This window comes from Thamnophis elegans, chromosome Z (genome assembly GCF_009769535.1).
Source record: "Thamnophis elegans isolate rThaEle1 chromosome Z, rThaEle1.pri, whole genome shotgun sequence".
Lineage (NCBI taxonomy): Eukaryota > Metazoa > Chordata > Lepidosauria > Squamata > Colubridae > Thamnophis > Thamnophis elegans.
In genome coordinates, this window is record NC_045558.1 from 39,875,323 (window position 1) to 40,019,501 (window position 144,179).

The 144,179-nt window shown below is 38.5% G+C and overlaps 1 protein-coding gene across 1 annotated transcript; it reads right to left on the reverse strand.

Annotated features, from left to right (window-relative positions):
• Positions 1–5,212: 5,212 nt before the first annotated feature.
• RAPGEF5 (Rap guanine nucleotide exchange factor 5) lies at positions 5,213–85,144 on the reverse strand. Its single transcript, XM_032238249.1, has 18 exons — positions 84,790–85,144; positions 55,009–55,127; positions 54,577–54,665; positions 30,345–30,423; positions 28,929–29,073; positions 27,494–27,591; positions 24,087–24,117; positions 21,842–21,920; positions 19,646–19,795; positions 17,978–18,075; positions 14,354–14,476; positions 13,471–13,649; positions 11,475–11,565; positions 9,992–10,042; positions 9,607–9,694; positions 8,017–8,081; positions 6,682–6,736; positions 5,213–5,753 (listed from the first exon to the last, which is right to left on the reverse strand). The coding sequence occupies exons 1-18, from the start codon at positions 84,967–84,969 to the stop codon at positions 5,635–5,637; spliced, it is 1,839 nt and encodes a 612-aa protein (XP_032094140.1). The 5' UTR covers positions 84,970–85,144; the 3' UTR covers positions 5,213–5,634.
• Positions 85,145–144,179: the final 59,035 nt, after the last annotated feature.

The following is a 144,179-nucleotide window of genomic DNA, read 5'->3' on the forward strand; positions in this document are numbered from 1 at the left end:
ATGTTACACCTATCCTCCGTGAGCTGCACTGGCTACCTATTAGTCTCCGAATCCGCTTCAAGGTGCTGGTCGCTACCTATAAAGCCCTACATGGCATCGGACCTGGGTACCTGAGAGACCGCCTCCTGCCAATTACCTCTCTCAGACCAATTAGATCGCACAGGTTGGGTCTCCTCCGGATTCCATCTGCCAGCCAATGTCAGCTGGCGACTCCCCGGGGGAGAGCCTTCTCTGTTGCAGCTCCGGCCCTCTGGAATGAGCTCCCTGTTGAGATCCGGATCCTTACTACCCTCCCGGCCTTCCGCAAAGCCACCAAGTCCTGGCTGTTCCAGCAGGCTGGGGGGAGCTGAGAAGCATCTACCTCCACAGAAATTGTGAATGTTGGTTTTTTTTTTTTTACTATATTGTCTTTGTCTCGTTCCCCCCTTTCCCTTGTCTTTTGTGAGTCGCCCGGAGTCCTCCGGGAGTGGGCAGCATACAAGACAAATAAAGAAATAAATAAGTAAATAAGAAGAGCCTTATGCTGGGAAAGATTGAGGGCAAAAGAAGAACGGGGCAACAGAGGATGAGGCAAGTGGATGGAGTCACCGAAGCAGTAGGTGTGAGCGTAAATGGACTCCAGAGGATGGTAGAGAACAGGAAGGCCTGGAAGAACGTTGTCCATGCGGTCGCAATGGGTTGGACACAACTTTGCAACTAACTACATTGGGTAATATGCAATGGTTATGTATTCTTAATAGCAGAAGGCTTTCCCTGTAGGATCTTTGCAGCCTTGTCATAATTTTTATACTGCAGACCTTAATCTTTTAGATGGGGATGTGAAACTGGTGGTCCACAGGCCAGATATGTCAAGTCCAGGCCACAGGCTACCCCAGCTCTGCGAATGGGAAAAACGTAGCAAAACATCATGTGAAGCAATGTGACGGTGAGTTTGACATCCATGTTTTAGATTATTTCCTCCATGCTGTCTGATCCTGAGTAGGGTAAAAGAGAAGAGCAATGGGTTGTCCAAGATCACCCAGGGATATCATGATGTAAGACAGTTCAAGCACACACAATGAAACATCCGTTTATGGTAGACGTTAAGTAAATACCCAGAGACATAATTTGTTAATATGATTTGTATTTTGAAAAGCATATCAAAAAAAGTTTTAAGTGTAACATTTTGCTTTTACAACTATTTTTTTGTATTGCTTATTATTCTGACATACAAATTGCTTGCTAGCTCTCATAAATATGCTAAACAATGATATATACAGAAATCAAAACAATTTAACTTGTAAAGGACTCCATTGTCAACTGTATTCTTGTTAAACCAGAGTATTTTATATATGCCAATAATGTTAGATAAGTACAAGTATGTCCCTGAGAAGTTAGGCAAATAACCTTAGCTTGGACAATCTTTCTGTTACCTTTAATGCAGATTGAAAAACAATGGTCTGAAGAGACTAACATTTGAAGAATTAAACCAACCACATCAGGGCTGCAAAAGTACAAGCAACAGCTAGTAACAGTCAGCAGTTTTATCTTATAGTGCCATCACAATTATCCAAACCTGTGCAGGAGAGATGTAAGTAACCTTTTCTTTTTATCTCGAGAGTGCCTTTGTTCCTAACAATGTAAAAAGAACTTAATAAATAGACTATGCAAATAAATAGTAATTGCTACAAAGGTTAGTATTTACAAGTTGTTTGCTTTTATAGTCATCCAAATGTTCGTTTATAGTGCTCAATACACTCCAAGAAGTCTTACACTATTTTGCAACAGTGCCTTTTTGTATATCTCTGAGTTTATTCCCTCCCCCTTTTTTTAAATTGCTATTTGTGCTCCTCTTATGAGGCTTATAGCTCTTACAGCAGTTTGGGGACCAATTTATACTGCAATCCTATGCAAGTTTATTGAGGAATAAGTGCTATTGTATTCAGTGGGGTTTACTCTAAAGCATAAGAAACAACTGTAAAATTTTGATTCTAATCTTCTTCTGAAGCAAGCAAGACTTGGAGTGTACACAAAAGACTCAATGCAGGGACTGTTTCTTTGTTATGACAACACTATAACTTAAGGATCTCAAGGCTGACAGTCATTGTCTTAGAGTTGGTCTCCTTTCAGGAGAAAGTTACATGAATGTATCAGGAGTAGGATAAGATGGAAAATATACACTACATATCTGTCTTCTGCTTCAGAGTCCTCAAATTGTGGCAAATTGTGTTCTTTTTTTTCCTGAACATAACCTTGGAGAGAAAAATGTTCATTTTTACAATCTACAATCAGAATGCACTTCCACAGAAATGCAATTATCTAGTTATTTAGTTCTAAAATAACAAATGAAGTTACTGAACTTAAAAAAAACTGCTTAGTAGGTAATACGATGCCATAAATCAATGTATTTGTTTTCCCTTGTTTTAATATAGCTTAAATTATCTAAAGTCCAGTTGACTGCTATATAGTCTTGCATAGGTAAAATGAGACCCAAATTATAACCCATAGCTTACTTTTAGGAAATATTTGGCTCATAATTCTGAATGGTCCCTTTGGCTGAATAATGACCAAGATTCCACTGAAATGAAGAAGTCAAGTAATGCTGCTTAATACATTTGGCACCAGACAGTCCAACTCATGAGGTTTGAAAATAGTCCAGTTTTTGCTTTACTTCACTAAACATTCAGCTTGCTCATTAAAAGCAGTGAACAGTTTTCAGAATGTTAGCAAATCAGAAAAGCCAGATTTGAATTCCTATTAATCTTCTGTAGTCTTAAGACTGCAATTGCATGAAGCTGTTAATGGATCTGTAAAGGCAAGACAATGTCTAGAAATAAGAATCAGCCACCCCATGTACACATCATTAGTTTTTTAATCTACTAGTCCTTCCCTGCAAATCTCACTTTTTTCAGTTAATTTATTCTAGAACTACAAATGTAGAAGCTTTATTTTATAAATTTAAACTCAACCACTTAACAAACAGAGGCTCATCCTAACACATGGATTAAACAAAAGCTCTCATTCTTCTCTCCAAATATATCCTCTTAAGTGGTGTTATGAAACAATACAAATTACAATGCCTTTTCCCAAAATGTTCAATTCCATTCCTAAAGGTGTGGTTTGTTTGTGCGCATAGAAAGCTTATTTACAATAGTTGAGACTTCTCCAACTGCAAATGCTATTTTTGTGTGTGGATAAAAATAAAGCTTATAACATATTTTTACAACAACTCCTACTGCCAAACCAAACAGTTACTCTTCAGTTAACAAACATACTGCTTCTTCAGCTAAGTTGCTATAAGAAAAACATCCTGAAAATTCCTAAATAATTTGTCTATGCTGTTTTTAATTTTTCAACTACTTAAGAAAATAATGTGATGATTTCTATCAAATAATTCTAAAGCACATTGAATAACCAGTATAGTAAGTTCAGAATGTAAATTGTTCTCTTTATATTATACCTGTACAGGGTTTTCAATTTTATGAGAAAGGCCAAATCTATTGGAAACACTCTCTACTTCATTGCAAGCAAACAAAAAGCATTCATTATTACTTAAAACTGATTTTGTCTGCAACAATAGTCAATCTTCTATGAAGGATCTTGTGTAGAAAAGATTCTTGAATAAATGTGATCTAAGGCAGTACAACAAAGAAAATAATTCAGATGTTTTCAAAAGGGAGACCTAATTTTTAACACAGTCTCTCTTGTCTATCAGAATGGTCCTGGGACACTATAAAAGTCTATTTTGTATAAAGCTGCATATAAATAATTTTCACAGTGAAATGCATTCCTTTACGCACAGTAGAATACATTCTATTTACTGCATTATTTAGGCAATTTCTTGAGAATACTTAATAGAAGAATAAAGAAGACATTCTGAAGACAGGAACAAATTGCAAACATGATTTCAAGAATGTAAGCCTAGTTTTGATATCTCAACGTGAAAACTGAGGCACAAGAATTATTACACCAAAACTTTCACTTTTAAGTCACATGTTCAAATTACATTCAAATACATTGCAACAAATATGTGATTGTCTCACATATTTGTCGCAGAGGTTTTAAATCTTTCTCTTCAGAAGACCTTTTTTTAAAAAAATCATAATTACCATGATGCATCCAGAATGAAAATGCAGATTAAAACAGTTATGCAAGTGTCATACAAGTTGCTAGAAAGTGTTACTCGTTAAATCAGAATTTAGTTTTCTGTGCTGCATTAGGCTGTGACTTTGACAGAATAACTCGTCCTTATAGCAACTTGAATGAAAGTCTGCTGTCAATGTGAAACCCCCAAATCTTCACCCTTTCTCTTTTGTAATTGCCCCTAGACGAAAGAATGCTAACAAAAAAATTTCTCAGACAGACTTTGAGAATCATCCATTTCATTTCTAATGAAAGTTCTCTTATGGTAGAAGCCTCCTCATCTTGTAAACTGGAGTTCAACCTCAGCTTTTAAACTTGCAAGGAAAAAACAACAATATGTCTGTTTCTCAAAGTATAATTCCTCTATAGTCAGATTCATGAATTTAGCTTAATATGTTGCATGAACTTTTTTTTTCATTTTGTTTGTAAATTATATTTATGACTGATAAACAAGTTCAGATTTAATAGCTATAAATTATACCACTTTGAATGTTAAGCACTTTTACTTTCATTTTTAAAAAAGTAATTGCGAGGATTCCACTGTAATTTTCCAAGTTGCAAGCAACAGCCCCACGTTATGATAGTTTGCCTTGTTACCAATTAGTGCTGTTTAGTGCTGCAATAAACTTGCACCAGTCTGAAGATAAGAATAATTAGTAATAGCACAGTGAAGAGAACACAGAAGTAAAACTATATTCATTGAAATAAAGCTATAGGCAGGACACTGTTGTGACATTGCTTGCCTCTAATACTATTACCATACTAAGGAAAAGACCCAAAAAATTGAAGTGGCTCTAAAGTTTAAAAAGAATTACCCATAAGAAGTATTAAAGGCAGATCTAATCCAGCATGAAAGCACATCATACATTACCATAATTAATGCTGTGATATTTTACTTTATTAGGCAGCACATTGTGGAATACTGTACAAGATGTTAAATCAAGTATTAACTGTGCTTGTTTTAAATTTTACATTTTGTTAAATTGTTTTAGGTATCTATATTTTAACAATTTGTCTTTCTTTAGATTTAGTCTTAAAGTGGATGCCAGCACATATCTTGGGGATGATTCATCAATACCTGCCCTATTACTTTTTTTTTTTTTTTGGCACCACAGTCAACATTTTAGGACAGCTTATGATTAGTGAGGTATATCCCCATGTGCCAAATTATGAACACCTTTCTCAAAACAGTGCTGCTAGACCTTATAAGGTCTTATTTCAATTTAACACTGAGTTGGGACTGAAAGCTATTTTGAACAAAATAATTCAAGAAAAATGAGCTTTTTAATATGGCGAATCATTTCTTCATTTTGTAGCTAAGTAGATTTGGCATTTTCCTTCTTGTAAGGTTGTTGTGAAGATCGTTTCCTCTTGCTTTGCATGAGAGGCCAACGCGTACTGTGGCACCAATTACTGATAAAACTCAGTAATCACCAATTTCTTAGGAAAACATAATGCTTGGCACATAAATATTCACTGAACTGAAAGTGCTGGAATTATGTAAGTATGAATTCATATACGAGGTTCTATCCTGTGAGAAAGCTCAAATAACATCTGTTGGTTGTCAATGATATGCAAATGATGGACATAGGACTTCAGCTCCTCATGCTCTTTCGAGGGTATATCATTTCCTACAGTTTTGACAAGAGAAAAACAATAGATCAGTGAACCCTGCAGCATTTTTCTGAGAGTATATTTTGAAGTTTAATCAACAATTTATCTTAAGGGACTCCTGAACTTCACATTTTTTATTTGTAGAAAATAATGGAAATTTTCTAATGACTTCTAATTTCATAGTGGCCTACAAATACTCTTTTCATATGATTTCTACATTAACGAAGAATATAAAGTAGGCATGTTTATATGTGAAGGCTTGTCAAGCATGAACAAACTTTTCACCATGAACTAAGATAAAACTGCATCACAAAAAAATCTATAAAGATTATATTGAAAAAGCAATTCTCCAGATGTTTTCATTATATGCTGATTCATGTACTAGATAAAACACTCATGATAATGGAAATGATTTGGTGCAAATTAAAAATATTAACAAAACTATTTATGTGAATATATAGGATTTTCATTTCTTGAGATTTGTTTTATTCCATGATTTGCATGTATTCTGTGTATGTGTGTTTATGTGTAAAAAATATGGAAAGCCAGATGTCATGAATTTAATGCCCATCAGCCATATTGGTATTGGGAATATGGTGGTATTGGCTGCTAATGGATATTGGAAATTGAAGTTTAAATTCCAAAAGGAATTATTAGCTTATAATATTAATGTGATAGAAATAATTATTAATATGAAACGAGATAATCATCTTATTTCTTTTTAAGTGTAATTTAAATAAAACCAAAAGTTTTTATAACTCATATATTAATCTTAAGAGTATAGCCACCAATAAAAAAAGTTTGTCTTTAGGGCTAAATAAATTTTGTATTCCTGCTCTGGTAAGTAATAACAAAAACACAGAGAAGGTAGGCTCTGATTCCCAAATGTTTAAGACAGATGTATGAAGGAGATGTGGGGAACCTCCCAAAATATCATTCACTTACCAAATTGGTTACGCCTACAATGCCTCAATGATCGGACTGTGTCAGCAATCATGTGCTGTGAAGATAAAATACATAGATTAATAAGCCAATAAACATTTAAACTGGGAATAACCAGTATGTATAAGCTCCATTATGAAGTCAGGAGGCATCTGTTATAAAATGGAAATCTGGATTGTATTTGCTCCGGGAATCCCTATACTGATTATTTCAAATATTAACTCATGGTTGCAGATTTTATTACAGGAGCTATAAGATATCATTTCTATTCTGCCTTTTGTGGGCATTTGTGGGGCAGAGGTGGCTGAACAGGCATCCAAACTTTGGTTTTTCCAAAAAATCCTCTAACTCCCATTCCTTTCAAAATAAGAGTAGTAATTCATATTAGAATTAGAAAATATTTTAGCCAGCAAAATGTAGGCAATATCGTATCAGAAATTGAAGAAACTATGAAATCTACCCAATATATCTAGGAAATGGAGTTAATAGTTTTTTTTAACAAAAAAAGGATAAATTTTTAATTTAAAATTTAAATCAGTTTAAAAGAATGAGTCCTGTGCCATTTTTTTTCCTAGGTAGATCACAAAGATCTATACGTTATCAAACAGAAAAAAAGTATACATGTATGATCAGATGTCAGGCTGATCTCAACTGATATATCTCTATTAATATTCACTAATTTATTCCTGGAGAAAAAAATGTATTTTTCTACAATTATTATTCAATCACAGTTAATCAATGTGGCCAAATAATTTAATTTATAGAGCAATGAACAGATAGGACTACAAATTAGCCATATAGAAGCATATAGAATAAAAAGACAAAATGCCTAACTTCCTAAAAATAATATTTTCCTACATTAATGTAAACTAACAAAACCATAATTATTGGTTCTCTGTTAATTATGCAGATGTTTTCACTTCTTCAAATGTATGCCTTCTATTTATATATAATTATCTAATAATCCTTGTTATAAACATTTACTCCAACCAATAAAAATATGAATATTTCTGCAAGAGAACAAACCCATGCAAAACAGAGAACTAAAAATAATAGCAATGTCCAGGTATTTTATTTTGTGTATTAAAGGAAGTATATAATTAGGAATAACACATAGTGATCAATTAACAATGTGTGAAATTTATTAACTAAGCTTGAATATCAAGTTAATTATTTTATAGGGGAACTACTCAGTGAATTCCCCCTGAGCTGAAGCAAAGGGAATTAAATTCAATTTTAATTTGAAGAAATAAGAGTAAGAAGAAAGGAGGATGAGCAATAATATAGAAAAGGTAGTTTGTATTTTTATTGTTGAACTTAGTGGGGAATGATACATACCAGCTTTTCAAAATTTACAAGGTTATCCAGAAATGTTTTATTTCCTTCATGTATAAATGTTACATCTAAAAAAAGACAGATATATTTTTCAACTTAACTTTCCATGTCTACACAGTAACAATAATAAAACCCAATGGTAATTAATGCATAAGTAAGCATTCAGAAAATTTACTTGTGATAAAAAAAATTAAAATATCCCAAACTGTTCAATTTTTGGACTTCTAAGTGAAATATTTGAAATCATCAAATATGCATAAGGTAGTTTTCTGAGAACATAACCTAATGTGCATCAGACTCTAGTTCTTGATGGTTACACTTCTACTGTAATCTAGTGATTAGCATCATCAAATTTTGCATTCCCCATTGTCAGTAGAATCAACACAACCACACCATAATATCTAATAAATACTGATATTTATTCCTCTTTTATACTACCGCCCAGTCCTATTCAAACAGGTATACTTTGGACATAATTTTCATTCGTAAAAGCTCAGCACAATTAAGTTAGGGAGGTGACTGTTTGCTTGCTATCTCAAAGAAACATCTTCTTCACTAATCCTTTAATCTAAAGATCCCATTGCCCATCTCTCAAATGGAACGATCCATTTAACCATCCATTTAATTATTTATTATGATGACTTCCTCTTAATAGCTTTCCTCCTCTCAAATGCTATCCCTCTGTCCCCTTTTCCACAATGACTGGCATTTTTCTCTCCTGGAATTTATATTGTATTATGATATCCTAATACATATGATATATATCTTTTCATCAGCTGTTGTGTTATTGTCAATGTTAATAATGAAAGCTTTAACAGCTGTTAAAAATTGTTCAAATCAAGATACAACTAAAAGCTTTGAAAAGACTTAGAAGTTGAAATAAGGAATCTGCATTGCTTACTACATTACAAGTAGAAACAAATTCTGTGGACCAGAAAACTGCCTCTGAGCTATAGTATAAGAGCAGGATAAATAAACTAGAGTTAAAAAGCAATTAATTGTGATTTTATTATAGAAATTTGATTAATTTAAATGCTGTACTACAGAACTAATAATCTAAAAAGGTAGCTCAATTTTCCTTTTAATATTATTTGTAAAAATATTAGGAAAACGGGAATACATTTTACTATAAATCAATGAAGCTGATTGAGTAGCTGTGTAAGATTCAAAAGGGGATCCTCCCAGTTATTCAAGAAGACCAAATCTGAAATTGAATCTGACTCAAAATGAACACATATATATCATAGATACAGCCTAAAGATGTACACATTTACTTAGAAATACAGCTCAATATATTTTGCCAGCTTCACTGGCTAGTAAAGAGGTTTGCAGCCATGAGCTGTTTGGAACCAAGCCGCTTGCTGGCTGATTGCATGGAATCATACTGCCCCCCCTCCCCTGTCTGAAATAATGGGAATAGTAGATCTTACCCTGTGTAGGGCTGTAGATTGCAGCCTACGCAGGTATGTCTTAAAAGTTTACTTTTCAATGCCTGAATTATAATCCTAAATATCACTGAAATTTATTAAAACCAATTACACTTGACTGAAACAAGGCCTCTAAGTTTAGGATTGCAAATATGCTTAAATTTACCTTTAAGGAGTAAAGGCATGAAAGGGATCTTTGGGGACTTCATTTTCTTGAATGCATCTCTATAGGCTTTATGGTTCAGAGAGGGATCCTGTTAAAATGATTTAACTCTATTAGGAACAGCAGTTTAAATTGGTATAAGCTTCAATATATGCAGATACAAATGTATTTACTTCTTGAAAAATAAAGCAGAAACAGTTTCTTAAAGAGAACTGAATGAAGTAATATATATTCTTATCTAAAACATATCACATTTGTGTAAAGCTAGATGTTAAGTGCAACACATCCAAAGTTAGATAATAATAGCACTTACATAATATTTTTCCATTTAGCAACAATAATACATAGATAGGGAAATTAATGACAATTTTACATAAAGTCAACTTACTGTCAAACTTTCAAGTTCAGCAAAGAGCTTCTTAAACTTTCCAGGCATTCTCTGCAATAAAATATGACATATTAAAAGACTAGAACCAGAATTAAACACTAGATTCTATCAGTAACTCATTTGTAGTATGTTAAACACAGAAACTTTCTCTGGTAATATCTTTCTTAGATTTTTTAAAACAAATGTTTATGTTTGAGAGTGACATAAAAATGTGTTCCAACCCACATGTATTATTTAATACTGTTTATAAACACCTGGATATGCATTTATTTAGTAATATCTTTAAGATTTATGTAGAAGAGAGGGGGAGGGGAAGTCATCATCAACTACATTATCACTTTTCTTGAAGAAAGAATGCTATGATCATTGATTTTATCACAGTAGCCTTCCTGGAATATTGAAAGGAAAAATCACTGATGTTATATTTATATGATGAGATCAAATGCAATTTTTCTCAACCAAAATATAAAATAAAAATGAAGATATAAATACAAGAAAACTGAAATATGCAGCAGAAATATTATGTTAGAAAACACTTGGAACTCCAGTAATCATTATGTAAGAAAATTGTCCTCTGCATCAAACTGAGTTCAATTAAGCTTTTTGAACTTATACTGGTTATATCAAATTTCGTCGTAGTAACAGTGTACAAAATCAAATAGCAATATCTCTATCTATATTAATATCTATATCTCATACACACACACACTATCATACACACACACACACTATCATACACACACACACACTATCATACACACACACACATACATGAAAACAAATATATTTATATCTATCTACCTACCTACCTACCTACCTACCTACCTACCTACCTACCTACCTACTTATCTACATATCTATCAATAAAGGTAAAGGTTCCCCTCACACATATGTGCTAATCATTCCCAACTCTAAGGGGCAGTGCTCATCTCCGTTTCAAAGTCAAAGAGCCAGCATTGTCCGAAGACATCTCCATGGTCATGTGGCCAGCATGACTAAATGCTGAAGGTGCATGGAATGCTGTTACCTTCCCACCATGGTGGTCTCTATTTTTCTACTTGCATTTTTACATGCTTTTGAACTGCTAGGTTGGCAGAAGCTGGGACAAGTACATAATGGGAGTTCCCTCCATTACACGCCGAACTGCTGAAAGGTTTTGTCGTATAACTTCCCAGGAATTAACATTTGTTAAATGGATAGAATTTTCCATGGTAGTTCCATGTCATGCAACTCATACTGAAAGAAAAACAACTTAAAGCCATTATCAGCTTCTTAAACAGTTTATAAATTTTGTTTTGGATTTATTTCCCTAAAATGGTATTTCTTAAATCTGTTCTTTCTATATCAATATCAATGATGAGAAAGTCAAGAATACATGGTTGCACTAAAGTGCAACTTTTTCTTATATACCAAACTGCTGAAAAATATGATTAAAAATAATTATCTAGGGAAAAAAAATAAAGCAATAAAATTCTCATATTACCTCCCATGTCTGAGAAAGCCGGCTGATAGATGCAGTGTTGAGCCCCATGACAATGGCAAAAAATGAATTCAGATTTCGCTGGGCTTTGCAGCTATGAAATAATATCAGAAAAGTAATTTACTTGTGGTATTCAAAGTCACTTAACACTGTTGTTTAAAATAAAGTGCTGAATTTATATATATATATTCAGATAAAATGTACGCAAAGTTATTATTTTCTAAACTTTGTAAACCTGAGGGATTTTTTAAAAAGAAAATAGTGCTCTATTCTTTAAAAATCACCCCCTAATTTTGATAATTCCAAACAATACAAATTCAAAATTCAAATTTATGGGGATTTGCAAAAGAAAGAACAGTTTTTTTTCCTGACTGCCAGTTGTAAATCTGCAATTTCTTCTTAGAGGTATACATAATTACACAGAAACACACACATCCCACACATACAGATCCTGGCAAATTATTATTCCTTACTGCACAAATGTCCCAGCAAGCCTGGGGTTGAGTTCCCCCCCGCTACTCGAATTTGCTGTGCATGCTGTGCTTTTTTAAACTGTTGTATCACTGTCCTGTTTGTCTTACTTTCTGTATTTGTTTTTCCCCTTCCCCTGGTTTTTGTTCAGCCGCCCTGAGTCCCTTTGGGGAATAGGGCGGCTTACAAATCGAATAAATACCAATACCAATACCAAATTGGATTTATCTAAATTAAATCTTTATCCAATCTTGCCTGCACAAAGCTTTCCAATGTTAAGGATATTCCTGTGTTTTACAGTCTTTAATATACAGTATTTTATAGCTTCTTGTTGAAAAATTAATTAATGTGCAACCAATATATTCTAGTGAATTATTAGATATTATTGATTAAAATCACATGATCAGACAAGTACTTTTCTGATAGAGGTAGTCCTCGACCTACAACCACAATTGAGCCCAATCACACTTGGCCAACAAAGAATTTTATGCTTTGCTGTGCTGTGCTGTGCTGTGCTGTGCTCTGCTCTGCTCTGCTCTGCTATGCTATGCTATTTCCACAATGAAGGATGGTGGTAGCAGCATTATGCTTTGATGCTGCTTTTCTTCAGCTGGAACTAGGGCTTTAGTCAAGATGGAGGGAATTAAGCCCTGAAGATGAAGAGGACATTTTCCTTTCAATATTATAATAACCCAGTAACCCATATAAAAGAATGGCTTCACCAGAAGAAGATCGAAGTTTGAAAAGGGGCTAGCCAGAGCCCAGACCTGAATCCAATTGAAAATCTGTGAGGTGACCTATAAGAGCTGTGCGCAGGAGATTCTCTCACAATCTGACAGATCTGGAAAACTTTTGTAAGGAAGAGTAGGTAAAAATTCCTAAGGAAAGGCATGCCATGCTGATAGGCTCCTACCCCAAAAGACTGGATTTGTCATAAAAACAAAAGGTGCTTCAATAAAGTATTAATTTAAGGATATGCACACTTACGCAACCACAATATTGTAAGTTTTTTTGTTACTTTTCCTCCCAAGAGATTTTGATTTGTTTTTAAATTGAATTGCGTAATTTATATTAGACGTGGAAAGAATTCTGAAGTGGTTTATTTTGATCTGATTTTTTTATATTATAAAATCCTGGCATTTTAACAGGGGTATAGAGATTTTTTTTATATCCACTGTATATAACTGAAATATGTCATGGAGAAATTAAATTAAATTAATATACTTTTAATAATAGCTGGTAGTTCAGTAGGACTTTCCTTAGCATCACTATGTATACAAAAATAGAGTTCCAAACAGAGAAGCAATTGGAGAAATAAATCATGTATATGTAGACAAATGAAACTACAGTGAAGTTTGAAGGAATTATCACTATGCAGCAAATTTTGGATATAGCACATAATTATTTAATCAAGCATTGCATGTTTTAATGGACAAAGTCAAATATGTAGAATATTTTCTTTCATTATCCCTTGTTAAGTGAATTCAACAGGAACCAGCTATCAATATTCATTTAATTTTTAACTTACTGAGCAGCAATTTTAATGAACTTTTTCACTAGTTGTACACGTTTACAAAGCTGGTTGCAGAGTAGTATTTCTGTGGCAACCCAAAGTTGAACTTCATTGCATCTTTGAAGCAGAAGACTAAGATTCACGGTGTTTTTCCCATTGCCTTGTCGGCTGAAGGTGAAATATATCAGTTCTTGCTGGAAGACAGTTTAAAAGAATGTAAAATGCAAATTAGAATTTAATAATCTGAAAAATGTAATTATTGTTGCTTGGTCAGATAACCCATATTACTTACTAACTTGAACAAATCTATAGTGATTCAGTAAAGTATTTTTTGCGATTACTCTTTTAATTAAAACTATAAAAAATGTAATAAATGTAATAACCAGATTGTTTGTTACTTAATACTATTAATCATTGCCAGTTTCAGTTTGAAAAGCTTTTGAGAACAGGATTAAATTTATTTTTCTTTTTTGTAAAAGAAGTAACAGAAGGGTTCCCAATTCTTGGGCCGTGACCCCCAGAAGCCATTCAGGACCGGGCTGTGGAAATGGTGAGAAAGCCTGTGCACATCCCCACTCACACAAGCAGCGGGTGAGTGTGTGCTCTCCATTTGCACAAGCAGCAGGTGCATGTGCCGTACAAATGGAATTTTGTGCACGTGCACACTTCTACATTACACAGACAGAACCATGCCATTGTCCTCCACCACCACCCCCGCAGCCAGTCCACAAAGCTGAAAAGGTTAGTGAACTCTGAAGTAAAAGCTGCATTTGGCAGTAAGCCTGTGGAATGACCCAAAATAATGACAAAGAAATAATTACATTAGAAAACATGTGATTCATCAAAGCTAAACAAAACAAGCGTTTACAATAGTTAGCATGCAGATTCATTATCTTACTTCATGAACCAAATTGAAAAGATTCCAGTCAAAAACTGTCAATTCTAAAGCAAGGTCCCAGGTGTTAATCCCCAGAATTTTCACCGATCGTTGTTGGATTTCCTCATTTTCAGTAAAAGGGATCTAAATCAAGAGATATATTAAAAAAGAAGCATATACAATTCAAAATTAGTTGCAAAGAAATGTTTTAAATATTTTTGCATTGAAATCATTATGGTCTCTAATTAATTTTAATATTAAGAGCAGTAGCATATGTATTATTAGGAAAACCATGTAGATAAATATCTATATTTGCCACTATATAAATATAAACAAAAAATAGGATAAATGAGGATCATTTTGAAGCAAACATCTCAAATTTTACTACAAGTAAATTATAAATTGTTTTTCTAAGACCTAAGCTGTATTAATAGTATTCTGTTTTCTATTACTATATAATTAATCATGTGCCCTGGTTCTGCATCAGAAATATATCTCACTAAATTTAATTGAATGTAATTCACAGTAAATCTGTAACAACATCAAAATGCCAAGGATGACTCAGAATCTCCATTAATATTTCCTTCAATATAGTTACAATAACATTTTTTGCAATGTGGAATTCCAGAATGATATAGGGCAACTAGTTAATCTGAATTATCATATACCACTATATAAGGGGAGTCAAACTTGATTTTATTGAGAGCCACATCAGGGTTGTGTTTGACCTTGGGGGCAGGATGGGAGTGACTATGGTGGGTGTGGTCACCTTGATGTCACTCATGTCGGGGGCTCCTGTGATGGCCTGAGCACTTTGCCAGAGAAAATAGGCTCCTGAGCTATGTTTTCAGCTGCAGTAGCCTCCTGCAACCCTCTGCCAGTGAAAATGGAGCTCGAGAGGGCTGTCCATTTTCACTGGCAGAGGCACTGTGGGCCAGTCTTTCACTGTTTCCAGGGCAGTCCTACAGGCCAGATCTAAGCACCTCATGGGTCGGATCCAACCCTTAGGCCCTGAGTTTGACACATCTGCATTATATCATAGGGTTTAAAGCAAACTTTTCAGTAATATTAAAAAAAAAATACATTTCTTCATGTAAACTATCATTTTATATTAATAAAGAATTGATAAATTCATCTTAAACCTTCATATATTTTCTTAATTGGTAACAGATTTTCTTGATTATAAATACTTCAGGAAAATAGAGAGTCTGAATTTGTGCAAATATTTTTCTAGAAATGATATAATAAGGGAGAAAGGCACTCTTGGTTCTTCCTCTGGGATCTTTAGGTTCTGTGGTAATCCATCTCTATAGCTGAATAGTGAGAGGCAAAGGAGGTATTCTTGCTTCCACTTTAGTCCCTGTCCTTTACATACATCAATTTCTACATAGACCTTTCGGAAATCCTCAACTTATCTGGCTAAATATAGTGGCAAAACAACAAGTAAAAGACCTTTGGGATTCAATAGCTCAGCCAAGTAGAATTGAATGATAGAGGCCAACTAGTTCATTCCAGGATTGAAATAAAATCAACTTTATTAAGGTTACCAAAACACACACAATACACATTTTAAAAAGATAATATACAGAAGAATCCTAATGCAATTCGAAGTATAGCTAAATAACTTTCAACCATGCCTGAGATCAGCAGCTTCCCACTTCCCACCTAAAATCTGGCAGAACTCCGCTTCTTCCTTAACTGGAGATTCCTGGCAGCGATTCACTATGAGCCCCTAAGACTAGTTGGAAGTTCAGTTCAGTTCAGTTCAGTTGAGTTTATTTCAGTTGAGTTTATTTATAGGCCGCCCTTTTCCCTGAGGGGACTCAGGGCGGCTAACAACTTGTATGGGAGGGGAAGACATACAATAACATAAAAACACAATATATAATTAAAACCAAGCAACATTCATACAACATTCGGGTGGGGGCGGACTATGGTCTTTACCCCCAGGCCTGGCGGGATAGCCAGATCTTGAGGGCTGTGCGGAAGGTCTGAAGGGTGGTGAGGGTACGAATCTCCACGGGGAGATCGTTCCAAAGGGTCGGAGCTGCTACTGAAAAGGCTCTCCTCCGCATAGTTGCCAGCCGGCACTGGCTGGCAGATGGCACTTGGAGGAGGCCTAATCTATGCGATCTTATAGGTCGAGAGGAGGTGATTGGCAGGAGGCGGTCTCCCAAGTACGCAGATCCACTACCATGGAGGGCTTTGTAGGTAGTAAGAAGCACCTTGAAGCGCACACGGAGATCAACAGGTAGCCAGTGCAGCTCGCGGAGGATAGGTGTTATGTGGGCGAACCGAGGTGCACCCACAATCACTCGCGCGGCCGCATTCTGGACTAGCTGAAGCCACCGGATGTTCTTCAAGGGCAGCCCCATGTAGAGCACGTTGCAGTATTCCAGCCTAGAGGTCACGAGGGCGCGAGTGACTGTTGTGAGAGCCTCCCGGTTCAGGTAGGGTCGCAACTGGCGCACCAGGCGAACCTGGGCAAATGCCCCCCTGGTCACAGCCGACAGGTGGTGCTCAAAGGTCAGCTGTGGATCCAGGAGGACTCCCAAGTTGCGAACCCTGTCTGAGGGTTGTAAAATTTGACCCCCCAGCCTGAGTGGTGGAACACTAGCCAAATTTTTGGGAGGGAAACACAACAGCCACTCGGTCTTTTCTGGGTTGAGTACAAGCTTGTTAGCCCTCATCCAGTCCCTAACAGCTTCAAGTCCCTGGTTCATCACGTCCACCGCTTCATTGAGTTGGCACGGGGCGGACAGATACAGCTGCGTATCGTCCGCATATTGGTGGTATCTTATCCCGTGCCTCCGAATGATCTCGCCCAGCGGTTTCATGTAGATGTTAAATAGTACGGGGGACAGGACCGACCCCTGCGGCACCCCATATGTTAGGGGCCTCATGGTCGATCTCTGTCCCCCGACCAACACCGACTGCGACCTGTCCGAGAGGTAGGAGGAGAACCACTGTAAAACAGTGCCTCCCACCCCCACCTCCCGCAGTCGTCGCAGAAGGATACCATGGTCGATGGTATCGAAAGCCGCCGAGAGGTCAAGGAGAACCAAGATGGAGGGGTGACCTCCATCCCTGGCTCTCCAGAGATCATTGGTCAATGCGACCAAAGCGGTTTCTGTGCTGTAACCAGGTCTGAAGCCGGACTGGAAGGGGTCCAGGTAGTCGGCTTCCTCCAAGGACCGCTGGAGCTGGTAGGCCACCACCTTCTCAACAACCTTCCCAATAAAGGGGAGGTTGGAGACTGGACGATAGTTGTTAAGTACAGCTGGATCCAAAGATGGTTTATCTGGCTAAATGTTTAAAGTTTAAAGCACCAGCTGTTCCCCACCACATATGCATGTCACATATGAATAGAATAAGATATCTCGTTATCTAAAACATTGTCTATCCAAATCCAAACATTTTCACTGTTTAACTGTTGAAACCTCCAGCTCTCCAAAATGAATTCCCCACGTGACTTAGTTTATGATAAAATTTAAGTCCATATACCCTGAGGGGTCATATGGTGGGGAGAAACAGTCTAGTTAATGATTTACCTAGCCTCTGTTCATACTGAGTTTATAGGAGAGTAATGCAGTTAATACAGTTTCAAATTTCAAGCTACCTAAAAAAAGAACCACAAAGACTTACCAAAGTATCTGTAAGATCCCTTCGAAATACAAACATACGAGCAGATAACTCAAGAGATTTGGAGATTGCTAGATCATATGGTCGTAGTTCATGTTTTTCTTTAAGAGTAGTGAAAAGAATCATATAAGAAATCTTGATTAACTGTATCACATTTATAGCTACAGCCTTTTTCTGAATACATAATAGCAGTACCACGTAGATCTATTTACTGCTTTAGAGTGCCTTATAGCCCTCTCTAAGTGGTTTATAGAGTCAGCATATTCAACTATCTGTCAGAGTCAGTATATTCAACCATTTGGGCCTCATTTTACCCACCTTGGAAGGATGGAAGGCTAAATCAACCTTGAGGCTGTTGAGATTTGAACTGCCAAATTGCAGGTAGCCAGCAGTCAGCAGAATTAGCTCACTGTGCCACCAGAATTCATAATACTGGTCCCATAATATTGGGACCAGGATGATTCATAAATCAAGACTGAGTATTTCTGCACTATATAATTTATTTCAAAAAGCAAATAATTCAACCTTTTTTTTAAAAAAATGGAGCACATAATTTATTTGTACACATTGATATCTGAAGTCTAAATTAAGAATTTAATTTTTTAAAAAAATATTGCTTACAATACAGGTAGTCCTCAATTTACAAAAGTTCATTTAGTGGACCATTCAAAGTTGCATCAGCACTGAAAGTGACTTATGGCAGTTTTTCACACATACAACCAGTGTTGGGTTCCAACCGGTTCAGACCAGTTCAGCTGAACTGGTAGTGATTTGACAGCCTGGGTCACTGGAACAGCAGTGACCCAGGCCTGCCATGCCCCTGAATCAGTTCTCCCAGTGGTGCCATAAGTACCACCATCTTGCATTTTTATAGTACTGTGCATGCACGCACAGCACGCATCAAGCATGTGCGACCACGAGCAATCCGGCAGTAATGGCTGCTGGAACTCACCCTTGCATACAATTGTTGCAGCATCCCCCTGGTCACATGATCAAAATTGAGATGCTTGGCAACTGAATCATGTTTATGATAGTTGCAGTGTCCTGGGATCATGTGATCACCTTTTGCGACCTTTTGACAAACCAAGTCAATGGGCAAGCCAGATTCACTTGACAACTGTGTTACTAACAAGAACTGCAGTGATTCAACTGTGACAAGAAAGGTTCATAAAATGAAGCAAAACAAAAGTCTCACCTAGCAACAGAAACATTGGGCTCAATCATGGTCATAAATCAAGGACTATCTTTATTTAGAAAACATTCATTTTCTAAAAACAATATTTCCCACAAATATCTAAATATGACTTGATTTCTTAAAAATAGGAACCATTTTCCAGAATGCATTTTTGTTATACTGGTAGCTTTAAATTGCAAACCTTACAGTTTGCAAATCTTACAGTCTACAATTATCTGTAAATGCAAACCTTACAACATGTTTCTGAAGAAGTGAAATCCTTTTCGATATAGAAATGAAGCGAAATGTATTATACAGCAGAACTGAATTATTAGCAGTTGTCATGGAAACTACTTTCTGCTGAACAGCTCTTTATTGTAACTTTGGCCATCCAGCTGTGGGACCAACTGGAGGAGACCTACATCTGCACTAGAAAATAATTTACAGATAAGATACCAAATATAGTATTAAAATATTAACAGCTGAAAAGCATTTACCATCAGAGAATGAAAGAGCCACTAGAGCCAGATCTTCCTGAGAATGTTGGAGCTTCTCTGCTACAATTTTCAAAATCTCTTGAACTGAACTGGATAATTTAGTTTTTACACTGATGTAAGAATGTTGTGTTATATACACGTGGCAAAAAACTGCAAAGAGAAAGGAAAATCATTCCATTAACAAAAGAAAATTCTTATTGAAAGCTGTAAAAACTTAAATTATTGCACTGTTTTAGATGGCTTGCCAGTCACTCTTTGATGAAAGAAATTACAGTTATTCTAAAATTTGGATTTGGAAAAGTGAATCTGCTTAAAGATCAGAGTACAGTAGTTGTGATTTCTGTAAAATAAATGATGACCTGGTGTAATATGTCATAATGTGATATGACATCATGTGTGGTTGTTCATTTGTGATGGTATTTACCTACTTTTAACAACTGGTATGAACCAGATGATTTTTATTATCTCCTGATATGTAAAACTATAGAACTCAAAAACAGTGTACTTTCCCCCCTCCCCAAATGAGTGTATTATAAAAGGAATTATTACTTCACCCATGTTTTGTAAATGTTGTCAAAGATAGGTCTTACCTTGTTACATTTAATTTAGATTTGGAACCAGAGATGGGTTCCTACAAGTTCAGCCAAGTAAGTAGTAACAACCTGCCATGCCCCCGAACCGGTTCTATCTGCAGTGCATGTGCAGAAGCATTTTTTAACTATTGCACATGCATGTGTAGCACGCCCCTGAAGCACATCTCTGAGCGAACCGGCAGTAGAAGAAGCTGAAACCCACCCCTATTTAGAACCATTGGCCTACTGGTTTAAAAAGTTATAATATGCAAGAGAATGTTGAGTCTTATTAATAATGGTCAAGGCATGAATAATTATGTAGGAATATTCCTAATAAAACATATTGTTGCCAATTTAAATATTTCAGTCTTGTACAAAAATTAATAATGATATTAACAGTGAAAATTCCTATGGTTTTAAAATGAAACATTCTTAAAATGAATACAACTTTAGCACATACACAATCACAAACATAAAGAGAGATCTTATCCCTCATAAGTACTTAGTTTTATTGGATGGAACTATTTCCATTTATTATTCTACCTTGTATACAAGCATACTATCTGTACATGTAAAGGAGGAAGGTTAATTTATGTATTTTGAAGTTTTGCATTGGGCTTATATTTTAAGAATGTTTGTGTATACATGTGAGTATATGTGAACTATCAGTGGGTTTTTTTGCCAGAAATCATTTGAGCACAACTAAAAATTATTACTTGATTCGTCTTCCTTTAAGCAAAATTAACTTATTAAGGACTGAATACCCCTTCATGGATTACAACCTTGTTGGGGTGAAGGGGCTTGCATAGCTCAATGAAGCTAAGAGCTATACCCTGCCGGGGATACCCAAGACGGATAGGTCATAGCAGAGAGCTCTGACAAAATGTGATCCACTGGAGAAGGAAATGGCAACCCACTCCAGTATCTTTGCCATGAACAACAATGACCCAATGGAATACGAAACCCCATGGACAACAACAGTGTTGTCCATGGGGTCACGAGGGGTTGGACAAGACTTTGCAACTAATAACAACAAAAGACTGAATGATACATTGGGAAGGTTTTAGGATGAAGTTTAAGTTGAACACCAGATCATGAATAACATTTATATTACATATGGGATAATTGTAATTTGATAATTTTAAATAAATACATCTTTAAAAGTACTTGGGCAAAAACAGTATTAAATACTGTGAAGCTGTTATATTCATAATTCTTTCTTTGAAACAAGAGAAGTAATACAAGAATTTCGATTGTCTGAAACTGCAAAGTGGCAACACTTTGCATTAAAATACAAACAAACTAGCAGAGGCCAAATGGAGGCAACTGTAGGTCATTGGAAAACTCTCCAAGGACCTGTTGTAAGTCAAGTCCATTCATAAAGAGCTGGGGTAGACCAATCTAACAGGACTATCTTCCCGGGAAAACTACGAAACAGCACAGTTGTTAATGTCCTCCATTTACAGACTATATAATTGTTCCAAAATGAAAATTATATCAACTGTGTAGAGTTAAATTGGAAGGATGAGGGAAAAGTTGGAATAGGAATCAGTTTATTTTCTATCCAAATAGCAGACGCTGTTAATATGATATTTATTTCTTTTTGTGTTTCATTCATTCTTACCTTCTTCTGTTTCATTCACAGATTCTCTGGTCTGAAGCCAGTTCTGCTTTAGGCTATATTGATGTAAAATGGCTTTATGCTATAAAAAGTTTAAAAAATGCAAAAAATTACTGGATGTTTTAAAAAAGGAAACAAAGAAAAAAGTCTATGCATCGTTTGTCTAAATAAACTAATCACATTCTGTTCATGAAAAACAGGAGATGTAAAGAAGAATACACAGAGAGAGAGGAGGGGGAGAGAGAGAAAGACGAATAAATTTTATGAGAACATTCACAGAAACCTTATTTTCTGTTTCTGATACTTTTATTTTATTATTTATTCATTCATTCAATTTCCATAGCTGCCCATCTCAATCCAATTTACTGCAGGCAGGCAGTGTCACAATAATTAAAAACATAAAAGAAAAAGGGTTACAAATTATATGTATAGGCAACAGAAAATTATCATAGCAATTATATAAAAATTAGCAATGCAATCAGATAATAAAGCCCCTAATACATTTGGAAACCTAGATTCAGGTGCATAGATAGATCCAAAGGAAGGATGTGTAAGGGAATGGGCTACTGCCAAGAAGGTATAACTCCTGTTTCCTACCAACCGACATTCCATGGCTAATGAGATCTGCAGCCAATCTATTAGACTGAATTGGATGAGTAGAAACTATTGAGAGAAGACATTTCCGTATGTACCCCACTCCGAAGCTATGTACCATTTTAAAAGTGACAAGCAGCACTTTAAATTGCACCTGGAAACACACCAGAAGCCAAAGCAGCTCCCATAGTAGTGATTTTACTTATACTGCATACCTGGTACCATTAACTACTTGTGTAGCCTCAATTTGCACCAATTGAATATTCCAAATATTCATTAAGGGCAAGCCCACATAGGGAATGTTGCAGTAATCCAAATAAGAGGTAACTAGGAACAAGGCCCTCCCCTCCCAGTTCTGGAATGATTGAACTCATATTTTAAAACTATTCACAGTTACCCACTGTGTGTAGTGCATATACTGTATATAGTGTATACACACTGGAGAAGAGCTTAACGCTGGCATAGATTGAGGACAAAAGAAAAAGGGCACGACAAGAGGATGACGTGGCTGGATAGAGTCTCTGAAACAGTAGGCGTGAGCTTAAATGGACTCCAGAGGATGGTAGAAGACAAGAAGGCCTGGAGAAACGTTGTCCTTAAGGTCATGATGGATTGGAAACAACTTTGCAACTAACAACACAGCCAGTCACACCCCTAGTCATCCCCCCCCCATCTTGACTACTGCAAATGCGCTCTACATGGGGCTGACCTTAAAAATATTTCGAAGTTTCAAATGTTTAAAAATGAGGCGGTTTTGTGCTAGCCGAGATTTGCACATATGTCATCATTCTTGCAGGAACTGAGCTGACTACTGATTTGCTTTCAGGCCCAATTCAAGGTGCTGGCTGTCATCTTTAAACCCTCACGTGGCTTGGGATCAGGTTGTTTGAAGGACTGTTTTTTTTCTCAGTCATATTCACCCAATCTTTCAGAGTTCTCTCTTCTAAGGAGATCCATCTAGTGAAATCAAGAAGCCTTCTCCCTGATGGCTTCCGGCCCCCTGGAGAATATCGTCCCTGCAGAGATAAGACTGGCCTCCACTCTGACAATCTTTTACAAAGCCCTGAACATATGGTTCTTCTAATAGGCTTGGGGCCCCAAAGTGATAGGGAACTTTATTTACTTTTGTATGGAGGGTTTTACTTGGGGTTTTATCTTTGTAAGCTACCCAGAATCACTGGGAATGAGTTAGGCAGCCATATATATTTTCTACATAAATAAATATATATTTTCTAAAAAGAACACACTTAAACATTAATTCTCTAAATTTGGGAATACATTACTTACACAGGTAAAGACATATATAGTATTTCCTTCTGTCATTACTCCAAACATTTGCATTCAATAACTTTGTCCAGATTTTCTGTCAAATCCATTTAGATTAAACATTATCTACAGGAAATATGATGTGACTTCCCCACAATGAATACCAACAAACTACACTTTAATTTTGCTAGAGACATCTTTTTTTTTACTTCTATAGTTGGAAACAGAGCCACATCATTAGCAGACAGATTTAACAACTTCAACAGAAAAGTGCAGCTTGCCTGTTTATTTTGGCTGTTTGTTTTCATTAATTAAAAAAATCTTAAGCTAAAGAAAAATGAAGTTATTAAATTAGAATTAAAATTATTTTAGTATCTTTTCATATTACCTTTCTGTGAGGTGAATATTCATCTACTGTGCTGAAAGAAGAATATGTACATTATTCATTTTTGTAATAAAAATGCTTTCAGTATTGGTTTAGATTTCTATTAAAAAGTGGCACAGAATCTAATGGTCTGGAACTTCTCTATCTTTACACATTTAATTCAACACTTTTAACAATACACTACATTGACTCTAGCTATATTACTATAATATATGACTAATAATATCACTTATTACTATATGTTGTTATTAGCAGTAATCTGTAACAGCAATTGTTGTGACAGTAATTGTTGGAAGAAGTAATATTTAAAGCCACCTAAAATAGCCCCATGGCAAGATAGATGGCAAATACATTTAACAAATAATAAATTCTATTTTTGAGTATCAGAAGAATATTCAAAATAATTTGGGGGGGCGGGAGTGGAGAGGAAAAGATCACTTGTTATACCCCAAAGGAAGCGCCTTTCAACCATGCATACACCATAATTAATTCAACTTGTTTTTGAGAATCTCAGTTATGTTTATACAAAATTAATTGCCTACATAAAAACCAATCATTCCAGCCTTACTTTAGGGTGAATAGGATGCCTTTTTGTCCAGTATTGTCAATATTCAATACTCTCTGAATTTCAGACAAAAGCTTTTCCAATCCTACACTGAAATGCCCTCCAATACTGTGCTATTTACCCAGTATATCAAAAATTATACGTAATACAGAATTATTTTCAGCCAGTCATTTTTAATAAATTATTTAATAATTTATATAATAAATTACATAATAATTATATTATATAAATGAAAATATGTAATTACATTTAAGCAAATACAGTTGTGTTCATATAATAATTATGGGACAGAGGTTTTTGTGGGTGGGGGTGTGTTTTGTGGATTGTTATGGGTGTTGCGACTGGTCTCTGGGTGTATGTATAAATGTACAATGCAAATATCAGCTATATGTTTTAGCCTCCAGTCCCCTAATCATCTTTGTGGCCCTTCTCTGCTCTCTTTCTAGAGTCTCCAAATCTTTTCTACATTGTGGCAACCAAAACTGAATGCAGTATTCCAAGTGTGGCCTTACCAAGGCATTATAAAGTGGTATTAACACTTCACATGATCTTGATTCTATCCCTCTGTTTATGCAGCCTAGAACTGTGTTGGCTTTTTTGACAGCTGCTGCACACTGCTGGCTCATATTTAAATGGTTGTCCACTAGGATTCCCTTTCACAGTTACTACTATTGAGTAAGGTACCACCGATACGGTACCTGTGCATTTTATTTTTCTTGCCTAAATGTAGAACCTTACTTTTTTCACCATTGAATTTCATTTTAGATAGTGCCCAATGTTCAGGTTTGTTGAGATTCTTCTGTACCTTAAGCCTATCTTCTGGAGTGTTGGCTATTCCTGCCATCTTGGTATCATCTGCCAATTTGATAAGTTCCCCATTTATCCCCTCATCCAGATCATTGATGAAGATGTTGAAGAGTACTGGGCCTAAAACAGAGCCTGGGGTACTCCACTGCATACTTCTCTCCATGTAGATGCAATTCCATTGAGGATTACACGAGTGCGGTTGGTTAGCCAGTTACGAATCCATCTGGTGATGATGCTGTCTAACCCAAATTTTTCTACTTTATCTAGTAGTAGGTTATGGTCTACTTTATCAAATGCCTTACTGAAGTCCAAATAAATTATATCGATGGCATTTCTCTGGTCCACTAATTTGTCACTTTGTCAAAGAATGCAATAAGATTAGTCTGGCATGATCTGCTTTTGACAAACCCATGTTGGCTTTTGGATTTTACTTTGTTTACTTCTAGGTGTTCGCTAATTTGTTGCTTGATTATCTTTTCCAAAATCTTTCCTGGTATTGAGGTCAGGCTGATAGGTCTGTAATTTCCTGGATCTATTTTTTTTTCCTTTTTTGAAGATGGGAACCACATCAGCTCTTTTCAGTCCTCTGACAGTTCCCCGGTGCTCTGGGATCTCTAAAATATATAGTTCAGTGGTTCTGAGATCTCATCTGCCAGTTCCTTCATAACCCTGGGCTGTAATCCATTCGGTCCTGGTGATTTGAATTCATCTAGGGTAGACAGGTGCTTGTTTACCATTTTCTTCCCTATTTCAACTTGTGTTCCTAATCTGATTTTTTTTGGTGCTGTTTTTGGCAGGGTGGACTGTTTTTTCCCTTTGTGTGAAGTCAGATGCAAAAAAATGTGTTAAATAGTTCTGCTTTCTCCCTGTTACTTGTCACTTTCTTGCCATTTTCTCCCAGCAATGAACCAATTGTTTCCTTAACTTTTTTCTTGTTTTTAACATGTTGGAAGAAGCTTTTTTTGTTATTTTCTACTTTTGTAGCAAGCATTTCTTCATTGTGAGCCTTAGCTTTCCTCACTTCATCTCGGGCTATTTGCTGATATTCTGCCTTAGTTATGTCCCCCTCTTTCCACTTTTTATATTTATCCTTTTTGTCCTTCAATTTGTCAGAGAGTTCTTTATGCAGCCATACTGGTTTCTTTTGGGAGCTGTTATTTTTCTTCTTCATTGGTATTGTGCTAGACTGGGCTTTTGTAATCTCATTTTTCAAAATTTCCCAAGCTTCTTGAGTTGTTTTTCCCTTGAGGATTCTCATTCATGGAATCCTTCCCAAGCTCTTTCTAAGTTTATTGAAATTAGCTCTCTTAAAATCCAAGACTCTAGTTTGACTTTTTTCTACTACTTGTGTTTGCATAATGTTGAATTCCAGTATTGCATGATCGCTAGCCCCCAAGGTTGCTGTAGCTTCAACACCTTCTATCATTTTCTCTCTGTTAGTGAGAATTAAGTCCAGTATGGCCGATCCCCTTGTTCCCTTCTCTACCTTTTGGGAAACAAAGTTGTCTGCTAGGTTTGTTAGAAACCTGTTGGATCTTCTACTTGGTGCAGAGTTTGTTTCCCAATTGATGTCAGGGTAGTTGAAATCCCCCATTACTATTATGGTGTGTTTCCTACATACCTTAGTTAGTTGACTAGCAAAAAGTTCATCTACTTCTTCTGCTTGATTGGATGGCCTATAGTATAGACCTATGGCAATGTCATCCCCCCCCTTTAATATTGACCTAAATGCATTCAAGATAGTTCTCATCATTGTTGTGCTCTATTTCTGTAGAGATGTAGTTATTTCTTATATATTACATTTTTACAATACTAGTAAAAATGGACTATTAGACTGCAATAATAATTTATGTATCAAACCTATTATTTCATGTTATTCCCTTATAAACTATGCAAAATCAGTGCTTGACTATACAAACATTAAATACTTGAAACCAGATCACTTGAAATAAAAAAAACCTGTTAAAATTAGGGGAAAAAACATAATTATAACTCTTTAAAGGAAGAAATACAAAATAGGACCAAAAAAGAAACTTACTGACGACGATGCATTCCGAGTAATTTCTGAAACTCTTTCAGGTCTTTCTCCAATATAGGGTATTCATACACATCGTCTAACACATTTCTATATATTGTCTATGGAAAGTGGGAGTTGAGAGAAAAAGGGAGGAGAAAGAATCAAATAAATAAATGCTACAGCTTTTTGGCAATTCAGTTAAAGCAATTACTCCAGAAATGTTTCACACAACCACCAGTCAATATTAGTTATCTTGAAAGGCAATCTCTTACTTACCTTATTGCTGATGAAGAGGATACCTTTTCAAAGAATGCCTAAAACAGTCATTGTGTGCTTCATTCATGATAGAAAGATCTTCAGTGTTGAGTATATTAAGATATGAAATGTTCTTAAGAAAGTGAGAATCCCAGAACACCTCACTGTCCTTATATAAAGCACAATCAGAAAGCATCATGGTGTAAAAGACTGACTGCATATTGGCAAAGAAGTGAAACACTGCTGCATGGTTTTATTTATTCATTTATTCAACCTATATACTAAACATATATTGAGGGAAGCTGAATTAGAGAAAGGTTAATGTTGCTTTAAAATTAGAGAAAGGAAATCAATAATTGTGCTATAATGATGAGAGCTATATTCTGAGAGCTGAAAACACAAGTGATTTGAATGCTTCAGTAATAAAAGTCAAGGAGTATGGTGGAAAAAAGGTCTATGATTAAGTATTTAAGAAACCAGCCTGATAACTGACAATGGAAACAACAAAGTGATAGACAGCTTCTGCCTTTTAGAACCACCTACTAATACAAAAGGAAATACACAGGAGACTCTCTGAGGGAGGCTAGAATGGTGGGAAAGATAAGAGGGAAACAGAAAAAGAGGATGACCAGCAGCAAGATAGATGGACTCAGTTACAGCAGTTCTGAAGGGATAAGTTGATGACAGATTGTCTTAGGAGAAAATCTATATACGTGGTTGCTAAGAATTGTTATTAATTTAATGGCACATAATCAATCAAATTTTATGACAACTAGTTTATCATCTATGTGCTTTCTACAACCGGTCAAGATTTATTACTCCATCTTAATCCTGTTTTTTGTATGTACGGTTACAATACCTTTTTCCATCTCATATAATTGTGAAAAACCATGACACTCCATGGACATTACATAATATGTAATGCATAAACCCATTATTAGAACACTAAATCCTCTGAACTCCGGAATCTTGGTTAATTGTTCACTTTTAGATCATAACAGAAAAGCAATTATTTGGAGATAATTTGAAGAAGGCTAGAAGCACCCAGTAGAGATATTACATTATAAATGTTGATTCTATATTCAATAAGTGAGCTTACCTCAAATATACTATTACAGGTTGTACATATCAAAGTAGCTTTGGATTTTTTTAAAAATGTATAATTATTGTTCTGTATCAGAAAATATTTACGTAATCATACCTTAAGAAACTGCTTCAAATGCTCATCTTCATGCAACCAGTCTTTGTAGAGTGAAGTCCACTGTGACACCAAATGCAAGACTTTTCTCTTTCTACAGGGAATATCAACAATTCTTTCCTTGTCCTGATGGTTCTTAGCACAATAAGTGGAGGCAAGTTAAGGTGAAATCTCAAAAACAACATAATTTTTCATCCTATTGTCTGAATATACTTTTTTTTCAATTTATTTAAGCAGCTTTGAGTACTTATTGATTTTAATGAAGCTTTAAAATATAATGAAATAAATAAAATGATTTGAATGTAAGGTTTATTCAGTAATAATTTAAAATATTTAAGTAATATGTGAAAGCATCTGTCTCTTGTCAGAAGCTAGATTTTAGTATACAACACAAATCTTTCTTATATACTAAGTAATGTAAGAATTTCCCATCTTATCTCTGAATAAAGAGAACATGGCAAAGATTGAAATTTCCCAAACATTACAACTAATACAAGTATTAGTCTAGGTCAGTGATGTCAAACTCAATTTCATTGAGGGCTATATCAGGGTTGTGTTCTCAGTGGACTGGGGTGTGTGGCCAGGGTGTGGCCAATTCATCACTCAAGGCTCTGTTTTCAGCCATGACAGCCCACCCATGCTCTGTTTTCAGCCACGATGGTCTCCTGCATCTTTCTGCCTGCAAAAACAGAGCCCAGGCGGGCTGTGTGTGGCCTGCCCAAGCTCCATTTTCTCTAACAGAGGCACTGTGGGCCACTCCTTCACTTTTTCCAGGGTGGGCTTACGGGGCAGATCTAAGAGGGCCATCATCCGTATCCGGCCCACGGGCCTTGAGTTGACACCCCTGGTCTAGGTTGTCTTTTTTTTTCCTTAATACAAAAATGATAAAAAATAAATAAAACACAAACATAATTAAATATAATTATAAACCATTGAGAATCAGCACAAGCCTTTCAGAATGATTTATACAGTGAGATGGGTGGCATATAAATTTGATTAATAAATAATTTATGAATATATTTGATCCCAAATTATTAAACTAAAACTATGCTTCATGCAACACTGCCGAGTGAAATTCTCAAATGCTATTAGGCTGTGCTGCAAATTAAAGTAATGGCTGTATTATATTCCTATAAGCTGAATAAAGGAAGTGGTATTATTGATTAAAGAGCCTATTGTCATTTTTATTGGGAATGGAATTAAATTATTTTTTAACGCTAAATCTGACCTTCCATCAACTTTGGATGAAAGTTGAGATATAAGCAGTGGTACATAGATGTATCTACTCCAACTATTAATAAACTATCCTTAATAGGGCCAAAGAAGTTATGTAGATTTGCCCTATAGCTAACCTATAAAGATCACTAGCACAATGAGGCCTGAATGAATGGTTTCCCCTTGTTCTATAGAGAAGGATATTGTCTCAGCAGAGCTTGACACAAGTCATCTGTTGTCATGAAGACTGTGTATGTAAGGAGGAAGTCATCCAGAAGAGTTTCTACAAACAAAGAAGGAAAACAAAAAACAAATTTTAAAAATGTACAAGATAACTGGAGTATTATGTAAGCATATTATTAATAAAGCTCAAACTATGACAGTGAAAAGTCACAATAAATATAAACATAGCAGTAAAGTTTCAGAAAAATACGGTATGTAAATCTGAAAAATGGATATGAACTTCAAAAGGATATGGGTCTCCAAAAACAAAATACAAGAGATAATTTTTCTTAAAAAGGAATAGCTACAGCACATATAAAATTGACTTCAGCTTTTTAAATACTTTACAAAACGTAATGTACTTTTTTGAAAGATAACTTATAATGTGGCATCGTGTATACTTATTCAAAAGCAAGCTCCATTAAATTTAACTGGGGTTACATTAGTATAGCAATGATGATTAACCTATATTTAAAGCCAGTCATCAACATACCCCAATCTACATCTAAAAAGTCACATATATATATATATATATATATATATATATATATATATATATATATATATATATATATATATATATATATATATATATCACATATATATATATATATATATATATATATATATATATATATATCACATATATATATATATATATATATATATATATATATCACATATATATATATATATATATATATATCACATATATATATCACACACACATATATATATATATATATATATATATATATATATATATATATATATATATATCTCACATATATATATATATCACATATATATAAATACCACACACTCGGTGCTAGAAGTCCCCTGAAGATGGGCTCTAGCATGAGTCCAAAAGATCAAAAGACAAAACCTCTGGTCTTCCAGAGGTTGATAGCTGCCTTCACCCCCAACCACTGCTAGCTGGCTGGCCAGCCTGCTTCTTTACCATCTCCCTCAGGCTGGGGGCAGTGGAGACAGTGTGAAAGGCCACTGGGAAAGTGTGAAAAGGAGGAAGAGTGGCTGGCTGAGGCATCTGAGCCCAGCTCCTGCAATGCCTTTGCCACCGACACTGATGTTGCTGCTGGGCCCCCAAAAAGGGAGTGAGAGAAATGGAGGTTGCTCCTTCTTTATCTTACTCGCACGCCACACCTCCATCTTGGGGATGGCAGTTAGGAGAGCTAGTGGGAGCATGGAGCAAGGGCCGGAGGGGATGCCAAAAGAGCTGCCACCTCTTAACCTCTTCCACTACCCCTCCATGGAGCACTCACCTCCCTAGGTGGCCCTGTTGTGGTGTTTAACTGCCACAGTAAACCTACAGCATAGGTATCGACATGGACAATAAGGGCCTTTCCAAGCCACGTTCCAGCTTTTATTCACCACCCGCCTCCATCTGCCAGCCTGTCCCAGGCCGGCCTCCTCCAGAGGTGGTCTCTTGGGCTATGGATTTCTCTCTGCTCCTTCCCCCAAGAGCACTTCACATGTTTATATTGTAAAATAAAATGGCCTATTCTTTCCTTCCTTCTTTCTTTTTTTCTTCCTTTACTTTCTTTCCTTCTTCCTTTTCCTCCTTTCCTTCCTTCCTTCCTTCCTTCTTTCTTCCATTCTTGCCTTCCCTCTCCCAGTGGCTCCTATGTTTGGCTGCTGAGGAGGAAGGCCCCACTACTCTCCTCCACAGAAGAGGCCTTTCCCTTCCTCTGTGATTAAAAGTTCCCAAACCTGGAATGCGATGTGCGCGCACACACACACACACACACACACACACACACACACACACACACACACACGCTTGACTACTAGCAGTTTGGGAATGAGAGGAGCTTGTGGGGCAAGCCATGTAGAGTTAGCCAGTGAGCATTGGTCCATCCCAACACTGCAGTCCCAAGTCAGCTGCACCCAGTAAGTGGCTACACCCATTCAGCTATGCTCACCTGGTTACAGCCACATCTACCCAGCCATGCCCACCTGGCCGCTGTGAGTCATCATAGTCTTACATCAACTGGCCCTTTGAGGACAACCATAATGCTGATGTGGCTGTCAGTGAAATTGAGTTTGACACCCTTGATATACAGTATTCCTCACAATAACACTGTGGGGTAGCTTGGCTGAGAGAGAAAGTGACTGTCAAAAAGTGCACCCAACTGCTTTCATGCCTAAGGAAGGATTAGAATTAACAGTCTCCTGGGTTTAAGACTAGTATCTTAACCACAAGATCAAACTGGCTGTCTTGTGAAAATGAAGTATATTGACTGATGAAAATCAATAGAATTTCTAGCCACTTTGAATGAAAAATACACAGAAATCATAGCTTAACACTATTTTTAAAAATAATTCGAATTGTACCCATACTTCTGAAAACATAAAAATATCCTATTCCATTTCAACTGTTATTCAAAGCACAGAAACTAAGGCAAAATAGAAACCCAAAGAAGTTAAAGATGAGATTAAAAATACAGCTAAATCTATCTTACATCACCACAATTCTGTTACCTTTTACCTTTCCAGAAAACTCTCTTTGCACCCACCATAACCACATTCCAAATTTGCTCTTAAATATCTTACCGTTTCAAAATATTTTTACTTTCTAAGTTATTAACTGTAAAGCACCTTGTTATCTTGATTACATTTATATTTTGAATTCTACTTTGTTTTGACCAAAATACAGGTAGTCCTAGAGTTACAGTTACATAATTGAGACCATAATTTTGATTGCTAAGTAAAGCAGTTGTCTAATGAGTTGCATCCAATTTATAACCGTTTTGCTCATGGTTATTAAGTGAATCACTACAGTAAAGTGAATCATGTAGTTGTTAAGTGGATCTGACTTCTGCCATTTACTTTGCTTGTCAAAGTTGTAAAGATTGCAAATGGTGATCACATGACTCCAGAATACTGCAATAAGCTGCAATGTCATAAGTACATGCTGGTTACGAAGCATCCAAATTTTGGGGATGCTGCAACAAACATTAAGTGTGAGGAATAGTTGTAAGTCATTTTTTTGAATGCCATTGTAATTTTGAATGGTCACTAAATGAATGATTATAAGTCAAGGACTACCTGTAGAACTAGAGTAGTCATTAAATATAAAACAGTATGTGCATACCAGCAATTGTCTTTACAATAAACAATTAAACAGGAACAGATCAAATGGATCAATTTATCAGACCAAGACCTTTGCAGGCTATAATAGCTATTAAGAAGGGAAGGGAAAGGGATCTGACCTGGATTAGGATCTTGGTATTGGAAATTGGAGTTAGTGCTAAGTCCCACACTGTATGTTTTTAAAAATATACCTCTATGAATCAACATACTGCAAGAATAAGAACCATTTTTCAAATAAAATGTCAAAGTTTGTTACTCCTAAGGTAAAAAAATCAATATTTTTACTAATAGTTTTTTGTTAGCTGATGTCTGGCCAGAATATATGATATTATTTATCTATGTAATCAAATTGAAACCAGATGTGGGTTCCTACCAGTTCGCACCTATTCGGTAGAACCAGTTCGTCAAATCTACCGAACCGGTTAGAAGAGGTTCCACCAGTGGACCCGGAAAGCAGGCCACACCTACAGAAGAGGTTCCAAAAAATTTTGTAACCCACCACTGGTCCTTGGATATGATTATTGTAACTATCATGCTCATATTTATAAAACTCAGTGCCTCTGTGAAAGGTAAGGATGACTACTGCGTTTGTGGTGCAATCAGAACATTGCATGTGTTGAAGTTGTTTTAATGCAAACCAAAGATGCCTTTAAAAAAACAAGTTTACATCGGAAGAAGGCAGGCCTTAGCAGTGTGAAGACGGACTTTCAGGCTACTCCTGAATGTCCATCTAAACTGGAGCATCTGGACGGTTCTTTTTGGACCCAAGCTGTCCCGAAGAGACAGTGAAAAGTAGGGGGAGACCCAGTGGTCCCAGAGACGTTCGCAAAGTCTCTGGGGACCCAGGAAAAAACCCCTTTGCCAGTGACTTCCGGATTAGCCACAAGGCTATTGAAACTGCTGGCAGCCCTAAAGAAAGAGAAAATATTTGCAGCTGGTAAGAACATTTTATTGTTTAAAGAAAAATGGACTGCCTAAAAATTCAAACTAATTTAAATTAAAGAATAGAAGAATCTAGCGGTAATTTTGATCTTTTTAATGGTTTTGGACAGTGGTTATCTTACTCTTTTAATGTTATTCACATGGATTGACTCTAAGTAAAACCTTTTCAAATGGATAGATTACTCCAACATCTCTTTTGATTTTATGCAAGCGGGCTGTAAACTAATTCACTACAATTTGACTATTTACATCTTGACACTTTTATTGCTTGGTTGTTTTGGCTTAAGATCTGATAAGATTGTACAGCTTTCAGTCTGCTTTTACTTGCAAATACTTCAGAGCTCTTAAGAAAAAATACAACTGCGTATAAACATGGCGTCTATTCAAGCATCTCTTCAAGTGATACTCTCAGTTCTGAAGATGCTGTCTGATACAGAGGACAGAATTCAGAGAAAATTGGATTATTTGGTGTTTTTGGCAACAAAGTATGAGAAAAAAACTGAGGATGTTTTCCAAATACAAAATAAGAATGAAAACAGAGATAAAGAATTTGAGCTTGTTGATATTCGTGACAATTGGTTTACTTCTGAGGGAAGAAAGAATGGAATATTTGAAGAGGAGTTAAATGGAGAGTAAATTTACTTCAAAAGACAGGGCGCAGGAGGAGAAGAAAATATCAAAGAATTTATGGTTTATGAAATACTATTTGCAAAACATTTGATACCACTGCTGAGAATTAAAGACAAGCTGATAAAGGAAACAAAAAGAGGGCGTCAACATCATATGAGAGACACCACAGACAAGAAGGTGCAAAGATTTCTTCATATGGACTTGTTCATAAAGATGTTTGGAGAATTGGACCCACAAATGGCAGCAGATATAAGATTGTTCTGTTATTGGAGAGATACAGGTTGATAGATGGAAGAGTATAATCCAAAATTAGCTAAACTTAGTTAAATCCATTGGTAATAGGTATAGTTAAATAAAAATTGATAATGATAGTAATGTATACAATGTTGCGTTGATATGATAGTAATAATTGGATATGAGAAGGGAAGGTTAGAAATATCTTTGGACTATATATAAAGATTATTAATAACAATAATAATTATCATAAAAAATAAAACTATATACAGTTAAATTTTAACTAATAAGGGGAAAATGCTATGATATAGGATATAATTAAATAAAGAAAGGATAATGATAATAAATTATATACATGGAGGATTAGAAATCTTTGTTATTAAATATTATGGATGTTTAGCTAAAACAGGATACGAGGACTTAATGCTAATGGAGGATTTTATAAATAAGTAAATGAAATGCCAGCATATGGCTATGGATTGAATCTTGGTATATTTAAGGATGAAGGATGTTTAAATAATTATAGTCAAATAAAAGTGGAGGTATGATGATGTTAATATAGTAAATATTTAAGTTAAGACATTTGAATTAATATGAATTATATTTGATGACGGTGGAAGAGATGCACACAAGTTTTTTGTAACCAGCTGATATACTTTTTTACAACATATGTTTGTTGTGTTTTTTTGTGTATTTTTATTGTTGTGTGTATCAAATATATAAATATATATACAACAGAGAGATACAAAGTGTGTCTGTGGGGGGAAATATAGTTAGGACAGATTAGCTAAGGTAAGGGAATAAGAAATGATACTAAATTATGTCTGGGTTGGCGGAAGTACCATCCCAAGGAAACATAAACTGAGATTTAAAATAGACACACCAACAACAATAGAAAAAGAAAGGGAGAGAGGAGGAGAGAATGAAAGGAAGACGGGGGAAAGAAGAAAGAGGTAAGGAGAGGAAGATGTAAAGGAGAGAAAGAGGAGGAGAGAGGGTAGAAAGGGGAAGAGGAAGAGCAGGAGTAGGAGAAAGGTACGGGAAGAAGGAAGGGGAAGGAGAGGAGGAAGGAGGAATGTAGAGAAGGGAGGGAGGGGGAAAGGAAAGGGAAAGGAAAGGAAGATGGAAGGGAGAGAAAAGGAAGGAGAGAGGGTAGGAAGGGAAAGAGGAAGAGCAGGAACAAAGGAGAGGTAAGGGAAGAAGGAAGGGGAAGGAGAGGAGGAAGGAAGAAAGTAGAGAAGGGAGAGAGGGTGAAAGAAAGAGATAAGGAGAGGAGGATGGAAAGGAGAGAAAGAGGAGGAGAGTGGGTAGGAAGGGGAAGAGGAAGAGCAGGAGTAGGAGAAAGGTACAGGAAGAAAGAAGGGAAAGGAGAGGAAGAAGAAGAAAGTAGAGAAGGGAGGGAGGGAGAAAAGAAAGGGAAAATAAGGTGGTGCTACAGCAGGAGGAAGGGATGGTAAACAAAGCAACCCAAATTGTATATTATAACCTATTAAATGAAATAATAAATGTATAAGAATGATAAATGTTAAAACACTTGTAACCAAACGACATGCTGTATGAGATGATGGGTTTTTTTGTGTGTTTTTTTGTTCTGTTTTTTTTTTTGTATGTGTATGTGTTGTCTATGTAATAAAAATAAAAATTAAAAAAACAAGTTTACATCATATTCTTATGCATGCCAGTCAGCATCTTCATATCCGGTCACATGGGTGGCAAGCCACTCCCATCCGGTCACATGGGTGGCAAGCCATTCCCACAAAGAAGGCCACACCCACAGAGTAGGTTCGAACAATTTTTGAATCCCACCACTGATTGAAACCAACTACTTTTCAATTGTTGATGGTTGCAATGTATTTGTACATGCCATCAAACTATTTCAAACAGCAAAATTTAAAATGTGATAATAGGTAAGCAGAAAAAAAATGTATTAAGTGTGGGCTATTTTCACAGTCTCACCAATCACACTGATTTCAAAGAGAGCTTTCTAGTTTAAAGAATCAAAAGGCAGTCACTCTTTGGATGAAAAGTACCCTACACTGTAGCCATGAAACTCCATGGTTCCAATTTCCACATCATTGTGCACATTCCAGTTTCAACTGAACTCAACATGCAAGTGTGAAATTGGCTGGATAATAAGACCTCAGGAGGTTTAACTTTCAGGATTTCCTAATCAGCATTTTGAAAAAGAAAGCCATGTTTCTCTTCAATAAGTGAGAGTGATTCTCAGAATGAAGAAAGAAAGAAAGAAAGAAAGAAAGAAAGAAAGAAAGAAAGAAGAAAGAAAGAAAGAAAGAAAGAAAGAAAGAAAGAAAGAAAGAAAGAAAGAAAGAAAGAAAGAATTTTAAAAGATGCTCTTACATACATTTCAATCTATATTTTCATCCACTGGCACATAGTACTGAAACAAGAATCTTGCTTATTCCTTAAGAAAATACACAAACCCAATACTCAAAGAAGAAAAAATAGGAGTCATTTCCCACAATGTAAGGACTACAACAATCACTACATGGGACAGAAAGGTAGAAGACTGCTGGACTGTACCCATAAACATCAATTGGCAATATAAAAGCATGACAAAAATTCCATTTCTGCAACATATGGACAGCTCAATCACAGTTTCAACCAGAAATTTAAAATTTTAAATCAAGCCAAATCTAAAACTACTAAGGAATTTGTGGTAGCTTAGCTTTCAGACAAATCAGCTCTCCGTGGACACACAGAAATAAACCCCTTTAAATACCATTTAAAAGATAGAACCAAAAGCCTAGGAAGGAAATAAACAGCCTAGATTTTACATCGTCCAGAAGTCCAGAGAAGCAAGAAATACCACCAAATAATCAATCAGGGAGGAAGTAACACCCTAATCAAGGAAACATCCAGGAGGAAACCATATTCCTTGTTGTATAGTAAAAGTTAGTCCTCGCTGTTACGAATGACAGCTCGGCAGCAGCCAGGCGCGTCTTAGCCAATCAGACGCGCCTGTCAGTTGCCGGGCGAGTCTGAGGAACTATAAAAGGCAGACTCGTTCAAACTGTCAGTTGTTCAGCACCAGAGCAGACGAACACTCCAGTCCAGCTGGAGCTGCTTCTCTGCCTCTCTCTCTACACAGATCATCCTTCTGTTGCTACATTGTTAAACCAGCACCCTGCCTGGTTGTTACCTGTTACTGTTACAAGTTGTGTTAAAATAAATTGGTTACAGAGTTACCGGACACGAGCCTCTGTCTCATTCCTGAAGATATAATACTGGCGACGAGGACTGGGGACCTGTAACCAGAAGAAAAAGGAACCAACTGCCACTTCTCCAACCAACTGCTATGGCCGGAATACCAATGTTTGCCCCTTTTGGGGTTGGAGGTGAAACCTGGGAGGCATTTCTTGAACGGTTTGAATGCTTTTTAATCGCTAACAACCGTCAAGGTCAGTCTCAAGCGAGGAAATGTGGGTTCTTCCTTACGGCTTGTGGCCCAGAAATGTTTGCCACCGCAAGGTCCTTTGCCGCCCCTAGAGCGGTGTACGACCTCACCTGGCAAGAACTAACAGACGGATTGCAGGCATACTACGCACCTACTCCATCTCAAATAGCCAGATGCTTCGCTTACCGCAGGCGAGTCCAAAAGCCTGCAGAAATGGTAAATCAATTTTTGCAAGCCTTGAGAGTTGCTGCAGCGCAGTGTGAGTTCCCAGATCTTGAGGCAAATCTCGCAGAGCAATTCGTCTGTGGCCTAAAGGATATTTTTCTCAGGCGTAGACTTTTGGGCAAGCCTAAGGTCACATTAGCTTATGCCATAGACGAGGCTCGCGCTGCGGAGTTGGCAGATTCATCCTCCAACGAAATAGAACGCTACCTCGCGCAGATGACGGTTGCTGGAGGGTTACCTGCCACTCAAGCCTCAACCGTTCCAACTCCTCCTCCGCTCCAGCAGCCAACGTACATTACAAATCTAATTGATGAGCTAGCCCCCCTGCCTGACTATCTACAACAACTTCAGGTAGATAGACTTGGAGCACAACCCCGCCGTCAGCAGCCTCGACAGAGTCAAGCCATCAGCCGTTTCCCTTCAAACTCCTCTGCTTGCATTGGCTGTGGCGGAGCGCACACCCGGGCTAATTGCCCCTTCAAGGCAGCGGTTTGCCGCCGCTGCGGAAAGAAAGGACATTTAGCCCATGTCTGCAAGGCTTCACTTCCTACTCCTTCTGCAGCAATCGAGCCACCTCCTCCATATGGTCCTCCTCCACCCCCGCCGAAGAGCTCGCAGCAGCGGAAACCTGCTCAGCGTCAAGACGAATGCTTTAACATCAATCAAGCTTCTTCGTCCCTGCATGACACCTCCATCAACTCATCCTCACAGGGTACGGACAAAATCAATATTAAAATACTGATTGAAGGGAAGCCGTGTCAGATGGAAGTGGACTCCGGCTCATCAAAATCCCTTCTTTCTTGGGACACTTTTTCTATGTTGTGCCCCCACGTGAAACGTTGTCACTTGTCACCCCTTAACGCAATTTTAACAGACTATCAAGGCTCCCATATCTCTATCCTAGGTTCATATGCCTTGAGGGTTTCTTATGGCAAGTTTTGCGCTGTTTTACCTGCTTTAATTGTTCAGAAACCTTTACCAGCAATTCTGGGGTTAGAATGGTTTTCTCCCTTGGGTATCTCCCTTCAGGGGATTCATTCTACTGCGGACACGCCCCCAGACATAGCAGCAGTCTTGTCAGACTATGCTGATATCTTTGATGGCCAGCTAGGCCATTACAAAGGCAGCCCCATATTCCTTAGCTTGGACCCCCAGGTTGCACCAATCAGACTGAAGGCCCGCAGGGTGCCCTTTGCATTAAGGCCAAAGGTTGAAGCTGAGCTCGATAAGCTCGTGGCGCAGGGCATACTGGAGCCCGTCGACCACTCACCTTGGGAGACCCCCATTGTGATTGCGGTGAAGGCCGACGGCTCCATTAGGATCTGCGCCGACTATAAGTCGACCATCAACCTTGGCCTTCAGGCAAACCCCTATCCAGTCCCTGTTGTACAGCACCTGCTCCATTCCTTGGGGCAGGGCCATATTTTCGCTAAACTGGATATGGCGCAGGCCTACCAGCAACTCCCTGTGGATGACGATGCGGCGGCTGCCCAAACCATCGTCACCCACCGGGGGGCTTTCCGTTGTCGCCGCCTTCAATTCGGCGTTTCCGTTGCCCCGGGGATTTTCCAGAGCCTCATGGAACGTCTGCTCCATGGGCTCCCTGGAGTGGTACCTTACTTTGATGACGTCCTGATCGCTGCTGACAGCCGCTCAGACCTCATCAAAGTACTGAGGAAAGTCCTCGACCGTTTCAGGGGCGCGGGTCTTAAATTTAAACGCAGCAAATGTTTCTTTGCTGTGCCCCAAGTGGATTTCCTGGGCTTCACAATTGATGCCCAGGGAATTCATCCTACCCCTTCTAAATTGGCAGCTATCAGGAACGCTCCCACTCCTACTACAAAGGCGCAGCTCCAATCGTTCCTGGGGCTTCTAAATTTCTATGCGCCTTTCATCCCTCACAAGGCATCACTAGCCGAGCCGCTACATCGGTTGCTCGACCGATCCGCGCCTTGGCAATGGGGCAGCCGCGAAGCGCATGCATTCGCGGCTATCAAATCCCTGCTGACGTCAGAGGCAGTCTTAGTGCAATATAGCGACAAGATGCCCCTGACTCTAGCATGTGATGCCTCCCCCGTCGGTTTGGGGGCTGTTCTGAGTCACGTCCTGCCCAACGGCTCAGAAGCCCCCATAGCTTTTTATTCCAGAACACTGTCCTCGGCTGAGAGGAACTACAGCCAGATTGACAAGGAGGCTCTGGCTGCAGTGTCTGGAATCAAAAAGTTTCACGACTTTTTGCGGCACTTCACCCTATTCACAGACCATAAGCCACTCCTTGGGCTACTGGCTGGTGATAGACCGACCCCTCCTATCCTGTCCCCAAGGATGACCCGCTGGACGGAGTTCTTAGCGGCGTATTCTTACGCCCTGTGCTACCGTCCGGGCAAGCAAATAGGGCATGCAGATGCCCTTAGTCGCTGCCCTCTTCCGGACACGGAAGATCAAGCGGTTCCTTGCCGTTCTGTTCTGGCAATTGCTCAGTTAGAATTGCCATTGACTTCTACCGATGTGGCCGCCTACTCTCGGTCTGACCCCACACTGTCACAGCTATTGAACTGGGTCCTGAGAGGCTGGCCTGCGGGTGAGTTACCACCTCAGTTCAAGCACTTCAAGAACAGACAGTGGGAGCTTTCTATACATTCAGGCTGCCTACTGTGGGGCGACCGTGTGGTCATCCCAACGGTCCTCCGACAACAGATTCTGCAACGTCTCCATGAAAGTCACCCCGGAGTAAGCAGAATGAAGGCCCTTGCTCGCAGTTTCGTTTGGTGGCCAGGGTTAGATGCAGAGATCGAAGCCTGGGTCGCCAAATGCGAAACCTGCCAGCAGTCCCGACCATCTCCTCCTTCCTCTCCCTCCCGGGAATGGGAGATGCCTCGGGGTCCCTGGTCTAGAATACATATAGATTTCGCTGGCCCCTTTCACGGCCAGACTTTCCTTATAGTTGTGGACGCGTACTCTCGATGGGTGGAAGTATTGCTCATGCACTCCACCACATCTGACAGTACTGTGCGAGCCTTGCGATGATTGTTCGCAACCCACGGGTTGCCGGACACAGTAGTGTCCGACAACGGCCCGCAATTCACATCTACAACGTTCCAAACATACCTGGCCGAGCAAGGGGTCCGCCACGCGCTGGTTGCCCCTTACCACCTGGCCAGCAATGGCCGAGCGGAAAGGGCGGTTAGATCTGCCAAGGAGGCTTTGGGCCGTCTAAACCGTGGAGACTGGCAGGCAAGGGTGGATGCTTACTTATTGGCACAGCACTCCACACCTTGCCCCCTGACACAGAAAAGCCCCGTGGAGATGTTGATGGGCAGGCGCCTGCGGACCACCCTGGATAGATTGCATCCCGTCTATTCAGGAATTCAGTCTGGCAACCTGGGGCCTCCAACCCCCTCCCGCACTTTTAAGCCTGGGGACCTGGTTTGGGCTAGAAACTATGGAGGAGAGACGGGATGGGTGCCTGCAATTATAACCGAAATAACAGGGCCCGTTTCCTACAGGATTCGAGTTTCAGATGGATCAACCTGGAGAAGACACCTGGATCAATTGAGACAACGACGGTCATCAGAAAATGATTCTCAAGCCGACACGCAAGGTCCTGGCTTAACCGTTTCTCAGCCAGACCTGAACCCGCAACCGCAGTTAAATAACCACAACTCTCCAGCCTTCTCCAATCCAGGCCAGCCTAGCTCAGTATCACAGCCCAGCAGTGCTTCTCAATCCAGAGTTGAAAACCCCAACCCATTACGTTTAGGCCAACATAGACCTAGCCTTCCCCTTCCAGAGGCCGCCTACCGGCCTAGTCATAAGCCGTCAACATCCTCGGCCGCGCCCCCTTCGCCCAGCTTACCATTCAGTGGGAGTCATCCATTCAGGGTTCCTCTGCCATCAGACGTCACCTGGAGCTTCACTCCCCGAGGGGAGGAGCTCAGACAGGGACATCAATGCGATGATCCGCCTGCAATGCAATTGCGGCGTTCGGGGCGTGTCCGCCGTTCTCCTGTATACTTACAAGACTACGCGTGCGCAAACATCACGCATGCGCACAGCTGGGGGGGAAGAAGTGTTGTATAGTAAAAGTTAGTCCTCGCTGTTACGAATGACAGCTCGGCAGCAGCCAGGCGCGTCTTAGCCAATCAGACGCACCTGTCAGTTGCCGGGCGAGTCTGAGGAACTATAAAAGGCAGACTCGTTCAAACTGTCAGTTGTTCAGCACCAGAGCAGACGAACACTCCAGTCCAGCTGGAGCTGCTTCTCTGCCTCTCTCTCTACACAGATCATCCTTCTGTTGCTACATTGTTAAACCAGCACCCTGCCTGGTTGTTACCTGTTACTGTTACAAGTTGTGTTAAAATAAATTGGTTACAGAGTTACCGGACACGAGCCTCTGTCTCATTCCTGAAGATATAATATTCCTACCAAGACTGGCAATAGCTTTTTATAAGATGGCCAACTATGCCCAGAATAGCATTTTGCAAGATGGACAACTATATAGAAAGTGGAAGGGGTGGAGGGGAGGGAGAGGGGAGGGAGGGGTGGAGGGTGGGAGGGAGGGAGGAAGAGAGAGGGAGGGAGAGAGAGAGGGGGAGAAAGAGAGAGAGAATGAGAATGAAAATGAGAATAAGGCAATATCCTTACTTCCTTTCTAGGAAGTGGGCTTTAAAAAAAGAAGAAAAACCTCTCTTAGCTAAATGTCCTCTGATGTTTTTTTCCCCCTTTGCTCTTTAATGTTCTTTCATTCACCATCTTTTGCTGTTTAGCTATCTTCCAATATAACGATTCTCTTCCTATCTAACAAATGTTAGAAAAGAAAATAGCAGGGTTTTCCCTGTTTTAAAGGGTCCTAGTTCTACTTTAGTTTATTTTGTGCTTTAAATAAAAGTATTCAAAACACAATTATTATCAATGGCATGAAATGGTAAGCCACATAAATGCAAATGTATCGTAATGGTGCATATATTAATACATAATTGTCAGAGACAACCTTTACAAATATAGAAGTATAATAAAATATGTATTTGTAGATAAGAATACAGTGACAATTTAAATTGCAGACTTATGTAAAAATTCAGGATGATACTGCACTAGAGGGAATAATAAAACAAATATATTTGCTTACTGTAGAATGGTAATACTCATAGAATTAAGCAAGATAAATTTTAGTAGGAAAAGACAATTCACAACTGCTAGAGCTGCAATTTCAGAAAGAAAAAGCACAGTATTATTGTGAAAAAACCCCACTATGCACCCTTCATTGTTCCCTTTAGCCATCTGCTCTAGGCAATTGATCAATGTTACACCTTCATGAAAGAGCTCTTTTATTCTTATGTCAGTCAAGTTACATTTATATCTTTAAAGAGGTAGGAACTCAGATATGTGCCACATATGATATTTACTTAGAAGTATTGCTTCTACAACAGATAAAGCTTATTTAATTCAGAAATACATTTGTGATTTCATGTCACCAAGGCCCTAAAATTGATATATTGCAGTTAGTCATTTATGAACAAGGCATGTGCTTATAGCATAGCCTGGGTAATATAAGCATAAACAATATTATATAACCTCTTCTCTCTATAGTTTTGCCATATAAAGTATCAAGAAGAAAATGTAATTGTAACGAAGTTGATTAGAGCAAAGAGTGTACATAGGACTATCTTTGAAGACTAAAATATAAACCTAGTTAAGAATCACTATTGCTAAACTTATCACTATAATTAGATAACATCTGCAATCCTATGCCCTGCTTCCTTTTTGTCTCTAAGGAAAATTCAAAGTGCTTACTTTAATTGATGAAAGTCTAACATCTTGGAGCTTAGATATATAGTTCCCAAAGAATCTCTTGTACTTTGAGATTTCATGCGATATCCTATATAGAATGGTACCTATACAAGACTTATTGTGAAAGGCTTAGGGTTTCCTTGGTAACACTCTGATGGAAGGTTTTAAGGATAGTGCTTGGAATTAAAGATATAGTCCATTATTTTAATGTTATGGGCTGCTGTAAAATTATTTGTAAAATAACTAGCTACTATATTTTCCTCTTTGTCAATCACTTTTAATAAACACTTTTCAGGCTTTATTGCAGCACATTTAGATATAATTTGACTAAACCATCTCTAATTTTACAGTTTCAAAGATATATAACAAGATTTACTTTTCACAAAAGTGCACCCTTTACAGGAAGTCTGAAAATTAATATGCACTTCCTTTCTCTAACACATATTCCTCAGTAGTCTCATATATTTAAAAGTATAAAATATTCAGTCCAATGACTAGTTCAGGCTTTCCATTCAGATGTATGTATTATTCTCAGCAATTACCAGAGGGCTGAATACTTTATGTGCAAAATTCAACCTAGCTGAAGTTTAAAATTGTTGCATCTGAAGGGCCACACAGATCAAACACAGCAGAAATGGAATTTTGACGTTTTTAACATACTTTTAACCAGAACTAGTAACAGTCTGAAATAATGATGATTGGTTAAAAAGAAAAAGTGCAAGAAACCTGACAAGAAAAGGGATATATAATCTTGTTACATGGAAAAGGCAAAGGTTCCTCTAGCACATATGTGCTAGTCATTCCTGATTCTAGGGGGCGGTGCTCATCTCTGTTTTAAAGCTGAACAGTCAGCGCTATCCAAAGATGTCTCCTTGGTCATGTGGACAGCATGACTAAATGCCGAAGGTATACAGAACGCTGTTACCTTCCCACCAAAGGTGGTTCCTATTTTTCTATTTGCATTTTTTACATGCTTTCGAACTGCTAGGTTGGCAGAAGCTGGGACAAGTAATGGGAGATCACTCTGTTACGCGGCACTAGGGATTCGAACCACTGAACTGCTGACCTTTCTGATCGACAAGCTCAGTGTCTTAGCCACTGAGCCAGTGCATCCCTTTGTTATATGGTACCAATCGTTAAATCAGAAAGAGCAAATTGCAACATTCTTGCAAACTCCTGCTCTTTTTTGCAGTCCAGGAATCCCCAAAACTCATGCCAAAAAAGCTCAGTAGCAAGCTTCCAAAATGCAACAGAACAATTTTACATCCTTTTTTAAAAGTCCAAAATAAAAGGATGTATTTCATTTTAACTTTGACTCTAAAAGATTAAAACAAAAAAGGGAATGAAACTCTGCCCGCTACAGAGTCATTTTGGAACGAGATGGGCAACAAACACATTTAACAAATAAATAGACAGAAACACAGCCAATACATCAGTCAAAATTCTGATGATAATAAGGCTACATAAACCAAGAAGGAATCATAACTTTATTGAATTATTAAATCTTTGAGTAATCTGAGAATTTTTGGTTGATGATTACTACCTTTGAATAATATAAATCAGAACATAGGTATAAAAAGCATGTCGTTATATGTATGTATGCTAACTCAAAAAACAGATCTCTGACGATATATGTTGATATATATAGTATGTTAGAAAATATTCTATTCCCAATTGACAAAACTGAGATAATGATCTCAATTTAAAACCTATGCATAGACAATTTCAGATGGAAGAAATGGCTGAAAACATTGCAAAGGGGTGCTTTTTTAACTTTGCCATCTTTCACATGCTTTGGGAGGGAAATGAATATAGTCTTTTATTTTTCACAGAAAACATCAGAAACAAGAATATCTTTGTACTAAAAACCTTTGAGTACAGAAAACACTGGAAACACTGAAACAAATGCGCACAATGAACACAGTAACAGAGTTGTATTCTCTGCTTAAAAGTAAGGTTTTGTTCTGTTATTTGGTGTATTCATTATTCTTATATCCTGCAGTATTTTTATATATGATGAGTCAAGTAAGCTGGTGCTTTCAAAGCCCAAAAAGATTCCTTGCAGCTTTGAAAATTCTCAATCCCCAACTATAAATAGTTGAAAGATGAAAAGGAACATGTTCTACAATCTGTTGTATTTATTCATGCAACTTGCTCCAACTTAGAATATTGGTTAATATGAACAATGATATATATGTTGAATTTCAACAAAGGACATCCCTTTTCCAATGATTTCTGTCTTAAAACAGTTCATGCAGTATTTTAAGCACAGGAGCATTAAAATATATAAAGGAGGGTCACATATCAAATCAGCAAATTTGTTTTAATTAACAAGACAATTGTACTTGAACAACTAAAACTTTTCAGTGGGAATGCCATGTTAACTATTCCTGGTTAATTGCAATATCACAGAAAAGTAAAGGACCAAGGACCACGGGGAACAGCATTCTTATAAATGATCACAGCACCTTCTTCTTCAAATGTTTAACTAAATGCTTTAGAAAGAAGCAATGACAACTTCAAGGCAATTGACCTGATATGAAAAAATCAATATTCCAATCATTCTAAATGTCTCAATTAGCTATTTGAATTTTTCAATCACCTTTATTTTGAGGCTCAATCACTCTGAGAGCCATTCTAACATAATTCAAAGGACCATCATGACATTTAATGGGGAATAGCATTTACATTTATTTAGCTTACTTCTTTTATTATATCCCAATTTCCTTGGATATTTCTACAGTGTTTTTAAGAAGATGCAAAGAAAGCATCTTCTTAATTATTATTCTGGAATTCTTTATACAGGTAATCCTCAATTTACAATTTACAATCATTTAGTGATTGGTCAAATTTACAATAGCACTGAAAAAAGTGACTTCTGGCCATTTTTCACACTTATGACCATTGGAACATCCCCATGGTCATGTGATTTACCTTCGGATGTTTGACAACTGATTCACATTTATCCCAGTTATGGTGTCTCTTGGTCATGGAATCCCCTTTTGCAACCTTCTGGCAAGCAAAATCAATAGGAAACCCAGATTCACTTTACAATTGTGTTACTGATTTAATAACTACAGTGATTCACTTAACAAATGTGGCAAGAAAAGTTGTATAATGCGGCAAAACTTACTTAACAAATTTCTCACTTAACAGCATAAATTTTGGGCTCAGTTGTGGTTGTAAATTGAGGACTATCTGTACTCAGTTATTCTGCATGTCTATTTGAAATAATCTTACCTAATCTGTATTCTAATCTACATTCTAGTTCAATATACTATTATGAAACCCTTTATTTAATAAGCAACTATGTCTCTCTTCAATATATCTAGATGAAACTTTACATTGATAATAGGTAATTAATTTGGATTTTGGTCATTACCATATCAATACACCATTCAGTCCCATTTGTGGATTCTAGATGTGAATGCATACATTTCTGAAAACAAGAACCAAACCTTATATATACAGTAAAATGCTGACAGAATGGTAGTACTGTCTGAAAAAAGACAACTGGATTTTTCGCTGCATACATTTACTAACAATCATTTAATATTATATGAAATTTCAATAATGTCATAAATCAAGCAGCAAACTGAATAGGTTTTTTATTCACATATGCAATTCACATACATACATACATTTAGACAGGTTCATAATTGTTTTAATACATTTTGGATTAAATGACAATATTGTCATTCGAAATAGTCTTACATTTCATGTAAGTCTCAAACCAAGAAAACTCTGTAAACTGTTATTATAATAACAGAATGAAATATATAAGAACACATAGTTTAATTAATAACACTATATACAACAACATGAAGACTTTTCCTTTTGTGTTATTATATTAGAATTGTGTTATTATATTCAATCATCAATACTATATCTCAGCAAATCCTTCAAAATAAATATTTCAGTTCACATGACACTCTATGTGGGCATGCGGTGTTTGAAATAGCTATGTGGAAATGGCATGTCTATTTGCACAGCCATGATAAATTGACACCAAATAGTTCATTCAATGGCATTGGTTCATTAAAAAACAAAATTTCACTTCTGAATAGAAGCAGCAATTCCCTAAAGCAGGATTAGTCAACCTTTTTATACCTACCGCCCATTTTTGTATCTCTATTAGTAGTAAAATTTTCTAACCGCCCACTGGTTCCACAGTAATGGTGACTTATAAAGTAGGGAAGTAACTTTACTTTATAAATTTTATAAAGCAGAGTTACAGCAAACCCCTACCGCCCACCATAAAAGCTGGAACGCCCACTAGGAGGCAGTAGGGACCAGGTTGACTACCACTGCCCTAAAATGTCCCACATTTTGAATATATTTTGAATTAAACTTGTGTGTGTACCTGTACATCTAATGTACCAATTTAAAATCCCATAGTGTCTGACACAGCAGTTTCCGTACACATTTTGCTTATGTATATAAAATATGCATCATTTCTGCAGCTCAGAAATGAAGTATATTCACAATACACAAGTTGATTAAAAGAACTGAATTGCAATCTATTTAACATCCAGTTCCTTAAATATTGCAAAAGAAGGCATCAGATTGAAACATAGATAGAGTGGAATTTTGTATATGCACTATGATGCTGTAACTTATTATGATTCCCTTTCTGACAAATGACATCTGCTTGGTTCAGACTTGCCATTTACTCAATGGAATTGAGAAATTCTCTATTCAGTCAGTGCCAGATCTAATCAACCTACAGTGTGATAACAGTGTAACAATCACAATACATTGAACAGTTCCAATAGAAAAGATAAATATCTGCAGCTCAGAATTGAATTATGAGCTTTTGGTGCAGTCTGAACTGCAAGTGTTTGCTTGCAGACAATTCATTGCCCACCTAAGTAACAACTGTCTTATGATGTTGGATAATGAAATGCCTGCAAACAAACAACCAAGCTCAGACAACATCAAAACTTTGCATTGAACTTTATAGGTCAGTTCAATGCCACTCAACGAACGTATAAACATTTTTTCCCTTTCTCCCTTTTTAAATCACCCTGAATACTTGCAATTATACAAAGAAATTAACTGGAATGAAAGCAAAAAATAAGAGAGCCAGTTTGGTTTAGTGGTTAAGGCACCAAACTAGAAAGTGGAAGACCATGAATTCAGATCCCGCCATAGCTGTGAAAGCCAGCTGGGGAATGTTGGGCCAGTCCCTCTCTCTCAACACAACTCAATCCACCTCACAGGGTTATTTTTGGGGAAATTGGAGGAAGGAGTATTCGGTATGTTCTCCACCTTGAGTTATTTGTAAAAATAACAAGGGCAAGATGCAAATAAATAAATAAAAGAACAGAACAGAAACTTGTGATATATACATTCACAAATAAAAGGAAATAAAGGTAAAGGTTCCCCTTGCACATATATGCTAATCGTTTCTGACTCTAGGAGGCGTGCTCATCTCCATTTCAAAGCCAAAGACCCAACGCTGTCCAAAGATGTATCCGTGGTTATGTGGCTGGCATGACTAAACACTGAGGGCGCACAGATGCTGTTACCTTCCCACCAAAGGTAGTTCCTATTTTTTCTACTTGCATTTTTACATGCTTCCTAACTGCTAGGTTGGCAGAAGCTGGGACAAGTAATGGGAGCTCACTCCATTATGTGGTGCTAGGGATTTGAATCACCAAACTGCCAACTTTTCTGATCGACAACTCAGCATCTTAGCTGCTGAGCCATAATTGGAAAAACATTAAAATATCAATTTTCAATTATTTTTACCCACACTTTAACCGAGACAGATGAAGAAAAAGTAGCTGATAAGAAAAATCCTTAATAATATAGATAGGAGATTGTGACCACATCCAAAGAAAATTATACTATCCATAGGATACTACAAACTTCTTTGTTGTTGTGTTATATCTCAGTAAGCAATTTCTCAATATAAAAGATGCAAAAGATTTTGTGATTGGTTTTTGTGTATGGAATAAATATAGCAGTTAAGAACAGAAAATTATTTAATTTATTTTACCTGGCATCAATTTATACAATTTGTTCAACAAACATATGTTTCACTATTTTGATTTCTAAAAAAAAAAAGCTATGTACTAGTTTGCCTACTATTTCACCACAACCATTTTAAAATATTACTATTTAGAGAACTAATTTTAGTGGATGTGTAATATAGATCATGGCCTTGTATGTTTGCTAAAACAGATTTAAACAAAATGCCTTATGACAAAGAATTTTCATATAATTCATCAAGTTCAATACTGAAATAATTTTCTGAAAGATTTTGAAGAAAATCTCCTGTATCTTACTAGTATCTTATAAGAAACTTACGTAATATTAGATATTATAAAAAGATTCCTTAGATTTGAATTAAAGATGATATACAGTACATTATATATTCTTCTAGTATTATAACTGGTTGTATCTGATAAAACATGGTAGGTTATGAAAAACCTTTGAACTTCTTTCATCTAAGACTTCAATCCTTTTCTCTTCCAAATACAATCAGTGGTGACAGGTTTTTCATTAGGGCTTTAGATTCAAACACAAAAAGGTGCTTAAAAATACATTTGGTTGAGTGGACATCTTCAATTCTTTAAGCCAACTAGGTTCATGTGGCAGCTAGTTTACATAAATCTCTAATCCTCTTCCTTTTCATTTCTTATAATGAATAAATTTAATTTCATGCGGAAAAATAGCGTGATCAAGGAATAGTGTAAAAGATCAAGAATCAAAGACTGTTTTCATTTTTTAAAGCATATACGTCTTGAAACGGTGGACATAACTTAATGACAATTTATTTATTTGAATTTTCTAATGTCCAATATTTGTAATTAAACCTTAGGGTCCCAACTATGAATGACTTTTATCCATGGTTTTTAAAAAAGTACCATCTATCAAAATAGTTAAAATTGGGTTATGTGAATAAACCTTAACTTTTTATGGACTTTCTATATCTTAATTCATAAATTTGCTGGGAAAATACTATGAACTTGCCTATGGTTTTAAAACATGTAAAATGATTGCACAGATTTGATCTAGTAAACTTTTTGGAACTATATATAAGTATAAATATTGAGATAAATATTGTCTAAAAGTTTTCCAAGAGATAAACTGGTGGTAGAACTCTGGCTTAAGTTTACTATATATTGTATGCACTCATTTGCTATCTTAAGGTAAATCTCAAATTGCATAAATCACTGAGAAACAAAAAGGACAAAATGCTTCGAAAACATCATCAGGCTGTCAGGAAATAATCAGATAACATTCTGTGTGATTGGTAGTTAGGTTCTTTCCCAAGAGGGCCATGCAACATAAGCAGAGAATGAACGTAAGAGAAGGCATAAGACAAATAAACCAAAAAGAACTGCAATGGCTAACCTCTACTGAAGTTAAAAAGCAAAAGGAGCATGAAGAATGCCTTCTAATACCTTCTCAGTGGTTGCATCCAGTTTATCATTTAAAAGCTCCTACGGCAGAGTGTTTAAAGTATAGTATTGCAAGCAAACTCTGCCCACAGGCAGGAGTTCGAACCTGAACTAATCAAGGTTAAGGTTGACTCAGCCTTCCCTACTTCTGAGGTCGGTAAAATGAGGATCTAGATTGTGTGAGGATCTAGATCAGGGTGTATTATCGGATGGTATATAAACCTAAATGCTATTGGTATCATTTAAATGTTCAAATCTTTCATCTCTCTGAAAGCTGCCTAAATGTATTGATCAAAGGCCCTAGAATGGATGTATTCCCAGTACTAATGAAGAATGCCTTACGTATTCTTTCTTTATTTAAAAGTACAGGTAGTCTTTGACACAACCACAATGAGCCCAACATTTCTGCTATTAAGTCAGAAATTTCTGTTGTTAAGTGAGTTTTAAGATCTTTCTTGCCACAATTGTTAAATGAATCACTGCAGTTCTTAAGTTACACAGTTAACCTGGTTGTTAAGTCAATCTGGCTCCCCAATAACCTTGCTTCTCAGAAGGTTGCAAAAGGGGATCACATGACCCTGGGGCCCTGCAACCATCATAAATATGGGTCAGTTGGCAAGCATCTGAATTTTGATCATGTGACCATAGAGATGATGCAATGGTTGTAAGTGTAAAAAAGTGGTCATAAATCACTTATTCAATACTGTTGTAACTTCAAATGGTTACTAAATGAATTGTTCTAAATCAAGTATAACTAATATGAGATATTGCTAAATGTACAGTGTAAGTTTTCACACTTCAACTGTTATGTTTGCAAATATTCTGAGGCCAATCACTGCAGCTATTTAATTATTTTAATACATACATCTTGTGTTCTTTTACTATTATTAGGGCTACATAGATCATACATCAGGCCTGTCATTGTCAGCTCTTTTCAGAAGTAGAGGTATTTGCAAAAATGTTCAGGGAAGTATATCACTAAATATATTCCATTGCAGCCAATTATGCTTGGATAGTTATTTTTCACCTTAATCTGGAAAAATGGCATTGGAATAAATGTGAGAAACGGGAGGGGGAACAGGAAAATAACAAAGGGTTACTGGAGAAATGAACATCAATTTATATTTTTTTCAGATGTTAAAAACAAATAACCATAATGCATAATTATTGGGGAGCTCAGTGTGTTCTATAAGATTTGTGAAAGATGCACAAATAAATATAACAGGAATCTATAGGAGAGATTACTCAATACAAATATTCAAATGTTAAGAACACAGTGGGGTTCATGGTACCTAGCTAAGACAATCCTGACATGGCCCACCACTTTTTATATAGCCTATGATTTGATGCTGGAGAAATTACATACAACATTACTTTGATTATGCCTGAGGAAGCACAGCTATTACACAGCCATGATTTCCATGCACAAAGTATTAATCCCTATTCATAGAGAAGTAGATCAGTGAACAGTACAATAAATCAAGCATTAGTTCTTTCTTTCTACTTATAATTTAGAAAACCTACATAGTAAGCACAAATGCCTTATGCCTAACTATGTCCTATTGATTTACAGCTAGAAAAAAAATCTGACACAGGAATGCCTAAAAATTCATCAATGTTATTTAATCTTTTTAATTCTTCCAAATGTGTTTATTTTTTTTAATAATCTCATTTGGGAAGCAGCTGAGAACAATAAAAAAATATTAATTCCATTTCCAGGTTTCTGTATTTCCCAACCCATCTTCAACTATGGAGGGAATGCTTCAGGACAGCTAACTGTCTGCTTTAATTAAAACTGTAAATAAATTGTAGGTGGTCTTGATAAACTACCGAAAGAGCATTGGTGACAGTATTACTGTAAAATAACCTGCCCATCAAGCAACCTGATCAATATAATAATTGTTCCAGGCTGAAACAAAAGTACAATCTTTAGCTGAAGGCAGCCAATTACTAAAGGAGATTATTTTATTGTACATTATGTGATGTAGGTAAGCTATTTATGCTAAAAAATTAAGGAGTAAGTAGCTTTGGAGTACTTTAAATAATTGCTGACTTATAAACCCTACAGCTATATAACTCGGCTTGCTATCTTCTGATTGCCTCATTATCCCACACCCATTGCTAAATTGTTTTCTTTTATCTATCAAGATATATATAGCTACTGAAAGTTAATGATATTTGTTTTTAAAAAATCCTCATTTTCAAGTTTAATGTTTTTATTGTTAAATATAGATGATGAACTATATTAGCATAACAAGATGATACTATGAATGCTATGTATTTGAAACAGCACTATACAAAACATTGTAAAATTATAATAATTTTAAATAAAATGCTGCTAGGAAAAATATCATATTATACATATTTGCATAGTAGCTGATCAACTGTGTCTGCTAAGAACATGAGTGGATACAGAGAAACTGCTTTTCGTGAGCATGATGTTATTATAATGTACCTGTGTCTTTGTCCTGTACTTCTTCCAGGTGCAAGTCATTCAGGAGATGCTCCAAAATCTTCTCTGGTGTCCCTGACACCACAACATATCTGTCAGAAAGGAGAGAGTCCACAGAGTCATCCTCTGTTGAAGACTGAGAACGGCTGCTCCATTCATCTTCCTCATCTTCTTCATCAATGTATTTAAAATAAGGCACATCAAATGTGTGCAAAGGCAATTCTCTGCCTGGAAACAAAGCAGAATCCTTCTTCTCTATGTGAGGGTCAAAGATCCTCAGTCTCGAACTTCCCATACTGTACGACAAATGAAAATGACATTCCCTCAATGCTGCCCTCTCACTTTGGTTGCCAGCAACCAAATTCAGCCAGCTGCCGAGAGGTCTGCGTCAGCATGACTCCAGCTGAGTCTGAGCACCCAAGGAAAAACTCTTACCTCCAATCATTCTCGGCACTCCCAGATGTGGGGGTTGGGCTTTGTGACAACACTCTCCTAAGCACCAGCACATCTTGGTCCAGTTCCTTCACTCGAACAGTGGTCGCTTCATCATCCGGCTTTAATTTGGAGAGGGAGATAAACAACAAAGAGAAAAATGAATAAAATCTCAAGGGAATGAAAGAAAAAGGGGTGGGGAATAGCTTTGATTAGAGCTGCATTTTCTCTCTATTGAGGCTGCCATCCGCAGCAGGCACTGCCTTTGATTTACATTCAGAAAATTCACAATGCACCAGAATTTGAGCAGTACCTTCTTTTCCCAGGAGCACTGATAGCATATAACAAAGCTGTTAATTACAAATTATTAGATTTAACACTTAAATGAAAGGATGACAGTTAATAGAAAAAGGAGCGTTCTTTAGTTTGCTTTTTGCTTGATGGAAGTTACATTCTGCTCTTGCCTACAACTTAAAATTGTTAAGGAAGTTATAACCAATTTACAGCATTTCAGTGAGTTTAACTGCTATGTCAATATACTAGATCATCCTATAAAACTATTCAAGCAATGAATATGTCAAAGAATACAATATTCACTCTTGCATATGGAGCTCACGTAACAAAAAATTAACTTCCAAAAACCAAAGCCCACTAAAAGCATGGGATTCACAAAAGATTGTCTCTTGGAAAATTAGTATTGCTGCTTGTTGTACTGACTTTTTTCTACCCCAAAGCCTAATAAATGAAGGGATTAGTCATAGACATACAGCCTATTAGAACAGGCTATTATAATCTTAAAAGAGTGACTGTATAGAGCCAGGACTGTTGACTAAACAGCCTGCAGGAACTATACTGCTTGGAGAAGAATTTTCATTTCTTCCAAGACCTTCCTAGAAAAATCTTGCATAAAGCACCTTCTGATATTATTTTAATTAAGTGTGGTAATCTGCACTCTTTCTGGCTATGTTCAAATGTAAATACTTCTCACATCCTATAAGACAATGCAAAACATAGATCCAAAATCAGATGACAGAAGCAAACTGGCTGAATATAACAGAAAATGCAAAGAATTATAAAGCAATGTTATTTGATGTTTAATCTTCTTTTAGTCATCGTTTTTCCATAACATGAAGGAATCTGAAAACAAATCATGCCAGAGGAGTCACAGAAATAGGAAGTCTTGTCTGCACACTTTTAATATTTATATATAGGAGAGAGAGAGAATAATTATTAATTTTTTGCAGGTTCAGATATGCCGGTACTAAACCAATTAACATAAACCTTTTGTTGAAAAATTCCCTTGGGAGATCAAGACATCATGTTTCAGGAATACCAATGTACAACTGTAATTTTCTATTTCACGGTATATGCTTTTGTTGCCCACAATATGCAAGACAGACATAAAACAGTAAGCTATGTAAAATCACTAACATTATTCAATTAAAAAAGATTTCTCCATACAGCCAGTTCTCATTTTATTGTTTTCCAACCATCCACATCAATCTTGTGCCAGGGTTTCCCAGGAGATGGTGTCGATATCCAGGGATTTGAAAAAGGTTTTTAGCATGTCCTTGTATCGCTTCCTTTGTCCCCCCACGCCCCCCCATGCAATTGCTTTCCTTGAGAAAGCTCACCATAGCTCTTTGGGGATGCGATCGTCTGGCATCCTTACAACATGGCCTGCCCAGCATGTCTGGGCTTTCATCAGCAGGGTGTAAACTGATAACAGACCTGCTCTGAAGAGGATTTCTGTGTCTGGCATCTTGTCCTGCCATCGGATCCTCAGAAGTCTGTGGAGGCAGGTCATGTGGAAGTGATTGGGTGGCCTAGTGTGCCTCCTGTATACAGTCTAAGTCTCCACTGGCATACATCAGTATAGTTAGCACTACTGCTCGGTAGACTCTGAGCTTTATAGCAACGCTTATTCCATGGCCATCCCACCAGTTGGTCAGTACTTAGCCAAATGCAGAGCTTGCTTTGGCGATTCTGCAGTTGACCTCACTGTCTATTGTCACCATGTAGGAGAGCATTCTGCCAAGATATGTAAATTGTTCCACTACTTGCAGCTTTTGACCCTTCACTGTGATGGTGGGTTCTTGGTGTTGGGCTTTCGAAGCTGGCTATTGCATCACTTTGGTTTTTTTTGTGTTGATAAGGAGGCTGAAGTTGTCACCTGCTGCTTCGAATTTGTCCATACTGGCTTGCATTTTCTGCTCTGATCCAGCATTCAGGGCACAGTCATCAGCAAAAAGCACAGTCTCCTTTATCTTGGGGACAGCCTGGAATCTTCACAGGTCCTGTATCTCAGGCTAACTCCCAAGGAACTGTTCTGGAAGGCGTCTGACAGCATGGCTGAAAACATTCTACTGAACAGCGTTGGCGCCAACACGCACCCTTGCTTGACGCCATTGTGATGGAAAAGGCCTCTGAACCTTTTCCGTCATCCAGAACATGAGCCATCATACCATCATGGAACTGATATGCCATCAGGATGAATCTATCAGGGCACCCAAACTGATAGATTTGGGTTCAGACAGGCCTTCATGACTTACAGTGTCAAAAGTCTTGGTGAGATCCACAAAAGTGCTGTACAATTCGCGATTTTATATTTACTACACTAAGAAAGACATAAAATAGTGCTTAACTATGGATCACATAGATCCCATCCAAGAGCACCTATATAATACTTGCCTGCCTGTGCTGGTTATAGTACCTGGCAGTGCCTTGTTTGTTTGTTTGTGTGTGTGTGCGTGTGTGTGTTATGTTTTGCGTTTTGTGTTGTGTTTATATTAACTATGTTGTGTATACCACAGATAGTGTGCCTATTTCTCTGGAACTTGCCAGGTAGATTATTTTTCTTTTGAAATATTGCTTTTTGTGAAAACCCTTAAATGGACAGAACAAAGAAAATCTCACCCTGCCTATTTAAGAACTAGCAAATTTAAAAGATAATTTAAATTATTACTTTAGTTAAATATTTTCAAACTACATAAATTTTTCCTTAAATTTCTAAATCATTAGTGATTTCAAAAAAGCCTTTCCATGAAGGACTAGCACAATAATTGTTTAGGAACATAAATTACAATATGAATTCATTAACTTCAGTGAGACATTTAGTATAAGGACACAGAGAACAGGAAAATTTATTTTACTGCTGCATTAACTAAACTAACACTGATACATCTAGCAATAATCTATTTTTTATCTTCCCACAATGTGATGCTGGTACCTGGGCATGACCTTCGGCTCAAAGCAAAGGGTACATTTGCAGAGCATGTCAACAGCTTCAAAAATTATAGAGGGCCCCTATTGAAAAGCAGCATGTTTAAGAAAACAAAATATGCTAATACAGTCTTGTATTTCTCTGAAAGCAATGTGGAATTAAATTTCTGTGTTTATAAAATTTGCTGTTTTGACTTGAAAACTCAAAAATATATTTCAACCTGCTTTGTGAAATTACAACTTTTCTTATTTGTATTCTAAAAAATTACCCTGGAAAATCAGGACCATAGTTCACATTTGCAATTTTATCATTTTTAGGGAGAAGTAACTAATAATGATTTCTAATTGTGAATCAAGGACTAGAAATATTGATGGTAGTTGATATTAGCTGAAATTAAACAATAGTTTCTCTTTGATGAGAGAATTCTCAGTTTGTTCACAAGCAACTCCTCCAATGAAGAAAATGCATAAACTTACAACCTGCATTGGTAGTAAATGTAAACATGTATACACAGAGACATACAGACCATATATACGCATGAATACATCCACCCACAATTTTATTCATATTTTTAAATCTAAATCCATAAAGTATTTGAATCAGTTATAAATAAGAATCCTTTTATCTAATATCCCAAACATATTGCAAACATATTCCAAATCAGAAAATCAATAATTATATGACAGACATATCAATGAAAATAATCATTATTGCCTCTATTGTGACAGATTTGTAAGCATTTGCTGATGATAGCAATAATCATATAATAATAGTCAGACTCATATACTGCTTCATAGTTTACAGCACTCTCTAGGTGGTTTACAAAGAGCATATTGCCTGCAAAAATCTGGGTCCTCATTTTACTAACTTCAGTAGGATGAAAGGCTGAGTCAACCTTGAGCCAGTCAAGATTGAACTGCTGGCAGTGAGCAGGGAGTTAAGCCTACAAAATTGCATTCTAATCAGTGCACCACCACAGCTCCTTATGATAAGGTGACCAGATTTTCAGATTGGTAAAGAGGGACACCATTGACTGAGGAGGAGGGGGGTTGATTAAAAATTTTATATTTTGTCAAAAGTTCACAAAAGGCGATTAATGACCACAGGACACTGAAACCATCATAAATACGAATCTGTTGCCAAACAAAATTTTGATCACATAACCATGAGGATGCTGCAACAGTCTCTAAGTATGCAAAAATGGTCGCAACGGTCGCTAAGTGTGAAAAATGGTCATCAGTCACTTTTTTCAATTGTAACTTTGGTCACTAAATGTTTTCCCCCTCCTCGAGACACTTCACTTCTTCCTTCCTTCATTCCTCTTGCTTATCTACCTTCACCTTATCCATCTTCTGCTCTTTCCCTCTCTTCCTTCCTTTCCCCTTCCATCCTCTCTTTCCTCACTCACTCCCTTCCTCCTTTATTCTTCCCGGGTGCCGTTTGGAAGGCGTTGTGACCCAGCTTGGTTGGAGACGTTTGGGTGACACTGTTTGGGAGTTTTTACGATCTAGTTTTTACGATCCAGCTGGCCGAGAGAGCTTCGACCCTTCTCTAACTGCTGGCTGAGAGAGCCTCGCCCCCCCCCCCTACTGCTGCTTTGTCTGCCGCGACTGCCGCTGTGCCCTGGTTTGCTGAGGCCCTTTTGAAAACACCGCGGCTCAGCTTTAGAGAATGCCATGGCCTAGCTGCAGAGGGGGCTTGGTCTCCTCGCGACTACCATTCTGGCTTGGTGACTATGACCATTGCAGGGCTGCTGTTGGCTTGTTAGACCTTGGTTTGCCGATGTAACTGGGAGAACGCTGTGGCTAAGTTCTTTGGAGGACACCGCCCCCCCCGTTTGTTGACTGCTATGACTGCCGCCCTGACTATCTTAATCACTGTTATGCCGATGTTGGCTGCTGCTGGCTTGCTGTTCTATTGGCTCGCTGAAGCCACCCTGAAAACGCCCCGGCTTAGCCGTCTGGTCTGTTTTGTCAGCGTGGACTGGGTGAAGGGGTGGCTAGCCTGGATGGGTGGGTTAGGGCCTAGGGTGATCGAGCGGCTAGTCTGTAGCCGCCATTACGGCCCTTTTGAACTTTTCCCCCATCCAGAGTCTTTCAATCTACAACAGCCGTCTTTCCATCTTATTGGGCGTGCAAGGCCCCCCCGGTTTGCCCTCCTTTGTGGCTGGGGGGTGGCTTTCTTGTTTACCATCTTTACCATCTACCCTAGCTGGCTCCTCCAATTACGTTTCATCTTTATGGACTTAGCCCGCTGGACTTTTAGTTCTGCATCTCTCCCCCCAGACTGTGTCTATTACCGTGGCTATCATCGTCCACTATTACATCAGAAACTTTACCCTAGCCATCTCGACTATTATTCTTTCTATATTAGACCTTTAGAGAAAGAGGTCTTTTTAGCTCCCTCATATCGTGCCGGCCTTGACGGTTTATTGTGCTGTTGCTCTATGGACTTTATATCTTTATGTACGGATTGCTCGCTCATTTTATCACCTTTTTTATACCTGCACAATTTTTCTTTGTAAGTAGTGAGGATGTGTATGATAGTAAGTGAATGATCCCACTTTTTTAAACTTGTGTAATTCCCTTTTATATTATATTGTTGTATTTTAAATCTTTGTGGGGGTGTGAGTGAGTGAGTGTTTGGGTGTGTAAGCGAGATTGGGATGGGAACCGGGTTCCCCCACACTGAGTGCTTCGCAGAAGCTGGGCCTACTCCAATCTCAGGATGACTGATTCGAAGGGCCTGTCGGGAAATGCGGGGGCTATGGGGGTGGGTGGAAGGACTAAGGACATGGGAGTGGACCAGAGCATTACGGTCTTAACAGGGAGGGGCAGATATGGCGGGGACTTTAGGGCTGGCCATTACCGGGGAAGGAGGGCTCACTATGTTACAGAGATCCCTCCTTCCGGCCCTATGAGTCCCACTCCAAGACCAGATGGCGTGAGTAATCAGGACCCTGGTCTCAGGCTGCTGTCGCTAAATGCCAGGTCTGTAGTTCACAAGGCTCCCCTCATCCAGGACCTAATTTTAGACGAGAGGGCAGACCTGGCATGTATTACTGAAACCTGGCTGGGCCCGGAGGGAGGAGTCCCCCTCACTGAAATGTGCCCAGAGGGTTTTCAAGTGCTTCATCAGCCGCGACCCCAGAGAAGGGGTGGGGGTGTGGCTATTGTTATCCGAGAGTCTCTAGTACCTCGTAGGATCCCTGCTCCAGAGCTTGTTGGGTGTGAGTCCTTGCTGGTGAAGTTGGACCTCAAGGGTCAAGTGGGCTTGCTGTTAACGTACCTGCCTCCCAACAGCGTTGCAGCAGCCCTCCCCTCGCTCCTCGAGTCAGTAGCTGAGCTGGCAATTGAGTTCCCCAGGCTTATGGTTCTGGGGGATTTCAATTTGCCTTCGCTCAGTGAACACTCTGATGGAGCGCAGGAGTTCATGGCTTCCATGACAGCCATGGGCTTGACCCAAGTAATTCGGGGCCCAACTCACTCGGTGGGTCACACGCTCGACCTCGTATTCCTCTCGGAGCAGTGGAGTTGTGATCTTGGTTTGAGGGGTAACGAGACCTTACCCTTGTCATGGTCGGACCACTACCTACTGAGGCTTGACTTTCGGAGACCAAACCCTCACTGTAGGGAGGAGGAACCGATTAGGTGGTTCCACCCCTTTGGGCTTTCAGACGAAGCTTGGTGTTGTTCCTGATACCCTCGCCCGCAGTCCGGCAGAGACTCTGGTTGCTGCTTGGAATTCAGCAGCGGCAGAGGCTCTTAACTGGATTGCGCCTTTACGGCCAATCCGAGGCAGTGGATCGAGGAGGGCTCCTTGGTTTACTGAGGAACTCCGGGAGATGAAGCGCCGAAAGAGACGCCTAGAGCAACGATGGAGATCCAGTAAATCTGAGTCAGACCGAGCGCTTTTAACATCCAGCATCAGAGTCTACCTCCGGGCAATCAGGACGACAAAAAGAACACACATTGCCTCTCTGATAGCTTCCGCTGAGTCGCGCCCAGCTGCCTTGTTCAGGATAACCCGTTCCCTCCTAAACAGGAGGGATACGAGCAATCCTTTGCAAGGCAGAGCTGAGGACTACGTCCAATTCCTCGCGGATAAAGTTGCTCGGCTTCGGACGGACCTGGACTCCAATTGCGCAGAGCCAGCCGAGGCACCAGAGAAGAATCTGGATGGACATCACTGGATTGATTTTCAAGCTGTTACCCTTGAGGACGTGGACAAGGCCATGGGAGCCATAAGTGCCTCCACATGTGTGCTGGACCTGTGCCCCTCCTGGCTGGTTGCTAACAGCAGGGAGGTGACACGGGGCTGGATCCAGGCGGTTGTTACCGCCTCCCTTCGGGAGGGGTTCTTTCCCCCTGCTTTAAAGGCGGCAGTGGTGAGACCCCTCCTGAAGAAGCCATCTTTGGATCCAGCCATTTTAAACAACTATCATCCAGTCTCCAACCTCCCCTTCGTGGGGAAGGTTATTGAGAAAGTGGTGGCCTTTCAGCTCCAGCGGTCCTTGGAGGAAACCGATTATCTAGATCCCTTTCAGTCGGGATTTAGGCCTGGCTACAGCACGGAAACCGCTTTGGTCGCGCTGACCGATGATCTCTGGAGAGCCAGGGATGGAGGTCATGCCTCCGTCCTAGTGCTCCTTGACCTCTCAGCGGGCTTTGATACCACCATGGTATCCTTCTGTGACAACTGCGGGAGGTGGGGGTGGGAGGCACTGTTCTACGGTGGTTCTCCTCTTACCTCTCGGACAGGTCGCAGTCGGTGTTGGTCAGAGGGCAGAGATCGACCCCTAGGCCCCTGAATTATGGGGTGCCGCAGGGTTCGGTCCTGTCCCCCCTCCTGTTTAATATCTACATGAAGCCGCTGGGTGAGATCATTCGACAGCACGGGATAAAATACCATCAGTATGCGGACGATACACAGTTGTATCTGTCCGCCCCGTGCCAACTCAGTGAAGCGGTTGACATGATGTGCCAGTGCCTCGAGGCTGTTAGGGCCTGGATGGGGGTTAACAAGCTTGTACTCAATCCGGATAAGACCGAGTGGCTGGTGTGTTTCCCTCCTACTAATTGGCCAATTTTTCCATCTCTCAGACTGGGGGGTCAAACAGTACGCCCCTCAGACAGGGTTCACAATTTGGGAGTCCTCCTGGACCCACAGCTGACTTTTGAACACCACTTGTCGGCTGTGACCAGGGGGGCATTTGCCCAGGTTCGCCTGGTGCACCAGTTGCGTCCCTACCTGAACCGGCCCTCACAACAGTCACTTGTGCCCTTGTGACCTCTAGACTGGACTACTGCAACGTGCTCTACATGGGGCAGCCCTTGAAGAGCATTTGGAGACTTCAGCTTGTCCAGAATGCAGCCGCGCGAGCGATCGTGGGTGCACCTCGGTTTACCCACGTAACACCTATCCTCCGCGAGCTGCACTGGCTGCCTATTGGTCTTTGGATACGCTTCAAGGCGCTTCGTCACTTATAAAGCCCTTCATGGTATTGGACCTGGGTACTTGAGAGACCGCTTGCTGCCAATTACCTCCAATAGACCGATCAGATCCCACAGATTAGGCCTCCTCCGAATTCCATCCGCCGGCCAATGCCGACTGGCGACTACCCGGAGGAGAGCCTTCTCTGTGGTTGCTCCGACCCTCTGGAACGAACTCCCCGTGGAGATTCGAACCCTCACCACCCTCCAGGCCTTCTGCAAAGCCCTTAAAAACTGGCTATTCCGACAGGCCTGGGGCTAAAGAGCTTCTGCCACCCTCCTCGAATGGTATGGTTGTTGTATGTTTTAAATTGTGTACTGTTATGTTCGTCTTTTTATCCCTTGTCTGTACCCCTTTCCCTGACTGAATTGTGAGCCGCCCTGAGTCCCCTTCGGGGAAAAGGGCGGCATATAAATGAAATAAATCCAAATCCAAATTCCTTCCTCCTTCCATTCTTTCAGCTTCCCTTCTTTTGCCTATCTACCTTCTCTGTCTTTCTGCTCTTTCCATCTCTCTCTTCCCCTTTGCTTCTGTTCCTTCCTCCTTCCATCCTTTCACCTTCCCTCCTTCCTATTTCTTCCTTCTTCCTTCCTTCTGCCTATCTACCTTCAGCTTCTCTGTCGTTCTGCTCTTTCCCTGTCTTCCCCTTTCCTCCCTCCTTTCTTTCCTTTCTAGTTCCATCTTTTCTTCTTTTCTCTCTCTCCCTTTTTCTTTCTTCCTTCCTTCCTCCTTCCATCTTCCTCCTTCTCTTACCTATTTTGGAATTCTGTTACAGAGGCCACTTAGATGTTTATGGGAAGCTCAGAAAAGACACAAGCACAAAAGCACTTTGCCATATATATTTCCTTACAAAGTGACACTTAGAAATATACGACTGTATCTGTGATATTGTCTGTAATATATTTGAATATTACAACTAATTGCCATTAAGAGGTCTGTCATCCTGGTCTTTAAAATCATTTAATAAGAAACAAAAGGTAAACTTAATTTGCAGTGCATTGCATTACTTACAGGATTTGTGATCAATATAATCTGGATCAATAAGATGAAGTAAGTATCAAAATAGAAGGTGAGCAAGTAAAGGATACAATGATAGTATGGGCTAAAAATTTGGTTATACAATAGAATTAGATAAATGGCAGAAATTGTGGGATAGGAATTATTAATTAACGATGTCAACTGCATTTAAAGAAAATCTTTATAAAATGTTTTATAGATGGCATTTTTCACCTACGAGGTTGGCAAAGATGTTTAAGGACATGTCCGCTAAATGTTGGCAATGTCATCAGATACTTGGTTCATATTATCATATGTGGTGGACATGCCCAAAAGCAAAAAAATATTTGACAAAAATATATACATAGTTGGAAAAAATGATAAATCAACATACAGATTTAAAACCAGAAATATTTTTGTTGGACATTTTACAGATAAGTGTAATAAGATGAACACATATTTGATTTTACTTGTATTAACTGCAAACTAGAACAATGAAAAAGTGAAGATGAAATGTGATTAAAAATACTAGAATTTGCAGAAATGGTAGATTAGCACAATTGAGGAAAAGAAAGAAACTGAACACTGTGACATGGGGCTTGTTTTATCAATGGTTAGCTTATAAAAACAGAAGTTAGATACATGGAAATATAAGAAAAGGACTAATGATACAAAGAAGGTTTGTTAAAATGGATAAGCTATTATTATTATTACAATTTATTCATTAAATATTAAACTCAATCAATTAAACATTCAAAAATGCATCACAAATACCATTGACTGGTGCTAATGGTTGATACCGGTTGCTGCCAGCATCCTAGGTATCAACCAAGTACCTTAAAATATGCAATTGTTGTTGTTGTTGTTGTTGTTGTTAAACTAATATCAATGTAATGAACCTTGTTATAAACACTTTGATTAATATTTCCTAAACTATTTGTACCCAGACAACAAAATGTTTAACTGAAAATGGAATTTTATATTGTAAAATAAAAAAAACATTATATATAAAAAAGATATCACAACCTACATTTAACAAATCATTTCTCCAAGTAGCTTTTTTCACTCCCCCTAGTAAAGCCATCCAAGATAGTGAGCGCCTTCCAATGAATTTCATGGTTAAACTGTGTTACATGAAGAACTGCCTTCTTTTATATTTTCTGAAGTTTCCATCATTGGATGATCCAGAAGTTTTAATTTCTATGTAAAAAATATATATGATATATCGGTATTTGTCATAGATCTATTTTTATTTCTAAGATAAAAGGCATAGTTGCTGGGAGTTGGGTAACATATACATGAATTATCATTATAGAGGAACTGTTCTTCATTCATTATGGTTCTGCTTTCTGCATTATTCCCATTCTATTTAAGGCCTAATATGTGTTCAAAATTCCAAATATAGTGATATTACAGATGTACAATGCACTTTTGTGCTAATGGCATTTTAATTGGCAATTTCTTTCTAATGAACCTTTGATCCACAAAGAATTTCAGGATATGAATAATTTGATGAAAGTCTCTCACTGTTAATATACATTGTGTGTTGAGATTTTCATTTAAAGTATTTATTGCCTAGGCAAGGCACATCCATTAGGAATATTTAACCTACTATTTCTATTTCTAATCTATACCAACCTATTCAAAAGGGTAACTAATTAAATAATCCAAACCTAACATGTACACACATATGGCTCTTAGTCAATCATCACTTTAAGACTTTACTGTTTTCAAGCAGAAACTAGACAGCTGTAGAACCTTTTAAGACTGAGTTAGGTTCTACTAAATTGACAGACTAGTTTATATTCACTATACATAAAGAGAGGGATTATCCATATTTTTTCACATTTTCCATCTTGGTTGAAAGACAGTGGATATTTTAGATCCCTATACTAGCTATGCAAATACAACAGATTGTCTTTATCACATAGCACTCTAGTAGAGATTAAAATAGAGATTCTTTAAAATACTGAATACCCACTGTTTTACTGCTAGTGTATCTAGAAATCATTTGTGCAAAATGTGGGCCACACAGTTATGTATGGTTTAACATAATTATAGAAAATAAATATAATAATCTACTTACAAAAGAAACAATTTTGCCTTGCCAGCTAGCATTTGATTTTGTCATTACAAAAGCTTTATATATGACAAACAATAAAATGTATCCAATTAAAATATTATAGGACTCTATAATGTATTCTCTATTTTCCTATAGAATATAGGAGTAAATGAGATGATGGGCAGATTTCTGTTTTGCATGGAGAGGATTCCTATTAGTTTTCATTTTTATAAAAATCCAACTCATTTAATATAAGCCTCTCTTACCGAACAAAGTAATTCAGTTGAGGTACATTAGCTACATTGTCTATGAAAAGAAGCAGGGAGTTAGGCATGGTGAGTACCATATGTACATAGAATAATAATAGAGTAGGACGTAAAGAAAATTGGAAGTAAACTGCTATAAAAGGATTGAAGCTATTTTCATAAAAATTATACTGACGCTACCTTTCTGACTCCGACTTCATCCAATATGGAATGGAAATGGAAGCCTGGTATCAATTCCAGTTATTTTACATCCGGTTATGCTTTCAATATAGTTTTTAAGAAAATAAAACATTTCCATTCTACATACAGTATAATTACAATAGCATTTAGACTTATATACTGCTTCACAGTGCTTTACAGCCCTCTCTAAAAAGTTTACAGATCAGCATATTGCCCCCAACAAATCCTCCAAGACTTTGGAAGGATGGAAGGCTGATAGGTTAAACTATCAAACACAGTAAATTCTCACAACAAATCATACTTCTTATTCCCAAAATAAGAAAGTAAATCTTAATTAGCTATAATTTTGGGAATACCACAAATATGTTCAATATACAATAAAGCTGTAAGCAGTGGCACCTCCAATATATTATGTAACATGCATCCTTTAAAACAAGATGCTTGTTAAAAATATCATGTGCTTTCTTGAACAAATAATGCTTGTGATTTTAAAATATGAAAACGGGTACAATTCCAGAAAGCAAATCTGTAGAGAACATTTTGTTATTCATGGTCCAATAATCTATAACTATAACACATATCACCATTTGGTAATTATACACTTGATACACTTTTCATGGTATTTCTTTTCACATATACATGTTTTGTTATACAATGTTCCAAGCAATTCTCCATTTTGCAATGGAACAGAAGTATTGATCCCTCATAATGAGGGCTCATCATTACAGAAGTCTCTCTGGCACAGGGATCCCTTAGTGATTCCAGAGCTATCTGCATTCTAAGTAATCATATAGTAATCTGGCATGGTAGTTTCTTAAAATTGAGCAGGCATACAACAGAAATTTCAGTTTCCAAGTGATCTACAGCAGTCTTTAGAATTCCAATAGAAAAGTGCACAGCAGAAAATGAATGTTTGCACAAAAGGTTATCCTTTCAAAATTGGAAATACCTCCTTATTAAAGCATAATGAGTCTAATATACAATGCAAAAAAGGTGAAGCTATAAATATGGTATCTGGCATGTTACTTTCATTGGGATGCTCTATCCACACAATTCCCATCTCAACAAATGAAAAAGGCCCCCAAGTATATTAACATAAATCCAGATGAATACATCACTGTGGACTAATCTATGATAAATTTATGTAGCTCTATAGTAGTTTGTGATAAAGTTAAGCATGATTTGCAAGTCAGAAGGTGTGGTTTCACAAATTGAAGAACACTACAGCATCAACAATATCAACTTGGCATAATGATTTTCTCAGGGGATCATAAATCAGCAGACAGATACCACTAGGAATTCCAGCAACTGTTTGATTCTAAAATTACAGGCACCACAAGTTTTAAATGTGGTAATGTTCTGTTCTGTAAGCAGATGTCATACTCTTCCTTCATCAATAACAAAAAGCAGATTTCATCTCATTCCTTCATCAATAACAAGAAAAATGTGCTTATTATAGTTTCAAGGCTACCATGGATACTTTTCTGATGCCAGGAACAATGCAAGAAAGCCAGCAGTTCATTGAATAAATCTCCAGAGCATTTCAGCTACATAACAGGTGATAACACTATATACATACATCTCAAAACAAATACTATTATTTAAATCTAAAACTAATACATTAGGAAGATTAAAATATAAGCCTAAAGTCTTTTAATCTATATGAATTAACGTTTTAAAGTAGTTTATAGAATAAATATTAATAGAATTAATATTCTTATATGTTTCAGTTTCAGTTTCAGTTTATTAGGATTTGCATGCCGGCCACTCTCGAGAGACTCAGGGCGGCTTACAGATAAAGGCAGGAAGGGGGAACATATAAAAATTAAAAAGAACAGCCATTAAAATTTCACAAGATTCATATAGCTTAGAATGGGGCTGGATAAATCAACAGCCCCAGGCCTGCTGGAACAGCCAGGTCTTAATCGTTTTGCAGAAGGCCGGAAGAGTAGTAAGGGTCCGGATCTCCATGGGGAGATCGTTCCATAGGGCTGAAGCAGCTACAGAGAAGGCCCTCCCCCGGGGAGTCGCCAGTCGACATTGATCGGCAGATGGAATCCGGAGGAGGCCTAGTCTGTGTGATTTTATAGGTCTCTGGGAGGTAAATGGCAGGAGGCGGTCTCTCAGGTAGCCAGGTCCTAAACCATGTAGGGCTTTAAAAGTAATGACTAGCACCTTGAAACGTGTCCGGAGACCAATGGAAAGCCAGTGCAGCTCGCAGATGATAGGTGTAATGTGGGTGTACCTAGGTACACCCACTATCGCTCACGCGGCTGCATTCTGGACTAACTCCAGTCCACTTCAAACACTCTTCAAGGGCAGCCCCATGTAGAGCGCGTTACAGTCATCCAGTCTTGAGGTGACGAGGGCGTGAGTGACCATCTGAAGGGCCTCCAGGTCCAGATAGGGTCACAACTGGTGCACCAGGCGAACCTGGGCAAAGGCCCCCCTGGTCACAGCCAACAAGTGATGTTCTAACGTCAGCTGCGGATCCAGGAGGACTCCCAAATTGCGAACCCTCTCTGAGGGGTGTATAGTTTCGCCCCCCAGGCTAAGAGATGGAATAGCTGGACCATCCTTGGGAGGGAGCATCAATAGCCACTCAGTCTTGTCAGGATTAAGTGCAAGTTTGTTCACTCCCATCCAGACCCTGACAGCCTCCAGGCACTGGCATATCACTTCTACCGCTTCGCTGAGTTGGCATGGGGCGGACAGATACAATTGAGTATCGTCCGCATATTGGTGGTATTTAATCCCGTGCCTGTGTATGATCTCACCCAGTGGCTTCATGTAGATGTTAAATAGGAGGGGGGACAGGACTGAGCCCTGTGGCACCCCATAATTGACGGGCCTAGGGGTCAATCTCTGCCCTCCAACCAACACCGACTTGAACCTGTCCGAGAGGTAGGAGGAGAACCACCATAAAACGGTGCCTCCCACTCCCACCTCTCGCAACGGTTGCAGAAGGATACCATGATCGATGGTATCGAATATGCATTACACTTATTAACAAATTCAAACTCCTGTAATCAACACAAAACCCATGTATCCTAAAATGGAATAAGGAATAGCTAACCAGGAGGAGAGAATGGATCACCTGAGCACTCTTCTCTTACTTGTCTAAAAAGATTGGTTTTTTTCATCATTTTTCCAAGACACTAAATTCCACCCTTTAATCCCCGTTTAATAAACATTTATGGCTTTGTTATCTGCAGGTGAATGCTGGTAGGTAATTTATATACCATATAAATAAAAACTACCTTTTATGTGATATATATACGCAAGTATTTATACATTTTACATCAGAAATATCACTTGGTTTATTGAATATTTAAAGTAAAAAGAAATAATACAATTATTTATATAAATCAACAGAAGTAATGTGAAACACATAAAAATAATAAAATTAATGATCCAACAGTAATATGTTTTTCACATTTTTAAATGGCATTGGATTAGATATGAGCTAAAATTAGAATCAAAATTATTAGAATCCAATGGGATACGTTTACAGTGCCTAGTCTAAATGCCATTGATTAAAACATGACTAATCTAATTTAGAAAGGGAGTGCAACAGTTCAGTGATTAAATAAACTGAGCTTGTCAGCTACAAAGTTGATAGCCAGGTTTGTGACCAGAACACCACAATACTTGCCCTACTCCTCTTGCCAACTTAGCAGTTCAAAAGTATGCAAATGTGAGTAGATAAATAGGTACTACTTCAGTGGGAAGATAGTAACTTTCCATGCACCTCGGTGTATAATCATGATGGACAATGTGTATAATATGTGACAATGGAAAGGTCTTCGGTCAATGCTGACTCCTTCAAAGAGCTGGATACAACTGGACAGGGAAGCCTTTACCTTGCTTTAATCTACCATATTTTTTGGAGTATAAGATACACCTTTTTCCCTCAAAAAAGAGGCTAAAAATCTCGGTGTATCTTATACACTGAATGCAGCATTATTTGCCTCCCAAAACATTGCCCCCTTCACCAAAATGGTCATGCAGAGTCTTTAGGAGACTTTCAGAGTGCTCCTGGGGGGCTGGGAGGGCAAAAATGAACAAAAAAGGGCTGTTTTGCCCAATTATGTCCTCCCAGACCCCTGGAGCACTCTATAAGCCTCCTAAAGGCTATGCATGTGTGTTTTTGAGAAAAAATGGGCCTGTTTTTGAGGAAAAAAATGGGGTTTTTTTGTTCATTTTTGGCCCCCAGCCCCCGGGAGCACTCTACAAGCCTCCTAAAGGTTATTCATGCCCTTTTTTTAAAAAATGGGCCCATTTTTTGGGAGATCTGCAAAATGCAAACACTTTTTTTAAAAATTTGCCTCTTCAAAATCTTGGTGCATCTTATACTCCGTTGCGTCTTATACTCCAAAAAATATGGTAGTTTTAATCTAACCCACTGTATGATAGGGTCACAGAAAAAAGTTTTATTTTCAAAGAAAAAGAATGTATTTCCAGTCATAATAATTTTAGTTTTTGTTACAGAGAGCTGACATTAAATTTAGAATCATTCAAGAATTTCATTGAAAATGAGTATTTTGTTCAAGAGAAACGAATATGTTAATAGAGATTATATTACCGTAATAGGATAATATTTCAGTAAAATGGGATTGCATTCTGTGTACTATTTTATATATATCAAATCCAAAAAAAAAAAGTAAAAGCACAATTATTCCTAAATGTGTGGGGAAAAGCATGATCTTAATGAAAGTTTTAAAAGTAAAGCTATTTTTATCTGTTCTGATATTAAAAATATTACCCACAAATTATAAAAATATCTTACCTAAGTCCTATAAATTGTATGACATAAACTGTTAAGATTATTTTTGTACAGAAAATTAAGCCTCTTAATAAATTTTCTTCCCTTCTGTATCAACCAAATCAAAAAAAAAAAAAAATTGTCAGTGAATTAATGTTACAAATAAAAAGGCTTGTCTTGAATGGAACCAAAGATTCCAGTGACCTTCCCCATATTATCTTTCATGATGAATCTAAACACAAGAATGTGTCCAAAAAATGAAATGACAACCATCCCCTTCAAAGATCGTTCAGGTGTGTGTCCTTGGTTCATAGTATAACAAGTACTCCCCATGGAGTCTGTCAGTCTATGGACAGTCGTTCCATGTGCATTTTAATAAAAAGGCACAACAGATGAGTCCAGAAACACTAATTAAAAAATAACAAAGGATTTTACATATTAATTCAATGTAGTAAATCCCTATTGACATGGAAGGACCAAATCTTCCCTAGCCTTGCACCTGATGTCATAAAACTTTATAGCCATGCAACAAAAATGCAAAGCTAATTAAAATTGCCACATGTGTACTTTATAGTCTGAGAACACTGTAAATCAAGATGGAATAGTTTTATAACTAAGAATCTACATAATGTCAAACAAAAACTCCTCAAATCAAAGATGGCTCACCATGTAGATTCAACAAGGAAATGCATACTACGTACATCAAGAGAAGAGCTTTAATATATATAAAATCAATCCATTTTTCTCTTGTAGGAGTATTACATCAACATCTTTAAAAATTCTTGCCTTAAAAAATATGAAATCAAGTTTTATAGTTAGCAGATTTAACATAAAGGCAGTTGTTCAAAAATATTGTTCCTTGAAGCTTTCTAAGTCTTTTAATTTAGCTAATAAATCAAATAAATAATGATTTTGATTTGGAGTTCATTGAGTAAAAAGAGTGGAATCATTATTTCTATTATCCTTCACTTTTTTTTACATCCAATGCCTGAAAATGTATTGAGTCATTAATTGAATTACTGATTGAAACCTGCTAAAAAAAAACAGAATCATAGGGTAACAGAACCAATAGTTGACAAATGTTACTTATCACTACCAGTGAAAGAGTTTACTGAAAGTTATTTGTTTCTGATATAAAAAAACATGTTTCAAAATAAAGCAACATTAAAAAGACACTAAATGTTGATTAATTGGAAGAAATATTCATTTTAGGGATATCTTGAAAAAAATGTTTTTAACTAATGGACTAAATAATTTTTATTTAGTTTGCATTTATTAGATGCAAGATTAGTATTTAAACACCATTGAATTAAAAAGGGATGAGAAAGAATTCAAAATGAAGAATATAAACTATCTTTCCAGAATGTGCTCACAGACGGTGCAGGACTAGGTGGATTCATAGAATGTAGTGAGACATGATTTTGTTTGGTTTCAATTTTTAAAATATACTGAATAACTTTAGGTTCACTTCCTCAAATTGAAGAATTACAGAATTTGATAATATTTAATGATGTGTTCTGACCACCACCCCTCCGTACGCCGAGGCACGCCGACACAAGATTACTGCTAGACAATTTATTCACAGTAAATTAACACACCAACAAGACTTTGGCAGCAATCCAGACTTCCAAGATAAGAAATACACACAAGAGCTTCTCCAGTGTTAGCATATTAGTTGAATCCAGCAAACAGCCTCCTCCCAAAGTCTCTTCTTATATATTCTCTTGGGAAGAGCCTAATTGCAACCACTTGGGTTCAATTATCTTCTGTATCTGGGTAGTTGCTGTCGGCGCTTATCTGCTCGCCTTTGCCTGGCATCCGGGACCAACTACCTTAGCTCCTCCCCACTGCTCCAGGGCCCGACGTCAGGGAGCAACTCCCTTTGGCTTTCACTGCTGCTCCATGCCTCAGGCGCCTTCTAGTGGCCAACCAGCCTCTCTGGTCCCTGCTCGGAGTCTGAACCCTGTCCAGGGTCCTCCACATCTTCCAGAGCTGACTCATAGGGGCCCTCACTGTCGGAGTCTGTTTGCAGCTCCAACAGCCACAACAGTGATGGATACCAACTTGAATGGCTTTCAATAGGGTGACAAATATTGTATCAATGGCTATTTATCATGGTAGTTAACATTATTTATATATATATATATATATATATATATATATATATATATATATATATGTGTGTGTGTGTGTGTGTGTGTGTGTGTGTGTGTGTGTGTGTGTGTGTTATATTTATGCTGATAAATAAATAAAGCATAAATATAACAAATGTAACAAAAAGGCAATAGTAAAAAATATTGGGTTTCTGTCTGGATGGTCTCTTGTGACGAGCCGAAGACAGAGAGTGGAAGTGTGACCTTCCTCCCATATTTGGGCATACCAGGGGTTGTGACTTTAAATATATATATATATATATATATATATATATATATATATATATATATATATATATATATATATATATATATATATAATATAATATAATATAATATAATATAATAATATAATATAATATAATATAATATAATATAATATAATATAATATAATATAATATAATATAATATAATATTATAATATAATATAATATAATATAATATAATGTGTGTGTGTGTGTGTGTGTGTGTAGGTCTCTAGTTATTCGGGTTTTCTCCCGCGTAAAATTGGAGATGTCTTGGCCAAGACACCCGCGAAAACCTCAGAATGTGTGTGTGTGTGTGTGTGTGTGTGTGTGTGTGTGTGAAATACCATTTATACATCATCACAAACTCTCCAGAACCATAAAGCCTACAAACTTGAAATTTGACACTTATGTTCCTCTTGGCTTCTAGGTGCTTGTTAAGAAAGGATTTTTCAAAATGACTATCAGATCATTAGTATAGCTTATATTATTATTAAGATGCTCTGATGCTAAGAAGTTAGACATTCTACTCCCCATCCCTATCTGAAAAGGACTCTGTTCCAACTGCCAGTTGGGTGTGGGCATGGCCAGTGCATGACCTATCTGGCCTGTGAGCTGGAATTTAGACATTCTATTTCACCTCCCCATCTGAAAAATGCTCTGATGCTAAGGAGGTAGCCTGAAGGAAGGAAGGGATAAGATAGGAGAGGCTTCTGTGGGGCAAGCCTGAGTGAAAGAAGGGGATAAGAGAGAAGAGACCTCTGTGGGGCAAGCCTGAAGGAAAGAAGGGGATAGGAGAGGATCAATGGGGCAAGCCTGAGGGAGAGAAGGGAATAGGAGAGGATCAATGGGGCCAGCCTGAGGGAGAGAAGGGGATAAGATATGGGAGACCTCTGTGGGGCAAACCTGAAGGAAAGAAGAGGATAGGAGGGGATCAATGGGGCAAGCCTGAGGGAGAGAAGGAGAGAGGAGAGGCCAATCATAACTACTCAGTTATTTTCAAGCTGTAAATGTCGATTTATCAAGCCCAATCACATGGTTTCATAGCAGACCATGGGTATTCAGCTAGTCATTAATGTTTTAAAGATAGAATGCACGTAAGGACTAGTTGCTATAGAGCAGTGATAGTTAACCTTTTTGTCTTGAGTGCTGAAGGCACGCACATGCGCACCCAGAGTGCAATGCATGCATGCCACTCCCGCATTTCACCCCAAGCATGTGTGACCCCCCACGTGCACCCCACCTCTCTGCACATGTGCATGCAGCCCTGTGTGCCTCCTGCCCCGGTGCATGCATGTGACTCCTCCCATATGCTCTTTGCCCTCTATGCATGCACGCATACCCTGTGCATGCATGTACCCCACACACACATATGCACATGAGTCTCTCGCATGCACCCTCCGCAGCAGAGACCCCAAAACCAGCTGGCCAGCAGGAAGCACACACATGTGCAGTGCAGCTGAGCTGGGGTGACAGCTCGCATGCCCGCAGACAAGGCTCTGCATGCCACCTGTGGCATGCGTGCCATAGGTTCTCCATCACAGCTATAGAATAATACTCATATTCTGACAATGTACATCCTATTTGACTGGAAGATATATTAGACTTTACAGAATTTGGCTATGAAAAAAGGCATCTTCATTAAAAACCGATGTACCTTACCTGGAATCCTTCTAAACTTCAATCTATAATGTGACTTCATATTGAATAAATTGCTAAAAAACAGTTTCGTACAAAACTCAATATGGGATGGGACTGAATACCTACCTAAAAGTAGGTCAATATTCTTACATACCAACATTCTTAATCTCTTCTGGGTATTAAATCTAGCAACTGCTTAAGTCCACTTGATTTCATTTGGTCTCTTCTGACTAAAAGTACATCAAAAATTTAGCTCTAGAAATATACTTAGATATTAACATTTAATTGATAAGCTTAAATTTTTACAGCTTCTCATAAAAGCTGTAACCAATTAAAAGGTAAAGCAATCCTAAACTAGTTTTTTTCTTTAGAATGACAGCTATTTTTTTTAAAGATACCTATTTCTTAACTGTTTTATATTCTGAATTAGAACTGAAAAGTTTTTCTTTCAGAAAATACTTTATATCTGCTAGGGAGAATTAATTTAAGATATTTTTAAAGTAAGTTGCAACAAACAATTCCTAATAAATGTGTGTATATTCAGAACATAGGTTTTCTAGTTTGCAATATACCTTTTTGCCTATTGCCTTATATTTTTCTTAATAGGAATTCAAAGGAAGCAACTCTCATACAAATCAGAAACAACCTAACTTGCCCCATGGCTGGTAAAGTTATCATTACATCAGTTTACAATTTTGATATCCAGAAAACATTGTCAGGTAATGAGATTAGAAGCAGTTTGATAATGTGCCCATTTTCCCACCCTTCCTTTAACATACAAAAAGAGTGATGTCTAAAGTGACAGGTCACTATTATGTGAATGCAGGATTTCCTTTACTCAGGAAATTGAATGCTGCAACACACAGCAATGTTATCAGAGTCTCCTCTGCAAGAATAATGGGACAGGCAATTAGCCTCTTACACAAATCAATGACTTCTCATATATTGGGTAGCATTTAAATTTAAACTTTGGGTTTCTCTGGAAGAAGCAAGAGAGAGCATAGAAGTTCTGCAGGATTTCCAAAAATGAGTTCCTTGTAGTAGCAGCAATTTTTAAATCATTTGCTAAATCACTTTGAAAGTTGTTCTATGTGTTGTGCACGCTCACATAGAACTTCCAATTGGTTATAAACACATTTTCAAAAAGCCTACAAAACATACATACAAAGCTTCAAGGGGCAAATGTTTAATACTATTTTAGTGAAATCATGCAAGATTTAATAGTCTTAAATTTCCTCTATAACATGAAAATACCTATGTGTACTGTATGACAATGTATATGGGTGAATATTAAAAATTAGCCCTTCGGGAAGGTGTCCTGCTCATTTGCTTAAAGAAGTTTGTCTTCTGCTCTGAAATCTTGAGATAATAAAATCACTCTCATTACTGAATAGTGTGACCAACAGTGACTCTGTAATTTTCCCTCTAATCTTCCCCAGTTTTCTGAAATTCTGAATACAATTATTCAGAATACAATTCTGAAAATATACAATTACAATTTCATACAATTATGAAAGTTTGCCTTTATCAAATAGTTATTATATACAAAATTACTAATATGCATTTTCAACATATGCATTTTTCTTATGTTCAAATCTAATCAGTTGTTTCAGTAATTTGTTTATTTTATTGTCACTTGAATACTATAAAGAAAACAGGTAGAATCAACAATCCAAATAGAGATATCAAGATGCAGAGAAATTGTTCATTATCTGACAGATTGAAATGTTAATTCATAGGAAATTTACATAACAAATATTGTCTTCTATAATAGGCACAAACCTGTATTGACATATAAAAAGCTGTTCGCTGGATGCAAAACTTTGATCGAAGTAATATTTCATATCAACTAGCTTTTTAAATGAGTTTCATTTAAACCTATACTATCACATCGTCTTGCATTAATTCCTAAATAATTAAAATTATACTTTTTTCTGTTATTTTCACCAAGAAATGTCTTACTTCTTAAAGAAGCGTCACATGGAGACTGGAGAAATAAAAGCTAAATAATTTCTAGAGCAACATAATGGGCCATTTATAACAAATGTTTTCATGATGCACCTAGATCACTTATGCAAATCAAAGAAAATATATTTTAAAATTAACATTTAAGAACAAGTGTAAAACAGTTAAAAGAGACCCTAGAATTGGATAAAGAGTAAACTCTCAGGGACTTTCAGGCAAATTAATTTATGAGTCACTTCCTCTTGTAGCAAGTTCTGGTTAAGCAGAACAAGAGCAGAAATCACATGATTACAAGCGCACATTGAGCCCAATTCTCTTGACAAAGATTCTAACGAATGTATTATTAGCAAGCAATGTCTATAGTATGTTTTATTCAACAGCTGAATAAATGAAACAAATATTATAATTTACTGCTCCCCTTCATAAATAGCAAATTAATTAAAAAGAATAGCAATGTCTTCAAAATATAGTGATCTTTATGTTCAAAATAGTACTTTCACCTATAACTTAAAAACATTACAGGTAATTACTTGCTCAGGGTTTAGAATGCATAGCAAATGAAATCAAATATATTGCAGTTTCAATTTTAAATATTTCTTAGTGTATATTCAGTGTCAGATATCAAAATCTGTAACTTGCTCCAAATGAATGTTTTCTCATCATGCAAATGTAATTCTTCTTTATGCATGACACTGAACTCAAGGCTAATATAATGGTCAAACACCATTGATTTCTGTTCGAAGAACTCAAATTCTGCATCCAGACTTAATTATGTAAATTAAGTAAAATTGTTCTTAGGCTAATGTTGCATACATTACTTTGCTTTCAAAGCACGAAGTATTATTGTTTAATATGTTCCTCATTGAATAATTACCTTTAAATATGTTATTAATATGCAGCATTAGATTTTTTTATTGATACTTGATTTGGCCCAGCTTGATTAAGCTCTAGATCTTGAACGTCTATGAGGACTGTCAGTCATCCAGGTCATGGTTGTTTCTCAAAGGTACTTTTCAAAAGGCTACTTGTCTTTCTTATTTATTTATTTATTTAATTATTTTCATCACAATGTTTCACTTCTCATCCAAGCACAAAAGTGAAGAGCACTTTTGGGAGACTCTGGATTTTGAAGATATCTCTAAAATGGTGATAGACCTGTAAACATAAAGATAGGAAACCCCACACCCCTTTTTGATTTCTGGAACTGAAGGTCCGTCATCCCTCCCCCCCATCCCACTTCATTTATCATCCTATGCTGCTTTGAGGCTGGGCAACTACTGATTGTTGACATATCTTAAAAATCTTTATTTTTTTATTAATTTATTATTTTTATGAATAATTTAAGGTGGCAAATACATACACCACACACTTTCTTCCCCAGTGTGCAGTGAGTTGGCTGAGAGGGAGTGACTGGCTCAAAGTCACCCAGCTGGTATTTCATGGCTGAAGTGTGACTTAAACTCAAGGGCTCTGCTTTATAGCCTCTCTCATGACAAAATCTGAGTCTCAACAACTTTCTCGACTTACAACCACAACTGAGCTCAAAAATTATGTTGTTAAGTGAGACATTTATTGAGTTTTGCCACATTTTACAACCTTTCTTGCTATGGTTGCTAAATGAATCAATGTTACGTTAATCACATCGTTATTAAGTGAACCCCATTGACTTTTCTTGTCAAAAGATCACAAAAGGGGATCATGTGAGCTTGGGACACAGCAACACTCATAAGTATGAACCAGTTGCCAAGTGTCTGAATTTTGATCACATGAGCATGGGGGTGCTACAAAGGTTAGAAGTGTGAAAAATGCCATTGTAATGTTGAACTGTCACTAAATGAACTGTTGTTCACTTAGTTGGTCACTTGGTTGACTTGAGCAGCTATAGAAATTAATTAATTAATTAATTAATTAATTGAACCCTATTCTGATTATTTGTGATGCTACACTTAAAAAAATATCCCAGATGTTGCAACTGCTGCAAAATAAATTAAATTAGGCTAATGGAATGGAGACTAATGGAATGTACAGGATACCTGTAGTAAAAGATAAGACATATACTTTCTGGACTCAATTTAAAGTTTTATACTAATGCCTAAAACCCAGACCCGCTTAGAATCTGATTGTCTTAGTGCATCCGCAGCGTGCCTGGTCTGATCTGCAGGATCATCAATAGAGGATGCCATGTAAGCAGTGGGGGTTGTGGTACATGGCCCATGGGTGGAGCTGTGAGGGTAGAGCAGACGCTATATAATATGTTTTCTTCCTAATTGTCACTCTGTGCCCGTTATCTCAGTTTCTTGGATAAAGTATTACAGTTAACCATCTTTGGCTCTGTTTAAATTACTTGCTGAATGCTGGAACATGACAGTTACGACTATAATTCTCAAATTTATAATTCATTTAACAAAATTTCAGGCATTGTAATACCAAAACATCCGTAGAGCACAAGGTTAAAGAAAGATGACACAAATTGTTTAAAAGTTACAATACAATAGATCAGCAAAGGGATAATTTTTCATCCAAAGTCACAGAAACAAATGAAGCAATTCTATGTCCTTTAGTGTGATTTCATTTCCTGTGTTTGTATAGTATAAGCTAAATGCTTTATTTATGGACAGTTATTTCTACAGTTTGCCACAAAAATTTTGTGAGACCAGAAAGAAAAGAATGGGTGAATATTATGCACGTTCTACGTTTCTAGGATTCTAACAGTTTTGGTTTGGTTTCTGGGAAGCATCCTAAATTAGTATGTAGCAGAAAAAGATATTTTCCAATTTATAAATATAGTACTCGCTTGGGTAGCACATATACTAAATTTACAAATATATATAAAAAACTGGAAGCAAAAAACACTTTATCTAACCATGCAACTATAAGTTTTAAGTATTTTTATTTTTCAGCTATTTCAAATGCTACTTCTTCCATAAAGAAGCAAAATAAGGCAACTATTGTTTCCAAATACAGTGTGAGAAAAAAATAAAACAAACTCTCAGCAATTTCAATAATATTTTTCTTCAAAACAAATTTCAATATGCCATGGTACATAATTAATACTGAATATCTAATGAGGTGAAAATTAAAATCTACCAGTTCTTTTTCAGACAATAAATGTTAATAAATGGCACAAGCTTTCAAGAACGACAATTCATCCCAATTTAAATTTAAATTGGGATGAATTGGAGGGAGGAAAAGGGAGGAGAAAATTGGGTAGTTTTGCAGATGTAGGTTATATATGAGATTATAAATATTGAATCAATTAACAAATGTGATGTGTTAAACCACATTCAATTTGTTGAGACTTTCTAAAAGACTTGAAACTTTTTAATGTAAATGAGCTGAGAATCATTGATACAGTTTTATACAATTTTATGGGTTCTTGCAAGCATCTGGATCCAACTAAAGGTTCAAAAGTTTAGCCATAAATCATTATACAGTTTGGGACCAATATACATTATTTATTTATGTTACTTTCCACTAGGGTCTACGGCACATTGACAATGACCTCTCAGCACTGTCATCTTGCCACAGCCATGTCATCACAGCCACCTTGGCTCAGCCATCTGGGCACAGGTCAAATCATCACAGACAACTTGATGCAGGGCAATTCAAATCACTGAGTCAGCTGTCACTGTCCCTGCTTGCCCTCTCTCTGCCTGGGAGCCATCAGGGCAGCGTGGTGAAGGAGAAATCTGCAATGCCGAGATTGGAATGGATGCCACCCTCCCATGAGTGTCTGCAGGGAAAAATAAATGGCTGAAAGTCCTACATGGCATCGAACCTGGGTACCTGAGAGACCGCCTCCTGCCGATTACCTCCCATAGACTGATTAGATCTCACAGGTTAGGTCTCCTCCGGATTCAATCTGCCAGCCAATGTCGGCTGGCGACCCCCCCGGGGGAGAGCCTTCTCTGTTGCAGCTCCAGCCCTCTGGAATGATCTCCCCATTGAGATCCGGACCCTTACTACCCTCCTGGCCTTCCGCAAAGCCACCAAGTCCTGGCTGCTCCAGCAGGCCGGGGGGGCTTGTGAAGCATCCAGCCCCATGGAAATTGTGAATGTTGCGGTTTTTGTTTTAAAGTGTTGTCTTTGTCCAGTTTTCCCCTTCCCTTGTCTATTGTGAGCCGCCCGGAGTCCTTCAGGAGTGGGCGGCATACAAGACAAATAAATACAAATACAAATACAATGTGGCATGGGCATGCACTTCTCTCATGCAGGCAGCAATTTTGACACAGCAGATAACCATGCAGAACAGATGTGCTCTGACCCAACGAGCAGGTGTACCCATGGGAAGTCAGATCCAGAGATGTCGTCTTTTACAACAAGCCAATGGCTGCCTCCAGTGAAGGGAGGTACTGTAGGGGACCCACAGAATTGTCCCATTGCAAGTTGCACATGGCATTCTGTCCCACGCTGAGATGACTGCCCCAAATTCTGACTGTGGCATGGCCATGGAAGCTGGTTGTGCTGAGATGGCAGAGCCAAGTTGTCCAATTCCATTTTCAACATGCCACCATTTCTCAAATATTTTAGATACTACCTTTCCTTTTTAAATTATGCTAATTATGACCCATATTATGTAAATTATTGAAGCATTCACTGGCCATTTTTTGCAGCACTGGCCACAGGTTTATTATTATTTGTTGCACATTGGTACCAAATGATTTCAGAGCATAGCATAAACCACCTGAGTAAGCAAGCTAAGTGGGTTTTTTTTTAGCATTTTTAAATGTGTTAAGTGTATCTACATGTTTATGTATTATTTTGCATTGTTTCCCACCAAAGGTTAAAAAGTAATCATACCACTATTGCAGAAAAACAGTTTTGAGGAAGTGTATAAAACAAACTATCAATTACTCCACTGTATTCTCCTCAATTTGTTTCTGGTAGTTTTTAATGAACTTATTTTTAATATCATGTAAAAGCAGCATTAATTTAACAAAAATTATCACATTGCAAAAATATGACAATTTAAAAAAACCAAATAAATTAAATAATAATGGGATATCATAGAATGGGATATTTGAGGGATCTTTTCTCCATTAAATCTCCCTGTTCTATGGGAAATGCATTTTGTGTTAATCTGGTAGGACCCAGAAGGAAAACCATTTGTGCCATGCCCTCCTCCCATTCTGTGAAACATCATTCCCTCCCCAAAGTGAGGCTGGCCCCAACCCTATCAGACTTCCAGAAAGCCCTAAAACTATGAGAAAATGGAGGCTCCTAGATGACTATATGGCAACTAAATGCAATTTTGCACATTTTGGCACGATTCTCTGATTATTTTCTTTAATCTTGCTTTTATTTTATTTTTTAATTTCAATTGGATGTCTTAATGATTTAATGTATTTTAATTGTTTATTGTGTATACTTCCCAGAATCACGATGTGAGCTGGGCAGTTATACAAATGTGATTAAATAAATATATGAATAATATAAACAAGCAGCATTACTGGGGGGAAAGGGAGAGGAAAAAAACAAGTGAAAAAAACACACTAAAAGTTGATAAGAGAAATAATGGGCTTGTGGAATACTATAAACACAAAGACATTTGGCTTTGCAGATAGAAATAGGGCTCCACAGATGTCCCTTTCTAGAGATCAAGACAACACAATGTACTCCCAAATATGATTAACTCATATTAAAAAAAAACTTGCAGTCCTTTGCCAGTTTTAAATATTTAAAAATAGATTCTCCTTGCCATCACTATCACAACATTTGCAGAAAATATTTATTCCAGTGTTGCCCAGTAATGCAAGTCTGGTGCGCATATGAAATTAATCCTAAAAATACTCTAATAAACATTATTTTGAATTACCATCAGCCCCTACCAACCTAGGCAATAATAAGAAAGGATTGGGATATAAAATCCTTCAAAACCTAGTATATTAAATGTATTAATAAGAAGGACAGGATTCAAGCATGATAGGAAAAATGATCTCAACTGAGAGAAGAAGATAGACTGCTTCAATTTAAATGCCTGGGATTCAAAGTTAAGTAACAATATTTTGCAGGAACTGTCAGTATGCAAGAATACAGAGTCCATCACATTTTTCAAGAATGTAAAATTCTTAAAATACCTAACATCTTGGTTGGATTTCCTAAACCAAAAAAATAAACCCACCTTATATTGGTAATCAATAGTTAGTGTAATTACCACACATCTTTAGTTTAAATGTTAAGCAGAATCCTTTTGAGTGTCATGTGAGTTACAAGTAATTTAATTCAGGCTTTTTTAACTTGGACTATGTCCCTGAGACTATAATTCTTAAATTCCTAGCCAGTATAATCATGCCGACATATCAAATAGATAGCTGGAACACTTCAGAAGCATTATTTTATGTCTATTTCTATAAACAGCTCAAGAAAACTCTTCCTCAAGAGAACTCTTCCTCATCCTAGCACCTAACACATCTGGAAGGTGCCAAGTTGGAAAGTTTGGTTGAAAGTTCACTTTCATTGTGTAGGGGAAGAAACTGAAAAAAATTTCAGATGCAAAAAGTAAACTATGAGTATCATTTAAAGATATGAAATGCCATCAATTATCATCAATTCTCTCTCTCTCTCTCTCTCTCTCTCTCTCTCTCTCTCCCTCCCTCCCTTCCTCCCTCCCTCCCTTTCTCTTGTGCATGTAAATATGTATGTAGATTGAGTTATTTAAATAGCCCTTACTTTTCAATAAGTATTCATAGAATTACATTTAAAATTCAACTTCATTGACTCTACCATGAATCATTCCTGGAATGGAATGTGCGCAATTACTTTACTATTTGAGAAAAAATGGGAAAATGTCCTACCTGATCTGTATTCCCTGGTTCTCTTTTGTTTGCCTGTGAAACATGAGAATTTTCTTTTGCAAATTTCTGGACAAGTTCGATGTGCCCAATATCTTCTCGTTCTTGAAGCTTGCACATAACTCCCGCCTTCAATGTTGGTGGAAAAGGAAAAAGATATTTAAATCCACAGTCCCAGGACATGACAGTCACAAACTTTGAATTTTACCAAAAACTCATCTTGTCCATTTCACCCTCTGAATTGTCCCAATTTTATGCTGAGCAAACCGTTGTTTCTTGCTTAAAAAAACAAAAGAGGCACCGAACGAACACAATCTCTTCTTTCTATGCGATGCTATCTGCTTAACATAGCAGAGGCAATGCTGAACTAAGTAAGCTGCTATTATGGATGCAGCTGATATGCAGGCAGTGCGTTTGTTCCCGTCAACTTGTTTCCTGTTACATAAGAGAACCACAGTAAAAGTTACAAATTCATTGGAAAGTTAGCCAAGAACAGCCCTGGAAAAGGATGGAGAGCAAGAGAGTCATTCCTAAAAATAACAGCCTAAGTTTCTATTTCACACACTCCACCCTTCTTTGTATGTATAACATATAGCTATTAAAGTATGTTAGATTGTATGTATATGTGTATGATTTTTGTTGTTTCAGACATGACGGTCTATAAAAATAAATGTTTTGAATGGAGATATTATCAAGTATCTGTGAAAAATAACTAGCAGCATTTTGATGTACAAATGTCTCTTATGTGCATATAGACACAATTTAAGAATCTAAAAGACACCAAATGTCTTTTCATATTGATAGCATAGTGATAAAGAAATTGTGCTTATTATCAAGAAGCCCCAAATTCAAGTTACTTCCTAGATTGCAGAATTCATTGGGTAATTCTGATCAATTATTCTTTCTTAGTCAATCTCACAAGAAGCAATGAACAGAAAACCTCACCTTAAACTTATAAAAAGTTAGAATATAAATGCAACAATAAACAATAAAACTGGTCCAGAAGTTTTGCCCAAATGTAGTAATTTAAATCAGATATAAGAAAGTAGTAAAACATGGGGAATAATGATACTTAATTAAATATCATTGATACTTAAATATCATTGATACTTAAGTATCATTGATATTTAAGCAATTAAGTATCGTTGATATTTAATTAAGGAATGCATTTTGTTTCTGTCATGATCCTGTTTAGTCTTTGAAATACTACAGAGTCTGAAAAACCAACTCAGAAATAAAGTCTACCCTAAAGTGGGTGTGCCACATTTTTTTGGAATCAAATGCCACATGTGGCTTTAGTAGTAAATCCTAAGATGTCAGGAGGTTTATGTTAAGTAGGATGAGGGGAGAAATCAAAACAATGCAGATCAAGCATATTACAATTTGATGCCCAGCTTGCAATTATGACATCACAGTATCTTGGAGTCGTGTGATTGCCTCTTGAAACCTTTTCTGCCAACTTCCTGTTAATGGGGAAACCAACAGGAGCATGTACATGTACATAACTACATTACTTTGGTAACTGGCAATGATTCACTTAATGACAGCAACGAGAAGTGCAGTGATTTCTGTCACTATGCACTCCAGTCACATCATGTTTTATTACCACATCATCTAGCAACAAAACTTGTCCAAATTACCATTGATAAATGAATATTTTAAACAAGTTTTCCACAGGTTCTTTAATTCCCTACAAGATTACATTTATCTATAATTTATTTATCCTGCTTTTAATCACCAATTATATCATGAATAGATTCTGAGACTGAAGGAGAGTGTCTGGCCCAAAGTCACCTAACTGTATGATCATTAATGTACACTTTAATTATATTCAGCCAACTGGATGCCCTAACAATTTGTGAGGAACACTTGAAACAGCATACGTTTCTATCTCTCTCTCTCTCTCTTAATTTTCTTGTTCCACCTTTATTATTCTTATAACTAACACCAACGTATCTAATACTTGAATCTCTTTCTATTTTCCCCCATAACAACAACCCTGTGAAGCGATTGGGCTGAAAGTGTGTCACCAAGCTGGTTTCATGTCTAAAACTAGACGAGAGCTCATAGTCTCCTGGTTTGTAGCCTAAAGCTTTAACCATTAGACCAAACTTGCTTGAAAAGAAAAAAAAACTACTAATAGTGATATTACTATAGCGATACTAAATACACAGAAAAATGTTGTCATCTTAATAATAAAATGGCACAGAAAATTATGTTTTTAAAAGCAAAAATATCACTAATAAATCAATAAGCCAAAAGTGATACAAAGATAAATAACCTGAATCTCTTAGAGAAAACTCAGAAAAAAATATTTTGATCCCTTTCAGCTCAATGTTACTACAAAAGTCTGTCTGTCCTCAGAACTATTCTTGCTTTACCCTGACCTTCAAAACTCCTGCTGACAACCATAAAAATCACAAAACACTAATTTCAGCTTTCTCTTAACCTTGAGATTTGCATTCCATTTAGGAACATGCAGAGGCTCATTTGTCAGTTTGTAACTATGGTATGTATATATAAAAAAAGAAACCTACATAATAGTAAACCATGTAGTTATTTATCTGTGTTTTAATAAATGAATCAGAATTGGTTAGCTTTGTGAATCAGGCTATACTGTTAACTACAATGGTTTAGCATAAGATACAAATGAACATCATTATTATGAATGTTGTCTATGGATTCAACTACCTCTGTATTGTTCTGTTAGGTAAGACACTCCTAAATATAACGAGAAATTTAGAGAAGCAAGAAAATTGTTAGGATTCTGACACACTTGGCAAACCAATAAAACCTACTGCCTTATTGAACAGAATAATTATATATACAATTGCTGAAGTATTACTTTGTAAACAATAATAATTTTTTTAAAGGAAAAATACATTCATTAGTGCTACCAAATGGCCAAATATGCAAATTAATACATGGTCTTGTGCTGGCCTTATCCATTTCATTTCAGTTTAACATCCCCAATAATTTCTATAAATAAAAAATGGGGTATTAGCTAATATGCATGTTACCAATTTTGCTAAATGTTCAAACTAGTTTTCAGACCAATTAAATGTCTGGATTCACTGAAATTGAAATACTTTTGTTTTCTGTAATTTACCCATATGATCTTATTACCATGCTGCTTATTAGAGCAGATGAATACTTAATGAATTCCTTTGTTTTTAACTCTCAAACAACAAAACCTTGAAATGTCATTTATATAAACTCAACATGGACAACAAAAAGAATCTAATAGTATGGACATGATATACAACCAAATGATAAATTCGTCAACTGCTCCGTAGCAAATATTTTAAATATGAAGTACTCATTATATAGTGAAATGAATAACATGCTATCATTATTTATAGTTTTCCTATTCCAATTTTGCCCTTCCTGGATAAATTGGTGAAAGCTCTGGACTAACTCAATTATATCACCAGATATAAGGACTTGGGCAGTTAAACAGAATCTTCCAAAAGATCCTGTCTATTTTCTAATATGGACCAAACAGAAGAAATGGATTAAAATTAGAAACATTGAATATATACATATATTAAATTTATATGGCCTCTTAATTGACCTGAAATTTGGGGGGTGTATGTATTAAACCAAATAATTTAAAAACTTATTAAAATATACCAAAGAGTTAAGCTACCCTCTACCAGTAGTGAGAACTTCACTGGTAGTATTTACCTAAAGCAGAAACAGTCAACACAGTCTGTTATGATAGGTCAGGCTTGATCTTATAAATTTTTACTGCAATTGCAGTCATCAGCCTTCTTCAAACAACTTGAGCCAACTCCCATAATACTTAGTTAATGTGGCCTAATCCACCCCATCTGTTCATCTCAATTCAACATTAAGTTGAAGGCAGCTATCATACATTAAATAATGAAGGAGGCAAATTCGTTTCCGTTTTATTGAATTTTAAACAGTCAACAGGGGAAATCATCCATATCCTCAAGGGCTAGGTTGCCAAGTCCTTTAATTCAAAAGCACATCTTAATTAGTAGTGGAGTCAGCCGGCTACATGAAAATAAATGCAATAAGGTTTGAAGAAGAAATTTTAAAAAAATACTGCTGGAACTGACAATTGAAAAAGTATTACATCATTTGTTTCTTTCCAATTTTTCTTCCCAATTTTTCTTATTAAGCATTAAGAATACATTCCAGAAAAATAGCTGTGATATAATTTCTTGCAGGAATGGACAGCTATCTATCATCTTGCAACAGAAATGCACTGTCCACTTGATAGGGATATGTTTTTTTCACTTTCTACCCAACATCAGATTATATCTCAATACTAACTATATCAAAGTTTATTCCTTGAGCACACGTTTCCAGGCAGGTCCAAATTTTACATTCCTTTTCAGGAATTAAACTATAAACCGTTATATTTTTATATGGCGTTAAGAAGATTTAATCTTTGCTTTTCCTACAACACCTGCAAATTATATTGCCCAAAAATAATGTATTTAATTGAGTCATATTCATTTTAATGAAACAAATCGGAATATGACAATATTACAAATTGATCTAAAAGAATAAATATAGAATGTAAACCACACACCTGATTTTCAGGTTAGACCCTTAAATAGCAGAAAGTCCCAAACAAAATCATGTAGTTTTGTATATTATATATTGCAGTGATGGCGAACCTTTTTCTTATAGCATGCCAAAATTGCATGGGTGCGCTTGCCCACACCAAGTCAATCAGGGAACAAACTTCCGGAAGGACAAAAAGTCAGCTGGCCAGCATGGCCATGTGTGCCAGAGCTGATGACTGGCATGCCAGCAAATATGGCTCCGCATGGCACCCATTCCATAGGTTTGTTATCACGGGTATATTGCATAGCTGGATTGTGGGGTAGTATATAAGGTTAGCAATGACATTTGTAAAAAGAGGATCCCCAATCTCTTTCATGCATGAGTAATTATTTTCTACCTGTGCATCACAGATATCCTTTGGGGGGTTTTGCACTGTTGCCTCTCCACTGCAGAGGTCATAACTTTGATTCATTGCTAAAAAATAAAATAAAACGAAAGATACACATAAAAGCTTCTAACAAGAACTATGAAAATTAACATTATATCCGTAGACTTGCCAGCAATTTTAAAAGCACCGTATTATCACATTCAATATGATTCACCATCTTCAAGAAATATTTTGATTACAATTATAGCAAATAGTCATATTTTAGTACTGTATGTAGTCATAGAATTGACAAACATACAAGCAATATTCTATATATATTTATTATCTATATATATTTATTATATATATTTATTAGTACTTTCCTCCTACAGAGACCAACGATATACTGTAGATACATATTTAGCTACTAAAATTAGTTAATTTTCTTTTTAGTAAAATAATAAAGATAAAGATTCCCCTCACACATATGTCCTAGTTGTTCCCGACTCTAGGGGACGGTGCTCATATCCATTTCAAAGCCGAAGAGCCAGCACTGCCCGAAGATGTCTCTGTGCCCATGTGGCCGGCATGACTAAACACCAATGGAGCATGGAACGCTGTTACCTTCCCACCATGATGGTCCCTATTTTTCTACTTGCATTTTTACACGCTTTCAAACTGCTAAGTTGGCAGAAGCTGAGACAAGTAATGGGAGCTTACTCCATTACATGGTGCTAGAGATTTGAACTGCCGAACTGCCGACCTTCTGATCAACAAGTTCAGTGTCTTAGCCAAAGAGCCATCACATCCCTTAGTAAAATAACAAAATATAAAAACATCGATCAGTAAAAAAAAATTAAAGGAAAAACAAAATTAAAACAGTGAGTTACCAGTACAAGATTTATTAGTGGGCAGTACTAACCATCAGGAAAATATCTGGGACAATATCAGTGGTGAAATTCATTTTTTTTTACTACTGGTTCTGTGGACATGGCTTGCTGGGCGTGGCAAGGGAAGGATACGGCAAAATCTCCATTTCCACCCCACTCTAGAGAAAGGATACTGCAAAATCCCCATTCCCATTGTAGGGACAGCCAAAGGTGGTATTTGTTGGTTTTCTGAACTACTCAAAATTTCCTCTACTGGTTCTCCAGAACCTGTCAGGATCTCTTGAATTTCACCCCTGGACAAAATCTATTATCAGTCATCAGTGAAGCCCCCCCATGCTATAAGCATGCATTATTTTAAATTTCCCCTCTTTTTACCTTTACAAGAATTCCTTCAGGAGGCCTTGTCTGCATCTCATTTCCTAGACATTTCAATCCAGAAGAACCCAAGAAGATATTTTTTGTGCCTTGGTGTTCAACCTTTGGAGTATCACCTTCCCTGATATTAGACTTGTTGACCTTTTGCAAAGCATTAAAAATCTGGTTTTGCCATATAGTTTGGCACTTTACCTGTACAAATGAACCCATCTTATGACTGATTTGAATGTGCTAAATGTTCTCATCAGGTATTTAATGCTATTGACACTGTGTGGATTTTTTAAATGGTTGTTTTATTTTGTTTCTATTAATAATTGTTAGCTACCGAGAATCAAACATAATATTTATTACAGTTTTTTTAATGACAGCCAAATATAGGTAGTCCTCAACTTATGACTACAATTGAGCCCAACATTTATGTTGCCAAGTGAGAAATTTGTTAAGTGAGTTTTGTCCCATTTTACAACTTTTTTTGCCACATGTGTTAAGTGAATCACTGCAGTTGTTAAATTAGTAACACATCTGTTCAGTGAATCTGGTTCCCCATTGACTGCTTGTCAGAAGGTTGCAAAAGGTGATTGCCTGACTTCAGGATACTGCAACCGTCATAAATTTTAGTCAGCTGACAAGCACCAAATGTGAATTACATAACCACAAGAATGCTGCAATGGTTGTTAGTGTGAAAACTGTTCATAAGACCTTTTTTCAGTAATGTTGTAACTTTCAATAGTCACTAAGCACACTTTGTAAGTCGAAGACTACCTGTATTATCTAATGAGCTTCACAGCTTCCTCCCATTCTACAGTAAAAGATGAATTTCCTGGGTCCTAATCTAACATTCTAATCATTAAAGAGATTGCTGACTATATAAAGACACATACTTTTTGTAGTTAGTCAGCAATATAAAGTGCTAACCATAGCAGAACACTAGCATACGGTTCACACATTAAATTAAGCTACAAATATTCTTTACAATGACTGCAGCATCCAATGTTCTATATTAAAGTACTGGTACATTATGGCATAGTGTTCTAACTCATTCATAAAGTATCCCTTCTTCTTCACACTTCCACTGTAAACGTTTTGAAATTCTAGATAATTTCTCTGATGACCTATATCAACGATAGATTTTATTTAAAAATAATGTAAATTCAATCCTTTCAACCACATATTTTCCCATTGTTATATTTGTATATTTTAACCAAAATTTTTATTATACACTTTCACTTCTTGTTCTTCTGTTCTAAATTTTAGTACAAGTTTACATATTTTATTAACTACATATTTATTATTTGTACATCACTCTATTTCAAACTCAGCCTTACAATGTTAAAAACTACAAATTCTTTTTACTTTCTTTACTTTTTACTTCAATTAGAAAATTTTTGAAATTAATATACAATTGAAACTGGAAATCTTTGGGGGAGAATAGACAAAAAAGTCATGGACTTTTGTTTTTATATATGCTTTTATACAATTTTTATAACTACACTGAGATTATATTATACAATTGTATCACAGCAGCCAGTTGTTTCACCGGATTTGGCATTGGTTACTAGTCGGGCCCCACCCAGGGGCCTAGGACGTTGTAACGTATTTTCATAATATGCGTGCAGATCCAAGCAGTGCGGCTTTTTGCATTTGACTGATGGTGATTTTGTCAATTTTTAACTGTTTTAAATGTAATTCCAGTGCTTTTGGAATACCACACAGTGTGACAATTACCACTGGAATTACCACTGCTGGTTTGTGCCATAGTCGTTGAATTTCAATTTTTAAGTCTTGGCATTTTGCGATTTTTTCGTGTTCCTTTTCGGCGACCCTGCTATCACCTGGTATTGCGATGTATATGAATGTGACCTTATTTTTCTCAACCAATGTGATGTCTGGTGTATTATGCGCCAGTATTTTGTCCATTTGTATGCGAAAATCCCACAAGATCTTGACCATCTGATTTTCAGTGACTTTTTCAGGCTTATGTTCCATTGTTGTTGTTGTTGTTGTTGTTGTTGTTGTTGTTGTTGTTGTTATATGTGGTTAATCTTTGGTGAGATTCACAGCCTTTGGGGCTGGTAGCTCAACAGCTCGAGTCCTAACCAAGGACTGTTGTTGTTGTTGTTATTATTTGCAAAATATGCAAAAATGTTACTATACACAATGAATAAATAATTGTTAAAGATAATTAAATTTACTGAGATAACCAACTTGACTACTTTAATCAGAGAAAAGGTAATAGTTTATTGCTGACTTTAAAACTTTTACTGGTTTTTTGAAAGAAATAGACACAATTAAATGTATGATTTATAGTTTGATTATTGGAAAGAATCTAGAAAACAGAGTTTGTCTTTCTTCTATTTTGCAACTATAGAGCATATATAAATTTATAATTGTAATAACTGCTCTAATGAAAATAGAAAGTGGCTACTTCGCATCTTTTTTTCTTCTTTGCTTTCAAACTTTCAGTTCCTTCTTTGATTTTGTTTTCCTTTTCTTTTTCTTATTCTAAATTAGTTAAATTTTCTTAAATTAATTAATATGAGTGCCTATATTTCTCTGTGAGTCTCTGTGTGTATGTGTGTCTGTCTGTCTGTCTGTGTCCCTGTGTACATGGTGCATATGTGCATATGTGGGTGTATAAAAGGAAAGTGGTAACAGTGCAGATCATCAAAATCAGTTAGTTCTAAATATTATTTTCTAAGATTCTGAATATATATAGGCAAAAAAAGCAGTCACATAGCTTGAATTCTAAATTAGTCCTGTTTCCTTTTCTATACAAGGATAAATGAGCCCACATATAAATATTCGTGGGAAATGACTGAATATATACAGATACCTATCTGCATTGTAAAACTCCTTTTTCAGGAATGTTGTAATGGTTGCTAGAATGTTCAATAAGTGAGCACTGTCTGTACTCCAATCATGTCTCATTTGTATCCTAAGTTGTCATAAAATAAGTGAATTTTTGCAGTTTGATTCTTTTGAATCTTATCTTTAAATCACATTCCAAATGACTCACATATAGTATTTCAGACTAATTCTGGCCCAAGTTTGATTATGCAGGTATGAATAAATTTGGGAAGCCTCTGAGCAGCCAAAACTTCTCTTATGTAGGCCATAAAATGCCTTTCAAATTGTTTCAAAATCTTGATTTTCACAAACGTTGAAAATTTGAATATTCTGGAAAACTTTGCCTGTAGCAATGCTTGAAAATCTTTGGGTTGTAATAAGACTTCCAATAGAAATGACTATTATGGCATCTGAAAGAATCTGAATCTTTCCTTGTTGAAAGCAAAAGAATGCACTTTTATAATTGGAATACAAAAACTATAGCCTTACATCAGTTCAATAATTCCAAAGAACAAAGAATCCAGCCAGTCACACTTTGTTTATACCTACATCATTTTTTGTTTTATTCATGCAATAAGGCTCAGCTCCAAATGAAGGGTAGAATGTTAAACAACATCAGTTGCTGAAGTATAATTTCAAATGAATTCATATTCCCATAAGCCTAAAGAATTGAGGATGCTGATTTTTTAATAGCCACTTAAGCGATTGGGATGCTATGCCTTGTTTTTATTTCATTATTCCCTTGTGGGTAGCAAGAAGCATTTTCCTTCAAGATTTTTAACATAAAACAAGTAATGGAGTAAAGGTTTGCTCAAAAAGACTCTGGGTATACATTATTAATTGCTATTCTTCCTAAGCAAGGTTTGTTTAATTTCTTCAATAAGAATAGTCTTATCTGTTCTTAATGGAAGATTCACTTAAGATGCTTGATAATCATGTATTATTTCACTTAAAATGAAAATTAAAGGTAAAGGTTCCCCTCACACGTATGTTCATTCCCGACTCTAGGGGTGGTGCTCATCTCCGTTTCAAAGCCAAAGACTCAGTGCTGTCTGAAGACATCTCCATGGTCATGTGGCCAGCATGACTAAATGCCGAAGGCGCACAGAACGCTGTTACCTTTCCACCAAAGTTGTTCCAATTTTTCTACTTGCATTTTTACATGCTTTCGAACTGCTAAATTGGCAGAAGCTGGGACAAGTCATCGGAGCTCACTCCATTATGCAGCACTAGGGATTTGAACTGTCGAACTGCTGACTTTCTGATTGACGAGCTAAGCGTCTTAGCCACTGAGCCACAGCATCCCTGAAAATGAAGATTACTTCCTAATAATTCCATTATTGACTTTTATTGGTTTATCAGAAAAAATCCTATGCCAAATTGAAATCTATGTAAAACTGAATTGAAATTAAACTTACTTCCACAAGATGGGTTACAATGGATTTAAAGAAGAAACCCTCAAGTATATACCCTTGTCTATTATCAGAATTATCTGCAATATGTTTGAAGAAAAACTTCAATTATGAAGGGTATCTTTCATAAATTTATGTGCAGATTCTAGTCCCAAAGATGCTTTTTAAAACCTAGATTTTGTTTAAATGTTATGATTAAAAACTCTGAATAGAAATTATGGATGCTACCTCTGACCAGTTATGAAAGCAAAGAGGAACTTTTAACGAAGAGAGTAATCTGGAATTGAATGCATGAAAAATGTATACCCAAGTACAATGTTATGATACATGAGTGACGGTTATCATAAAAGGAATATTTTAGTGTATTGGGTACTTTCACTCAAGAACAGAATATGTTTCTCTAAATATCTGCTTATCTCAGTATTAAAATTTAATCTATAGTCTTTGCTTCTCCTACAATGGCCTTCCCTATCATCATTATGCAGATAACCTGGACCAGGAGGGCACCAGGTTGGGAAACACAATTCTAGTATATTGAAATGAATAGAAATGAATTTTTAATTTTATAATTTAAACTTATAAACTATAGACTTCAGAGATAAAATTTTAAACACAAACGAATTACTTCTGCCCTATATGTTCTGTAGCCAAACAAAAAGTGACAATATAACCATGGAAAGTGCCAACTTCCTTTCTTTAGGTTTTACAGAGTGAACATTTAATATCAATGCTAACTACTTTGTAAAGTTCATAATAAAATGCAAGGCAAATCAATTGTTGGAAACGTTAATTGGAGAAAGTTTCCCTTCACTGGCTCACACAGGAAAAGAACTCAAAAGTTTTCACAGCTAGCATGAAGAGTAACTTATCCAGAAAGCACCAGTTTGTGTAAACTGAACTTTCCAATTATTCTATAGCTCAAATTATATGTAATCCTAAATAAAAACATGGGAAAGTATCTCATTTCCCACCAGCCATATCAATTGTTTATTTTACGCTCAATATTAAAGCATAAAACAAATATTAACAGTGCTGACAAACTGTATTTATCACACTGCTTCCAAAACACTATTAACAATCCAAACAGAAAATAGTTTTGCTTTGAAAATAGTACACAATTAACTAGAGAAGCAGTAGATAGATAAATTAGAAGAGGAAAAGAAGATTGCTGGATTAGCACCATTCATTAGTTGAATGGTCATTTCTCATGTCAAATTTTCATATTTTTAACATTAATAAATGTGTACAAAAATATAGTCCTCAACTTACCAATCGCCATTAGTCCAGCAACCATTCAATATTATAATGGCACTGAAAGAAGGGACTTACAACCTGCACAGGAAGTTACACCTGCTGCAATGCCACCATGGTCACGTGAACAAAATTCAGGTGCTTGACAACCTGACTGCCCTCATGACTAAAGGTATCACCTTCCCACTTCCCCCCCCCCATTCCACCCTGCTAACCTTAAGCCTGCTTCCTGCCCTGCTGGTCCCACACCTTCTTCCTCATTACTGCTTTCTTTATTTACTTTTTTCAAAAATCAGTTTGGGAAGGAGAATTGGTCAACCTGCTTTGTAGCTTCCAAAATAAAATAACTAGCCAAAAAAAGGCTTTGAAATTCAAATTTTTAAAATAGTGATGTGGCTTGTTTGATACTCTATTATAAAGAATGTACATTAAGATAATTTTCTTAACTCAGATTCCTTGATCACAAGAGAATGAAGCCATGCCTGCAGAGTATCATTATAATGCTTTGCTTATTTAGAAAGAACGCATTCCAGCTAACATGGATAATTAACATTTATTTTATTTCCTTTTATCAGGAACATATAAATATATAATATTTATATTATAAAAATATTATAAACAAATATTTTACTGCACTGGCATTTGCATTCTTTGTTCTCACATGGGTTTTTGGGATAATATTTTCTTAATAAATTCTCTGAAACACATTGAATTCTTACTGAAGCTTTCCCTATCCTGTCATCTTCCAGATATGTTGGGATAAAACTCAAACTAGGCAGCTCAACTGAAATGGATTTTAGAAATTACTATCACAGAATATTTCACAGTATTAGCTTTGGAAATCCTTGACAGCTGGCTGGGGAATTCTGGGTTTTGGAGTCCTCCAGACCTAAAGTTGCCAAGGTTGGAGACCCCTGGTCTATGTTACAGGATCTGAGAGGGAATTTTCTTTTGTGCTTTCAAAGGATACAAAAATTTGCTTCTAAATGCAACTGATACAGATAACCCACAGGAACAGGGATAGAACAAGCTGATCTCATTCTTTTTAGCTTTCACATTATTGTGAAATGGGCATTTCTTTTGTGTATCCATTTCAAATTTTTAACAGCTTTTCCTTTGAAAACACGCTCTATTTGAATGACTTTACATGAGATTAAAAGAGATCCTGTTCTTTATAGACAAGCAAGGTTTCCCCAATAACTAATATCCCAGAGTTCCTACTTTGGCTAATTTCTACAAAACCAGATAAATATTGACAATTTTTGAAAAATATGCTTTGGATCCTAGATAAACAATGAAGATAAACATCACCTTCAAAATTGAAATATATATTTCAAACTAAGACAATGTACTACCGTGTTTCCCCAAAAACAAGACATGCCCTGCTAATAAGCCCAATCGGGCTTTTCAGAGCATGCACCGTAATAAGCCCTCCCCTGAAAATAAACCTGCCCCAACTATTTAAGCGCATGCGCAACCGGTCCCCGCCATTACCACTGTACCATCTACCGGTACAGCTTGCAGGGCAAAAAAAGGGCTCACTGCAAAAACAGCAGCAGGCGAATCAAAGTGCTTCCATCGCTGCCCTTCCTGCCTGCTCAAAAAGAGCCTGCCGCAAAAACAGTGGCAGGCCAGCAATGCAATCACCCCCTCCCGCCTGTTCCTTCTCGCCAGTGGTGGGTTTCAAAATTTTTAAAACCTCTTCTGTAGGTGTGGCCTGATTTGTGGGAGTGGCTTGCCGGCCATGTGAATGGGTGGGAGTAGCTTGCCAGCCATGTAACCAAGTGGGAGTGGCTTGGCAGTCATGTGACTGGGTGGGCATGGCCAACTTGTAAAATGTGGTGAAACTCACTTAACAATGCTCTTGCTTAGCAATCAAAATGTTGGCTCATTTGAAGCACGCAAGTCTTAAAGCTGTCAAGTTACAAAAAAAATCCCAGGGGTGTTCAAACTTGACAGCTTTAAGACTTGTGGACTTCAACTCCCAGAATTCCTCCTCCAGTAATGTTGGCTCAAGAACTCTGGCATTGAAGCATGCAAGTCTTAAAGCTATCAAGTTACAAGACCCTTGCACCCCTAATCCTTTAGGAAAAAACCCCCAGGGGTGTTCAAACTTGACAGCTTTAAGACTTGTGGACTTCAACTCCCAGAATTCCTCCTCTCACTCTTCATCTTGATGACGTGTGGACGGACGGGGAAGAGAACTGGCAGGAACCCACCCCTGCTTCTCGAGCAAAAAAACACCGCCCATCCCAATGGTAGAGGCAGCCTGCCTATTCCTTGCCATTGTGCTCAGGGAAACGGCTGGTAAAAAAAAAAACCTTCTCGTGAGAAAGGTTTTTTTACCAGCTGCTTCCCTGAGCACAATGGTGAGGAACGTGACAGAGCTGGAAAGGTAAAAGGTGTGCCTCGCTTCTCACCTGCCCCAGAAAATAATAAGCCTTCCCCTATAATAAGTCCAAGGCCATATTTCGTGGGGCAAAAGAAAATAAGACCCTGTCTTATTTTTGGGGAAACACGGTAATTTATAAAATATAAAAATGCAAGCAAACCAAATAAATCAATAGGTAGCCCTTGATTTACAACCATTCATTTAGAAATTACACTACCACTGAAAAACATTGCAGCCTCCCTATGTTTACATGTTCAAAATTTAAATACTTGGCAACATATTTATGACAGTTGCAGTGTCCAAGATCATGTGATGACCTTATTTTTACCTTCTAACAAACTCAATGGGGAAGCCAGATTCACTTAACAACCATGTTATTCACTTAATAACTGCAGTGTTTCCCTCAACTGGAGCAAGAATGTGCTAAAATGGGGCAAAACTCATTTAATAACTCTCTCACTTAGCCACATAAATTTTGGGCTCAATCCTGGCTGTAAATTGAGGATTACCTATAATATATCAAGCAAATACATAAAGCAAATATTAATTGGCTGAATACAAAATGAAAAATATCTGACATATTTCATATATCAGATACCAAATATAAGCAATATTCACATTCAGACAATTAATTCTAGTTTTTCTTTCTGTGATTAACCAATTTTGTTGTATATTTTGTACAATGACAATAAAGGCTATACTATTATATTAAAAATGATGTATATAGATAAAAACTTGGTATATTCACCTGATTTTCTTGCCTTCATAGCCAGAACAGTTGCCAGTTCTCTCTGCATCTAGCACATCAAAAAAAATGTGTTATAAATATGCTGATGGAATATATATATATAAATAAATATAAATGGAATGTGTGTGTGTGTGTGTGTTTGTGTGTGTGTGTGCTGTGTTTATGCTGATAAATAAATAAAGGGACTTTATTGTGACTTTAAATATATATATATATATATATATATATATATATATATATATATATATATATATACATACATACATACATACATACATACATACATACATACATACATACATACACTATTGTTTCCAATGGAACTGCCACATAAATTGTCTGCTGCCTATACAAGGAACAGTAATGCAAACAGACGGAATTTGCTTTTTCAAGAATCCTGAATTTAAGACTAGAATGGAGTTCAGATTCAAACCTAATAATATTTATTGAGATGGATGTTCCACTGAATGCAATAAAGATGAACTATAGCATTAATTACATGTTATAGGTATTAGCTTCATGAAAAAAGTATTTCAACTTCAGAAAGGTTATGACCAAGCTATAAATAAAAAAATGGGTAATATGTGGGGGAAATATATAATTTTCATCATATTTGGCACATGAGAGTTCCCTGATTTCATCAAGTATCTTCCCAGAAATTACTTATCAACAAACTCGATCAAGCCAGCTGCCAGGATAAATAGAAAAGAATCTCCAATATAAATCTCAAAATAAGCAACTCACATTGGCCCAATTTGTGAAGAAATTTGAAAGCTTAGAGTAAGCTACAGCATTATAATATTAGTAAGTAAGTAAGTAAGTAAGTATGTATGTATGTATGTATGTATGTATGTATGTATGTATGTATGTATGTATAATATATCCTTTTAGCAGTTTCCTGACCTAACATCATTCATTGCCTTTCATTGTCCATTCATTACAACATTTACATATTATTTTAACTAACTGAAATAAACTATCTTTGACCAAAAGTGCACCTTTGCCCCTATTTCCTGCACTTGAACTAACTTGGCATTATTCAACACAGCTGTTCTCATTCAACAGTTCCTCGCCCTTCTATTGTTTGGAGAGAACATGCATTTCCTTTATTTACAGGTTTCAGTCTGACTCATCAAGAAATAAGTACTTAGGAAAAAAGGACTTTTAAATGTACATAACCAAAAGTAGACCCTGAATTAGAGAAAGAAAGAAGTTGAAGTTGAAGAGTCACATCACTCACACAGGCATATTAGTTATACATAAACCTTTTACTTTATGTAGCTACAATTAATTCAATTAATATTTTATATTTAGATTATTATTGGTTAACAGTGCTTAACTTAGCAAATGACTACTTAGCAAATAGACTGGGCCTTTGGTAAGCCCAGTCTATAGATTCCATATAGCAGTAGTCTAAACAAATAAATGCATTTTTTACTTTATTTGTATATTACCCCTTCCCTGAAGACTCTGGAGAGCTTCCAATCAAAAATACCACCAAGCAAAATCCATCCACAAAAACAATAATAAATTCTATCATGAAATAAACTAAAAACAGTATTCAAAAGAAAGGTGTACAAAAACACAAGTCTGGCAATTTAAATGTTCAAAAACAGCATGCACTTTGGATAGAATAATAATGTCTTAACTGCTTTTCTGAACTCTGAAAGAAGAGCACTCTAAAAGAAGGCAAGGGGAACAGTATGGGGATAGCCATACCCTCTGCAACTTCAATTTGATGAATTTCTCAGTTAACGAAGGATCTATGAGAAGAGAGTTACTGCAATCTGGTCAAACACCTTAGTTGTCCCTTTAACTAATGTTCATGGTCTCAATCAAACTGCCCATCAGAATCTCAGTTCCTAAGTACCTTCTGAAAAACCAATAATTCTTTAAGGATCTGGGACAGACTGATCTAACAGGTCCTTCTTCACAGCAGAGAGAGTTGTACATTAAACTCGGCAGCCATTAGTGTGTGAACTATCCATGATAATGACCCAAATGCAAAGTTTAGAAGATCGAGAGTTGAAGGGAAGACGCGAGAGCCAGGACTTCAAACATGAATAAGGTTTATTCTTAACAGCAGTGACAGCGATTCAAATGTAACAATTCCGCGCCAAGGTATTTATACTCGGTAGTTCAAACAGGGGAACCAATGGGAGGCCTGGTAGCGTCTAGCAACTGCTGACGCAGTACCTTGGCCAAATCAGGTTGGCTCGGCTGGCTAGCAACAGGCTATGCTGCGCCTCAGCCAATCAGGGCACAGCCTAGACTGTTGCTGGCCTCCCGGTCGTAAATGGAGGATTTTCTTAATCCTCAACACTATCCATGATAATGACCCAAATGCAATGCCCCTCTGCATCAGGTCCATAGTTAACTGGCCCACTCCAGATTCCTCACCAGGGAAGCCTGGTTAACATGTCCTAACATTCCCTATCTGGCAAACAAGATCATCATCTCAACAATTAGGTTAAACAGCCTTGACAGAGACATACGGATGACTACAACTTCCCCTCTACTTCCCCTCAGTTAATGCTAAACCTTAAATCCCAGGAGCAGACTTCCTAGAAACACTGGCCGCTCCTCCAAGTTTTTGAAATAAAAATCACAATTAAACTGTGGGTGGGCTTTGTTTTTTTTCACAGACAAACCTGGCATTCAATTACGATGTAAGAAAAAAGTCGGCAGAGTTAGAGGGCAAAATTAAGTATGTCATCAGCTTAAAAGTCTGTCCAACTTTTCCTGAATTCTGTTGACCCTTATCTGGCACCAGTTTGGCACTGATCTTTAGTTAACTAGATTCTTGTGTATAGACTTGAATAAGTTTCCTGTGCCACTACTTAACAAATGATTCTGATCCTTTGCAATTTACAAGCCAGAACCCCTGGTTCTTGTGAAGAAAACTAAGAACCTGAGGGTGGGGATTAGTAAGACTTATGAAACCCTCCTTCTCCAAGGGTGGCCTGGTCTCAGAGTTCCATTTTAGCTTTTAGTGCCAACTATAATCTAATTTTACTCATTTTTCATTTCACAAAAGCCCTCCTGGACTGCATCACCCACTACAGCCCAAAAACCTCTGCAATCTAGTACCAGGGCCAAATCAGTCAAAATATTTCCAGAATTTGAAGTCCCTCAATCAGCCCTCTAACCCCACTTCCAACTACTCCCCCATGCTATTCTTATTCAAAATTCAAATAACAGTGGGAATCCTAATGTCATCCAGGTGTAGCTCTCTGACTCCAAACCAAACTCCAATCCTAAAGATGGCCTTTTGAAATTTTTAGTGAGAAGACATAACAATTAAAGTCAATGGAATCCAAAGTCATTGTTGTCAGTAACTGCACTCTTATGAATCATGTCAATGTTTATATATAACCTGAATGTCACAGAGTTTTCCTAGAGTGGAGACTAACTGAAGAAAGCAACCAGCATCTCAGACTTTCTATAATCAAGGTAAAGCCTTATTTGGAATACTGTCTGTCTCTATTGACTATCTATGGATAGTCCAGCTTCAACGGTCCTTGGAGGAAGCCAGTTATCTTGACCCCTTCCAGTCGGGCTTCAGACCTGGTTACAGCACAGAAACCGCTTTGGTCGCATTGACCGATGATCTTTGGAGAGCCAGAGATGGAGGCCATGCCTCCATCCTGGTTCTCCTTGACCTCTCGGCGGCTTTCGATACCATCGACCATGGTATCCTTCTGCGACGACTGCGGGAGGTGGGGGTGGGAGGCACTGTTTTGCAGTGGTTCTCCTCCTACCTCTCGGACAGGTCGCAGTCGGTGTTAGTTGGGGGGCAGAGATCGACCCCTAGGCCCCTAACATATGGGGTGCCGCAGGGTTCGGTCTTATCCCCCCTACTATTTAACATTTACATGAAACCGCTGGGCGAGATCATTCGGAGGCACGGGATAAGATACCATCAATACACGGACGATACTCAACTGTATCTGTCCGCCCCGTGCCAACTCAATGAAGCAGTGGACGTGATGAACCGGGGTCTTGAAGCCGTTAGGGACTGGATGAGGGCTAACAAGCTTGTACTCAACCCGGAGAAGACCGAGTGGCTGTTGTGTTTCCCTCCCAATAATTCGACCAGTGTTCCATCGCTCAGGCTGGGGGGTCAAATTTTATACCCCTCAGAGAGGGTTCGCAACTTGGGAGTCCTCCTGGATCCACAGCTGACTTTCGACCACCATCTGACGGCTGTGACCAGGGGGGCATTTGCCCAGGTTCGCCTGGTACGCCAGTTGCGACCCTACCTGAACCGGGAGGCTCTCACAACAGTCACTCGGGCCCTTGTGACCTCTAGGCTGGAATACTGCAATGTGCTCTACATGGGGCTGCCCTTGAAGAGCATCCGGCGACTTCAGCTAGTCCAGAATGCGGCCGCGCGAGTGATTGTGGGTGCACCTTGGTTCGCCCACATAACACCTATCCTCCGCGAGCTGCGCTGGCTACCTGTTGATCTCCGGGTGCGCTTCAAGGTGCTACTTACCACTCATAAAGCCCTTCATGGTAGTGGATCTGCGTACTTGAGAGACCGCCTCCTGCCAATTACCTCCTTGCGACCAATTAGATCGCATAGATTAGGCCTCCTCCGAGTTCCATCTGCCAGTCAGTGTCGACTGGCAACCACACGGAGGAGAGCCTTTTCAGTAGTAGCTCCGACCCTTTGGAACGATCTCCCCGTGGAGATTTGTACCCTCACCACCGTCCAGACCTTCCACACAGCCCTTAAGACCTGGCTATCCCGTCAGGCCTGGGGATAAAGATCACAATCTGTCCCCACCCGAATGATGAATGAATGTTGTGTACTATTTTACTTTTATGTATTGTTTTATGTTTATTGTTTTGTACCCCCCCTCCCTATTTTATGTAAGCCGCCCTGAGTCCCCTCAGGGAAAAGGGCGGCCCATAAATATTAATAAAATCCTAAAATCCTAAAATCCTAATGGATGCACATAAGTCAGGAAGGGGAAAAAGAGAGATAAAATGGCAGCCACCAGTCCAACACCATTAGCCTCAGAAAATACTTCATGGCCCAAGTGGTGCTCCGAATCCAGGCCATAGCACTACACTGCTTTCCAAACATCATTAATGACTTCGGCTGATCTGCTCCCTCTTTACATCTCACAATTTATTTCCAATATCTTGTAGCTAGTAAAAGTCTTGTCTCACAATGTGCCTTAACAATTTAGCTTTTTTCCTTCTGTTTCCATGTACCTGATGGCTTAGATGTGTAATAGGATAGTAAAATCACCCTGAGAAGTATCAAGGAGCAGCCCATCATGGTTGCCATTTTTATTATTAATCTATTTACTATTTAATCATCTTCTAAACAGTTAGATTTTATTATTATGGGGCATTGCTTTATTGACTATAAAGATCAACCAGAGACTACTATTCCTAACATGCCATGAAAGACTACCATGTGATTCTTCAGATTTTGTTAAACTTCGATTTAAATCTGCTCTTAAGTGTTTTACAGAGTCCGCATATTTTCCGTAACAATCTGGGTCCTCATTTACCAACCTCAGAAGGATGGAAGGCTAAGTCAATCTTGAGTCTGGTGAGATTCAAACTGCCAACTTGCAGGCAGTCGGCAGTCAGCAGAAGTACCTGCAGTACTGCATTCTAATCCCTGCACCACCACAGCTCTTAATCATAGCAAAATGTGAGGAATTATGGAACTTGAAACCCAACAATACCTGAGGACCATTTTATCAGTTTCTGATTTATAAATTAGTATGCTGTGTGTAAAGCAGTTAAGAAAAATACGTGTTAGGGCAGTATTTCTTCCTCTTTCCTAACATTCCTTCTCAGACTGATATGAAAGCAGTTTCCTAATTGAAGGTACTGATTGGAGTAATGCAATGATTTTGTAATGTAATGTAATGCAATGTTTTTCAGACACAGCAACTTTAAAATGTGTATACTTCTATTCCCATAATTCCACACCCAAGATTCTGACTGAAAAAAATTGGAATCTGAATCCACATATCTTAAAGTTGCCAAGTTTATAAAACACTGACCAAGATTGCATGATCAGTTCTGCAGTATTTAATTTTTCTGCCTAATTCTGGCATAAATATCCATGACAGGAATAAGAAATGAGCAGTTCTCAATATTTCTGAACTTAGATGCCTCCAGATCTCTGATAAGTGCTAATCATATTGCTTATTTTGCTGCTACCTATTCAAAACATAAAGGTTTCTTTTGCATAATTAATAAATAATTTATTCTTTAGTTTTATAATGCAATTAGAGTTTATTCCCTTCCCTTTCATGAAAAAAAATCATCCTCAATTGGTTCAATTTTGTTTTAAAATATTTATATCTAGCTTTCCCTTCAATATTAGGACTAAATATACATTTAACAAAGGCAGCATTAAAGTTTTGGTTTTTAAAAAATGAAAGGGTGGCAAGATAAGCATTAATGGGCAAAGTTGGCAGGACTATTTCTTTAATTAAAATTACAAAATAAAGTGTTTCTCTGATGCATTAAGGGAAAAAGTCTGCAAAACTTCATTCTGTTAACGACACATTACTGGCAGCTCTAGCAATAAAAATAAACAATTCAGTCTACATGCTAAGCAAAAAAACAGTGTATTTCAAAGCTATCTAAAATCAAAGAGATCATTATAACCATATTTAAAAATAAACACTACAATGTCCATCAACACCAGCATGACTGATCAATTATCAGGGATGAAGGACACCATAATCCAAAAGAGCTGGAAGACATGAGAGTGAAAGCTATTTTATTAATGAAAGTTAAGCACATTCTCTTGTGCACATGGCTTCTAATGCTGCCACTTGATAAACAGGAAAAAAACTATATGTTTTAAACCTTTTTTTAAGTATAACATTTTTACGAGATACATAGCTCAGGATATTTCTTTACATTTTCTGTTGGGGTTTTGCTTATATAAGTACTCAATTGTTAAATGGGGTTTGCATGGAACAAGAGCTGAATTATTAAACCTTGATTTCAGTTGAAATTAAACAAAAGGTACAGCAGAAATACTGGCCCACGGTGGTCATTTTCAGATGTCTTGGTCTAATTCTTGGTATTAATGTTTATTTTCATGTGGATAGGAGTCTGAATTAATAGTTTAATATCTGGTCTTCCTGCACTCTCTTCTGCAGAGAGCTGAATAATGTCCTGCCAAATGAAGATATTCTGGGAGCTTGGGATCTTAAAGTCAGAATTAGCAAAGATGTTCCAGGCTAATGCAGACCAGTTGTACATGCCCAGTTCCTCTTTAACTGGCTTGAATTCAGTCGGAATTCAGTCGGCAATGCCTTAAGTACTCTAAGCAAGCAACATGTATTTTATATTCTATTATTCAAACATATCTCCCAACTTCAGTAATAATATCTCTTACTGTCCAAAGATTTTTAATACTCTTGCTTCTCATTTTAGTTACATTTACTCTGAGTTTCTTGATTTTAATAACTAGCACTGTTCTACAAGTAATATTAATTACTATTGCTGTTTCCTTTTCCACTGCTAATCAGTAGTGGAGGATTTACTGTCCAGATAAAAATACAAGAAATGCATTGTTTAAATAACTAATTAAAATCATCCCACAAATTAATCTTTAAGAAAGGCTTACTGCTGCTGTGAGACGAGCAAGAATTTCTGCATTGCTTTCAGCTGTTTCTTCTATTCTTCTGTTATCCCTTTTGAAACAAAAAGCAAATAAAAGCTCATAGTATATCTGAGGTGTAAGGTTGGTCTGAATTCCCTGAAGACACAGGAAAACAGAGAATTAGACTGCTATGACTAAGACATAATGCTTAGGTTTGCCAATGTAATAACTCTGCTATACAAATTGCACTGGCTCTCATTTTCCTTCCAGATACAATGCAGGGTTCTGGTTATCATCTTTAAAACCCAACACAGGGTCAGGTTATCTGCATGAATGCTTTTTCCTAAAGACATTTACCCATTCTACCAGATCAGATAGGTGGGCACGCTCCTAATCCCTTCTCTTAAACATTACCATATTATGAAACTAGGAAATGTGCCTTTTTCATAGCAGTCCCTGCCCTGTATAATAACCTTCCTTTTGAAGTTTGACAGGCCTTTACCCTCCTAGTCTTCCAAAAAGCTCTTTTCCCATATGTGCTGGAAAGATATGTGGTCAATGAGAAGACTTTATGAGGAACTGTATGTTGAAAGTTAGCTTTAATACTAGAGGTTTTTTATTAATGTATATGGTTTTAATATATTTATATATTATATTATTTTGTTATTGGTGTTTTAACTGCTGATTGGGAACCGGGAAGATTTTGATACAAGATGGATGGCTCTATAAATCTTGTAACTAAATAATATAAATAATTAAAATGTTCCTAACACCAGTTCAACTAAATGCCTTTATTTTTATCAAATATGTTTATATTAAGAAAATATAATGTTGTAGGTTTGTTATTACGTTTCCTGGAATGGCATAACTGAACAGCAACTTTAATTTAAGAATGGCACCCCAAGGAAATAAACTCCTCAGTTTAATTTCAAGGAAGAAGAATTAAAGTTATAAACCTCAATTATTAACTTCTGATCAACAGATGGAATCAAGAAAGCCACTGACTTTGCCTCCAGTGAGTACATGACATAAAATACAGGAACCCAACAGATTATTGTATCTTATGTTTTAATCTCAGTTTGTCCAATCAGTAAATTTCTTATGAGATTTCTTTTAAATCTCATGTTCCGCTGTCCTTTCTCTATTTGTCATTACCTGCTGATTATTTTAACAGTCCTGCTTTTTAATTTGTCATTATTTTAAAGTAGCATGATGTGATAAAGCTCATATATTGTCCTAATCTTGATTCTTTAATCAATATTATTAAATAACCACGAAAATACAGATTTATATTATGGTGGTGGTAGTTGAGGTCACAAGTTAAATTAAGCCAAAACTAAACAGCCTCGATTATGACATTAATGCTATCTGTATAATTTTGTACTAGGTTTGATGTCTTTTGCCCATCACTTAATGCAAAACTAATTTCTAATTGAGACCGAGATAGTAACCTTTTAGTTTAACTAAAATTGCTTTAAAATGAGGAAAAATATAACATGCATGCTTGTTAGATACTATGGTATACTTGATTACGAAGATACATAAGTAGCACCAGGCTTTATAAAATGTAGAAAGCAGAAAATAAAATGATAGGGTTTATTCTTATTCACAAGCAAATATCCTGTTCATATATAATGTTACAGGTTAAGTTTATACCTAATGTTTATATCTTGATTCCTATATAAAGCTAAATCATAAGAAAAGAAATACTCTTTTTTAACATAATGGGTAAGATTTATTTTTATAAATGTAAATACAGTATATAGTCATTTTTATAATGGTACTTACGGTATATTGATATTTATATATAATATTTCACATTGATTTAAGTTTTTTAAAAAAAACAATTACTTGCAATATTTTTAAATTTTATTAAATTATTTGAAAAGGTAAATCATAAGAAATGGACTCATAACATGCTGTAAAATTCAAAACATATGATGTATATGTGAAGCAAATCAGTCAGTAATGAATAGAAATATACTTACAGCTTACACATATTCATCCTTGGAGAAGTAACAGGCACCATCTTCAGTAGAAATTTCACACCGTTTTTCCATCCTTTTTCTCCTTCATATTCACAGAATAGGTATGTGCATTCATCAGATGAGAACTGGTAGAAAACATACCTGTCTAGAAAATATATCTGCTTATCCACTGTTTAAAGAAAAGAGGGAAAATGATTATATATCTATATCGATAAGTAATTATATATATAAATGGTTCTTTCCTGATTATCGCAAGTCAAATATATACATGCAAGTTTAGTCTAAAATTCATCAAGTGGAAAGATCTGGCAATTTGTGTATAAACTTGAAAACTATCCAGAGTTAGGGGACTATTTGTATGACAGAACTCCCTCCCCAAGAATTCCAGTCCTGTAGACTATTCAGAAAATGGCATAAACCAAAAGGAAACAAAACTTCCAAACTACTGCAAGACAAATAACATGAGTGTGTTTACATCATGTTTTTAACCACAATAACCTCCAGCATGCTGGCTAAGGCTCAGAAACCAACTGGCGTATGTAGTCAATTTGAAGAAGATTACAAAGACCAATATACATATGCCAACCAATTATTTCTTCACATGTTTTTGTGTAGGTAGAAGACCAGTGAAGCTTTCCCCAAATAGCATTTTATTACTTATCAACTACCAGTGAGTTATGCCTCTTTAAAAAAAATCATTTTCTAAAAAACTCTTTCATGATAAGCCACCTATGAAGACTATCTGTTCATTATAAGATGTTAGGAATATTATAAAGCACTCTATTCAGCAAACAAAGCCATGTTAACTAAGAAACTATTCTAACAGTATACACTCAAATGAAATGGTTCCATTTTGTATTGTAGAACTTCTTCACTGAGAGGAAAAAATAAACTGCATGCATATTCTGAGCATACAGCTTACAATAGGATTGTAACAAACTGTTACTGAAAGGTAACTCTACTTTAGCGTGGCTTGAACAAAACAAAACAAAACTCAGCCAACAAATATGCTGATGGATGAATCTGAATTAATTATATTTCTATTCAAGCCCCATGTTGCAAAAACTTCTCATGTTAGTGAAGAAAAAAATATCTTAAGTGTTTTTCAAGATTCATGCTGAACTTTCAATAAAGATTCAAAGCATGAAACATTGCATTAAGCAAGTCATACTGAAGAAAAGATAAACACCATAGCAAGTATCAGTGTAAAAATATAGAGAGGAGAGATGAACAAGAGGTTCAGTTATAAATAAAGAAGGTGGATGGAGAGGCCAGACTTAGATGTGGATGGGTCCAAGATAAATATGGTAACACATGAAAAAAGGTGAACACAGATATATATCAAAGCTATATATTTGTTAATGTGTGTGGACTTGCCTACCACCTTTGAATACAAGAAGTCAGCTGTTTTCCCCAAAGGGCCTTATTATCAAAAGATATCATTAAAAATGATTGAAAAGGAGGAAGAGGTAAATAATAGGAAGAGGAATGCATATTGTCAAAAAAATATTTACAAATACCGTAAGCATACAGTGAAACTGCTATCCAGATTTTAGAAATTTAGTGGAAATAATGTCTAGAAAAAGATGATAAAAATAACCAGGGTGATATATTTTATGAAAATTGGCATGTACTTTCATGGGCATCAATATCTAGCAAACATATCATTGTAATTATCCAGAATGTGAAAGATACAAATGTATGATAAAGGGAGACTATATTCAAAATAACGCCCCATTTTTTTATTTTTGTATATATTGTAAATATAATGCTCCAATAAAGAGGAAAACAAGAGAAATCTACTGCTTTGCACAACAGATTGGACTTGCTACTGTAAAACTGACCTGTTAACACAATTCCCATATTCAGTAGTAGCTGCCAGATACCAGCTGCTGTAGATCTGCTGTTAATGAAAGTACAGCACTTCAAAAGCCAATCTACCAGTTCAGATCCAACGCAACTTTGCCTAACGAAACAAAGACCAAAGTTATAATCCTGAAGCATTTACAATAAAATATGTTCATGCTGATGTCAGGCTTACATTTTAATAAACATACATTGTACTTTATCACGATGAAAGATACTTACCTAAACTGAAATCCAGCATATATTTAATGAATCCAGGTGACACAAATGATGAGCATGCTTTTATATCTAATTTTGCAGCTTAGTATAATTGTGTTCACTCCAAAGATTAGTTACATGACAACATCTGCCATGGAGTTTACATATTCAGAAGAAGTAGTTACCAAAACAGCCACTTGAATCTGTGTGGCTGCTGTGAGTCATTTCTACTAGAATAGCTGTTGAATTAAAATCTATCTAGAAAATGCTGAGAGCCTTGATGTGCTGAATTTTCCAGGAGCAAATCCAACACTAAACTTTTTGCAGAGGCCTAATAGCTACAGTACACCAGCTGTACCTATTGTTCTCCATACAAAGACCCAAAAAGAGATGACTGTTGAGATTAACTTAGTTCATATATGTACATCATAAATCCTTTAGCCTTAATTCTTCCTTTTGCTTTGTTTTTCATAATTTATACAACCTGATAAGGGACCTTCGGGTATTCTAATCCAGCTGGATAGTTAAGAGTGCCACAAGAAAAAAAATCTGTCTAATTTTTCAAACTGTAGATCAGGGCTGTCAAACTTGATCGTGTCACGGGCTGTTTTGTGATGTATTACAATGACTTTTTTCCTTTGCTGAGCCGGGGTGGGCATGGCTTCCGCAGGATCTATCCAGCCTGTGGGCCACCAGTTTGACAGCCTATTATAGATCATGACTCAAAGCTTGAAGCAAAGTCTGACACAGCTTTAGCTCTGCCTCCAGAAGTCTCATGTATTATTCCCTCCTTCCTACATTGTCCACAATGTCTATTAGCCCAAATTCACAAGGTTCATCAGATGTTGTATGCTGTGAACCTGGAATCACTAAATATGATTCCATACAAATATCAGTTCCCTTCTAGTTATTTCTCATTGCCTTTTGTGCTTGCAGTTATAGGGGGAAGAATGTGAAGGAACAAGATTTCCACATGATCCCAGGCAGCAAATATGCTTGGAAACAGAATTGAAAGTGCTTGCCTCAAACAGAGACACCTGCTGCATGAAAATTGGAAGATGAAGGGTGTATGTGATACATTGGCCCAGTGGTGAACAATTTACTCTGAGCATTGGTTTCCTTGATATAGCACTCAAATGAAAGATGAGATGAATCTACCTAGTGCAAATATGCTTTTGCTGATTGGTCACCTACTTATTTGATCAACAAAACTGGTTTGTTCTCTTTTCTATGCATATACACTGCACATACACACCAGACACTAACTCACAATCAAACACTATGCTATATTACGGCAACAAAATCCAGATAAAAATCACTAAATGGTAGCAAGATATTAGACTTTTGAATCTCTTTCTAGTGATTGCACACACTTCCATAGCCCAATTCTAATTCAGCTATTTAGCACCATTCAGTCTCAATAATCAGGCAGATATGTTACGAAGAAACCTGCTAGTGTTTACTGTTGTCACAGAAACCCTGGTTGGCTGCAATCCCAATGTATCTCCTCCCCATCTTTAATGCATCTTACTGTGAGCATTTCAAGGAAGGGCCTTAACTATAAAACCAATCAGCTTTGTGGGAGGCTAATACTATATCTTTTTAAGCATTTGAGTGGTTCCTAGGTTCTTGGAAAATACTAATACCAACAAATATCCTCAAAAGAGCAATTAAAGTACTATTTGGTAATGATTATTTGAGACACAACAGGTGTATACACTACTTGGACCACTGTCAGAACTTGTTCTTATTCTGCCTGGACAGGACAACATATGGAAAGTTCTGGCAAGATTCTGCTTTTGCCTGTGCAAGCCTCATGGCTTTGAAACTCACATTTGAATCCAAAATGCAGGAATGCAGGAACTACCAAAATTAGGAAGGGAGGTTAGATAGACAAGCTATCCTATAGCTTGTCTATTTAACCTAAGACTTAAGGGAGTTCTGGCAAGGCTTCACTTTGGGTTCATAAGCATTGTATGAAACACAAAACTGGAACACTGCCAGAATTTGTTCTCACAAGCCAGCAAAGTCAGAATTTTCCACAGTTATTGGAATAAACTGCTAATGTTGATCCAATAAAAATGTATAGTCAAAATGAGACTGACCCTTTCAAAAATAAAACCCAAATTTCAAAATTATACAAAACTGATCTGGTTTATCATTCTCATTGAAAATATGTTTCTAAATCTATATTTACCACCCCCAGAATCCAAAAAAAGTATTCATAGCACACTTCTTACAGCAGTTTTGGTAGGCCAGTATCCCAAAAATATCATAGAAGCTGAGATTGGGCTCCTGTGGTCATTGAAACTGTAGATCGTGTCCTGCTATACTGTATTTTCTGTAATGGATCAATACAGGGATCCAATATAGGATCAATTTATAACACCTTATCTAATAAACTATCTGGAAAATATTTATCTTTTTATGTGCAACTACTATTATCAGATCAATATGAAGTAATTTCTCTGAATATGGCCAAATTCTGTTGTGCTGTATGTAAAATTAGGCAAACTTTAACGCCTCACTGTTAATGCACCACAAATTGCAATGTTTTGTTCTGTTTTGTATTTACACAGCACAATAGGAATGCTCTGAATTAAAAAGTATCAACTTGGAAAAAAATCAGCCAATGGTGGTCATGTGATGCATGGTGACCAATTCAGATCCAATGCAAGTGAATGAACGAGCAAGCACAAGATGACATGTAGTTAAAATAAGAAATATATTGTTACCTGCACAGCCCCATCAGAGACATTCTGTCTTTTATCAGAGTGGAAGCTTGTAACACAAAAACATTTCTGAGAGCTCTTCCAGCACACAAGGCATCCTCTCCATAAATCTAAAGAAGATAAATTGGATGAACAATATTTTTTGCGGTTTAGACAGTTATATATAGCATTACAACTAGATATAAGTTTCAAGAAACAGAAAACTAGTGCAGCACAATTTCATTAACCTTTTAAAATATGTTTTAGTTGTCAGTAATAATTACATATTAAATTTTAATTTCACACAGAAATTATGTGCTCAAAAATAAAGAGCTGTTAATGCTTCTGCATTTAAATATAAAATAGCTCAAAACAATGAAGCAATATGACTAGTAATAATAATAACAATAATAATAATAACAACAACAAAAATAATGAATAATAAACAACATCTTGCCAGTAGAGCAAAAAGGCAACAAAAGGAGCAGGGGCACAAAAGATCAGCTCCTAATTGATAAAATGATATTAGAAAATTGTAAGAACATAAAAATGAACTTGAATATGGTCTGGATTGATTACAAAAAGGCATTTGACTCACTGCCACATAGTTGGATCATAAAATGCTTAGAAACAACTGACATTAGCAAAAATATTACATCCTTTACTGAAAAGGCGATGAAACAATGGAGAACTGAGTTGGCAGTAGGGAATGAGATCTACGGAATGGTTAATATCAAGTGAGTAATTTTCCAGGGTGATTCACTTTCACCTCTTCTCTTCATCATCGCAATGATCCCACTATCAGTAATCTTTAAAAAAATGAAATTAGGCAACCAAACAGCCAAAGAAGCTGAAAAAATTTCGCATTTACTATATATGGATGATTTGAAACTCTATGGAAAGTCAGAAATAGAAATCCAATCATTGACAAACACAGTCCGAGTATTCAGCACCGATATTTCAATGCAGTTTGGCATGGAAAAATGTGCCACTGTATCCATAAAAAGAGGAAAAATCACTTCATGTGAGGGAATTGAAATGCCCAATGGCCAACTAATTAAATGCAATGAAAATGAAGCCTACAAATACTTAGGCATTCTGCAATTGGATAATATCAAGCATGGAGATGTAAAAACTATTGTCAGGCGAGAGTACACAACAGAGGAAAATTTTGAAATCTAAATTGAATGGTGGAAATACAATCAAGGCCATAAATACCTGGGCAATACCAGTTATAAGATACACAGCTGGTATAGTTAACTGGACACAAGGTGATTTGGACATTTTGGACCGAAAAACCAGGAAACTAATGACAATGCACTATAGTTTACATCCACGTGTTGATACTGATAGGCTTTACCTGCCCCAAAAATCAGGTGGCAGAGGATTATTACAAGTGAAGAAAACAGTTGAAGAAGAAAAACATGCACTGGCTGATTATTTAAAAGAAAGTCAAGAACATCTATTAATTGAAGTAAAGGACAAAAAACTACTGAAAGCCCAACAGCCGAAACAAGAATACAGAAACATGTGATAAAGTCAAGAATGGAGAGTTGGCAGAACAAAGCACTGCATGGCCAATTTCTAGAAAAAATAAAAGATAAAGTGGACAGTGAACAAACTTGGTTATGGTTAACAACAGGTACATTAAAGAAAGAAACAGAGTCACTAATGCTGGCTGCGCAAGAACAAACTATCCGCACAAATGCCATTAAGGCCAAAATCGAAAAATCTTCTGATGATGCCAAATGCAGACTTTGCAAAGAAGCTGATGAAACTGTTGATCACATACTCAGCTGCTGTAAAAAAATCACGCAGACTGATTATAAATTGCGGCACAATTCAGTTAACACAAATGATCCATTGGAATTTGGGCAAAAATTATAATATTAAAACAGCAACAAACTGGTGGGAACATCAGCCTGAAAAAGTCACCGAAAATCAGATGGTCAAGATCTTGTGGGATTTTCGACTTCCGGGGGAGGAGCCTGTCGTCGTCAGGGGCTCAACGGAGCTCCCCCCAGAGTTCTGGTCTGTATATCTAAAAGATCTATAGATATCTCCCCTTTTAGGCAGAAAGGGGCAGGGAGGAGCTCAGTCATTAGAATCTCTTTGAAATTCACAGCTTTTTGTTTTTCGCTGTGAACGGAGAAGAGGTTCAACACAAAGCTGAGCTTTTTTTTTTTACTCCAGCCAGATCTTCGCAGCTGTTTTTTTCAGCCCAAGGCAGGTCATCCTCCCCCCTCAGAACAAACTTAAGCTATTTAAAATCGGTCCGGGCAGTGACCATTCCTGAAATCCTTTTTTGTTTATCACTATTTAAATACCAGCTTCAATCTAACCAAAAACTCCTTTGTTTAACTGTTTTTCAAAATGGCGATTTTATAACCTTCGCAGTTGACATATTTAATCAGCCCTGTTTTTCTGAAGACTTTTCTTTACTAATTGCCAAAGTTTACTCAAAGTATTTTATTGCAAATCAGGGTGTGTGGAGACTTTGTTTGTTCGCTTTTGTTTTTTTTTATAATGGCTCCCAAGTCAAAAAATTCCAAGCGTTTTCTCAACAATGCATCCCAAGTAATCGCGATAAAGCCACAGTCTTTGCCTTCTACGCCCCCTACTGGAGATTTGTTAATGAAAGAATTTCTTTTTGAAACCCTCAGAGAATTTAGAGAGGAAATAATGCAATTTATTTCGGAACTATGTGATCAATTTGATGCTAAGATTGCCCAAACAAGGAACGATACCATCGGAGCGATAACCGTGATGACAGACTACATTGCAGGAATGGAGGATAAATTGGAACTTTTGGAACAAGACAATTTTAATCTGACATCTAAAATCGAAAAGTTGCAACAGGAAATTAAAATGGCAGAGAGACAACTTGTTATGACAAATTATAAAAAGACTGCATTTGCAATAAGAGTTAGGGGATTGCGTGAAAACGAACAGGAGAATTTGAAGCAGACCTTTTTTGAGGCTTTCAGTCGTGTGGTGGGCAGTCCGGGATTCAACTTTGATTGGCAGATCCAAAAAATTTATCGCCATAATTCGTGGACAGCAAAACAGAGACAGCTTCCGAGAGATGTGGTTATATATTTTGCTACAAAAGAGTCCAGAAACGCGATGCTGCAAGAGTTCTACAACAACAGGCTGCAAATTGATGGACAGGATTTGATCATCTTCAAAGAGGTGCCTCCCCAGATGCTAAAAGCCAGGAGAGACTATGCCTTTTTAACTAAAGAACTTAGAGATAATCAGATACGGTACAGATGGGAATTGCCATTTGGCATTACAGTCACACTTAACGATCAGAAACATCGCCTCAACTCAGCTTATGAAGCCCGAGATTTTTATCATAAGATTTTAAAGGCGGGACTTCCTGAATTACCCGGACTTGGACAAATACAAGGAGAAGTACAACAGAAATAACCAATCACACAACTACAAGGCGGGAGCTGTCGTTTTTCCCCTTCGGAAGGGCAGTAGAGCAGAGAACAAGGATTTAGTTATGCTTTCAAAATATTTGCTTAATCTTAACTTGAACAATACTCTGTGACTATGTTTTGTAGAAAATGGCATAGCGCTATACTGATCAAGAGACATTAAGGTTGTAAGAAATGATGCTGATCACCTCGGAAATTATATTGTATGGGACTTTAAAAAAAAAAAAAGACTTGATGGACAACTTGGAACTTTTACATAAACTGCTCATGTTTTATTCTCTAGGGTGGGGAAGGCGGAGATTGTGACGCTTTTGGATTGTGGTTTAGGTTGAATTGAGTTGGGAAGGGTGGCGCAGATGGGAGGGTAGTGAAGGATTAATTAGAGATTATTTTGAGCCAGAAAGTAAGCTGACTTTTATAGTAATTTTTATTTGAACATAAGTTTGGAAGAATATATTCAGGGAGCTTGAAGGAGGGCGGAGCAAATAGGGGAGGTGTACGGATGATAATAAAATATATATATGGACACGGGTAGAGGCAGGATGAGTGGAGTTGGAACAGAAACCGAGAGAAATATTTGAGGTGTTTAAGTTGCTTTATAGAGAAAGAAGTAAAAGGGATATATTAAAGGTTTGGAAATGGATACATATTTAGATAGTGAGACAAGGTCCCTAGCTAGAGTAGAATTTTATTTGATTAACTCACTTGGTTTCAACATAGTTTGAAATCCTGCAAGTAATAAATTAATTGAGATTAGGAATGATGTACATTGTTTAAATGTTAACATTGATGGGAAGCTGAGTTTAAGGTAGAGAGTTTATTGATTTTTTTTCGGGGGGGGGTTTCCCCCTGTTATTTTTTAATTATTCTTTTCTTTTTTTTTCCTTTTTTTTATTTTTATTATTTTTTAACTTTTAATCTATCTGGTTTCAATATACTCCAGACTTTGCTTGATAAGGAACGATGTCGGGAATGGGATCTGGGAAGTCGGAAGGGGCTCTGGGAGGGGGGTTCATGGGGGGGAGGGGGGAGGGTGGAAACGTAGATTCAATTTTTAAAACAATGAATGCACTTGGATACTGTTGCTTTTTTTTTCTTTCTTTCTTTTTTTTTCTTTTCCCTAAAAATTGTTTTTTTCCCTTATAATTTTAGTGTAAATTACAAAATGAATAGATCAATGAATAGTAAAAATACACCGAAGAGAGGAGTAGAGGGAAAGAAGAGGGAGGAATGAAGAGGGAGTGAGAAGGGAATGTAAGGAGGGTGAGATGGTGGGAAGGGGAGAAAGGAATGGTTGAGGGGGAGGGGAAGTAGAAGAGGGGACTGTTGGAGGGGAGAAATGAAAGTTGGAGGGGTAGAAGAAAGGGTGTATGAAGGATAGAAGTGTTATGAGTTGTATTTATTGCTTTTTTTTCTTTTTAACTGCACAGTATTTAAGTGATTGTATAAAGGAAAATGAAAATGAAAAACAAAAGACTATCAAGATCTTGTGGGATTTTCGCATACAAACAGACAAAATACTGGCACATAATACACCAGAGATCACACTGGTTGAGAAAAATAAGGTTACAATCATAGACATCGCAATACCAGGTGATAGCAGGGTCAACGAGAAGGAATATGAAAAAATCACGAAATACCAGGACTTAAAAATTGAAATCCAACGATTATGGCACAAACCAGCAGTGGTAATTCCAGTGGTAATTGGCACACTGGGTACTATTCCAAAAGCACTGGAATTACATTTAAAACAGTTAAAAATTGACAAAATCACCATCAGTCAATTGCAAAAAATCGCACTGCTTGGATCTGCACGCATATTACGAAAATACATTATGATATCCTAGGCCCCTGGGTAGGGTCCGACTAGTAACCAATGCCAAATCTGGCGAAACAACTGGCTGCTGTGATACAATTGTATAATAATAATATAAATATAGAAGCAATAAATACCTTATTAGGAGGATTTTCCACATAAGGATTTGAAATTCTCCTAGATACAATCTGTAAATAAAAAATAAAAAGTATAACAATAAGGAATAATTTAAAGATAAATAAAAGCATTTCTTACCAATCACTTGACACTGATATTTTGCCTATAAAATACTGAAGTTCTTTTTGTAGTAGTTTTTAAAAGAAATGCTTAAATCTTCCCTAAATTCCAGAGAATTTTAAGGTCCCTTTAAACTGATATATTTTTATCAACACTTTTATTCATTTCATTTCAATTCATTTACTTTTATAAATATTTGCTTCATTATTACTTTATAATTATCTTAAATTAATAAGCATTACCCTTAAAGTGGTAAATACTTCTACTTATCAATTAATCAAATTTTTAGCAGCCTATTGCTTTAAGTTTACTTTTTTGTAAGGTAAAAAGAACACCATATGATTTTCATTTTTTTTTCTTTCTCCTATCTTTGTTGCCTTCTAAAAGGAAGCTACTACTATTGCAAAGGTCTGCTTAATATAATATCTTTGCTAATAGTCTTTAGTCACCATGTTGTTACAATGGCTATTGCTAAGCTATGTAGTCCTAAAATGTGTCATCATGTGACTGCATAACTTAACGGTAGCAATCCTGGCACTCCCTTTTATCATCATTAAGTGAGGACTTCATATACCTGCAATGTGAGTCCCTCTCATTTAATGACTTTCTAACTTTAAATGGTCACTGCAGGTGTGGTCATACACTGAGGACTACCATTTGGTTCCCAACATGTATTTAGAATAAAGGAACATGAAAGAGTGCAGACAAGAGATCCACTTACAGTAAATCATAAAGACAGAAGGGTTTGTTCTTGTACATTTCAGTTTGTGTTTGAGACCTTTGACACCAATCTGAATGTCTCAAAACTCATTATTTTCAAAAGAAAAAACAGTTCCCAAATAAACTGAATGAGGAAGGTGCTGGCATTCAAATGGAAAAGTGCCACGTGGTATGAGATAAATACCAAGATGATATTGGCAAAGTTCTATGGTGTTATAAATATTGTCTTTGTGACTGTCTGTGTATGATTATAAAGAGAACCCTCATGGCATATTATCTTTGAACATTATATAGCCATTAGCAGAAAATAATTAATAGATCTGTCTAAAGAATAGTTATCTTCTTTAGTGTACTCTATCATGCTCATTCCAGCCCTCGCAGTGAGTTAGCCTGGCCCTGTAACTGGATATTTATTTGATTAGAATAGTCTCCTATGGATCATAGTTACTATCAAGACATAAACCATATCTGGCAACTAATGGCTGGATTTACACATTTTCTTAGGGAGAAACCAAGCTAATTTTTATTAATATGATGTATAAATGAAATTGATTTATGTATCATTAAGCAAGTATGCCTGTAGCGCTGCACTAAAACTGCTTTATGCCAAAGAATTGAATAATTTGACCCATCTCAATGTAATGTTACAACCACTATGGCAGTGATGGCGAAACTTGTCGGCATCAAGTGCCAAAAAGGTCATGCGGGAACATCAAACACACATGCACTCATTGGGGCTATGCTCCAGAAAAGCCAAACCTCCGGGTTTTAGTGCGCATGCAGACCCAATGATCAGCTGGTCAGCATGCACACACAGGCCAGTTTTCAGCACTGCTGCACGTGCGAAGGGATAGAGGCCCAGAAAAGCCAAACTTCTGGGTTCTGGCACATATCTGCATCCGACAATCAACTAGCCGGTGCACATGCACACACTGGTTTTCAGCACTGCTGCATAGGCAAAGGACAGCTGATAATTGCATGTGCATGCGTGCCAGAAACTGTCACATGGACATGCGCCAGAAGACAAACAGGCAAGGCCGGGTGTGCTGGGTGACATAGCTTTGTGTGCCACTTTGGGCACATGTGCCATAGGTTAGCCATCACAGTGCTATGGTTTAGTTTGTCACAATATCCAAATTGGTATTTCCCTTCACTTCCCAATGAATGATCTTGGTCATATTGGTACAAAAACAGAGCGACTATTTATGGAAATATATCTACAGCAGACCATGTTCAGGTGAAATATCCATTTCTGAGCATTTTAAAATATTTTTAGACATAGCTTATAATTCTTAGACCAAGTATGTTGATAAAATAACATAGATAATACATATCTATCACCTGAGCTTCTGAAGGAATGACTACATGGAAACGTAATATAATCAGTGAGTCATAAGCCTCCCAGAGAAGTAAGAAGTGGCAGCATGTAATAACTGATCTTGAAATAAACCCACAGACAATAGCCAAAAAGAGAACACAGAAAGGAAAAATCAATCACTTTCAAACAATTTGGATTTTATTGTTTCTTATGACATCAACAATTATGAATGAAAGCAATACAGATGATAAATGTTAAGGCCTAGCTTGTCAAGTATGGTCTACTGAAACACATTGGGCTGGATTGAAATGAACAGATAAACATAACCCAAACAAACCATTTATGGCCCAGTGCAGTATATAAATCCAGCTACTAAATACAGCAGTTCCCAAATTTAAACGCAAGAACTTTCAACACTTGGAGATAACAGAAATTGAACATGTGATCTACCATCATTGTGCTTTCTAAAAAGCAGACAAAAATTGGTCAAATGAAAACAATTCTGTTAATTTTTTGGAAATTAGAAAAATGAGATTTGGAGGGAGGGAATAAGGATTTTTGCTCCCAATTACTTTAAGAAGTTTTTAAATTCAAAGGATTATTCAAAATGCATCTTATTTGACTAAAACACTCAATTCTCAAAAAAAGGTATCATCTAGAGAAGATGAGGATAGAAATAATTTCTGTTCATTCTCTTCAATATTATATTTCAGGTTTCATTTCATAGTATTTTGACCAAGAAACTAAATAACTTTCAATAAAATGAGGTAAAATATGTTAAAATTTAAAATATAAAATATGCTATCATCATAAACTGCTTAGAGAGGGCTTGTAAAGCATTATGGAGAAGTATATGTCTAAGTACTATTGCTATTAGAAGTTAAATGCAATGAAGCAAAAGAGATCAAAAGAAATCTAAGTGTGATTTATGGTTTGTCCCTGCAGCAAACTATCAAAGATTTTTCTTATTATATGCTACAGACTTTAAAAAATGGAAATCTGGATAACTTTTCTATGTAGATTAGAAAATGAACGTAGGAGGGGAAACTATGTAAAACAAATGGTTTGGAAACAAAATGTTTCATTTCCTGCAAATAGATGGGGAAGAAATGGAAGTAGTGATTGATTTTTTTTACCTGGGCTCCAAAATCACCACAGATGGGATTGGGGACTACCTGGCCCTGGGGATGTTCCCCAGGGCCAGGTGGCAGACCTGGCGGGAGGTGAGAAAGCCCTTGCAGGGGGAGGGGTAGGGTGTTCCCCCCCCATGTCTCCCTCTGCCCTGAAGTCCTTCTCGTGGGAGGGGGTCAGGGGCTGCATTGTGCGGAGCAGAGTGTGTGCAGTAGAGTTTTTTTACATTGCCTAAACTGTACGAAATTAGCAATATAAATAATAATGACTTAGTTCAATGCCAGTAAGGGATGGCTAGCCGATGGGAGCCTAATGGCTTGGAAATTGTTAGCCTTCCTTTGTTTACTATTTCTACTGGCGGCCAGGGATCTTATCCTGACCTACTCAGGCTTGGCTCAGTTCCACCCTTCAGAAGCAAATGTGAACTGTTTTTCCTATAAGGTCTAACAGAGGCTGTACAACCCTCTGGGGATATACATAAGTTCTATATGTGTGGGCCTTTGTCATTTATTCCAAGGTCTGGGTTTGGCCTCCCTTCAGGTCCTTCAGCCCGATCCAATCCTGGAGTTAGTCCTCCTTGTCCTGGGGTCCCCAGGCAGGTTTCCCCTTCTTCCAGGTGGAGTGGGGTCCTTCTCTCCCTCCCCCACTCAGGGGATCCCGGGGTGTGTGTGTGACTTTGGGGGTCTTGTCCCAGGCGCAGGTTGGCTCCCCAAGGGCCTGGTTCCGCCTGCGGTGATACGGGAAATGGATCTGTTCTCCGCTCCCTTCCAGGCATGGGGGTCTGAGCCGCACCCAGTGTTGGGCTATGCGATTTGAAATTAAAAATAAAATTGGCAATAATAAAAATAATAATAAAAATAATAAAAATAAAATAAAATAGAAATAATTAAAATAAAATAAAATAGAAATAATTAAAATAAAATAATAATAAAAAATCTCCTTGGAGATGGAGGTGTGGTCCCTGGGAGGGGCCCATTCCCTGGGCATCCCGACCTGGACTGTTGACTATGCCCTTGGGCAAGGCTCAGGACATGGCTAGGTGGGGGGAGGGCCTTGATTCCTCCACCTAGGGATCCTGGCATGACCTCGTTTCTGCCGCGGCCATGGTTAGAAGAGATTTTGGCTCTTCCCTCGGCTAGGGAGGTGCTGACTATATGGTGGGCGCAGTTCTCCGACTTCTGTACTGGAGGCATTGGCCACTGACTCTTAGAGTAAACTGGGCCCTTGCTTGGGCGGTTCACTTGCCGTCCGTCTCCTTCTAGTGGCTGCCCTAATATCATCAGGCGTGCTGAGCTCCTTACAGGTGCGCTCGATTGCCTCTGCGTGGGACGCCCTCTGCGACCTCGGCTTCCTGCCTTTAGTCAGGCCTCGGTCACGTGACCGTGGCAGCGTCGGGGGCGCTTTCACGTCCCAGGCGAGCCTCGCCGCCGGGATCTCTTCTGGCTCAGGGCGGCCCGCCTGTACCTCCCCGGCACAACCAGGGTTCGCTCAAGTTTGCGTCCAGGATGCTGACCACTTCGGTCACGTCGCCCGGACTCCGGTGCCTGCGTCACTGACTGGGGCCGGCTCGGCCCACTGACTCTGGGCAGCCATACCATTCGAGGGGCCTGGCCCCTTGGGGGGGGCCCTCATCCCGGTCCAAGGATGGAGACATGGGACAGTTCGCCCGCTTGTGGCTGCTACGCCGGCTCTAAATCTCTTTTTGTCATGTGCCAGTATGGGTTTCCGATTCTGTCAATGATCTTGCATTCTCTTCTTCCATTTGTTAGGCAGTTCCTCAGCTCATCCCTCTGGAGCGGATACGGCCCCCTCCTCCGGTCCAGGCGGTCCAGCCACAGGGGGGGCAGCGCCCCTTCCGCTGAGGGAAGGGGCTCGACCTCGGGTCATCCCATCGGAGGCCGTCAGCCGCTAGGCGAGTCCTTAGGGTGGTCTGCATCGGACGCTTGGGCAGGGGTCTCTGCTTGCCTCGCTCCCGCGTTGGTTCTCTCCACCCCGCCGGCTCTCTTTGGGGGTTCCGTCCGTCTGGGAGCCCGGGGGGGTACCGCTACCCGGTGGTTCAGGCCATTGCCCTTCTTCTCGGCCTTCGGGCGGTGCAGACGGCTCCTCCGGATGACCGGGGCCTGGAGCGCCTCTCACATCTGTCCACGGTTCGGACGGGTGGCCAGAAGGCTTAGCGGGCCCTCACCTACCTGCACCGCTCTGGTTCACAGGTGGGGAGAGCGTCCTCCCTCTCTTCCATCCTTCGGGGTGTCGGGCAGGAGGCTCCTGGCCTCGGTGGCTCTAACGGGAGCGTATCTTCATTCCTCAACTCTGGCCGGTCATCGCGGGTCCCTGGGGTCCTCCCACAGGGCCCTTCCCTTTGGACTGGACTCCGCTCTCCGGGCTTTGCGAAGGCCCTGGTGGCCCAGGCGGCTCGTCCGCACCACATCCTGGGGGGCTCCAATTCCTTGGCGGGACTAGCCTATTCAGGTCTTTCGGATATTTAGCGCCCGTCCTAGAAGCTTCGGAGTCTCATCTTTTTCCTCGGCGGGCTTCCCCGGCGGCCGCCTCTCCCCTTTCCACATACCTGGCGTCGGTCATAGGCTCCATGTCGGGGGAGGGGTGAGTTTGTCCGGGGAGCTCCGCTCGGCCTGCTTCTGCTGGCGGAGGGCCTTAGATGTCGTTCGGTTTCAACCTCCCTCTATCAGAATTTTGGACGAGATGTTTCTTGCGCAGGGATAGTCCCGCACGCCGGACCCTTGGACTCTCCTGGGGAACCTCGTCCTGGTCTGGGGGACGACGGTATACTCTTCTGCGGACCCTCCGCCTCCCTGGGGTGGATCTGCCCCAGCCATTCGGCGGGACTTCTAATTCAAGGGGCAGACGGAGCGTACGTAATCACGGCCGGGGGCCTGTTCGGGGGAGGACCTGGTGGGCTCCCGGTTTGCTCAAGGCAGGTGGTCGCTTTCGGGTCTTACCCCTCATCACTGACATGGCACTATGCCGGCCCGCCGCGCTCCGTGCTTCCCTCAGGCCCCGGTGCTGGGGCATCGCGTGCCTTCCCGTTGGGCACGGTGACCGCCGAGGCTCACATCTGTAAGGGGGGGCCCTTCTCCGACCCTCTGTCGGGCTGCTCTGGTCCTGGACGTCTGGGCGGTGGGGCCCCTGTTGCCCTCGGAGTCGCGGCTTTCCCCGGGCTCCCCTGCCTCCTGGCGGTTCGGCGGCATCGGACGGCCCTGACCAGGGGAGTGGGCCTACTCCCTCAGTCGTCGGTTCTTTGGCGGAGCTGTCGGCGACTCAACATTCCCTGGGTGTCTACCCTGGCTTCGCTCGGCAGGGCACCTTCTCCCTAACGTCACAAGTTTCCTGTGGGAGGGGCCTGACGTCGGCCTTCCACAAAGTTGCGCCGCCTGGTGGTGGAATTGTTTCGACCCTGGAGGGGGTGGGGGTTTCCTCCCCTCTCTCAGGTACCCCTGATCGAGCTTCTCGGTAGGGGGCAGCTTCTTGGGTTTCCCTCTGTCCGTGGGTTCCCCGTGTGTTCTCCCCCTTGTGCTCTGGGCTTGAGGGGGGCCCCTTTCGGAGTTCTTCGCTAGGTTCGTCTGCAAGCTCCCTTGTGGCGGTTGTCTCCGCCCGGTGTATATGGAGTTGGGCACCCTGTTCTGAGGTCGCCCCCATCATCTCTACAGGGCGGGGCGACGCTTCGCCTTGCTCGTACCTTCTTCCAGTAGGTGGCCACTTCCCTTTGTTAGGCTCAGGAGTTCATCCGGCCCGTCCGGGCCCGGGCCCGTTCCTAGAATGGGGGGGGCTCTGGTATCGTTTGGACGTGCACCACACCCTGCAGTTCCATCTCCAGCGGACCAAGGGGTCCGTAGGTCGAGTCCTGGTAGGCTGATTCTTCCAGCCGGGGGTCGCTGGGTTCAAGCGTTTCTTCAGCTCCATTGGCGTCGGCTGCGTCGGGCTATTGCGGAAGCCTATGGGGATTTGGGTCGACGGGCCAGCCCCGTCGGAGTTCACGGCCCAGTCTATTAGGAGCGCCACAAGCGTGGCCTCAGGGGCCGCGGGGGGGCGTTGGGGCCGCCTGTCGCGCGGCCACTTGATTGGCCCGGCGTCTTCCTCCGGCGTTATTGTCTGGAGGCCTTCGTGGATGTGAGTGTGTCCTTGGTGGCAGGATCCTCTGGGGGTGGCGGTTGAGGCTCCCCTTGGGCCCTGGTGGTTCTCGTTCTCCCTCCCTGGGACTGTAGCTTGGGTATGTCCCACGTGTGACCATTCCCTCCCCCTCTTCTGGAAAAAGGACGTTGGTCTTACCTGAACGTCTATTTTCAGAAGGGGGAGGGAATGGTCACAACCCGCCCTGAGACCTTTCTGTCGGGGCCAAGGGGAGGGCCCGGGTGGTTCCCGGGGGTTTTGTTGTGTGTTTGTTTTTTGTCGTTTCAGTTCTACCGTTCGCCTTCGAGGAAACTGGGATAGGACTGGAAGGCACCAGTATTTAAGCGTTTTCTCTCAGTCTTTGGACCAATCAGGCTTTGAGAATAACCCACGTGTGACCATTCCCTCCCCCTTCTGAAAATAGACGTTCAGGTAAGACCAACGTCCTTTTTCCCTGCTGTCTTCCCACAAGCAAAGGCAATGGGGAAGCTGGCAGAGAAGGTTACAAGTCACTTGGATAAGTTTTTCTCACTCTGTAACAGCACTGCAGCCATTCCCCATGTATGCTAACTCCTTGCACTCCTTCCCATACTGTGCAGCAATCACCCCAAGTCCCACTGCACTCAGAATGCAGCAGCCTATCATTTATCCTAAGCAATCACTTACCTGCCCATTACCCTGCTTTATGAGCTGCCTGAGATTTCCAACTTCCCGCCAGCTTTGCTATTGACTTTATTTGCTGGAAGCCAGCAGGAAATTGCAATGAGGTCCTCACTTACTGACCCAAAATCCTCTATAATGATAAGGATGTGCCAGGATGTGCCAAGATTGCCATCTTTAATCATGCTATCATGTGCCATTGCACTTAATTGAAATTTCAGTCCCAATTACTGAACTACCTACCCAGAGCCGTCTAAGATATTGATATATACCATCAAGTCATTTTTAATTTCTAGTAAGCATTTAAGATTTTTCTATGACAATCCGTCTCCACTATATGGCACAAAGTCTGGATTCCTGAGGAACCACTTTTCTCCAATTGTTTCTGTCCACCCAATACATTCTGGCAGAGTGGAAATGCCCCTTCCATTGAATGTTTCCATCTTGTGAGACACAAGGATACAATACAATACAATACAATACAATACAATACAATACAATACAATACAATACAATACAATACAATACAATACAATACAATACAATACAATACAATACAATACAATACCAGATTGGAAGGGACCTTGGAGGTCTTCTAGTCCAACCCCCTGCCTAGGCAGGAAACCCTATACGTTTCAGACAAATGGCTATCCAACATCTTCTTAAAGACTTCCAGTGTTGGGGCATTCACAACCTCTGGAGGCAAGCTATTCCACTGATTAATTGTTCTGTAAGGAAATTTCTCCTCAGTTCTAAGTTGCTTCTCTCCTTGATTAGTTTCCACCCATTGCTTCTTGTTCTACCCTTAGGTGCCTTGGAGAATAGTTTGACTCCCTCTTCTTTGTGGCAACCCCTGAGATATTGGAACACTGCTATCATGTCTCCCCTAGTCCTTCTTTTCATTAAACTAGACATACCCAGTTCCTGCAACCGTTTTTCATATGGTTTAGTCTCCAGTCCCCTAATCATCTTTGTTGCTCTTCTCTGCACTCTTTCTAGAGTCTCCACATCTTTTCTACATCATGGTGACCAAAACTGAATGCAGTGTGGCCTTACCAAGGCATTATAAAGTAGTATTAACACTTCACGTGATTTGGATTCTATCCCTTTGTTTATGCAGCCTAGAACTGTGTTGGCTTTTTTGGCAGCTGCTGCACACTGCTGGCTCATATTTAAATGGTTATTCACTAGGACTCCAAGATCCCTTTCACAGTTACTACTGTTGAGCTAGGATCTATGTCTTCTATTCCAGGTGATCCATAGCAGCGGGCCCCAAACTTTTTGGCACCAAGGACCACTTTTGTGGAAGACAATTTTTCCACACACTGGCGGGGTTGGAGGAGTGTGCAACCTAGATCCAATGCAATTAGATGTGCCATTTACAGTAGGTTTCATGTTTCTATGAGAATTTAATGTCTGATGATCTGGGATGAAGTTGAGTTGGTGATGTTTGCACTAGAGAGAGGCTGCAAATACTGATGAAGCTTCACTTGCTTACCTATCACTTACCTCCAGCTGTGCAGCCCAGTTCCTAATAGCCCACAGATCAGTACTGAGCCACAGCCAGGGGTGGGTTTCAAAAATTGTTTGAACCTACTCTGTGGGCGTGGCCTCCTTTGTGGGAGTGGCTTGCTGCCCATGTGACCGGATGGGAGTGGCCTGCCACCCATGTGACCTGGTGGGAGTGGCCAAGACGATATTATTACTAGATATTACTAATTACTAGATATTATTAATATTACTAGATCATTATTAATGCATAGATAACTGTGGGACATTACACACCCACCCACACCCACAAACTATGACAGTGCTAGGAAAACACCAAAAAAATAAAAATCCCCCCCCCCAAAAAAAAAGACTGCCAATGAAACCAGTTTTTTTTTTCCTAAGCCTAAGAACAGGAAAGACAAAGTCACTGGAATAAAAACCATCAAGGCAATGTGGAAAATTATAAAGGACAGGCACTCACAGAACCATCAATCACCTCAGAATTACCTAAACAAGTAAGGTGACCAGATTTTCAGATTGGTAAAGAGGGACACCATTGACCGGGGGGGGAGCTAGGCTGCGGCGGTTACTGCCAGCCCACGACCTCGCTAGGGACGTCTGGTCACCTTAATTATATACATCCTCTCTCTCTCTATCCATCCGTCCATCTGTCTGTCTATCTGCCTGCCTATCTAGTTATGGTATCCCTCTCCCTCTTTCCCCCTCTCTTTCTCCATCCATCTATCTGCTTGCCTACCTATCTCTCTCTCTTTCTCTCTATCCATCCGTCTATCTGCCTGCCTATCTGTCTATCTAGTTATGGTCTCTCTCTCTCTCTCCCTCTCCCTCCCTCATCTCATTATCATCTATCTCAGTGTTTCTCCACCTTTTTATAAAAATATTTTTTTTTATTTTTTATTTTGTTAGACGACACATACCCATAACAATAAAAACAAAACAAAACAAAAAGAAAAAAACCCATCATCACATATAGCATGTCGTTTGGTTACAAGTGTTTTAACATTTATCATTCTTATACATTTATTATTTCATTTAATAGGTTATAATATACAGTTTGGGTTGCTTTGTTTACCATCCCTTCCTCCTGTTATAACACCACCTTATTTTCCCTTTCTTTTCTCCCTTCCTTCTCTACTTTCTTCCTTCCTGCTCTTTCCCTTCCTTCTTCCTGTACCTTTCTCCTACTCCTGCTCTTCCTCATCCCCTTCCTACCCTCTCTCCTCCTCTTTCTCTCCTTTCCATCCTCCTCTCCTTACCTCTTTCTTTTCACCCTCTCTCCCTTCTCTCCTTTCTTCCTTCCTCCTCTCCTTCCCCTTCCTTCTTCCCTTACCTCTCCTTTGCTCCTGCTCTTCCTCTTTCCCTTCCTACCCTCTCTCCTTCCTTTTCTCTCCCTTCCATCCTCCTTTCCCTTTCCTTTCTCCCTCCCTCCCTTCTCTACTTTCCTCCTTCCTCCTCTCCTTCCCCTTCCTTCTTCTCTTACCTTTCTCCTACTCCTGCGCTTCCCCTTTCTACCCTCTCTCCCCCTCTTTCTCTCCTTTCCATCCTCCTCTCCTTACCTCTTTCTTCTTTCCCCCATCTTCCTTTCATTCTCTCCTCCTTTCTCCCTTTCTCCCAACTCCCTTTCTGGGAATTGAAGTCCACACACTTTCAAGTCTCCAAGGTGGAGAAAGACTGATCTATCTAATTAATATAATTATTTCTCCCTCTCTTTTTCACTCTCTTTCCAGCGCACACACGCAAATACATAGGGCAGCCCACCTCACAGACAGGTAACTCTGGGCGGCTTACGGGAAGAGGACAGCTGACCACTCACCCACGCGGGGGGGCAGGATTTCGCCAAGAGAAGTTAACTTTCCTGCGAAAGGGGCCGGCAGCCTCTCAGCTCTTCCCGGCCGGGGAGACCTCCCCCCACTTCCACTCCAGCGACCCTCCTCCTGCCTCCTCGGAGCTTCAAGTAAGCTAACTGGGGAAGAAGAAGAAGCGGCGGTGCAAGGTCAGCGGTCCTTGGGGGCGCGGCGGAAGCCCTGCCAAAGCGCCCCTTTCCCGGCTCGGCTGCCGTTGCTGCTGCTGAGGGCGGAAGGGGAGGAGGAGGAGGAGGAAGATGAAGCGGCGGGGCGGTCCTCCAGCCGCCGAGGCGAGAAAGGTGCGCTTTGACAGGGCTTCCACAGCGCTGTGGAAGCCCTGCCAAAGCGCATCTTTCCCGGCTCAGCTGCCGTTGCTGCTGCTCAGGGCAGAAGGGGAGGAGGAGGAGGAGGAAGATGAAGCGGCGGGGCGGTCCTCCAGCCGCCGAGGTGGGAAAGGTGCGCTTTGACAGAGCTTCCACAGCCCTGCCAAAGCGCCCCTTTCCCGGCTCGGCTGCCGCTGCTGCTGCTCAGGGCAGAAGGGGAGGAGGAGGAGGAGGAAGATGAAGCGGCGGGGCGGTCCTCCAGCCGCCGAGGCGGGAAAGGTGCGCTTTGACAGGGCTTCCTCTCCGGAGAGGCGTTTTTTAAAAAAAACAAACCTGCAGGCACCCAGCGACAGGGGCTAGGAGCTAGGAACCCGGAAGTTAATTACTTCCGGGTTCACTGACGAACCGGATCGCAAGAACCGGTGCGAACCGGGAGGAACCCACCCCTGGCCACAGCCAAGGTATCACTACTGCTCTATGACATGATACCTATTTTATGGATTTTGTCTTTTTTTGTTTTGTGCACTGGCCAGAATTCATTGGAACTGGGTGGCTATAATAAATTAAGTTTTTAATCCATGACTGGAAGTAACATATTGTACTATATTTTCAGTTGTCACTCAGCTGCCTTGTTTTAGAATTTTATTTTCCAAAATACGGTGTGGCCACAGTTATTATATTTCATACATCCTAGAATAACAAAGAACAGTTTTAACTAGAAATGTATTAAATATATTATTTGCAAGCCACCTCATCACAGAGCTTTACAATACCATGTAAATGTAATTTTCATAACTAATTATTAATATAGAACTATGAGTACATATTTAAAAGAATCATCTCATGAATAATCTTTATGCTATTTCAATACCATGTACAACCTATCCCTATACAGAATTTAATATCCACCTTCCCTTGAGGATAGTGTTAGAGGACAGGCACGCTCAAGTTAGAATTAATCGTTCAAAACTTTTACCAATTTCACACAGAGATTAAGGATAGCATATGTATCTAAATTATATTCTGAATGTACATTGAGACACTGGATTGGAGGATGATCACAATTTTGAAATTGGAAGGAACATCAATAATCTACACTGTGCACTCTGATGATTAAAAATGATCTGGAAGTTCTAATGAAGTTAGTTTAAAAAATCCAGTGAACAATGTGACTAAGATTAAACTGCCAGCAGGCACAGCAATAAACCATTGTATTGTCAATGAAATCATTGAAGTTGGTGAATTAATTCTAAGTTTTAAAATCAACTGCCAAGTCAAGAAATACACTGCAAATCAGCACTTGGCAGGATAGCCATGAAGGCTTTGGAAAGACATTCAGATGCCAGGGTATGTCTTTATCTGCAAAGATTAAAATTAAGGCAATGGAATTCCTTGACTATAAAAATGGGGGAAATGAATTTTTGAAGAAGCAGGATAGGTCTGTATTAATATTTTTGAATTCTGTTGATGGAGAAGGCTTCCAATAATTCCATGGATAGCTAAAAAGACAAACAGATTGTATAGCAAATCAATCAGAGTTCTCACAAATGGGATGTATTATACAAAGGTCTAGCTGTCAAGAAATGTGTAACAATGGAAAAGATGGAAGAAAATAGAAGACACCTGCAGCAGGGTGGACAATTACAGCAACAATTGAAACATTGCTGGAAGACCCAATGGATCAAGTTGGGGACAGGTCATTCTACAAAAGGACTATCTATATCACAGGTATCAAACTTGCCATGTCACATTGCCATCACGTAATATTTCAAAAAGTTTTTCCTATTCATGGAGCTGTGGTGGGTATGGCCTGTGCATAACACATCCAGCCCATGGGCCACCAGTTTGACACCCCTGATCTATATAGTCAGTTAATAACAATTGGATGACATATAATCATTTGTTTAAATTGACAAATGCTTACTTTCTGTAGATTCCAATGTGGGTTAGTTGTCTTAAAACAAACAAACACACACATACACACATACACAAACACACAAGTCCTCAGGCTATTGCAAACACAATAGAATGTTCATGGATGCATCAATTTGACTTCTTAGCAACTTGGTATTAAAATGATTTTTTCTCAAAAACAGGATTTTTTTTCAATTATTAGTTTAATTAGAAATAACTATGAAAATTGCTGACAGGAAACATCATATTAGGAGACATCCTCCATTTATCTTACAAGAGAATCTTCTAATAATGCACAATGTAACACATGCTTGCTTCATGTAGGAGGGAAAGGCAAGAAATGACCCCAGAGATTTGTCTGTTCAAGTTCCACCCTGAGAGGATATTCGTTTTTTTGTCAACAAACATCAGAAAAACTACATCAGAGCTAGAAACACAATAGCATGTTTTTGTTTTTATTTAAAAATTATTAACATTAAGTCTTAATGTTGCTTAATCAATAGCGTTTTCTATACTATTTATTCAAAAATAATTTTGGCTAAATTCAATATTTACTTCCTAGGTGAGCAAAATATTAATTATAAGCTAAAATCAATGTGTCAATTATTTTTACTGCAGCACTGAGATATTAGTATTTCTTCAGAAAAGTACAAATAGTCCTCAACTTACAACTGTTTAGTGATCTTTCGACATTCCAACAGCACTGAAAAATAGTGTCTTATGACCATTTTCCACACTAATGACTGTTGCAGCATCCCCATGGGTCATGTGATTAAAATTCAGATGCTTGGCAACTGACTCCTATTTATGATGGCTGGAGTATCTCCTGCTGCCCTGTGACCCTCTTTTGCAACCATTAGACAAGCAAAGTAAATGGGAAAGCTAGATTCACTTAACAACTGCAGTGATTCACTTAATGTGTCAAAAAAAGCAACACATTTTGGGCTCAAATGTGGTAGTAAGTCTAGGACAACTATGTATAGTAAACACAAAGTATGGAGCAAAATAGAAAACTGGTAATTAATAGCTTCAGGCTACTCTGTATACTACTGATACTGGTACTGACTTTACCAATCAGTTACAATCCCTAATTCTAGGCATGTTGCCCACATCCATGATTAAGCTGTGCATATTGTTCACAGAATATTTTCATTAAAGCTTCTTCAAGCTGGCCAACTGGTATTTAATTTGTATTCCTTGAAAGCTTATATGAGGGGCCTGGGTTTGATTAGGAAGACTAACCATTGCAATGGATAGCCTTAGCAATATAAAGTTAAATGGTAAATCAATTAAAGATATCAATATATATTGATTGATGTACCTCACAGATTAAGTGACTTATTTTAGTGTAGATAATTACAGTAAATATTCCACTGAATCAAGAAATTGATTAGAAATGCAAAACTACATAGCCAGCTAAAACTTGGTACCTTGATAAATTGATTAAACTCCAAGATTGTTCCAAGACTGTTTCAACACTCAGCCCATGCTTCAAGGCCATTCGGGGTTTTTTTTGTTTTTTTTTAAAGTTACATTGTTGGCTACAATCTATGTCTACTTAGGATACAATTTCATTGAATTCGGTGGTGCATAACCCACAGCTGCAAATCTAGCTGCTCTTGAGTGAACTATTATTCCCGAAGAACTGCATTATTTCCTCACATCTGCTCTGCAACATGGCCTCCATTCCAGCTGCAGATGTCTAATTTCAGCGAACTCAGGTTAATAGCCCCCTATACACACACACCATGCTACATAGATTACATGGTCTTTGCAAATCTCACACGGATTAAAGGCAGGCTTTCCTTATGTCACAGGTAGATTAAAAACTGGAGTTTAAGAGAATACGACTCTCTTACTGTATACCATTACTGTCCGTTCCTAATGGACAGTAATTGTTTTATTTTCCTAGTAGTTATGCACGAATATCAAGGTATCAATTTCGTGTAGCGGATCTTTTTTTTTAACTTTGAAAATAAGCAAAGTGCAAAATGCCCCACAGCACGCGCGCGCGCGCGCGGACACACACATAGGATTCTTCCTTGGGTACCAAGTCACCCACCGTCTTGCGGAGGCCAAACCCTGTAACAGAGATGAAATTATTGGGATCACGCGGCCCCCGGCGTCGTTCACTCACCCGGCCTCCGCCATCTGAGCGCTTTCTCCGCAGCGTCAGTCCACTCCGGAGCAGTGTCGGTAGTTCCCTCAGCTTCTGCCGCAACTGCACTTGCTGCTCCTGGCCTCTGGCGTCCGTAGAGTTACGGTCATGGAGCAGCGAGTCGGCCCTGTCACACGCAGGTTGCATCTTAACGGAGCTCCCAGCCATGCATGCTACTTGCCGGAGAAGCCTCCTCCCCCGCTGCTTCAGCGCTTGTCCCCGGGCATGCACGGCGCACACCTTTCTCTTGTTATGCAAAACACGACTTTCAGGCAAATGAATTGGCCGCAACAGCAGCAGCAGTGGAGGTGGCGTCGTCCTCCTATTCCTTCTCCTCCTCACGGGAATTGGGAAGGAAAACAGAAAGAACCCTGCACGTACGCTGCTCTCCAACGGCACGAAAATCAATTTGTGGGAGAATGTCGATCCCCTAACCAAAATATTCAGGATAAGACGTTTACCACTCAGGTGCAGATAATGCGCCAGGAACCTAATCTTTCTTAAGGCCTCCACCTTTCCCTACTCTCGTGGCCCCTCCCCCTTTGACGCTGTTTTTCCTCAACTGCTACGACGGGAACAAACAAAAGTCAAAGGAAGGGGCTCGGAAGGAGCAATGGTGTGCTGAGTTGTACGTTGTGGCTTCTTGGTGTGCTACTTTTCAGAATACACATCTTTCCAGGAGAATTGCAAATAGCATTAACAGGCAATTAAACCATAGCAATAAACGGATAAAAGTTACAACGAGTGATACAATGTAATGTATCACTAGTGTAACTAAGAACTAAGAAATGAGCCATAATTATCTGGGTTATTATATTGGCTGTTTGGATAACATCCAGATGATTGTAAAGAAATAAAAGCTTAGAGGTACTGGGCTAAACAAAGCGTTAAGTGCATCACTATCTAAAATAGTTAGGTTGGTGTACAGATGTGATGTGTAAATTTACAAAGCAAGATTGAGTATACGAACTGCAGCTCATTAGGTCTATGCAGGCACATTTGAAGATGCCTTGGAGCAAATAAAGCACTTCTCCAAACTGTTAAGGAAGGAAGGTTTTTTTTTTCTAGTCTTCAGAAGCTGTTTCTTCTTACCAGTGCATGTATAGACACAGTTGCATATACAGCAAAGATTAATGCTTGCAGAAATAGCCAAGAACAGTTTTCAAAGCAGCTGTAGCAGTCCTGCAAAAGTCACAAATATTCTAAAAAATATATTTTAAAGGGTTATAGTTGGTTGGCAAAGAATCAAAAGCTACTGAAAGACTCAACATGTATGTATTAGGCCAACACACACAGGTGTTACTGTGATTTGCAAAACATGACACAATAATTAAACACACTATGCTGAAGCCAAACAAATCATGACATTGTGTGTTGTATGAACTCAGTGACCATAGTTATGAGAAGACCCTGCTTTCCATTTTATTTATTCCCATTCCACTATTCCTTCTAACTGATCTGAAATTTTCCTAAGTATTCCAATCAGGTATAGAATTGGTAGGCAATATTTGCATGAAATTGCTTCCAAGGAAGATACTGAAGTAGATGCTTTGATTATTTGGGACATTCAGAGAACTCAAACCATGTGTGAAAGAAAATCCTTTTTAGTAAATATGCTTAATAATACAAAACCTCAAAAATTCCACCTAAGTACTAGTTTTCTCACCTTGTAGTCCAATCTGATGTTGTTCATTACAGTTCTGTATTCTACAAGAATTGTTATTTGGCTTTTTTCTTATACCTGTTTTTTCTCTACTTATTTGTTTAGATAGCTAAATTTCTTCCAAGTGATACCTTCAATTACCCAACAATTCATAAAAGATATAATATATTGAATCTATTATGGTGCATGTTACGTACGTACGTACGGATGTTGTTAAATTTACATGTTTTCATAAGCTCACCGGGGATTGGTTGCTCAAACCCTGGGAAATTTAAACAACTGTCATTGGCCAGCTGGGCTGCTGGAGCTCCTTAATTTACATATTTTCACATGCTCACTGGGGATTGGTTGCACAAACTCCAGAAAGTTTAAACTACTGTCATTGGCCAGCTGGTTTGCCAGAGCTCCTTAAAGGCAAGCTCCAGCAGCCCAGCTGGCAGAGCGCAGTCACTTACTCTTGCAATAAAAAGTGCTGAAACTCACTCGTGCCTCTTGCCTGCTGCTTCTCACCAATCTAACACTGGCAATGAAGGACAAAGGGACCTGAGAATCCTCATTGGACAAGCAGCCATTTCGCACAAGGACCAAGACCCTGCACCACAGCACGAGATGGCATCGCAAGCATCCCCTGCACCAGCGATCTTCGACCCATAGACAGAGGATGGGCACACATACATGGGGCAATTCTGGATGTTCCTGGAAGCCAACGACTACCAGGACCAGCCGGACAATAGTAAGTGGGCATTATTCCTAACTTACTGCAGAATGAAATTCTATAAGATGGCACAGATGTTGCCCTACCAAATGTAGAGACCATCGCATGGACAACTCTACAATGTGCCCTGGAAGACCACTATGTGCCATCTGCCACCCACATGGTGAGCCAGAACAAGTTTTACCACTGGCGCCAATGGGAAGGAGAGACGGTGAATGATTTGGTGGCCAGACTCTGAGAAATCACAACCCGATGTGAATTCATCAACCCAGAAGAAATGATGAAGGACTGGATCATCCTAGGAATGAGAGACCTCTCCTTGAAAAAGAAACTGCTAATCAGAAGGGGAGTCTCATTCAAGGATGTGGTCAAGGAAGCCCAGGCAGCTGAGTTGTCAGATAACTTGGCAGCACACATAAGGAAAACCAGTGGGGTACACCAAACATTCAGGGAACCCGACTGGGCATCCAAAATCCAGAGTACGACAATGAAAGGGATAATGTGATGCCATCAACCGCATGTACCCAGGAAGGAGACAAAGTGCAAGGGACATAGAGGGCAGGCAGACACATTGCCATGGCTACCTGGGATTCCATTCAAGAGCGGCATGCCATTTCTGGGAAGTCATCTGCCACATATGCCAGTGAAAAGGCCACCTTGCCAAGGCATGCAGAGCATCCCAGCCCACCCCATCCCATCCAAGACCCATGACTCCGCAGGGGAGACCAAACAACCCACAACCTGGCCAACAACTGAATAGGCGGAAAGAGGAACAGTACCAAGCCCAGAAGGAGATCCATCACACCACTGTGGGCCACTCAGATGCCTACAAAGAAGAAAAGTTCCATGCCAAGGTGACCATAGAAGGGGGACCGTGCAAGTTGGAGCTGGACACAGGATCATATTTTATGATTGTGTCCTGGCAGACCATTAAGAAATTGAACCCGACAGCCAGCAAGAAGCTCCTCAAACCACCAAACGTCCAGCTCAATGACTACCTGGGGAACCAGATCCAAGTCCTAGGAAGAATGGAGGTCGAGGTGGTGTTTCACAAATCCCAGTGCTGTCTATCCCTCATGGTTATCGCCAGCCACCGACCGTCCCTACTGAGAGTGGAATGGTTCAAGCCCCTGGGGCTAGACATCACCTGCCTGCATCAAATCTCAATCCACAATCTGTATTGGCTACTGGCAGAGTTCACGGACGTCTTCAACGGGGGTCTAGGTAAATATACAGGGAAACCCATTTCATTTAACCTAGACCCCCATGTAACCCCCATCAGGCTCAAACCCCGAGGGGTCCCTTTTGCTCTATGGCCCAAGGTGGATGAGCAATTGGACAAACTAATTGCCCAAGCAATTCTCGTGCCGACCAACCACGCAGTATGGGAAACCCCAATAGTCACATCTGTGAAGCCAGATGGTTCTGTCCACCTCTGCGCAGATTACAAGTGTACACTGAATAAGGCCTTACAGCAAAGCGCATACCCGTGCCAGTTGTGCAATAGGTGGCACAGTGGTTAAATGCAGCACTGCAGGCTACTTCAGCTGACTGCAGTTCTGCAGTTTGGCTGTTCAAATCTCACCGGTTCAGGGTTGACTCAGCCTTCCATCCTTCCGAGGTGGGTAAAATGAGAACCCGGATTGTTGTTGGGGGCAATATGCTGAATCTGTAAACCGCTTAGAGAGGGCTGAAAGCCCTATGAAGCGGTATATAAGTCTAACTGCTATTGCTATTGCTATTCCCTAGGAAGTGGGAAAATATTCACCAAACTGGACCTGGCCAAGGCATACTAGCAATTGTCTGTGGACGAAGCCACCACAGAAGCACAGACTATTGTGACCCACAGGGGAGGCTTTCAAATGCACCAGACTGCAGTTTGGAGTCAGCGTAGCCCCAGGACTATTTCAGTGTTTAATGGAGCGGCTACTGCAAGGAATCCCAGGGGTGGTGTCATACTTTGATGACATATTCATCTCAGGGGATTTCATAGAGCAGCTGATGGAATGCGGGCACGAGACTTTGGGGAGGTTCAAGGAGAAGGAATTTAAAGTGAACCCAAAGAAATGTAAAATCGTTGTGAGGCAGGCAGAGTTCCTGAGATACCTCATAGATGGGTCTGGCATCCATCCCACTGACAGCAAAGTAAAGGCCATTAGAAATGCCCCACCCCAAGGAACAAGACAGAACTCCAAGCCTTCTTAGGATTATTGAACTTTTATAGTATTTTTTTAAAAACAGAAAGCCACTGTTGCAGAGCCGCTGCACAAGCTCCTGGGAAAGACAGCGCCGTGGACCTGGGGACAGAAGGAAGACTGGGCCTTCGCAGCAGTAAAAGAACTCCTATCCTCCAACATTGTGCTCATCCAGTTCAACCATACTTTGCCAGTTCAGATCACCTGTGATGCCTCCCCCTTCAAAGTTAGAGCGGTCCTCAGGATTGATTGGACGCTCTCATAGCCTATTACTCCAAGACCTTGTCCTGGCTGAACGCAACTACAATCAGATCAACAAGGAAGCCTTGGCTGCAGTCACAGGGATAAAGAGATTCCATGAGTATATGTATGGCAGACATTTTGAACATGTCACAGACATAAGCCACTGCTGGTGCTCCTTGCCGGGAACCAACAAACCCCACCATACATGTCCCCAAAGATGACCAGATTGCCATTTTCCTCATGGCTACGAGCTGATCCACTGCCCAGGGAAGGACATCAGCCACACCGATGCACTCCACCATTGCCTGCTACCAGAGCTGGTGGAAGACCCTGCCCCCACTGCCATGGTACTGCTAATCAACATTGCCCCACCCAGCCTGGTCACCGCCAGGGACATTGCCGAGCACACACAAAAGGACAAGGGGTTGCAAAAGGTTCTGAACTGGGTGTTGAGGGGGTGTCCACAGGATAAACTGAGTGAGGAGTTCTAGAGCTACCAGAGTAAGCAAGCAGAACTATCAACTATCAAGGGTTGCTTGCTGTGGGGGGGGGGGGGAATCATCGTACTCCAGAGGCTGCGGAGGCGAGCCATTGAAGCCCTCCACGAGGGTTACCCAGGATAGTATGGATGAAGGCACTAGCCTGGAGCTACATCTTGTGGCACAATATGGATAAGGACATCACAGAGTGGATAGCCACTTGCAAATCCTGCCAAGAGACATGACCAGCCCCACCCCGGGCACCCGTGCGAGAGTGGGAAGCAGCCAAGGAACAGTGGTCATGCATCCACATTGACTTCATGGAACCAGTGGAAGGGCAGATGTTCCTGATCGTGGTGGATGCTTACTCCAAATGGCTGGAGGTCATTATCATACAATCAACCATGGTAGAAGCCACCATCAGAGCTGTCCGGAAACTTTTCACAACCCATGGCCTACCTGATACCCTGGTCCTCGACAATGGCACACAACTGACTGTCAAGATGATGGAGGCATTCCTCGCAGATCAAGAAATCCGGCATGTTCTCATCACCCCATTCAATCCGGTGAGCAATGGACAGGCCAAGTAAATGGTGAGGCTCACAAAAAAAACCCTCACCTGCATGGGATCAGGAAGCTGGCAGGAAAAAGTCCAAATTCCTTTCACCCAACACATCACCCACTATGTGACCACGAAAACAAGCTCAGCAGAGCTGTTGATGGGGAGAAGACTGAGGTCCATACTCGACTGGTACCACCCCGGACTACTTTCCAGAGAACCCCCTGGATTCCACTCGACCAACCTGGGAGTTCAACTTAAACAACCTGGTATTCACCCACAACTACACTGAGTACCCAACTTGGCTGGTGGGCTGAATCTTGGCCGTCACCAGGCCAAGGTCATACTGAGTGGAGCTAGAGGACAGACGAATCTGGAGGAGGCACATCGACCAACTTCGACACCGCCTGGGGGACACTGAATTGAGAAACCAGGGTGATTGGACCTCACCCACCAGCTCAGAACAACTCCCGGATAACCCCAGGTCTCCGCCCCACGGAGCATGCTCAACTGCCAGCCAGGAAGCAGATGGGAAGGAACTGGCCCCACCAAGCCAAGAGATTGGGTTGGGACGACCGTCCAACCCAAGTCGCGAACATGTAACTGTGCCCAAAGCCATCCCACAAAGAAATGGCATCTCAGGAGCCAAAGGAACCAGACCGGAGCTCGACTCGCGGGCCAAGGAGCGCCAGAAGTTTCCTTCCCAGGCAGCCAGAGGAACAGCAGGCTCAACTGCATGGGCAGAGCTCCCATGTGCAGTTCAAGTAGGAGACCGGTGTGCCCCGCCTACCTGAAAGACTACGTCTCTTATGGAGGCCGTGGATTGGACATTGTTCATCCTAGGAGGGCAGGGGAGTTATGTATGGATGTACATTGTTAAATGTACATGTTTTCACATGCTCACCAGGGATTGGTTGCTGTCAATGGCAACTACTGTCAATGGCCAGCTGGTCTGCTGGAGCTCCTTAAAAGGCGAGCTCCAGCAGCCCAGCTGGCAGAGCGCAGTCACTTACTCTTCCAATAAAAAGTGCTGAAACTAACTCGCACCTCTCGCCTGCTGCTTCTCGCCGATCTAACAGTTCAGACTTAAAAACCTAAAAATCCTGTATTTATTTAACTGAGAATAACTGAATTTGAAGGGTTTATTTCTGAAAAGACAGAAGACAAGGTGATGGCAATGTAAAATAATAAAAAATAAACTTTAGCTTCTGAATCATTGTCTGATTTCTGATACTTAAATAGAGGATGGTATAAGAATTTGTGCTAAAAAGTTCATTTTCTTTTATCCCCACTGATATTTCAAGTTACTTTTACTTTGGGTCTTCCTGGTGTTATTAGTCAGGAAGCCAGAGATACTTTTTCTCACTTCCTCCAGCCTTCTAGAAACTTTTGTATGTGCTTTGAAATTCAACACTCTTATATTACCAATCTAAGATATTACTTGGAATGATTTCTTTCTTGTTTTCATTTTACTCCTTTTTTCATTTTACCTACTCTTGAATAAAAACACAAAATCGCTTAAATTAGGATAAGATATTTTTCAGCCATTTTAGTCCTTAGATTGATTGTGTATTGAATCCATTGCTAATGGTGATGGTATTAGATAACATCTAGCACTTACAGTCAAAACAAAGCATAATGAGTGATGCAAAAGGACTTTGAAATGCTAATTAATGTGGCATTATTGTTAGAAAAATCTGAAACAGCTTTTCAGCAATCTGTGCTTGGTGCAGCATTTCTGTTTATAGATCTAGTACAGAAAGGTTAAACTTAAATGTGTTCAATTTTTATTTATTTGCATCCTGCCTTTATTATTTTTATAGAAGGTTCTCAATTTACAACCACAATTGAGACTAGAACCTCTGTTGTGAAGCAAGTTATTGCAGAAGTTAAGTGAATCATGTGATGATTAAATGAATCTGGTTTTCCCATTGACTTTCCTTGCCAGGAGCCAGCTGGAAGGTTGCAAATGGCAATCACATGATCTTGGGACATGCAACATTTTAAATACATGCCGGTTGCCAAGCACCCAAATTTTGATTATGTGACCGTGGAGATGCTACCTTGGTTTTAAGTGCGAGGGTTGATTTTATGTCACTTTTTTCAGTGCCATTGTAACTGTGAATGGTCACTAAATGAATGGTTTCATTTGTAATTCACTGTAATTCAAGGTGGCCCAAAACATCTTCTCCCTTCTATTTTTCCCACAACAACAATGAGGAGAGTTGGGCTGAGAGACTGGCCAAAGTCACCCAGCTGGCTTTCATGACTAAGGTAGAACTTGAATTCTCATTTTCTAGCATGGTGCCTTAACCTCTAGACCAGGGCTGTTGAACTTGCAGCCTGTGGGCTGGATGAGTTGCACGCTGCCCACGCTCCCGCCTGGTTTAGCAAAGGGGTGAAAAACCCCAATACATCATTGTGACACTGCCATGACAACACAAATTTGACACCCATTCTCTAGACCAGGGGTAGTCAACCTTTTTATACCTACCGCCCACTTTTGTATTTCTCGTAGTATTAAAATTTTCTAACCGCCCACCAGTTCCACAGTAACGGTGATTTATAAAGTAGGGAAGTAACTTTACTTTATAAAATTTATAAAGCAGAGTTACAGCAAACCCCTACCGCCCACCAGGAAAGCTGGAACGCCCACTAGTGGGTGGTAGGGACCAGGTTGAGCACCACTGCTCTAGACCAGTGGTTCCCAAACTTGGCAACTTTAAGATTTGTGGACTTCAACTCCCAGAATTCTCCAGCCAGCTCTTCTGGCTGGAGAACTCTGGGAGTTGAAGTCCACAAGTCTTAAAGTTGCCAAGTTTGGGAACCACTGCTCTAGACCAAACTGGTATTCCAATTTAGCATTATATTTAACCACACTTTGTACCCAAACTGTTTTACGTCCTATAACTTTTGCTTGATTCTTAAATTCGAATAGGGATTAACCTATTTTAATTATATTTCAATATTGTACATATAGATTTCAGTGGGCTCCTACCCACTTAGACTCTATTTTCATAATATATATATGAAACATAAATACCCAAAATAACAGAGTTGGAATGAGGGTTAAAGGTCTTCTAGTTCAACCCCCTGCTGAAGCAGCAGATTTAAACCATTTAAGACAAATGGCTGTCTAATCACTTCTTAA

Excerpts from the sequence above, each read along its gene's own strand:
- RAPGEF5 (XM_032238249.1), bottom strand. The coding sequence starts at position 84,969 with ATGTCCTGGGACTGTGGATTTAAATATCTTTTTCCTTTTCCACCAACA. Across the intron at positions 29,074-30,344 it reads TGTCAAGCTCTGCTGAGACA|TTATTGTGCTAAGAACCATC; the intron begins ATATCCTTCTCT and ends ACTTGCCTCCAC. Across the intron at positions 8,082-9,606 it reads CATGCCTTTACTCCTTAAAG|ATGTAACATTTATACATGAA; the intron begins GTAAATTTAAGC and ends GTCTTTTTTTAG.